The 144,179-nt window shown below is 33.6% G+C and overlaps 2 long non-coding RNA genes and 1 other non-coding gene across 3 annotated transcripts; 1 reads left to right on the top strand and 2 right to left on the bottom strand.

Moving 5' to 3' along the window:
* Window positions 1-19,178: 19,178 nt before the first annotated feature.
* LOC139873968 (small nucleolar RNA R71) lies at window positions 19,179-19,285 on the top strand. The gene has a single exon (XR_011767677.1). It is a non-coding gene; the product is annotated as a small nucleolar RNA R71 (small nucleolar RNA).
* Window positions 19,286-47,172: 27,887 nt separating this feature from the next.
* On the bottom strand, window positions 47,173-133,658 carry LOC139871648 (uncharacterized). The gene is made up of 4 exons (XR_011766714.1): window positions 133,582-133,658; window positions 133,383-133,498; window positions 132,856-132,957; window positions 47,173-47,502 (listed from the first exon to the last, which is right to left on the bottom strand). It is a non-coding gene; the product is annotated as an uncharacterized lncRNA (long non-coding RNA).
* Window positions 133,659-135,504: 1,846 nt separating this feature from the next.
* On the bottom strand, window positions 135,505-136,826 carry LOC139871612 (uncharacterized). Its single transcript, XR_011766700.1, has 4 exons — window positions 136,745-136,826; window positions 136,420-136,505; window positions 136,190-136,274; window positions 135,505-135,765 (listed from the first exon to the last, which is right to left on the bottom strand). It is a non-coding gene; the product is annotated as an uncharacterized lncRNA (long non-coding RNA).
* Between the last annotated feature and the right edge of the window lie 7,353 nt (window positions 136,827-144,179).

The following is a 144,179-nucleotide window of genomic DNA, read 5'->3' as shown; positions in this document are numbered from 1 at the left end:
AGTAAATTTTTGTTTTTAAATTCACACAATTTAAATATAAAATTCAAAATTAATATTAAAAATTTACACCAAACTTAAAATTTGAAATGCATAAAATTAAAAATTCATATTTTAAAAATTAAAAATTCACACCAAACTTAATTTAAAAATTCATATTATAAATTCACACCAAACTTATATTAATTTTTTCAAATATTTACAATTTTAAATATATTGATTTTACAAAGTTTACAATTTTAATTTAAGATTTATATATTAATTTTAAAAACATGGTAAAAATAAAATTAAAAATCTTTTTGACTTTTTATCCCACTTTAATTAATGAAATGTTATCAAAAATATGCGCCCCTCTTTTTGGTAAAGTAATTTCGGTTCCAAGACCTAATTTAACTCATGACGAATTTTTGAAATATTTTGGGTTGATTGATTAAAGATATTTATACCTTAAGAATAAACGTTAAATTTCGCAGTGATGTAATAAATTTTTGAATGATATCAATAATTTCGGTCGCCAAACCTAATTTTATTCAATACCAATTTAATACTTTATAGCGAACAAATTAGCGTTTATTATCAAAAGGTTAAAAATAAAAAATAAAAACTGTACAAACATACCTGTGAAATAGATTTCTTAGTTATATGATCCATCCCATTCATAAGATAGTCGGTTTAATTGGTTTTCCATGGCTACATAGGCGTAACCTCGAGCATTCAGTGTCTTTTCTTCTAAACATATGAACGGTCCGTCTCTGCATAAAGTAACAAATTCGGTATTTGAATAGGTTTGATTATTTGAACATTTACCTCCATGTGACCATTTTCTGCATTTGTGACATCTTTCTAGGTGTCGTGCTCTTCTTTTCGCTGCGGATTTTGATTTTCTTTACCAAATTGTAACTTATTATCTTCGCATCTGGATTCTTTTCTAACTCCGTCCAATCTTTCTCTGATTACTGATACTATTTCACTCGGTAGTGTGTCATTATTACGTTTAGTGATCAAAGCGTGTAGCATTAGACCATGGTTTAGTTCACAGGCAGTCTTCATTTTGTAAAAACCTAAAAAAAAATAAAAATTCAGAATGGGTGAAGAAGACTAGTTCTTTAGGGTCTGCTAGGGAAAGACCATTCGGGTTCCATTTTCGAGAACTACACGAAAACAGACAATCTAACTCTAACAGAAATACATATTATCCTTTAAAGACTTGATTCTCCCCACACTTAGTTAGCTGTGGTGTCGAAATTGTGATTAACTTTGTTGTCGACTTCCATCGGACTATCTATGTAGTGTTTAACTCTGTGACCATTAACTTTAAATTCAATCCCATTTGAATTTATTAATTCTATCGTTCCGTATGGGAAAACTCTTTTGACTATGAATGGTCCAGACCATCTTGATTTCAATTTTCCAGGAAATAGCTTGAATCGTGAATTGAAAAGAAGAACTCTGTCTCCTTCTTTAAATTCTTTTGAACTTCTGATTCTTTTATCATGCCATTTCTTCGTTCTTTCTTTATAGATTAACGAATTTTCGTATGCTTCATGTCTTAATTCTTCTAATTCGTTTAGTTGACTTAACCGTAGACGTCCGGCTTCATGTAAATCAAGATTACATGTCTTCAAAGCCTAAAATGCTTTGTGTTCAATTTCTACTGGAAGATGACATGCTTTTCCATAAACAAGTCTAAAAGGTGTGGTTCCAATTGGAGTTTTATAGGCTGTTCTAAAAGCCCAGAGTGCATCCTCCAATTTAATGGACCATTCCTTCGGATTTGATCCTACGTTTTCTCTAGAATATGTTTTAAAGCTCGGTTGGTATTTTCAACTTGTCCACTTGTTTGTGGATGATATGCGGTGGAGATTTTATGAGTTACTCCATATCTTTTAAGAACTTTCTCAAGTTGATTATTACAGAAATGAGTACCCCGATCACTTATTAAAGCTTTCGGTGTTCCAAACCTTGCAAAAAGACGTTTTAAAAAGTTGACTACAACTCGTGCATCGTTAGTTGGGAGAGCTTGTGCTTCCGCCCATTTAGATACATAATCAATGGCTACGAGTATATATAGATTATTATGAGATTTTGGAAATGGACCCATAAAGTCAATACCCCAAATGTCAAATACTTCACATACTTGTATGACATTTTGTGGCATTTCATCACGTTGACTTATTTTTTCGGCCCTTTGACAAGCATCACAGGATTTGCAAAGAAGGTGTGCGTCTTTGTAAATTGTAGGCCAATAGAATCCAGCATCATAAACTTTTCTTGCTGTTAGTTGAGGCCCATAATGCCCTCCTGTTGGACCTGTGTGACAATGGTTTAATATTTTACTAGCTTCATCTCCAAATACACATCGGCGTATTATTCCATCGGGACAACTTTTAAACAAATGTGGATCTTCCCAAAAATAGTGTTTTATATCACTGAAGAATTTCTTTCGTCTTTGGTACGATTATTCTTTTTCAAGGAATCCACATACTAAATAGTTTGCATAGTCTGCAAACCATGGAATTTCTTTATAATCTATCTTCAATAGATATTCATCAGGAAAGTTGTCTTGTATGGCCGATTCATTTAGAACTTCTAATTCGGGATTTTCAAGACGAGAAAGATGATCAACGGCGAGATTTTCTGCTCCTCTTTTATCTCGGATTTCAATATCAAACTCTTGTAAGAGTAAGATCCAATGGATTAATCTTGGTTTAGCATCTTGTTTCGAAAATAGGTATCTAAGAGCAGAATGGCCGGTATAGACCACCGTTTTTGCTAGAACGAGATATGATCGAAATTTGTCAAAAGCAAAGACAATAGCAAGGAGTTCTTTTTCAGTAGTTGTATAGTTCGTTTGTGCTCCTTGTAACGTCTTACTAGCATAATATATAGGTTGAAATCGTTTTTCAATCCTTTGTCCTAAAACGGCTCCCATTGCAAAATCACTTGCATCGCACATTAGTTCAAATGGTAGATTCCAATTTGGTGTTATCATGATTGGTGCATTAGTTAGTTTCTCTTTAAGAATATTAAAAGATTTGATACACTCATCTGAAAAGATGAATGGAGCATCCTTTTCTAGGAGTTTATTCATAGGAGTGGCAATTTTAGAAAAATCTTTTATGAAACGTCGGTAAAAACTGGCATGCCCTAGAAAACTCCTAACTCCTCTAACATTGGTGGGATGTGGAAGTTTAGCAATTACATCTACTTTAGCTCTATCCACTTCAATTCCTTCTTTTGAAATTTTATGACCAAGAACGATGCCTTCTTTAACCATGAAATGGCATTTCTCCCAATTAAGAACTAGATTTGATTGTTCGCATCTAATAAGCATTCGTTCCAAATTAACTTGACATGATTCAAATGTATCACCGAAGACTGAAAAGTCATCCATGAAAACTTCCATGCATTCTTCTATCATGTCATGAAAAATCGCCATCATACACCTTTGAAAGGTTGCAGGGGTGTTACAAAGTCCAAATGGCATGCGTTTGTAAGCAAAAGTACCATAAGGGCACGTGAATGTGGTTTTCTCTTGGTCCTCGGGTGCTATTGGAATTTGAAAATATCCAGAAAATCCATCTAGAAAACAATAGTAACTATTTCCGGCTAATCTTTCCAACATTTGATCAATGAAAGGTAAGGGAAAGTGATCTTTTCTGGTGGCGTCATTTAATTTTCTATAATCAATACATACCCGCCATCCTGTTACAGTTCTAGTAGGAATAAGCTCATTTTTTTCATTTGTAATGACAGTCATGCCACCCTTCTTAGGCACGCATTGAACTGGGCTTACCCATGGACTATCAGAAATTGGATAAATTAGACCTGCGTCTAGCAGTTTAATAATTTCTTTTTTAACTACATCTTGCATATTAGGATTTAGTCTTCGTTGGCGTTGCACATACGTTTTATGACCTTCTTCCATAAGGATTTTATGTGTGCAATACGAAGGACTTATTCCTTTAATATCATGAATCTTCCATGCAATGGCTGGTTTATGATCTTTCAACACAGAAATGAGTTGTGATTTCTCATTTTCAGTAAGAGAAGACGATATTATTACAGGTAATTCAGATTCACCATGTAAATAAGCGTATTCCAAATGGTTTGGAAGTGGCTTTAACTCTAATTTCGGAGGTTCTTCTATCGATGATTTGTATCGATATCTGTCTTCTTCTTTTAGCATTTGAATTTCTTCTGTTGTTGGTTCATATCCATTAGCTATAAGTGTAGCTAACATTTCAGCTTCATCAATTGGTTCATTACCTTCTCCTAAAGAACATTCTCCTGTTTCTTGTAATTCTGGAAATTCTTCTAATAATTCTTCATGTGCATCTATAGTTTGAATATAATAACATGTATCATCTGCAGATTGTGGTTGTTGCATTGCTCTATCAACTGAAAAGGTAACACTCTCATCCTCTATACTTAGGGTCAATTTCTTACCGAACACGTCTATCATTGCTTTAGCCGTGTTTAAGAATGGTCTTCCTAATATGAGAGGAACTTGAGAATCTTCTTCCATGTCCAGAACAACAAAATCTACTGGAAATACTAAAGTACCAACTTTAACTAGCATGTTCTCCATTATCCCTTTAGGATATTTTATTGATCTATCGGCTAGTTGTATGCTTATTCTGGTTGGTTTCAATTCTCCAAGGTCTAGTTTAGTGTATAGTGAATACGGCATTAGATTTATACTAGCACCTAAGTCTGCCAATGCTTCTATTGAACTAAGACTACCCAGAAAACATGGAATTGTGAAACTTCCTGGATCAGATAGTTTTTCTGGTATCTTATTCAACAGCGCTGCTGAACAATTAGCATTCATGGTAACAGCCGAGAGTTCTTCCATTTTCTTTCTATTTGAGATTAGATCTTTCAAGAATTTAGCATATCTAGGTAATCCTGAAATCACATCAATGAAAGGAAGATTTACATTTATCTGTTTAAACATATCCAAGAATTTGGATTGCTCGGCTTCAACTTTCTCTTTCTTCATTTTACTCAGGTAAGGAAGTGGTGGTTGGTATGGTTTAACATAAGGTTTAGCCTTAACTGTGTTATCTTCATTAACCTTTTCAACTACCGGTTCTTTTTCCTTATCTTGATCAGGTTGTGGTTCTTGTGGAGTAGGAATAGCTTCATCAGAAGTTACAGGTATTTCAGGTAGTTTAAGTGTTGTACCACTTCTTGTGGTAATGGCTTTAGCTGTTTTATTCCGGGGGTTAGCATTTGTATCACTAGGTAGACTTCCCGGTTTTCTTTCACCTATTAACCTTTCTAGGTTACTTACTTCTTGTTCCAGATTTTGAATAGAAGCTTGTTGATTTCTAAATGCTTGAGCATTTTGTTCATTAGTTTGTTTCTGAGATGTGAAAAATTGCGTTTGAGTTTCAACTAGCTTCGTCATCATATCTTCTAAATTTGGCTTTTTATCATCGGTTTGTTGTGGTGGTTTGTTTTGAAAATTAGGTCTTTGCTGATTGTAATTATTATTGGATACTTGTTGATTGCTAGGACCTTGTTGGTTGTTGTATGGAATATTTCTGTTATAATTCTGGTTTTGATTGTAAATCGGTCTTGGCGGTTGATAATTATTCTGATAATTATTTCCAGGCCTTTGGTTTATGTATGAAATATTCTCTCTTTGTTCTATTGTTAATTCAATACTGAGACAATCTTTTGTCAAATGTGGTCCTCCACACTGCTCACAACTAATTCGTATTGAGTGAATATCTTTAGTCATCTTTTCCATTCGTCTCTCGACAGCATCTATCTTTGCGGAAATGGAATCTAAGTCATGGCTAGAATCGGCTCTAGCTGCTTTAGATGATCTAACAATATCTTTTTCTTGGTGCCACTCATGTGAGTGGGAAGCAGTGTTATCAATAATTTTATAAGCATCAGTTTCGGTTTTCTTCATAATAGAACCACCAGCTGCTATATCTATGTCTTTCCTTGTAGTGATGTCGCATCCTTGGTAGAATATTTGTACTATTTGACAGGTGTCTAAACCATGTTGCAGACATCCTCTTAACAACTTTCCAAATCTAGTCCACGCCTCATATAGAGTTTCATTCGGCTTCTGTGTAAACGTAACAATTTCTGCTTGAAGTCTTACGGCTTTAGATGCCGGAAAGAATTGTTTAAGAAATTTTTCAACGAATACGTCCCATGTATCGATCGCCCCTTCAGGTAACGATTCCAACCAATCTTTGGCTTCTCCATTTAAAGTCCAGGGAAATAACATGAGATATATCTGTTCATCCTCCACTTCTCGGATTTTAAATAGTGTGCAGATCCTATTAAAGGTACGTAGATGTTCATTTGGATCTTCCTTCGGCGCACCACTAAATTGGCATTGATTAGTCACCATGTGTAGAATTTGTCCTTTGATTTCATAATCTGGCGCATTAATGTCTGGATGAGTAATTGCGTGACCTTGGCCAGTGCGTTTAGCTCTCATTCGGTCTTCCATACTTAAAGGTTCCAGATTCTCCATAATTGAATTTGTTGAATTGGAATCACTAGAGGATTCTGATTTAATGGTTCGTTCCTCAACAATCTCTGTTTGAATGATTGGTGGTTCCGGAGGAAAGTTTAGTGGTTCAGGATCTACGAATCGTTCCTGAATATTCTCCGGATTCTCAATTGTGAGGTCGGGTTCAAAAAATGGATTATCGGAAATTTGAACTGGAGTACTTGGTCGACTGGATGACGATTCTAAAGAAAAATCAACGGCAGTAATATTTGCTAAATGTCTTGATCTAGTTACAGGTGGTGAACGTACAAAAGGTGGTGAACGTCTTGCTCGGTGCATTCACTGAATATCCTATTAGTTTTTAAAAGGAAAGAAAAATTATAATAAGTTATCCAATCAATAGACTTTTCTTATTTTGCCCACGTTTCGAATAGCCAAAAGATGCAGCAGAGGGGCAGGATTCGTTTGGTCTCAATATAATTGAGGACTGTTTGGCTCCAATAACCCGGTCCACGTACAAATCCAACTATTACTACGAACCAGAAAATTTTGATGTCTATCAATTTAACCACTTAAAATAAATTTTTGTAATTTTAAGAAAATTAGATAAGAAGTAGAATAAAAATCTATGTCCTAAAACTAGAATAGCGAGAAATAAGAAAGAAAAAGAGCGTGTCGGAAAAAGGTCGAAAAAGAAAAATGGTTGAAAAATAAAAGGTGACGAAAAAATAAAAGAAACTTATAACACTTAAAAACACTTGACTAACCTAACCTTATTACTACAACTAACTTAAAATTATTAAAGTTTACAGGAAAAACTAAATCCCAAATGGAAATAACTTAAAAAGGTACTAAAATCTAAAAACTGCGTCGCAAAATTCTAAAGCAACTAAATCTTAGTCTAAAGAAAAAGCACTTAAGGGATTTTACGGCAAAGCCTAAAAATCTAGAAATAAAAATAACTATGGTAAAAACTATGATTTAAAACTAATTACGAGCGAAAAATACAAATATTACGCTAAAAACGAATAAAAAGGGACAAAATATAAAAATATACAAAAAGTTGTAAAAAATACAATTTTTATAAAAATATTATTTTTATATTATTTATTTATTAAAACTATTAATTTTACAATTTAATTAAACTAATTTAACTAATTATATAAATTAAATAAAAAGTAAAACTAATTATAATAATAATAATTAATTAGGGTTAATAATAATAATAATTAATAATTACCCGTAATAAATGCTAAATTAGGGTTCTGTCGGTGTCAGAGTGTCTCCGCGAGTTGCGGTATTCCAAGCAGCAAACTCCGCGAGTCGCGGGGTTCCAGAATTCAACTCAGGTACAGTTTTTTTTTTATTCGACGTTTTTTTTTTATGTTTTATGTTTTATGTTTTAAATAAAAACAAAATACTTAAATAAAACTTATATAAAAATAAAGAAACTTTATAAAACTTAAATATTTAACAAAATCTTAAAAATACTTATATTTTTGTTTTCTTTTTATATTTTCGAATATTTAAAACGTATTTTTATAAAAACGAATTTTAATAAAAGTAAACTAAAAATCTTTTTTTTTATATATATATTAGCGTTGCGCTTCTGGCTTTTAAGCGATTCCCCGGCAGCGGCGCCAAAAATAACTTGATGTTTATGCGAGGTGTATATAAAATAGCTATTATATTTTAGCAGAAAAATACTATTAAATACAATACAATTTTACACAAGATATTTATTTATTTAGAGATTGGATATACTTAAACCTTGCTACAACACTTATAGGCAGTGTACCTAATCGTACAGTAGTGTAGTTTTTAGTAAGTCCGGTTCGTTCCACAGGGAAAATCTTTAAACAAAGCTTAACGCTATATTAGTTTACTTTTATAAAAATACAAATATATATAAGTAATATTATTATTATAAAGGGGGGGGGGGGTTTTACCGTTTAATGACCGGTTTGTCGATTTTAAAACTTTAGTCGCAGTTAAAACCAAATGTAAAATAATAAATAAATACAAGACTTAATTTAAAGCGTAAAGTAAATAACGATAATGAAATTGCGAATAATAAAAGTGCAATAAAATAAACTTGCGATAATTAAAAAGTACGATAATTAAAAGTGCAATTAAATACAATAACAATAAAAATGCGATAATTAGAAGTGCAATTAAATATAAAATAAAGGAAATTAAATATGAAATAAAAGAATTATGCTTATTTAAACTTCCATAATCATGATGTTTGACGTGTTGATTTTAGTTTTATGCCCATGGGTTAATTGTCCTTTGTCCTGGATTATTTAATATGTCCATCTGGTTTTTGTCCATAACAGTCCATCAGTCATAAATATAAAGTGCGAGTGTCCTCGTCAAATTATCCTTATACCCGAAGTTAAATATTCCAACTAATTGGGGACTTAAACTGTAACAAGATTTTAATACTTTGTTTAATAATTACACCAGGATGTCGACTGAGTGTAACCCAAGGTTTTAATATTTTGTTATCAATTATACCAAGTGTCCTTACACATAATTTCACCCCTGTTTTAATTATTCTAGTGGCTATTAATCTATTCCCGTGTCCGGTTAAATGAACTCGTACATATAAATACCCCGCCCATCGTGTCCGATCGAGTGTATATGGTAATTTATAGGGACGTCCAATTGTAAATCTTTATATTAACATTAACAAACTATCATTTAGTTAAACAAATATAAAGCCCATTAATAGCCCATAGTCTAATTTCCACAAGTGTCGTTCTTTTGTCCAAACCCCAATTATGGTACAAAGCCCAATTACCCAATTTTAGTAATTAGCCCAACATCATGATTACTTCGGATTAAATAAGCATAATAATAACTTAGCTACGAGACATTAATATAAAAAGGTTAAACATAACTTACAATGATTAAAAATAGCGTAGCGTTACACGGACAGAATTTCGACTTACACCCTTACAACATTTGCTAACATACCCTTATTATTAGAATTATAATTAAAATTAAAATTAAAATATAAATTATAAATATAAATATTACGTATATAGATAGAGAGATGGATATATATGTTGGATGATTTTTACGATCAGAATGCGCGAGCTTTATAGGCAGTTTCAAAATTAGGGGCTCCGCGACTCGCGTAGTTTTTGCACTGCAAACTCCGCAACTCGCGGAGTTTGCTTTTACAGCTCACACAAGTTTGGAGCCTTTCTTGCCGACGGTTTATAATATATTATATAATATATAAATAATTATAAGAATTATTTAAATATTATATTATATTTATGTGCATAGTTGACTTGTAATTTTTAGTCCGTTGCGTCGAGCGTTAAGATTTGACTCATGTCCCGGTTCCGGATTTTTGAACGTCCTTGCGTATAATTTAATATCTTGTACTTTGCGTTTTGAATCTTGTACTCTTGTAATTTCGAGACGTTTCTTATCAATAATTGGAACCTCTTTGATTGTCTTTTGTACTTTTGAGCTTTTTGGTCGTTTGCGTCTTCAATTCGTCGAATCTGTCTTTTGTCTTCACCTTTTATTATTTAAACGAATATCACTTTTAAATAGAACAGTTGCAACTAAAAGCTTGTCTTTCTTGAGGAATAATGCTATGAAATATATATTCATTTTTAGCATTATCACTTGCTCTCAAGCAATATAGTCTTGAAATAAATATATACTAGAATCACTTCTTTATTCTTCACACTTTGTACATCAGTGATTTCTATACGGCGGTATGAACAATGGTAGTAACGATGTGGTTTACAGTCCCACATGACTATGAAAATTTAGATCCTTAAGGAAATTGGATCTTTATGAAAACATTTGATCTTTTGAAAATTAAATCTAGTTTTTACCCTAGATAAGTTTTCCAGAATAACCCTTCACCGGTGTTTGCAAAATTGTTTTTGTGGGTTTGGTGGGTTTCAGATTTGAAAATTTTAGCTCAAAACTTGCGGTTTTGTGTCACCCACTTGCTAACCTTGTATTGGGAAAAGCAACACGTCCAGTATACTTGCTCCGTATATTACCTTTCGGTAAACTACCGTCCGGTTGTAAAGGAAAGCGTTGAACAAGCAACTGTTAAGGCAATGTCCCATGACATGCTTTTAATTATGGTCTATAACGTGTCGGATGCAATTACTATCCTTTGTAGGAGCAATAGTAAAGCTCACCCTATAGTTTTTCGGTCTGGCATAAGGTCCTGTCTTTGACCATGCTATGCAACCACCGTTCTTACGGTTGATACCCGATTTGGTTCAGGTGACCTAATGAATTCCAGGTGAATTCCTAGGATTTTACGTTCAATGGTAATGAACGCATTGAAAATGGATTTTCAGAAAACAAATCGGTTTGTAATTTTGATCAAAATATTTTCTCGTTCAAGCTCGAGTTTAGATATCATTGAATTCCATGAGTTTGTAATTCTCAATCTTTAAAGTCAATCTCAAGGATTGAGTAATATCAGGCTTAAAAGCTGATTTTTAATCTTTAAGGAGATTATCCTTTCTGGGGGTCTGATTCATTAGTCTTATCAAGCTAATTTGCACGGCGCCCTCCCCATTTTACGAGATAGATCCTCTCATGGTTAGGATAAGTCTGACTACATGGTGACCCTATTTGATGCTGAGGTCCGTGGATTTCCAGTTGATTCTCGAGAAAACTTTTCAAGGTTTTTCGTAGACTCTACAACTGGTCTGGACGACAACTTCATGACCTAAATCAAGAAGCGTGTTTCTTTTTCGGAAGACTTTACTTCCTTTTAATGATGGAATTGATTCATCGTATAGATCCATCTTTCTTTCAAATATATTATAATAAATCAGGTAAAACCGTTTAGTTTAGTTCAAAGCAAAAGTATCTTCAATTATTTATACAAAAATATGTGATATATGTTCAAAATAACTTGGTAAATTTTTCCCACACTTGGCTTTTATTTTCCTTTCTTTGCCTTTTTATTGTCCTCTATTCCATTTTAAATAAATTCTAACATTTTGGGTTATTTCTAAATTTATGTCCTTTCCGAGGTAACAATAATTTCGGTGTTTAACACCTAGTTTTATTGCTCATAAATATGTATAAACATGATTTTGAGTTCATTTAATTGAAAATTTTGAAAATTTTTTACTAGAATTGGGTAGTCAGTATATAAGACTAGGGCTGTTCTTTATTATCAGAGAGCACTAGATTCTAATACAGCTACTGCATTACTAGTATTTTTAATGGTAACCAAGTGTATAAGTTAAAATTTTAAAAATCCGAGAGAATTTAATCCCTTCCCACACTTAAGATCTTGCAATGCCCTCATTTGCAAGAAATCAGTAACAATTTAAATTATTGAGGGTGATTAGCGTAGAAAAATGATTAAATTTTACCAAAGTTTCCAAACATATTGGCGTTTGTTTGTTGAATGATAAATGGTGCACATCATTTGTTCATTCCGTCTTGTTGTTACATCACATTTGTTTTTCATTTTGTCGTCAAAATCAGTAGCTTTTGCTGAACTTAATGCCAGTCTTTGAAAATGCGTTGTTTTACCCTTTGGATCAATTGCTGTCTAACTAAGTTAGCAAGTTGGACCCTTTCCAAAGGCTCCCAATCGATTACCCTTGGCACTTCTACATTTTTCGGTATCAGTTTGAATTTGTTACTTTGATATGTTGGGTAATCTCTCCAGCTTCTATCGAATCTCAGATTAGGATGCAATGTGTGTTCAGGAATTGTTGGGTATTCTACTGGCGGATGCATCGGAAATACTATGAAGGCATCAACAAATTGTAGCGGATCATAATATGGAACGTGTTCATCAGGTTGTTGTTGTGGTTCCTGTTGTTGCTCCGGTTCAGGTTCATATTGCATTTCTGGTTCAGGTTCTGGAGCAGGTTGCCTGGATGATGATGTTGCACCATCAGTATCTGTAAATCTCTGCAAAACACATTAAATACAAAATTTGTGCATCCAAATATGCATTAGTGTTAGCAAAATAACAAATTGAAACAATTACAATAACATGTTAAATCAAAATTAAACTTATACACATTTTCACAATTTTTTACAATTCTACACTTTTTCAAATAAGCATATATGAAAATATTTACAAAGTTCATAAGCATTTAACTCAAATAACATATTAAAACAACCATTACTAGTAATTAAACAAGTTTCAAATGGCATTTACATCAATTTAATCAAGTTCATGAATTTTATACCTAAAAAGTCCACTTTAATTCTCAAAAATCATGTTTAGGATCAAAGTTTGGATCATTTAGCTACCTAAACATGTTACACTACTTAATTTAGCAATAATTCATGACAAAGATCGGCCATAACCTGTTTATATCAAAAAGCCCCAAATTGCTCAAGAACACAAACCCTAGATTTCTAAAATTTTTGAAGTTTTTGGCTTCAAATCAAATTAAATAGCATCAATCTAGGTTATACATGCATAAAATACTAACAATTTAACTCTAATTACACTAGGAATTAACAAAATCAAATTAGGTAAATTATAGCTCAAGAACACTAAAAATCAAATTTAAAGAGGTTTAGGGGTGAAATTTTTACCTTCTTTGAAAAGCTTCTGAACAATTTCATGATTAGAGCGAGAAATTTGACGAATTATGGTGAAAAATTGCGAATTTTAGAGGTGATTTTTGGGTTATTTTCGTGTATATGTGTGTGTGTTGTGGTGAAGACAGACTCGTCTGTCTATTTAATCCTGGCCTGAATTCCAGCCTCATGCGATCGCATGAGGTTATAGGGTAAATCTCATGCGATCGCATGAGGTCCTTTTTTTTTTTTTTTTTTTTTTAATAAAAACCTTATAACTTTTAAAACATAAATTAATAAAATTTTAAAAATTTATTTCTTTTTAGGAGTGAGAGTGTTTCGGATCGTTGTCCTAGTCCGTCCCTCGATAAAATTTTAAAATTTGTCAATTCAAAGCGTTGTTTTAAAAGGAAAGATTTTTGGGTTTTTTTTTAAATGTTTTTGGCATACTTTAATTTAATAAGATTAAAAATAATGATAATTAAAGTTCTCGTCCCTCCCTTGGGTAGAGCAATTTCGGTTCAATGACCTAGTTTTTAACTCACGACGAATTTTAAAAATCAATTTTTTAACTTAGTGAAATAAAGTAAATTTTTGTTTTTAAATTCACACCAAACTTAAATTTAAAATGCATAAAATTAAAAATTCATTTTATTAAAATTTTAAAAATTCACACCAAATTTATATTATAATTTTGTTTTTATACATACAAACTTATATTAAAAACATAAAATTTTCAAATATTTACAAACTTAAATTTATTGATTTTAAAAAGTTTACAATATTAATTTAAAATTAATTTTAAAAACAAAGTAAAATTAAAAATCTTTTTGGTCTTTTATCCCACTTTAATCAATCAAATATTATCAAAAATATACGCCCCTCTTTTCGGTAAAGTAATTTCGGTTATATTACCTAGTTTTACTCCTGACGAATTTCTGAAATATTTTGGGTTGATTGATTGAAGATATTTATACCTTAAGAATAAACGGTAAATTTTGCAGTGATGTAATAAATTTTTGTATGATATCAATAATTTCGATCGCAAAACCTAATTTTATTGAGTATCAATTTAATACTTTATAGCGAACAATTCATTGTTTACTATCAAAAGGTTAAAAGCAATAAAATAAAAATCAAAACTGTACATACTTACCTGTGAGATAGAATTCTCAGTGACCTGCGTTAGCCCACTCATAAGATAGTCGGACTAATTGGTTTTCCATAGCTACATAGGCATAACCTCGAGCATTCAACAATTTTTCTTCGAAACATATGAACGGTCCTTCTCTGCATAAAGTAACGAACTCGGTATTGGAATATGTCTGATTCGTCGAGCATTTTCCTTCGTGTGACCATTTTCCGCATTTGTGACATCTTTCAAGGTGTCGTGCTCTTCTTTTCGCTACGAATTTTGATTTTCCTTTACCAAAATGTAACTTATTATGATCGTTTCTGAGTTCTTTTCTTACTCCGTCCAATTTGGCTCTTATTACTGATACCAGGTCACTCGGGAGTGTGTCATTATTACGTTTAGTGATCAAAGCGTGTAGCATTAGACCATGGTTTAGTTTACAGGAATTCTTCATCTCGTAAAACCTAAAAAAAATAAAAATTTAGAATGGGGGGAGAAGACTAGTTCTGTAGGGTCTGCTAGGGAAAGACCATTCGGATTCCATTCTCGAGAACTACATGAAAACAGAATATCTAACTCTAACAGAAATACATATTACCCTAAAAAGATTCGAACCTCCCCACACTTAGTTAGATGTGGTGTTGAAATTGTGATTAGCTTCATTGTCAATTGGATCATCAACTACTTGTATATCTCTGATTTTTGCTTCAATCCATTTGTTGATTTCCTCCGTAACTTTCACAAATTCAACTAACATTGCCTTTTCTTTTGGCGATAAATTGGATACTAATCGTTTACATAATTTAAAGTTTCCCTTAATCTTAGCATCGTGAATCCGTTTATAAAGTTTTTTCGTTGAACTGTTAAAAACGGGTTCATCTAATTTCGTATCATCAATGGGGTTCTTTGTGATCGGATCATCATTAAGTGTTTCTTCATCTTCCCGCACTTATGCGTTTTTATTGGTTTAACAGTTTTGGTTGGTGGAGATCTAAACTTTTGGTTCACAAAGGTGACCGATTTGTCACCATCCCTAAGTGTCATTCTACCTTCTCTTACATCAATGAATGCGTCGGTGGTTGCTAAAAATGGGCGACCTAAAATTAGAGGAATATCAAGGTTTTCCTCCATATTAATCACTATGAAGTTTGCAACAAAGGTCAAACTTCCCACGTTAACAAGTAAATTATTTGCTATTCCAACCGGGTGTTTAATGGTTAGGTCAAATGATTGAACACCTATTTTGGTTGGTTTTAATTTACCCATACCTAATCTTTTGTATAAGGAAAGAGGCATAATATTTACACTTGCTCCTAATCTGCGAGTCCATTATATACAGCACCATCATTAAGCAAGCAAGAAATAATAAATTCGCCCGGGTCTCCTGCTTTAGTAAGTCGAGTTGGTTTGTAAACCTTTTTCGGGTGTTCTTTTCTTGGTTCTTTCACTTCTATTTGAACTTCTTGGTCACATTTTTCTTCGTTTCTTGGAATGGGAGGTTTGTATAAGAATTCTTCTTCATCACTCCAATTTGAATCCTCCCTATTTTCCAATTTTGATTTTTCATATGTTGTTGATAACATATTTATGTTTTCATTTTGAAGGTTTTCTTGGGTGGTGAAATTATGATTGACTTCATTGTCAACTTCCATCGGACCATGTATGTAATGTTTAACTCTGTGACCATTAACTTTAAATTCAATCCCATTTGAATTTATTAACTCTATTGTTCCGTATGGGAAAACTCTTTTGACTATGAATGGTCCAGACCATCTTGATTTCAATTTTCCAGGAAATAGCTTGAATCGTGAATTGAAAAGAAGAACTCTGTCTCCTTCTTTAAATTCTTTTGAACTTCTGATTCTTTTATCATGTCATTTCTTCATTATTTCCTTTTAGATTAAGGAATTTTCATATGCCTCAAGTCTTAATTCTTCTAATTCATTTAGTTGACTTAACCGTAGACGTCCGGCTTCATGTAAATCAAGATTACATGTCTTCAAAGCCCAAAATGCTTTGTGTTCAATTTCTACTGGAAGATGACATGCTTTTCCGTAAACGAGTCTAAAAGGTGTGGTTCCAATTGGAGTTTTGTAGGCTGTTCTAAAAGCCCAGAGTGCATCCTCCAATTTCATGGACCATTCCTTCGGATTTGATCCTACGGTTTTCTCTAGAATACATTTTAATACTCGGTTGGTATTTTCAACTTGTCCACTTGTTTGTGGATGATAAGCAGTGGAGATTTTATGAGTTACTCCATATCTTTTGAGAACTTTCTCAAGTTGATTATTACAAAAATGAGTACCCCGATCACTTATTAAAGCTATCGGTGTTCCAAACCTTGCAAAAAGACGTTTTAAAAAGTTGACTACAACTCGTGCATCATTAGTTGGGAGAGCTTGTGCTTTCGCCCATTTAGATACATAATCAATGGCAACGAGAATGTAGAGATTATTATGAGATTTTAGAAATGGACCCATAAAGTCAATACCCCAAATGTCAAATACTTCACATACTTGAATGACATTTTGTGGCATTTCATTACGTTGACTTATTTTTTCGACCCTTTGACAAGCATCACAGGATTTGCAAAGAAGGTGTGCGTCTTTGAAAATTGTAGGCCAATAGAATCCAGCATCGTAAACTCTTCTTGCTGTGAGCTGAGGCCCATAATGCCCTCCTGTTGGTCCTGTGTGACAATGGTTTAAGATTTGACTGGCTTCATCTCCGAATACACATCGGCGTATTATTCTATCGGGACAACTTTTAAACAAATGTGGATCTTCTCAGTAATAGTGTTTTATATCACTAAAGAATTTCTTTCCTTTTTGGTATGATAACCCTTTTTCAAGGAATTCACATACTAAGTAGTTTGCATAGTTTGCAAACCATGAAATTTCATTATAATCTATCTTCAATAGATATTCATCAGGAAAGTTATCTTGTATGGCTGATTCATTCAGAACTTCTAATTCAGGATTTTCAAGACGAGAAAGATGATCAGCGGCGAGATTTTCTGCTCCCTTTTTATCTCGAATTTCAATATCGAACTCTTGTAAGAGTAAGATCCAACGGATTAATCTTGGTTTAGCATCTTGTTTCGAAAATAGGTATCTAAGAGCAGAATGGTCGGTATAGACCACCATTTTAGCTAGAACGAGATATGAACGAAATTTGTCAAAAGCAAAGACAATAGCAAGGAGTTCTTTTTCAGTAGTTGTGTATAACATTTCAGTTTCATCAATTGGTTCAGTTCCTTCTCCTAAAGAACATTCTCCTGTTCCTTGTAATTCTGGAAATTCTTCTAACAATTCTGCATGTGAATCTATAGTTTGAATATAATAACATGTATCATCTGCAGATTGTGGTTGTTGCATGGCTCTATCAACAGAAAAGGTAACACTCTCGTCCTCTATACTTAGGGTCAGTTTCTTACCGAACACGTCTATTATTGCTTTAGCCGTGTTTAAGAATGGTCTTCCTAATACGAGAGGAACTCGAGAATCTTCTTTCATGTCCAGAATAACAAAATCTACTGGAAATACTAAAGTACCAACTTTAACTAGCATGTTCTCCATTATCCCTCTAGGATATTTTACTGATTGATCGGCTAGTTGTATACTTATTCGTGTTGGTTTCAATTCTCCAAGGTCTAGTTTAGCGTATAGTGAATACAGCATTAAATTTATACTAGCACCTAAGTCTGCTAATGCTTCTATTGAACTAAGACTACCCAGAAAACATGGAATTGTGAAACTTCCTGGATCTGATAATTTTTCTGGTATCTTATTTAATAGCACTGCAGAACAATTAGCATTCATAGTAACAGACAAGAGTTCTTCCATTTTCTTTCTATTAGTGATTAGATCTTTCAGAAATTTAGCATATCTAGGCATTCCTGAAATCACATCAATGAAAGAAAGATTGACATTTATCTGTTTAAAAATATCCAAGAATTTGGATTGCTCGGCTTCAAGTCTCTCTTTTCTCATTTTACTCGGGTAAGGAAGTGGTGGTTGATATGGTTTAACATAAGGTTTAGCCTTAATTGTGTTATCTTCATTAACCTTTTCAACTACCGAATCTGTTTCCTTATCTTGCTCAGATTGTGGTTCTTGTGGAGTAGGAATAGCTTCATTAGAAATTACAGGTATTTCGGGTGGTTTAAGTGTAATACCACTTCTCGTGGTAATGGCTTTAGCTGTTTCATTTCGGGGGTTAGCATTTGTATCACTAGGTAGACTTCCCGATTTTCTTTCACCTATCAACCTTGCTAAGTTGCTCGCTTCTTGTTCCAGATTTTGAATAGAAGCTTGTTGATTTCTAAATGCTTGAGCATTTTGTTCATTGGTTTGTTTCTGATATGTGAAAAACTGAGTTTGAGATTCAACTAGCTTCGACATCATATCTTCTAAATTTGGCTTTTTATCATCGGTTTGTGGTGGTTTGTTTTGAAAAATAGGTCTTTGCTGATTGTAAGTATTATTGGATACTTATTGATTGCTAGGACCTTGTTGGTTGTTGTATGGAACATTTCGGTTATAATTTTGATTTTGATTGTAGATTGGTCTTGGCGGTTAATTATTATTCTGATAATTATTTCCAGGCCTTTGGTTTATGTATGAAACATTCTCTCTTTGTTCCATTGTTAGTTTAGTACTGAGACAATCTTTTGTCAAATGTGGTCCTCCACACTACTCACAACTAATTCGTATTGAGTGGATATCTTTAGTCATCTTTTCCATTCGTCTCTCAACAGCATCTATCTTTGCGGAAATGGAATCAAAGTCATGGCTAGAATCGGCTCTAGCTGCTTTAGATGATCTAACGATATCTTTTTCTTGGTGCCACTCATGTGAGTGGAAAGCAGTGTTATCAATAATTTTGTAAGCGTCAGTTGCTATTTTCTTCATAATGGAACCACCAACTGCTATATCGATGTCTTTTCTTGTAGTGATGTCGCATCCTTGGTAGAATATTTGTACTATTTGACAGGTGTCTAAGCCATGTTGTGGACATCCTCTTATTAACTTTCCAAATCTTGTCCATGCTTCATATAAAGTTTCATTTGGCTTTTGCGTGAACGTAACAATTTCTCCTTGAAGTCTTACGGCTTTAGATGCTGGAAAGAATTGTTTAAGAAATTTTTCAACTAAAACGTCCCATGTATCAATCGCCCCTTCAGGTAACGATTCTAACCAATCTTTGGCTTCTCCCTTTAAAGTCCAGGGAAATAACATGAGATATATCTGTTCATCCTCAACTTCTCGAATTTTAAATAGAGTGCAGATCCTATTAAAAGTACGAAGATGTTCGTTTGGATCTTCCTTCGGCGCACCACTAAATTGGCATTGATTAGTTACCATGTGTAGGATTTGTCCTTTGATTTCATAATCTGGCGCATTAATGTCAGGTTGAGTAATTGCGTGACCTTGGCCAGTGCGTTTAGCTCTCATTCGGTCTTCCATACTTAGAGGTTCCTGATTTTCCATGATTGAATTTGTTGAATCTGAATCACTAGAGGATTCTGATTTAATGGTTGGTTCCTCGGCAATTTATGTTTGAATGATTGGTGGTTCAGGAGGAAAGATTAATGGTTCAGGATCTCTGAATTGTCCCTGAATGTCCTCCGGATTCTTAATTGTGAGGTCGGGTTCAAAAAATGGATTATCGGAAATTTGAATTGGAGTACTTGGTTGACTGGATGACGATTCTAAAGAAAAATCAACGGCGACAATATTTGCTAGATGTCTTGATCGAGTTACAGGTGGTGAACGTACAAAAGGTGGTGAACGTTTTGCTCGGTGCATTCACTGAATATCCTATTAGTTATAAAAATTAAAAATTATATAAGTTATCAAATTAATAGACTTTTCTGATTTTGCCCACGTTTCGAATAGCCAATAGATGCAGCAGGTAGCCAGGACCCTTTAAATCGGAAGCCCACAACTCGCCACTAACAAATCCAACTATTACTACGAACCAGAAAATTTAGGATGTCTATCAATTTAACCGCTTAAAATAATTTTTTGATAAAATTTAAAGAAATTTAGAGAAGAAATAGAAAATTCTATGTCCTAAAAACTAGAGCGTCGAGAAATAAGAAAGAAAAAGAGCGCGTCGAAAAATAAAAGGTCGAAAAATAATAGGCGTCGAAAAATAAAAATAAGAAAGTAGCGCGTCGAAACTTAAAAAGGAACTAAAAACTAAGAATTAAAAGTTGTGTCTAAAAATATTAAAGCTTACAAGAAATTCTATATCCTAAAACGGCAATAACTTAAAAAGGTACTAAAAACTTAAAACGGCGTCGCAAAATTCTAAAGCACCTAAATCTTAGTTTAAAGAAAAAGCACTTAAGGGATTTTACGGCAAAGCCTAAAAATCTAGAAATAACAATAACTACGGTAAAAACTATGACTTAAAACTAAATACGAACGAAAAATACAAATATTACGCTAAAAGAAATAAAAAGATACAAAATATAAAAATATACTTAAAGTTGTAAAAAGTACAATTTTTTTAAAAAATATTTTTTTATATTATTTATTTTATAAAACTATTAATTTTATAATTTATTAAAACTAATTAAACTAAATAATAAAAATTAATTAAAAACTAAAAATAAATAATTAAAAACATTAACCCTAATTAGGGTTTTAATTAAATAATAATAATAATAATTACCCCGTAATTAATGCAGTACCAGGTCACATGGGACGTGTCAGATCACTTCATGCGGTCGCATGAAATTTTGCCTTCGGGTTCATGCGATCGCATGAAGTAAGGTTTCGGGCCAAATGCTGGGCTGCAACAGTGGTCGGGTCGAGTACTTTTTATATTTTTTTTTCTTTTTTCTGTTTTGCTGTTTTTAAAATAAATAAATATTTATATAAAATAATAAAATACTTATATTTAAAAACTAAAATAGAAATAAAAATACTTTTTTAGCTTTATATATTTTAAACAAACTCTTAAAAATAAATATATAGATATTTTTCTTTTATATTTTTGTATATTTTTGTATATTTCTTTAAAAACGTATATTTTTAATAAAAATTTAATAAAACTCTAATAAAATCTTTTTTTTATATATATATAGCGTTGCGCTTCCGGCATTTAAGTAAGAATTCCCCGGCAGCGGCGCCAAAAATACTTGATGTGTGCGAGGCATACTAGGAAATAGTTATATTTTTACTACGAAAAACTATTAAATACGATACAATTTTACACACGTTATTTATTTATTTATAGAGTGGATATACCTAAACCTTGCTACAACACTTATAGACAGTGTACCTAATCGTACAGTAGTGTAGTTTTTAGTAAGTCCGGTTCGTTCCACAGGGAGACTTAGCCAAGTTTAACGCTATATAAAAAATACAAATATATATATATATATATATATATATATATATATATATATATATATATATATATATATATATATATATATATATATATATATATATATATATATATATAAGTAGTATTATTATTATAAAAGGGGGTTTTTACTGTTTAATGACCGGTTTGTCGATTTTAAAACTTTAGTCGCAGTTAAAACCTAATGTAAAATATTAAAAATAAATATAACTTAATTTTAAGCGTAAAGTAAATAATGATAATGAAATTGCGATAAATAAAAATGCGATAAATAAAAATGACGATAATTAAAGAGTACGATAATTAAAAGTGCAATTAAATACAATGACAGTAAATAAAAGTGCGATAATTAAAAGTGCAATTAAATATGAAATAAAGAAATTATGCTTATTTAAACTTCCGTAATCATGATGTTCGACGTGTTGTTTTTAGTTTATTCCCATGGGTTAATTGTCCTTTGTCCTGGATTATTCGATATGTCCATACGGATTTGTCCATAATAGTCCATCAGTCATAATCATAAAGTGCGAGAGTCTTCGTCAAATTATTCTTATTCCCGAAGTCAAATATTCCAACTAATTGGGGATTCGAATTGTAACAAGGTCTTAATACTTTGTTTAATGAATACACCAGGTTATCGACTGCGTGTAGACCAAGGTTTTACTACTTTGTTAACAATTACACCAATTACCCTTGAATGTAATCCACCCCTGTTTTAACTAATCCATTAGCTATTAATCCAGTCCCGTGTCCGATAAAATGAACAATTATTGGTATTTATAGATATCCCGCCCACCGTGCCCAGTCAAGCGTATGTGGTTATATATAAATACGTCAAATTATAAGTCTATATATTAAATCAACGAGGTATCATTTAGTTAATATAAAGCCCATTAATAGCCCATAGTCTAATTTCCACAAGTGTCGTTCTTTTGTCCAAACCCCAATTATGGTACAAAGCCCAATTACCCAATTTTAATATTTAGCCCAACATCACGATTACTTCGGCATTAAATAAGCATAATAATAACTTAGCTACGAGACATTAATTTAAAAAGGTTGAACATAACTTACAATGATTAATAATAGCGTAGCGTTACACGGACAGAATTTCGACTTACACCCTTACAACATTCGCTAACATACCCTTATTATTAGAATTTAAAATTAAAATTAAAATTATAATATATATATATATATATATATATATATATATATATATATATATATATATATATATATATATATATATATTATATATATATATATATATATTTTTACGTATGAGAGAAAGGAAAGAAAAAGATATTGTAATGTTGCTCAAAACTGCGAAATTTATTGGCATGTGGCCTGGTACCTACTGCCATGCGATCGCATGGATTTCTCTCATCCAGGCCATGCGATCGCATGGCCTACTTTTCCAGGTCACATGTCTTTGTTTGCATTCTACCGATGGTTTATAAATATATATATAATATATAAATAATTTTAAGAATTATTTAAATATTATATTATATTTATGTGCATAGTTGACTTGTAATTTTTAGTCCGTTGCGTCGAGCGTTGAGAGTTAACTCTGGTCCCAGTTCCGGATTTTTGAACGTCCTTGCGTACAAGTTAATATCTTGTATTTTGCATTTTGCGTCTTGTACTCTTGTAATTTTGAGACGTTTCTCATCAATAATTTGAACCACTTTGATTGTACTTTGTACTTTTGACCTTTTTGGTCGTTTGCATCTTCAATTCGTCGAATCTGTCTTTTATCTTCACCTTTTATTATTTAAACGAATATTACTTGTAAATAAAACAATTGCAACTAAAAGCTTATCTTTCTTGAGGGATAATGCTATGAAATATATGTTCATTTTTAGCATTATCAAATATTCCCACACTTAAGCGTTGCTTGTCCTCAAGCAATATAGTCTTGAAATAAATATATACTAGAATCACTTCTTTATTCTTCACACTTTGTACATCAGTGATTTCTATACGGCGGTATGAACAATGGTAGTAACGATGTGGTTTACAGTCCCACATGACTATAAAAATTTAGATCCTTAAGGAAATTGGATCTTTATGAAAACATTTGATCTTTTAAAAATTAAATCTAGTTTTTACCCTAGATAAGTTTTCCAGAATAACCCTTCACCGGTGTTTGCGAAATTGTTTTTGTGGGTTTGGTGGGTTTCAGATTTGAAAATTTTAGCTCAAAACTTGCGGTTTTGTGTCACCCACTTGCTAACCTTGTATTGGGAAAAGCAACACGTCCAGTATACTTGCTCCGTATATTACCTTTCGGTAAACTACCGTCCGGTTGTAAAGGAAAGCGTTGAACAAGCAACTGTTAAGGCAATGTCCCATGACATGCTTTTAATTATGGTCTATAACGTGTCGGATGCAATTACTATCCTTTGTAGGAGCAATAGTAAAGCTCACCCTATAGTTTTTCGGTCTGGCACAAGGTCCTGCCTTTGACCATGCTATGCAACCACCGTTCTTACGGTTGACACCCGATTTGGTTCAGGTGACCTAATGAATTCCAGGTGAATTTCTAGGATTTTACGTTCAATGGTAATGAACGCATTGAAAATGGATTTTCAGAAAACAAATCGGTTTGTAATTTTGATCAAAATATTTTCTCGTTCAAGCTCGAGTTTAGATATCATTGAATTCCATGAGTTTGTAATTCTCAATCTTTAAAGTCAATCTCAAGGATTGAGTAATATCAGGCTTAAAAGCTGATTTTTAATCTTTAAGGAGATTATCCTTTCTGGGGGTCTGATTCATTAGTCTTATCAAGCTAATTCGCACGGCGCCCTCCTCATTTTACGAGATAGATCCTCTCATGGTTAGGATAAGTCTGACTACATGGCGACCCTGTTTGATGCTGAGGTTCGTGGATTTCCAGTTGATTCTCGAGAAAACTTTTCAAGGTTTTTCGTAGACTCTACAACTGGTCTGGACGACAACTTCATGACCTAAATCAAGAAGCGTGTTTCTTTTTCGGAAGACTTTACTTCCTTTTAATGATGAAATTGATTCATCGTGTAGATCCATCTTTCTTTCAGATATATTATAATAAATCAGGTAAAACTGTTTAGTTTAGTTCAAAGCAAAAGTATCTTCAATTATTTATACAAAAATATGTGATATATCTTACTCTGTATTTATTTATTTAATTATTATTATTATTATTATTATTATTATTATTATTATTATTATTATTATTATTATTATTATTATTATTATTATTATTATTATTATTATTATTAAGATTAATATTATTATTATTATTATTAGTATTATTATTAGTAGTATTATTATACATAAAATACTACGACGAAGTCATGAGCGTGTCACTTTCAAAATGGGTTTTCAAGCGAGATAGAGCTAAGGAAATTATGGGTTATAGCTATGGAGGTTATGGGTAATGTACGTGGGTATTATTGGCAAGTCAAACCTAGTGTTTATCATCTCTGTTGCGTCTACGTACTTCCCTGCAATATTGAATCACGATATTGATACGTGAGCATTCATATTTTATCTTTTATATATTAATTGTGTATCCATGTCTAGTGCTCGAGTATATATATTTATGCATACTTGTATGCTAAATTTCGTCGTTAAACAGTTTATAATGAATCAAGAATTAAATACATATATTACTAGTAAAAGGTATATGATATACATGTTTTTGGAAAGCTGGCGAAAAATCAATAACTTTTCATTTAGAAATCGCGTAATTTCGATGAACGAATCAAAAGATATGATCAAATGAATTATGATTGAGGTTAATTAGAATTGCTTTTGAAACTGTAATTAATATTTAAACAACTTGTTTGTAAGATTGATAAATTGAATTTTTAAATATTACCAACCGAGTAAATGAATCCTTATATAAGGTACGTCTCGTTTTGTTGAACTATTGTCAAAATTGACTTTTTGAAACGACTTTAGATAACTTTTGTATGTCGATCTCGAGCATTAGGATTGTGATACACTATGACCTGACTTAGCTTGATAGACATTTATTGACCAACATATGTTCTCTAGGTTTAGATCTACGATTATTTGGTAATCCGAGTTCGGCCACATTTTGGTGAATGACTTTATATGCTGCTAAGGTGAGTTTATAGTCTCCCTCTTTAAATACTTTAAATATTTTTGGGCTGAGAATACATGCAATTTATTTTAAACGCAATAAGACACAAGTACATATTAAATTCTACACTGAGTTAAACCGAAAATCCCTTAGCTTTGGTAACTAGTAGCTGCCAGTACATAGGATATGGACTGGTGGGCGCGAATAATTGTATATGGATCCATAGGGCTTGACATCCCCGTCTGTTCCAGGTATAGAAACCCTAGCCTGAACTATAAAACAGATGTATGCTATTTGAGTTTAGTACACGATGGTTTGCGTGTATTGTACATGTTGGTTGCATGTATGTTAAAATAGGGGTACTTATTATAACGTTAGAGTTTAGCTACCAGGGTGCTCAATCTTGTAGAATATTTTGATAAATGTTTCTGGATGAAACAACTGAAATCTTGTGATCCACCTTTATGTACAGATTATGCAAAACATTAAAACTATTAACTCACCAACCTTTGTGTTGACACTTGTTAGCATGTTTATTCTCAGGTTCCCTAGAAGTCTTCCGCTGTTTGCTTATATGTTAGACAAGCTATGTGCATGGAGTCTTACATGGTATATTTTTCAAGGAAATGTTGCATTCACCAAATCATCACCATGTATCTTATTTTGACTGCATTGTCAACGGAAGTACTATTGTAAACTATTATTTACGGTGATTGTCTATATGTAGAAATCATCAGATATCGAAAACCTTTGATTTAAATATTCATTTATGGTGAGCCTTTTCAAAAGAATTCAATGTTTATAAAACGTATCATATAGAGGTCAAATACCTCGCAATGAAATCGATGAATGACGTGTTCGTCCATATGGATTTGGAGCGATCGTCAAAGTTGGTATCAGAGTGTTGGTCCTAGCGAACCAGGTCTTGCATAAGTGTGTCTAACTGATAGTTGTTAAGATGCATTAGTAAGTCTGGACTTTGACCGTGTCTGCATGTTAAAAGTTTTGCTTATTATTTCTTGTCGAAAATTACATGCTTATCATTCTTAAAGTCTAGACACATTTTCCTGCATTTATTGCATAAATAGTGTATAGACAAAAATTCATATCTTAGCGTATCTGTTACTGTAAACTTTTCCTGACACCTTCCGAAAATTTCTCCGTGATTTATGGAATTTGGTATTATATATACATATGTAAATTATGTATTGAAGAATACCAAACAAAATTCTATAATCTAATTCATATCAAAAATCATCTCCCTAATTATACAAGATGGATCCCGTATCTAGTTCAAATTCCTTAAACTCCGACAGCTATTCCGATATGGATATTCACCTGAATTCCGAAGACAGTGTAACCGGAATGGATCAACCAATCAGCCATCACCTATTCTGGATGAATTGGGGATAAGTTCGTAGCCTGCTTAGTCATTGGAGACAAGAAGAAGGTGATCCCTTCCATCCACCACATTGCCCTCTTGGCGAAGAACCTGAAGCACTTACCTGCGAACCTATTCGAGACACCATTTTCTCTCTCATTTCCAGAGTGTCTCGTCACGATTATATATTATCTCAAATTCTAGATCTTATTCATCCACTCGTCCTGAACCGACAATCACCCCGGTGTAATAGAAGAAGTCAACGAGCTTCGCGCTCAGGTAGTGGCTTTGGAGAATGTGGTACAAAGGTTACAAGCAGCAGCACCGGCAGTAACAGTACCACCATCAGCAACACCAACAGTACCATCACCACCACCAACAACAACAACATCAGCATCCCACACCTCAACATCACAATCTGTACCTCGAACATCAACGTCATACGCACCATAGATACCAAGGAATACCAACAACAATAAACGATGAAGTATTGATTCATAACTTCATCGAAGAAATATTTTGCAGAGAATATGTAGTTTCTAAAAGTTTTAGAGATTATATATTCTATTCCTAGTCGAAAACCAGATAAGATTAATATTATGTTAACTCATTAAATCCATGATTACATCTAAGGAAAATATATATGTAGGTATATTTTCATAAAGATTGTAATTAAGAAAATTCTTTTGTACAAACTGTTAATGGTGAGAATATTTTAACAGGTAGGTAATACCCGAGAGATATATAAATTCACAATTAATATGTTACATTATTCGATTCTGATTCAACAAATTATCAACTATACTCACTACTTTCACAACAATAAATATTCTTTTATAAAAATCAAAGCAACCATCCTCATCCAAATTTGATTACATATTTTGATTTTGACAAATCAAAATCCAAGTCAAGATTTAACAAAAGACATCATTCTTAGATTCCTACATCTTTCGAAGCTATACTTTGACTTCATAGAACATCATAGAATCCAGAAAAGTGTTTGTATCATTCAAATTCCTAGAACATCATATGAATATTAACGATTACAATCTATGTTCAAATCCCTCGAAATTCCTGAAGACACTTCAAATAATGAATCATCGAGATGATGATCCAACCACATGTTACCGCAGTCTTGTACCTGAAAAACCCTCGAAATCAAAGTCATAGTTTAACACGTATCCGTCTCAGACCCTTTGACATTTATTAGCTAAAATAACTTTTCAATCCCTTTTCAAAATAGACAGTTTTGTCACCACTTCAGCAAAATCACCTTCAATTGTTTATTCGAATAAGCCTTATTATAATGATTACCCCTTCATCATTGTTACCGGAGAACCTTTCATATTCCACCACATTAACAGTAAACTTATCAACAACTTCATTGATCATTAAGCCTCTCCGAAAAATCACGATAATTATTCATTGAAACTCTTTCAAGTACCCATATACAACTTGTAACAATAATTGTCATACCAACTACTGGGAATTAGCAAATCAGTATTTTGAATTTCATAGTAATTTTTCGCCAACAGTTATATATATACATATAACGTTTACCTTCAAGACTTACAGACTTCGAATGTGAAGTTTCTGAAAAACACCCTAAACTACGAACTAGTTCTCGAAATCTTAAAAAAATGCTGATGAAGCAGCAAAACCTGTAAACGACTTTAACAGTCGAAAGTTTGATGATAAAGAGTAGTGTGTTGGAAAAGCACAGAAAAAGAGAAAATTTGGTACTGGAAAACAAATTGAGCAAACCATGAAGGAGGCTGTGGACAAATCACAAAGACTAAACCTGCCTTCAAAGAATCCAAATGATTCAGTGTCTGCTGAAGTCATTAACGAATACCTTGCTCCTGACTCTAAACTTTTACGGACAAAATCTTCTTCATCATCTTTTGATATTAGAAGTTCTAAGATATCATCATATCTTTCATTATAAATATCTTCGATGTTTCTGAAGATATCTTCATAACTATTGTTATCCAAAATCATTTACTTCTTCGTGCTATCTGTGTAAAATCATAAAAGAAACTATTTTAGTTTCTAAATTCTGAAACCTTCGAGTTTAAAATATGAACGTTTCTGAAGTAGTGTTGGGAACTGAAGCATGAGTTAGTATAATATAATGACACTTGATCAATGTGATTATATTATAGTAAGTCATGCTGAGCTTCTAATGGAACCTGATAAAGGTTCACAGATCATTCCCTCATCATGAACCATGTTACATAACTCTTTCATTCTATTTAATCTCTAAATATATCAAGAAAATACTTTTCTTGATGATTCGGTCTTTCCAGATATTCTGGTAATTTGACAAATCAAAATCGTGCCATTACAATTTCTTTCTTAGAACATTAACTATGTTCATTTCAAAATGTATAGCTACGAATTCTGGACCATTATTCGCTTGACTTGAAGTCGGGAAGGAAAAACGAAAGCATGGAGCTCCTAAATATAAGGGAAAATATAAAGCCTGACAACAACACATATATTACAAACCGTGTATATCAATGCGTATAGCAATATAAAGACACGGGAGAATGAAAAATACTATAACCCCAAGGTAATAGTAGAAGAAAATAATTTCCTCTGGTGGCAGATGAAAAAGAAGAATGAAGGATACGATAGCCAAGAAAATATCAAGAATCAGAACTGGATTAAGCATTTCACAATCTTTTGGAAGTATGAAATAAGGAAGAAGATGTAGGAGTGGTGAAAATAATGAAACGGAAGCGGTTAATTTATAGCAAAATATCAGACATAGCAATCGAGGCAGATTACGCATTTAAAGGAAATCTTAATTTCCTTAAATTTTGAAGAATCAAATCTTATTTAGATTAGGAAGATTTTCTATTCCTTAAATTACAGAAATCAATCGTAACTACGTCAAAAGTTAAGACGAATCTCTATTCTTTCATTTCACTCTTTTACGATAACTTCTCTCATACGCCTCGAGAAATCGGATTGTTTTATCCACATTATTCAACGGTGATAAAATTCTATTTACCAACTCATATTCGTCATGAAAACATTTTTATTGTTAGCCATGACGACCTCACTCAAATTCCGGGACGAAATTTCTTTAACGGGTAGGTACTGTGACGACCCGGAAATTTCTGACCAAATTTAAACTTTATCTTTAAAATAATTTAATGTTTTCGACACGATAAGCAAAGTCTGTAATGTTGAGTCTTAAGTTTTGGAACTATATTCATGTAATCAATTATTCTTTGACTGTTCTCGAAGATTCACGAACAATATATATATAACTTAATATATATATATATATATATATATATATATATATATATATATATATATATATATATATATATATATATGATTTCAAGTTATTTAGTAAACGATAGTAACATTCGATTATTGAATCGATTGATATTTAGATAAGTTAACTAAAACGTTTAAGATGAACCAGTAAAACACTAATTTGCTACAGTATTTTCGAATTTCTACAGTACCCGAAAAGCTACAGTGTTTTCGAAAATCACTATTTGCTACAGAAAAAAAAAACTTTGCTACAGTAACTTTGCTGCAGTAAAACACTATTTTAAAATGAAAATGTATATATGTATATGTATATACTACGAGACGATGATTTATAGAAGCAAATAACCAAAACACTTAATTGATTGAAGCCACACTTCGAGTGACATAGTTTATCAATGATTAAGTTTAATTTTTGATAAAGGTACACGTCGCGTAACGAAAAGTACTAGTTTTCTAAGCGTAAAATGCATTCAAGAAACCGGAACCGGGACATAAGTCGAGTGACAACGTACGAGTCAACGGACCAAAAATTACAAGTCAACTATGCACGTGAATATAATATAATATATAATTAATTATATAAATTAAATATATTATATATATTATATTTAAATACGTCGACAAGCAAAACAACAAAATAATGTGAGCTGTAAAGAGAGGCCATGCGATCGCATGGCCAAAGGCCTTCGAAACCATGCGATCGCATGAGGCAAAATTTCAGGAAAGGTCTATAAAAGTCGAGCTCGTTCACTGAATTGCACACACACATATATCATCCATCTTACTCTGTATATATTTATTTAATTATTGTTATTATTATTATTATTATTAAGATTAATATTATTATTATTATTATTAGTATTATTATTATACATAAAATACTACGACGAAGTCATGAGCGTGTCACTTTCAGAATGGGTTTTCAAGCGGGATAGAGCTAAGGAAATTATGGGTTATAGCTATGGAGGTTATGGGTAATGTACGTGGGTATTATTGGCAAGTCAAACCTAGTGTTTATCATCTCTGTTGCGTCTACGTACTTCCCTGCAATATTGAATCACGATATTGATACGTGAGCATTCATATTTTATCTTTTATATATTAATTGTGTATCCATGTCTAGTGCTCGAGTATATATATTTATGCAAGCTTGTACGCTAAATTTCGTCATTAAATAGTTTATAATGTATCACGAATTAAATACATATATTACTAGTAAAAGGTATATGATATACATGTTTTTGGAAAGCTGGCGAAAAATCAATAACTTTTCATTTAGAAATCGCGTAATTTCGATGAACGAATCAAAAGATATGATCAACTGAATTATGATTGACGTTAATTAGAATTGCTTTTGAATCTGCAATTAATATTTAAACAACTTGTTTGTAAGATTGATAAATTAGATTTTTGAATATTATCAACCGAGTAAATGAATCCTTATATAAGGTACGTCTCGTTTTGTTGAACTATTGTCAAAATTGACTTTTTGAAACGACTTTGGATAACTTTTGTATGTCGATCTCGAGCATTAGGATTGTGATACACTATGACCTGACTTAGCTTGATAGACATTTATTGACCAACATATGTTCTCTAGGTTGAGATCTACGGTTATTTGGTAATCCGAGTTTCGGTCACATTTTGGTGAACGACTTTATATGCTGCTAAGTTGAGTTTATAGTCTCCCTCTTTAAATACTTTAAATATTTTTGGGCTGAGAATACATGCAATTTATTTTAAACGCAATAAGACACAAGTACATATTAAATTCTACACTGAGTTAAACTGAAAATCCCTTAGCTTTGGTAACTAGTACCTGCCAGTACATAGGATATGGACTGGTGGGCACAAATAATTGTATATGGATCCATAGGGCTTGACATCCCCATCTGTTCCAGGTATAGAAACCCTAGCCTGAACTATAAAACAGATGTATGCTATTTGAGTTTAGTACACATTGGTTTGCGTGTATTGTACATGTTAGTTGCATGTATGTTAAAACAGGGGTACTTATTATAAAGTTAAAGTTTAGCTACCAGGGTGCTCAATCTTGTAGAATATTTTGATAAACGTTTCTGGATGAAATAACTGAAATCTTGTGATCCACCTTTATGTACAGATTATGCAAAACATTAAAGCTATGAACTCACCAACCTTTGTGTTGACACTTGTTTGCATGTTTATTCTCATGTTCCCTAGAAGTCTTCCGCTGTTTGCTTATATGTTAGACAAGCTATGTGCATGGAGTCTTACATGACATATTTTTCAAGAAAACGTTGCATTCACCAAATCATCACCATGTATCTTATTTTGACTGCATTGTCAATGGAAGTACTATTGTAAACTAATATTTACGGTGATTGTCTATATGTAGAAATCATCAGATATCGAAAACCTTTGATTTAAATATTCATTTATGGTGAGCCATTTCAAAAGAATGCAATGTTTACAAAACGTATAATATAGAGGTCAAATACCTCGCAATGAAATCGATGAATGACGTGTTCGTCCATATGGATTTGGAGCGATCGTCACATCTGCTATGAACTAAACATTCATAGTGGTTACGTGGACGAAGATTGAACTTCATCTGAGAATCAGATGAAGCCGTCGGCCTCACCCTCAAGCCGCCGGCTTGATGGGAAGGAAGCCGCCGGCTTCAGTGCTTCATCCGTACAGTTTCTGGTTCTTTCCCAGATCTGTATGGTCGAGTTTCTGTGATGATATTTTAACTGTTTAGAATCTATTTTGCTTAAATATACTTGTTTGTCATGCTTAATGATTAGATAACATGATTTTAGGGTTGATTAGTACTTGATCCAACGATCTATTATTCGATTCATGCTACTTGTTTAGATCTAGTCCATCAAACTTGTTAAATTGAATTGCATGCAACTAAGTTAAACAGCATAATAGTGATAAATTTGTTTAGTTGGAATTACACTTATATAATAGAGTTTGATATTGTTAGGCTTAGTCGAAGATCCTCCGTTTGGATGTGTTTAGTTAATGATTGCATGAAAACTAAGTAGTAATTGACTTTCAGCTAGTAACTTAAGTTGATCTACTTGATGTTAAATAGCTTATATAATTTGTCAGTCTATTTGCATGTTAATCCGCATCATAAGGTTGATATGTATCATGTAATTGAATTGAATGCTAAGAATTGAGATATTATTCATGCACATCAGATGTTGTGAAGATAGTGACAGAGTCAGCTCCTCAACATAGTGCCGGTCTTGCTGATTTAGATTTGATTTCCCCACAACACGTTGATTCACATGTTGGAGATGATTTTCATGACAATGAACATGATGTACATGATAATGAACATGGTACTAAAGTTAATGATGCCCCGGAGCAGGCAGAGATTCCGGTACCAGATATCCCCCCATTTGTCCCACTTAGGAAGTCTACCCAAGACCGTCATCTTTCAGTTAGATATTCAGCTGATGAGTATGTATTACTCACCAATGGGGGAGAGCCAGAGTGTTATGTAGAAGCTATGAAAGATGAGCATAAGAAGGAGTGGCCTAAAGCCATGCAAGATGAGATGAATTTCTTATAAGAGAACAATACTTATGAGCTGGTGAAATTACCTAAAGGCAAGAGAGCTTTGAGAAACAAATGGGTTTTCAAACTAAAGTCAGAAGAGCATACTTCTCAACCAAGGTACAAAGCTAGGTTAGTTGTCAAAGGATTCAGCTAGAAAAAGTGTATTGATTTTGATGAGATTTTTTCTCCGGTCGTGAAGATGGGATCTATCCGAGTAGACTACAGAAAAGTCTATATGGGTTGAAGCAAGCACCGAGATAGTGGTATAAGAAGTTTGAGTCGGTTATAGGAAAGAAAGGATACCAAAATACAACTTCAGATCATTGTGTTTTCTTATAGAGGTTTGGTGATGGGGATTTTTTCATATTACTGTTATACATTGATGATATGTTGATTGTTGGCAAAAATATTGAAAAAACTGCGCAGTTGAAGCGAGAATTGAGCAAGTCTTTTGCTATGAAAGACTTGGGGCCGACAAAACAGATTCTTGGCATTCAGATTTCTAGAGATAGAGGTGCCAAGACGTTACATATATAACAAGAGCAATACATTGAAAAGGTGCTTAGTAGATTCAACATGAAGAAAGCTAAAGTGGTTAGTTCCCCTCTTACTACCAACTTTAAGCTAACTGAAAGAGATTTCCCTTCTTCAAAGGAGGATGTTGAAGAGATGGATAGAATTCCATAAGCCTCGGCGGTTGGTAGCTTGATGTATGTGATGATGTGTACTAGGCCTGATATAGCTCATGAGGTAGGTGTTGTTAGTCGGTTTATGTCAAATCCGGGTAAGAAGCATTGGAAAGCTGTTAAGTGGATTCTGAGATACTTAAGAGGTACTTCTAAGTTGGGTATCACATTTGGAAATGGGGAGCCGATGCTTTTTGGTTACACAGACTCGGATATGGCAGGAAACAAAGATAACATGAAATCCACTTCTGGATATTTGATGACCTTCGCAGGGGGAGTAGTTTCATGGCAATCAAAGTTGCAAAAGAGTGTTGCCTTATCTACGACCGAGGCTGAGTATATGGCAGCAACAGAAGCGTGCAAAGAACTGTTGTGGATGAAAATGTTTCTACAAGACCTAGGGTTCAAGTAATCAAGATGTGTGGTTCTTTGTGATAAATGAGAGTGCGATTCACTTGACTAGAAACTCTATGTTTCTTAGGCAGGTAATGTTTATTGATGTGCGGTATCATTGGATTAGAGAATGTCTTGAAGATGGTTTGTTTGAACTTGATAAAGTTCATACTAATGATAATGGTTCCGATGTGTTCACGAAGACTTTGACAAGTGAGAAGCTCAAGGTATGTTGCTCGATCACCGATATGGCAAACTCTTCCTCATAATTGAAAAGGGGGAGATTTGTTGGATTTTTTTATTGGGTTTTTATTTATGAGAAAGTTATAGCCCAAAGCCCAACAATTATGCCCATTAGAAGGTTAGCTTGTCCATGAATCCTTAGGGCATTTAAATACTTCAAGTGCACCCATTTATTCATAATAAGAGAGTTGGGAATTTAAGAAAAAGAGTGAAAAACCCTAAATCTCGTATTTGAAGACAGCTGCTCAGAAAAGCGACGATCCCCAGAGCTCTAAATGTTGAATATTCACCATTATTGGACAGCTTGTTCGTGACATTTGGACCAAGGTTTTCAACCATTGAATTTGTTTACGGAGGTTTGTAGCTAGAGTTAGAGCTATTAGAACAGCAGCAGTTTTTTTGGGTAGTGTTGTTCCTCTTTTGTCTTTAGATAGTTTTCATATGCTTGTTGATTGTGATGTTCAAGAGTATGATAAAGGTTGTATGCTGATCATTCCTAGATTAAAAGATACTTAATTAAGGATCGAGTGCAATGATATTAAGATGGTAAATGGGATGTTTGATGATTGTTTTGGGCCCTGATGATCGTCTTTCACTTTATCGATCAAGTGATCAACCACTCCGACCCGGTCTTGATTGTTAATTAGCATGGTTCACCTTAATTCAATGTAAAAAATTCTTTGGGCAAAATCACAAGTGAAAATTACAAAGGTCTGGGCAAATGGAAGAGAGTCAACAACCTATAAATGAGAGGCCAAGTTCTCTATTTATAGTTTTCAGAATATTCGCGATCTGCGGATTGTCTATTCATCCGCGCTGACTTAGCGAAAATAACCCGCAGTCTTTTATTAACGCGCCATATTACCGCTATCTTAACTTTCAGCGGATATGAAAAGTCCTTTAAATGTACTTCGCGTAACCTCTATTTTTAGTCCTTAGTAACTAAAATATATATATACAATGCTATGTAGATGATCAAGTCCTCCCAGTTTATTATGATACATTTTGCATAGTAAATGTATCATGATAAACTCTAAAAATAAAGTTTGGTATTAAAAAATATCTTTGCAAAAAATCACCATGAATTTACACCGTTTATTTTTCTTGAAAAATGTTCTCAACGATTACTTTTAATAACGGCTGAAATCCTGACAACCTGTCAAATCAAAAATCGCTATAACGGCTATTTAATTAGGGTTGCGACGTTGCAGTAATTCAGACCGTTAAAAAGTAATTATTACTCTTACGACTTCCTCGCCCTAAATTTTAATTATAAATAGCACAGCAACTCGCATTAACAACTTTACGCTTTCACAACTAATTTCTTTTCGATTGAAGTTTACCGAATTCCATTCTCATCACTTGCAATTTAGCGATTCACACTTTGCCTTCTTCAAATTTATTACCAAATCTATTCACATAAAAAATTGCATCATCATCATCTGCAAACACACCCGATGCCTTCATCTCATATATGATGGCGGCAAAGATCGAAACCCTAAAACAGCATTATCCACTACTAGCTCAATTTTCTCCTACCGCACCGTCGACGAAGGATAGGGCCAACGCTCCTCCCAAGGATATGATCACCATCTATGAGGCTGCTATATCTCACGACAATTTATGACTGCCACTTACGCCTTTCTTTCGTAGCATATGTGAGCATTATAAGGTCGCAATTGCTCAATTGCATCTGAATGCTGTCAACAAAATTGTGCTGTTTGAGATGTATTGCAACGCTCTCAATAAGCAACCACTGCTTAACATTTTTCGCGCTTTCAACAGCCTTACGCCACATGATGCGGGATGGTATTCATTCTGCGGTCGCCTTGGCGTCGTGACTACTCCTACAGATTCAATTGAGAACTGGCGCAGTTCTTTTTTCTTTATTAACAACACCGCCCACGTGGGCAGCAACATCACGAAAGCCTGGTGTACTGAGATGGACGCCCACGCGAATGATAAAATTACCCCGGATGACCTTGAACAGGAGATCCTCAACTCAATCAAAAATGTTGGCTTAATTATGCGAGCATACTCCAACGTGCCACTTTATATCGGTGGAGTCTCCATATACTGGCTATGGGGCGATCACAACGCACTTTTAATTGATGAAGCAAACAATGGTATAACGCTTACACTTTTCTTTTGCGTAAAAATGCATTTTATCTTATATTATATTTGTTAAGATTTTTGCGGTATAATTTTGCAGATATTGGTCTTAACCAGCTGATGAGAACAGTGGATGTTAAGGCGATTAGGCCCGCGCGCCGCGCGAAATACTGCGATGGTGAAATCATTCCCATTGATGAACCTATTCTTAACACCTTTACCATTACCGGTGGTGAAGACCGTGGAAAACGTAAGGATACAACGGAGGAGACTTCCATTCCCCGCAAAAGATGCCTTCGCTCTATTGCCGAGCAAGAAGCAAGTAAGTTAGCGATATTCTACACCACTGTGTATATTGTGCGGATATTATTTCCACATTCATTAACTTATTATATTTTCTTATTCGCTTTTAGTTGTACTTTCAGATTCTACGGAAGGGCCAGAGCAGTTGTACAATATTGGTGGGGATATCCCCGAAGGCATTTTTGAAACTCCTGGGAATGAGGACTTAAACCTTCCCTCCGACGCCGAAAATTCAAACCACGAAGAGGATGCCGAAGAAGCTGCAGAAGAGGAGTATGCTAACAAACTCTACCGCAAACTCTGCAGGCTTGTGCCAAGAAGTGTGCACGCAAAATATCGCGAATTTTCATTCGCTGAGGCTGAGAGACAACGGATAAACAACTGCTTTACTGCCACCTGTTTAACCGTTGACAATGTCGAACGGTTCAACAAAATCTCAGATCACTATGATAAAAAGTGCAAAACTGTTGCCTCTCAGCGCAGAAAAATTCAAAAGCTTGAGGCTCAACTGAAAAAGACTGGAGATGAAAATACCACACTTAAAAATAGAGCGGAATATGTGGAGAAGCAGTTTTCACAGCTTGTCAAGTATCTACCCGAGTTTGGCGATAAGGTTATGGACTCGGATCCGGTTACCGAAAAATTCAAAGCGTATGCTCAAGCGGCTAAGCTCGCTATTCGCTGCGAGTTTTATGACCTACTCTGCCAACTTGGCGACCTTTCACAACCGCTTCCTGCTGACATTGCCGACGAGATATATCCTACATGAGAGGCACATGAGGCGCTAACCAAAGCTAAGAAAGAGGTCGAAAAGGTCACCATTCCGGCTCTAGAGGAGATTAGCCGGAGGGAAAATGTGACCTTCGAGGACATTAAGGCACTTAAATTGTAGTGTGCTTGTTAAATTTGTACTTTTGTTGTGTGCAATAATAAAGTCTTTTATTGCACCTTTTTGTATATGTCCGCGCTTCGCATAGCGCATTATTAATGAAAGTTTTTATATTTCGCAGTTGCAACTTTTGTTAAATTTATATAGCGCTTTATTTAATATATTCATTATCTAGACTTGTCCTTTGCAATTTCCAACTTTTATTATTGTGCACATAATAAGTATGTACTTTTGTGAAACAATCTGTACTTGTATAAACTTATACATTATGAATCTTCTAAGTCCGCCAAAACGATCCTTAGGTAATTTTACTAGCATTGCGAAGCATCTAAGTATGGCAAGATCAAATACTTAGGAAATTTCATCCTTTCGCAACATTTATCATTTAGCACAAGTGGGCAATTTCATCTATTGGCTTTAAAATTAAAATTTCATGAAATATCCGCATTATTACTGCAGAAGTAGGCTGTATTATTACTTATCGAAATAATGCCATGTATTTTAGAATTTCCGCGAACACTTAGTTGCATTTTTCATAAGAATTCATTCAGTGTTTTTAAGATTTAAGCGTTTGTATTCTGAAAAATTATCACTGCGTGTGGCCACACGCAGTGTTTTCTGCTTTATATAGAAACAATCGCTAAAACACAAATTCATTCCTTCTTATTCATAATTTTCGAGCAGTAACAGTTCATAAAAACAACATATCTCAGTACATACTCAGTAAAAACATGATTAAACACTCAACGAATGTTTTTCCATTACAAACTTTTTAGACTACTCAGCGAGCACCGCATGTCCTTCAATGCAACACTTTCACGTGCAGCAATCATTGCGCAAAGTGGTTCAATTAACGCCGAAGTCAGCGTACCAATGCCTTTGTAAGTAGAAAACTTCACCATTCCATGCAACGTGGATGGTATTGCGCCAAACATGCGCAAAGCAGTGCGCCCAAGAATCATATTAAACCTAGACTGATTTCGCATTACATAAAGGTTTAAAAAGGCTTGGCGCTTTAGCGATTCATCGCAATCATCTACTAATTCAACCTGCAATTCCAACTGACCAATAGGCCAAGTTGATTCTCCTGAAAAACCAGCCAACGAAATCGCAGTAGGTTTCAACAAAGCTTTAATATGAGCAGGCAACTTGTTAAAACATTGCTCATACATTACATCCACACTGCTACCAGTATCAACATGTACTTTCAGAATTATGATGCCAGTATTCGCAATGCGGCATGAAACCACCACTGGTTTATCATGATCCGCGCTCAAACTTATTGGAGGGAAAGTAATAGAGGGACATTGCCAGTTCGCGAATTACGCAGATACTTGGAACAGTGACATTTCATCTTGAACCTCCACCACATTAATAACCTGAATTTCGCGCAGATTCTCTTTCTTGCTAACCATTTTAACCCCCAGGTTTTTTACTGTGGGAGCTTTTCGATCAGCGGCATTTGGCACTTGTGGAGCATTAGACTCTGTGGGCAAGATAATCGCGTCTGCAGTACTTGCAGCACCTTGAGCTATCAAATGGTCCAATTTACCTTGCTCAAATGCTTCTGCAATTGTAACATCCGTGTTACATCCGTCCCACATCGGTTGGAGAGGGGTACGAAGCATGCCTTATAAGGGTGTGGAGACCTTTCCTAGCATGACGCGTTTTGGGACCACAAGCGCAGCAGATCTCATGAGAACTCTGCAGTTAAGCGTGCTCGGACGAGTGCACTACCAGGATGGGTGACCTCCTGGGAAAGTGTTCGTCGTCTTTGGTCGCCAAGAAAAATTCGCGCGCCTACGGGAAAAGCGGACAATATCATGCTAAGGGGAACGTGTTACCTGGGATGTTACAGATGGTATCAGAGCCAGGCCCGAACCAAAAGTGCACAGTGAGGACGCTGTGTCCCATTAGGGGGAGGATTGTAACATCCGTGTTACATCCGTCCCACATCGGTTGGAGAGGGGAACGAAGCATGCGTTATAAGGGTGTGGAGACCTTTCCTAGCATGACGCGTTTTGGGACCACAAGCGCAGCAGATCTCATAAGAACTCTGCAGTTAAGCGTGCTCGGACGAGTGCACTACCAGGATGGGTGACCTCTTGGGAAAGTGTTCGTCGTCTTTGGTCGCCAAGAAAAATCCGTGCGCCTACGGGCAAAGCGGACAATATCATGCTACGGGGAACGTGTTACCTGGGATGTTACAGCAATTAACTTTGCCAAATCTCTACATCGGTTAGTATCATGACCATAGTCATCATGGAAAATGCAAAACTTGAATTTATCACGTCTGCTGTTTTCCGCTAAGGGTTGAGGATCAGTAAAAAATCTCGCTACCATTTCTTGCAAAAGAATTTCTTTAGGCGTTTTTGTTAACATTTGGATGATGTTGAAGGACTCATTATTCCATTTTCGCGAAGAATAGCGATCACGACGGTTATATCCATGATTATCACTTTGACCTTGATGTCTGTCATTACGCGGGTAACTACCGCCGCCATTTCGCCTTGAGTATCCCGAACCGCGAAAGTTGTCATTATTCCCATCACGGAAAGAATCATTATCATCCCGCCAACTTTTATCTTTACCCCATCCACATGCAGGGGTTGTAGTGATATCTTCTCCACCTCTGATGTAATCATACGTTTCTTGCTGCACTTTAGCAAAAGTTGGCGGAACATCTCTTCTCAAACGTCACACAAGCGTTGGATGTCGCTGCGGATTAATAGCATGCAAAAACCCAGAGATTTTTTGATCTTCATTCAAACTTGGTATCTTTTGGCATTCATAGATGTATCGCGTAAGTAACACATTCAAAGTTTCTTTGTTACCCTGCTTAATGTCATGACATTCGATATGCGTCTTCTTCTGCGGTAAAAGGTTCTGAAACTTCAATAAAAATTTATCGCGAAGATCGATAAAGCCAATAATACTGCGGGCTTGCAAACTATGGAACCACTTCCTTGCTGATCCTTGCAAAATCATGGAAAATACCCGGCATGCTACTGGTTCATCCCAATTATAGGTGCTTACAACTCCTTCAAAACGTTGAAGAAAATCCAAAGGGTCAGTTAAACCCGAGTAAACTCCCAACGTTGCCGGCACAATGGGCGGTGTAACGATCGGATAATCAGAGATATGCTGGACAAACTTGTCTTTAGCAGTAGTAATCTCAGTCTCCTTTTTTGTGCGGGTATCAGTATTTTCCGCACAAAATTTAGCTATCATATCTTGCAAAAAATTCGGTTGCTCAAACTTGTGCTGCATTGATTTAGGCGCGATGCTTTTAAAAGCATCCGCTAAAAAGTTTTGAGCATTTTCTCTGCGCATAGCATCAAAAGTTTCACCCTCATCCCTATAGCGGGGAAAGGGTGTTGGTGGTCGCTTGCGCTTGACATGCGGAATTTTCACAAATTCCTCCGCACTATCTGAATCATCAGAATATTCACTCTCTTCTCTTGGCATTTTCGCAATCTTTGAATTATAAGCAGAGTTTAAAACAACACGTTCCTCTGCATAATCGCTGTCACTATCGCGATGTTCAACAACTAAGCGATCAACCTGTGATTCGGAATCATTCAACGGCCATAAGTTAGTACGCGGTATGCGAGGTTCGCGACCATCTTTTTAGCTTGTTCAATAGCAGTGCCAAGGACTTTGTCTGCTTTCAAGCTTGTTTTTCTAGCCAAAATTCTTAATCGCTTGCCTTCAGCGATAGTTTCATCGCGGTTCTGTTGCAAATTTCTACGCGCAGCCATTTTATCAGCAACAACCTTTAATTGCGGATCAGTATTAGCGGTATTGGCATTAGACGCTTTAGCGAGCGATTCTTGAACTGAATTGCTCGCGGTAGCATTAACATTTGCTTGCAAATTAATCGGTAAGGTATTTTGCGAATCACTAGCCAGCATATCAGCATTCACAGAGCTGTTTGCTTGCTTCGCATTAGCTGCCATGTTCGACGATCAAATCAACTGGTACGCCTTCAGCATATTCCTGCAAATCATCATAACAATACACGATTAAAGTTAAACAAGCCAATTGATTGTTTGATAGCACAAAACAAAAAATTCCGAGTTTAATTTTGAACGTGTCCCATGGATGGTGCCAATTGATCAATCCTAGATTAAAAGATACTTAATTAAGGATCGAGTGCAATGATATTAAGATGGTAAATGGGATGTTTGATGATTGTTTTGGGCCCTGATGATCGTCTTTCACTTTATCAATCAAGTGATCAACCACTCTGACCCGGTCTTGATTGTTAATTAGCATGGTTCACCTTAACTCAATGTAAAAATTCCTTGGGCAAAGTCACATGTGAAAATTACAAAGGTCTGGGCAAATGACAGAGAATCAACAACCTATAAATGAGAGGCATGCTCTCTATTTATAGTTTCCAGAATATTCGCGGTATGCGGATTGTCTATTCATCCGCGCTGACTTAGCGAAAATAACCCGCAATCTTTTATTAACGCGCCATATTACCGCTATCTTAACTTTCAACGGATATGGAAAGTCCTTTAAATGTACTTCGCGTAACCTCTGTTTTTAGTCCTTAGTAATTAAAATATACATATATGTAACATCCCAGGTAAACGTTCCCCGTAGCATGATATTGTCCGCTTTGCCCGTAGGCGCACGGATTTTTCTTGGCGACCAAACACGACGAACACTTTCCCAGGAGGTCACCCATCCTGGTAGTGCTCTCACCTGAGCACGCTTAACTGCAGAGTTCTCATGAGATCTGCTGCGCTTGTGGTCCCAAAACGCGTCATGCTAGGAAAGGTCTCCACACCCTTATAAGGCATGCTTCGTTCCCCTCTCCAACCGATGTGGGACGGATGTAACACGGATGTTACAATATAAAATGCTATGTATATGATCATATGCCTCTAGTGTATCTAGAGAATAACTATTTTATTGCTCTCTTGTTGGTGATAGTGGATTCTAAGTGGCCTATTGGTCCCGTGATTTTTACTCTCGATTTTGAGAGGTTTTTCACGTAAAAAGTTTCGTGTGTTTTGTGTATGCTTGATTATCTTTATTTGCTGATATTGGGGATGATTTGAGTTGCATTTGGTATACCTTATTTATTAGTACACTCATGGTTTCATACGGGTCGAGAAAATATTTGTCAAACGGTGTTTATTTTCTTTTTGTAGATTGTTCGTCGTGACTTATTTCCCATCACTGATGATACCTTTTGGTAGGACTTAGGAGTCAATATGTTTATTGGTCTCTCTAAACCCAGTGAATAAATTTGGTCACTTTAGACCACTCCCAATCATGACATGCTTCTTTAAAAAGACTGACTGCCACATCAGTGCCAAATCAGCACTTCTCTAGAATGACTGAAAAAGACTGACCGGTACCAACCATAACACAATTTTTCAAAAAGATTGGGACCCACTCATCACCATTTAATTATAAACAAATTTTATAAAATAAAAAACATTACAGAGTATGGTAGTTTTTTTTTTTTTTTTTTTTTTTTTTTAAAGTATGATAGTTGATAGCTGAGGTAATATTAATTATAACTAATTATTTTGTTGCAGTAGGGTAAGAACAAAAAAATTCCATTTCATTGCATGTTATTTATTAAATATATGTAAATATAATCGTTTGATACATAGACAAATTGAATAAGGTTAAAAGATATGGGCCCATCAACCCCATATGCCACCGTCTTCTAAAGTTTATAAAAGGGCAATATTTACTTATGTCAAAAAAAATAGAAGGAAAAGGACTATCAATTAACTACGGCGTCTTTTTTAACTTGAGAAATGACGTTTCAAAGACGTAAGCGTTGGGACTAGTCTTATACAACATTGTACGTAGAACAATATTCATGTACATACCCAAATGATTAATTTTTATAACATAATTTTATAGTCAAATCCTTACCTACTCCGTACATGCTAGTGTTCTAAATTAGTAGATAACCAGATATCATTTGTGATGTGGTTTTTCTTTTTGTTTCACATATTGTCTAATGTTTAATTGTGATAAAAAGAGCATACGAAGGTCAAATCGTTAAAAAAATTATTGTAGACAATCACACATTCATATCACGAATATTTACAAATATTTATAAATAATCTTCAGGTAGATATTTATTACTATTATCACTCCTAGATATTTATTACTATTATGGTGGTGATGATGGACCATTGTTTTGATTTCTTTCAAGGTATTCTCTTTTCTTTTTTTAAATGCAAGAATATACCATTACGATAACGAATAAGATACAAGGTATTTTCATGCGACTTTTACTTTATGTAGATTCGATTCGTTTGATATTGATGTTAACTTCTTACATTTCTCATTGACTTTTGGAATTCTTGATGAGTTTGATGTTATGGTCAAAAGAATTTTCTAGTTGTGTGACACATTTGCAATTTGGGTCACATTCAGGGCCGGCCCTAGGGTGGGGCTAGAGGGTCGACCGCACCCGGGCATCACATTTTAAGGGGCATCAAATCTGAAATTCTGAGTTTTTTTAAGTACGGTTGAGTTTTTTTTATAAGTTCAGTGGAGAAATTTCATGGAGGAAAGGAGAGGAAGAAAAAAAAAGTTAAAAGTTGAAAAGAGAAAAAATCTTTTGTTCCTTGATATTGTAAACTTTTTTTTACTTTGTCAGGTGTGTTAATTTTATTAAAATCCAATATATCGTACAACAGATATAGCGAATTGTACAATCACTTATGAATTTTGAAATTCTACTATAGCAATAGAGGTGCCATAATAATGTGAATTTATAAAATAAGTTTACCGATTTCTTAATATAATACTCCATAATACCACTTATTTTTATATCTTCCTTAATTTAATTATTTCTACAAGGAACAAAAGTTCTTTTTTGAAAGTCCTATTTTTTTGTGACACAAATTTTGGTATAATATAAAAATGAATCTTTTTAAGATGTCAATTTTTGAAAAAATGTTTAAGAATAAAAATGTAAACTTGATATTTTTCTTTTATAATTTACGCATTAATTAAATCACATATGAAAACAAAAAGACACTATAAAAATTTTAACTAGACTCGAAGTCATCACTTTTATTGTAGTTTATCTCTTCAAATTGTCACACTAAATTTATTTAAAAAAAATTAACGTGAAAATGAGTTATATAAGTTGATTAGCTTTCGAACACTTGTTTTATAAATAGAGTAGGGGGCATTATTTGATCGATTCGCCCCGAGCAACAGAACACTCAGGGCCGGCCCTGGTCACATTCATCACATTGACCTTCTTAAACTTGGTGTGGAATAATTGTTCAGTTGCCATTTTTTTTTTTTTTTTTTGTTGTTGTCACAAAGTCACTTGTATTATGGCTATTCATGTAAAAGGGAGGGCACCCAAAAAAAAAAGAGTGTAAAAACAACTTGTTTTTATTCTCATTCTAATTCCATTTTCAATTCCAACATAGCAATTGGCTATAACGAGATCCGGATGAGCCCGCGCGATGCGGAGGGAACTTTCGGCTTACGTATTCATATCTAACGTAGCGTTATGTATTTACAGAAAAAAATCGACCCATGTGTTAAGTTCCTTTTTAGATGTCGGTGTGTTTAGCGTTTTTTTTAGAAAGTATCCGTTTCAAAAATAGCTAGTTTCGTTTTGTTCATAAAATTATTTCAAGTTTAACGGTGACGGCGGTGAAAAATAACTCCGAGCGATCAGAAAGATAAGTACCATCTATGATGTCAGTGTGGATAGCGTTTTTAAAAAAACGTCCGTTTTGAACGTAGTTAGTTTCGTTTTGTTTGTAAAATTATTACGAGTTTAATGGTGAAGGTGGTAAAAAATAATGCAAGACAAATATGAAGATGAGGTCCGTGAAAGTTTAAGGTGATGTTTGTTTTTTAATTTTTAATTTAAAAATGAATTTATATTTTATACCTCTAAAGGAATTACATATTAGACCCTGAAAGAGGGTGGTAAAATGCCAAAAAGGGTCAAACGACACATTTTGGCACATCACTTTTAGTATACATAAGAGTTAATCAGACAATGACATATCAAGAGTTCATTGTAATATATCACTGCCATGAAGTATCCACCTATGTCACCTTTCTCATATCGTTTGGGGGTAAAGGGGAGGGGGTTTTACTTGGCCGTGATCACTTGATCGGTTTCAAGGTTTCCTCCTGGACAGCGATGGGGGCGGGGTTATTATCACTGCATCGGCATAGTCGAAATGGGAGATGATCGCAACGGGTAGTTTAGTCCTCCTCGGATAATCTCAATCGCTGTAAAAAAAAAAAAAAAAAAAAAAGAGTTCATTGTAATATTGCACAAAGATAGCTTACAACTTCAACCATAATCAATTTAAGAAAAAATTAGGCGTAATACAATCATTTTACTCTCTTGCTATTTTGTGACGAACCTGATATTTCATTGGCGTTTTATGATAATACTTTTTTTTTTAACGTCCGCTGACTAAATTGAAATATTAAATTTGACTTTTTACATCAAAGTAAAGAATAGCATACCAAGAGATTGTTTAAGAACAAGAGTTGAGGGTTCGCGCGTTGCTTCTTTAAGGTTTATGCGATTTTAACGCAAGCTATCGATTTAGACAGCACATTTTACTTCATGTTTTTTGGGGCACACAAACTACAGCCAAAAACAATTATAGCCTCCAAAAACGACAATCATATATGTATACATTTGTGTATGTAATCATTTAGACGACACATTTTACTTCATGTTTTTGGAGCATACAAACCGAAGTGGCATCCAAAAACGCGCTTTGCTGCTAAGAAACACGTAGGACATCTAAACTCATATGTACATTTCAATAGATGAAACTTAAACTCATGATCTGTAAGTTCAAACCATGAGAGACGAAAAAAATGACATGTTATTGTTATAGAAAAAAACTAATAAACTAAAACTATACATGTTGATACAACACATCGATTGCGCAAGCTTCTACTATGTCAATTGAACATCCGTCTGGGCCATGCTGCAAATAACATAGTTGTACGCTTTCATTTACATGTTTACACAAATACATATAATGTAAGTAATGTTTTGAGTTAGTGGTATGCTATAACGTTAACCACTTGTCTTAATTGTACACAATTTGGTTATAAAAAGCGGGGTACTTCAACCGAATTAAAAAAAAAAAGCGGGGTACACAATTTGGTATGCTATAACGTTAACCAAATTAAAAAAAAAGTGATACGTACTGCTTATACACGATGTGTGGATACTTCAAACGAAACCATGTGGCTAACACTAAATAAAAATATTATGTACCTATTACTCTAGTATGCTATCTTGTGAAAGAACTATTTAGTGGCATGAAATTTGTGACGACCCGAAAATTTTCGACCAAATTTAAACTTAATTTTTATATGTTTTCGACATGATAAACAAAGACCGTAATGTTGAGACTCGAAAATCTTGGAACTATGTTCATATATTCAATTGACCTTCGACTGATCCAACGATTCACGAACAATTAATTGTAAATAGATATGTGTGTGTGTGTGTGTGTGTATATATATATATATATATATGCGATGCCCCGTACAAAACCATCGTGTACGAATCATCAACAACAGGATCATTACAAGGTTAAGTACTACATGCTGTAATAAAAGAAGTTGCATTCACGATAAAAAGATGACATCATAACCGACGTCAATTGTTTTACACCAACAGTATGCTTCTACGAATAGCAAGCATGAATAAATGTATGTGACCCTTAGGTCGTTACAAAACATAGTTTCAAATGTATTAAAGTTTGAATGCAAGATAAACAGTTCATGCGGTGATAACACTAGAGCAGCGGGTGTCTACGGCAAGACTAGCACGACAGCGGAAGCAAATAACCTTAAGCACCTGAGAAAAACATGCTTAAAAACGTCAACACAAAGGTTGGTGAGCTATAGTTTAAGTATAACAGTAAGTAAGGTAGACCACGAGATTTCAGTGCTACAAAGAGCGTTTCAAAACAGTATGGTAAAGTATATGTTAACCGTGGGCACTTGGTAACTAACTTAACGTTTATACCCCCTGAAAGTACACTTGGCAAGTGCGTATGTCTACGAAGTATTAAACACTCGTTAAATGCTAGCGCGACTAGCCCGAGTGGGGATGTCAAACCCTATGGATCCATATCTAAGATTCACGTTCACGGTTCAAAAACCAATGATTAAACGTTACCGAGCTAAAGGGAATGTTTATGCCGTTGTATAACCCACACATATATAAGTTTAAGTACTCGTGCCTAGTATGTAAAACAGAAAAATGCGCATGTATTCTCAGTTCCCAAAATAGTTAAAGTAAAAAGGAAATGCTATAACTCACAATGATAAAGTAGCGGTAAAGTATGACTCGGAAAGTAAGCAAGTAATGAAGGTTGTCCAAACGGGTCCTCAACCTAAGTCAAATAGTACTAAGTCAGTAAATCGTCTGAATAGGTTTAAAAGTATGTAAATAAGGTCTTAAAGGTCATCATCATTCATCATTAAACAAAAGGTGTAAAGTAAGTTTCGTTCATGAAACGAATTTAAAACAAAGGCTGAGTTCGGTCAGTCACCACGGCCTCTATACCTACTGAAATAAGGTGAGACCAGTGGTCATGGCTCCGTATATGAGTCCTTTAGTTGTGGTAAAAATTACAGAAGCAAACTCGTCTTCGTTTGACCGTGGCGACGGTCTAAGTGCGAGTAGGTCAGAATTTTCAGCACAACGTTAAATGGACATAGTGACGATCGGAGGGCCATAAATCCTAAACCGTAACTCGGATTAAGACGAGTCCTATATGAAAAGTTATCTACTCGAACAGATGTAACGACCCTGGAATTTCCAACGTTTATTTATTAATAATTATTATTATTAATACATGTGATAAAACGGATGTACGTTATTACATTTACATGTTGCCATGATTGCCCGAACTTGACTTTAATTGCCCGAAACGTCTTTGTGACACCCGGAACTTGCACGAATAATATTTCCAAGTATTATTTACATTCATGATTAGTTTTATTAATTATTTTAATTAACTAAGGTTGTTAGTTAGTTACTTGGGCTTTAATTGGGTTTACTTGTTATTTTTGGAACTTGGGCTTGTTTTAAGTTAATGGACACTTGACTTTGGGCTTACAAGCCCACCCTACATTATTAATGGACCTTTAGCCCATGTCTTTAAAGTGTAAGTATCAAATTATATGTGAACTAGTTAGTTTGAACCATTAAGAATCTAGTTAGCAACTTATCCCCATGTAAACCCATTCAATAACCAACTTTTGTAAGCTTTACAAGCTAGTGACCAAGAAACAAATCCCTCACCCCTCCCACCCCTTGATGCCGTCGGTTTTAGGCTCCCATGAGGAGTGTTTTAGTTTCAAATTTCATTACTTCTTTCACTTGATTCTTTCACACTTCTCACACACACTCATTTGCTCTCAAACTTTTCCTCTCTTTTTCTCTCATACTTGTAAGAATTATGAACTTTTCTCCTCTTCTTTTTCTTTGTAAAACCGAACCTAAACACCCCTAAATCATCATCATCTTTTGTTGTTTGTTACTTGATCTTGTTGTAGCTTACTTACTTATAGTTTATTGTTACTTACTTTGTTGTTGTTACTTACTTTCATGATTACAAGAATAAACTTACTAGTTTGATTCTTCATTTTATCTTGTTATAACAAGAACAACAAGAACATAATCTATCTAGTTATGTTCTACCTTACTTGTTTCAAAAGATTATAAAGTTCATGGTTGAAAGACATACTTGAAGTTCATGAAGTAAACTTTAAAGCTTACTTTCTAAAGATCAAACTTTGGTTTGAATCTTTAAAGTATGAACAACCATGAATAATTTACTTGTTTACTTAGTTTACTACTTCATTCTTGCACTTTAATTTCATGATTTATGTTCTTGTTGGTCAAATGTTACAAGTTAACTTTGATCTCATTAATCTGGAACTTAAGGTTAACTTTAAAGTTCAAGAACATATAAAGGAAACTTTTTAATTATAACTTTGTATACTTATGCTTGATCTAGACTTTTGAGTCTTGGATCTTCAAGATCTAACTAAGAACTATGTTCTACATTGTAAGATCTTGATTTCATAAGTTCATTTTCAAGTTTGTAACTTATTATTAGCCTTATAGTTCATGTAAGTGTCAAACCTAAGACTTTGATGTAACTTTGGTTCATCAAACTACATGCAACTCTTAAGTGAGTTGTGCTTCATGTCTTAGACTTGCACTAGGGTTATGATGGTCAATACTTGGTTAAGATGATGTAGATACATCAATGAGTTGTACACTTGATGCTATATGCATCAAGGATGAGAACCATGATGAACATCAAGCACCAAGACCACCGGAACCCTTTTAAACTTACTGTTTCTGTCCAAAAGCTACTGATCTGATGTTTCTGTAACAGACCAGTAGACCTGGGCTGTTCTAACCTTGATTTTTAGATAGAAATTTTCGAGTAGATAACTTTTCATATAGGACTCATCTTAATCCGAGTTACGGTTTAGGATTTATGGCCCTCCGATCGTCACTATGTCCTTTAACGTTGTGCAGAAATTTCTGACCTACTCGCACTTAGACCGTCGCCACGGTCAAACGAAGACGAGTTTGCTGCTGGAATTTTTACCACACTTAAGGGACTCATAGATGGAGCCATGGCCACTGGCCTCACCTTAATTCAGTAAGGGTAGAGGCCGTGGTGACTGACTGAAGTCAGACTTTGTTTTAAACTACTTTCATAAACGAAACCTACTTTACGCCTTTTGTTTAATGATGAATGATGATGACCCTTAAGACCTTAATTACATAATTTTAAACCTATTAAGACGATTTACTGACTTAGTACTATTTGACTTAGGTTGAGGACTTCGGACCGTTTACTTGCACACCTTTCCCGACTACTACTTTACCGCTACATATCATTGTGAGTTATAGCATTCCCTTTTTACTTTAAACTTATTTTGGGAACTGAGAATACATGCGCATTTTACGTTTTACATACTAGGCACAAGTACTTAAACTTATATATGTGTGGGTTATACAACGGCATAAACATTCCCTTTAGCTCGGTAACGTTTAGTCATTGGTTTTTGAACTGGTGAACGCGAATCTTAGATATGGATCCATAGGGTTTGACATCCCCACTCGGGCTAGTAGCGCTAGCATTTAACGAGTGTTTAATACTTCGTAGACATACGCACTTGCCAAGTGTACTTTCAGGAGGTATAAACGTTAAGTTAGTTACCAAGTGCCCACGGTTAACATATACTTTATCATACTGTTTTGAAACGCTCTTTGTAGCACTGAAATCTCGTGGCCTACCTTACATACTGTTATACTTAAACTATAGCTCACCAACCTTTGTGTTGACGTTTTTAAGCATGTTTTTCTCAGGTGCTTGAGGTTAGCTTCCGCTGTGTACTAGTCGTGCTGTAGACACCCGCTGCTTAGAGTTGTCATCGCATGAACTACTTTATTTTGCATTCAAACATTCGTACTTTTGAACTATGACTTGTAACGACCATTGTGGTCACATACACTTATTATTTGCTTCTACTTAGTGAAGCATGCTTTTGAAATGTAAAACATTTGATGTCGGTTATGACATCACCTTTTTATCGTGAATGCAACTTCTTTAATTACAGCATATAGTACTTAACCTTGTAATGATCCTGTTGTTGATGATTCGTACACGATGGTTTTGTACGGGGCATCACATTTGGTATCAGAGCATTGGTTGTAGGGAATTAGGTTGCATTAGTGAGTCTAAGACCGACCCGAGTAGGATTCACTAATAGGACTAATCTACAACTTGCTAGTTTACTTGTTTCCGCTGAGCTTACTACATGTTAATGCTTACTTTTTCTGCTATATGGCGTATGCTACTACATGATATCACTACTGCATGATGCTACTTGCTTTTGATTGCATGCTACTTTCATACGAATTTCTGTTATTGCCATGCTAGTTACTGTTATACATGATTTAAACTGTTGGCCTATTAATTGCTTGCTTTATGACATACTGACATGGAAAATTTATTTTTCCTTGTTCAGATGTCGGATGTTCCACCTACTGGCATTTCGGGCAGTACAGACTCAGACCCCGTCGCCCTACCTACTGCTACACCTGCTGCTGCTACTGCCGATACACCGGCCTCGACACCCACTAGTGATCCCGGCGCTTCTACTTCCGGATCTGGTACTAGTGCACCTACCCCAGTGTCTGCTCCCGGACCCTCGAGGTCACAGCCCCGCATTGGTGGTATTGAGATCCCCGCGGAGTTCGGGGAAGGGCCGTTTCGTAACCACATGCGCACGCCTTGCCGACGCACTCCTGACGGACGTTTAGTCGTGATTCCGCCAGGCAGACACAGACAGATGTTGGCCGCCTTCGGACGCTTCGGATTACCAGCTCAGCCACCAGTGTCACCACCACACAATTCGGATGACTCATCATCCGCCGATTCTTCATCATCAGACGACTCCAGCGATGATGAGGATCCTGCTGATAGACCTATTCAGGCACCCTCCACCCCGCCGAAGAAGCGGTACCGTTTCGACGGCACCGTCATTCCAGGGGTGAATGGAGGTCATGCTTTTACTGACGCATTTGGCCATCGTCGTAGGGTTACTGCTCGTAAACGAGTTGTGCCATACCCTGCCGACCCACAGATACGTAAGGTTCCCCGTTACGTATTGACTATTCCTGGAACCGTACCACCAAGATTTAGATACGGACCACTTACATCTAGGGACGTACCGTCTACATCCGGAGCCGGACCATCTACATCAGCACCACCGGCACCACCCGCACCACCTGCACCGCCTGCCCCACCAGCTCCCTCTAACGAGGAACTGATGAGGGAGATTGAGACTCTCCGAGCTCGAGTCACTGAGCTCGAGGAGCAGTTGGCTCGAGGAGCAGTTCACTCGCCTTCACCGTAGGACCTTGTATTTAGATTTCATGATGTAATCTAGATATAGTTTCATGTATTTCATATGTATTGTACGAACTTATTCAGATGTATGAAACTTATTATTATTAATGAATGGAACTTTGCGTTATTTAATTCTTGCACGATGTTCTATTTACATTGCTGTACGATGATTCTGTGGTATTTGTACCTAGATACATTATTTAATAACATGTGATGTTTTGATTCCATGTTGGTCACTATATACTGTATTATTACTACTTGCATAATGGATTTTGACTTGAGTCAAAATTTTTGTTTAGAATACCATGGCTAACGGAAGATCCACACCTACCGCCGCCCAGATTGAGGACATGATCAACGAACGGGTCGCTGCAGCCCTAGCAGAAAGAAATCTTCAAGTTCCACCGCCACCACCACCAGTTATCCCACCCGTTCGAAATGGGTGTACTTACAAGGAATTCCAGAGCTGCAAACCGCATAACTTCAGCGGCACCGAGGGACTGGTTGGTCTCACTAGATGGTTTGAGAAACTTGAATCAGTATTCCGAGTTAGCAACTGTTCAGAGGATAATAAAACCAAGTTTGCTTCTTGCACGCTTTCTGATGGTGCGCTTACATGGTGGAATACCATGGCCCAAGCGCAAGAAATCGATGAGGCGTATGCTACGCCTTGGGAAGAGTTTAAATGTGCTATGATTGAGGAATACTGTCCGAGAACTGAGGTTCAAAAGATGGAGATTGAATTCATGCAACATAAGGCCGTAGGAAACGATCTTGACAGCTACAACCGTAGGTTTTTGGAGTTAGCGCTGATGTGTCCAACTATGGTCACCCCCGAATTCAAACGAATGGAGCGATACTTTTGGGGACTTCCTAAGTCCATCAAGGGGAATGTCACCTCATCCAAACCACCGACTGTTCCCGAAGCAATGCGCATGGCGCATACTCTCATGAATCAGATTCTTATTGATGAGCCGGAGAAGGCTAAATTTGAGGCTGGTAGTAGCGAAAAAAGGAAATGGGACAACAACCACAACAACCACAACAACCACAACAACAACAACAACAACAACAGGGGGAGAAACTACGATCAAACCCCCGCCAAGAGGCACAACAACGGTGGAAACCCTAATCCCAACAACAACACCAACACCAACCCGAACTACAAAGGAACCTTACCTCAATGCAAGCGATGTTACAAACACCACACTGGGTATTGCAATGTTGTCTGTGAGAAGTGCCAACGGGCTGGGCACATCGAGAAGGACTGCAAGGTCACTACTTTGAATGGGAAGCCAAACACCAATGGGCCGAAGAAGTGCTACGAATGCGGGCAGACGGGTCATTTCAGAAACGCATGCCCCAACAAGAGAAAAGATGGCGGACCACCCCGTGGACGAGCTTTTAATGTTAATGCAAGGGATGCACGCGATAACCCCGACTTGGTGATAGGTATATTCACAATCAACAATCTTTTAGCTTCTGTCTTGTTTGATACTGGTGCGGATAGAAGTTATGTATGTAGACATTTTTGCGATAAGATTAATTGGTCATTAGTCCCGTTAAAAGAAAGTATGCTTGTCGAGGTCGCAAATGGAAAACTTGAAAAGGTTGACCATATTAGTCGTGGAGCTATTATCAACATAGCTGGTGCAGATTTCAAAATTGATTTGATACCTATCAAACTGGGAAGTTTTGACGTGATCGTCGGTATGGATTGGTTGAGCAAGATAAAGGCCGATATAATCTACGGAGATAAAGCACTTCGCATACCACAAGGAGATGGCGAACCACTGGTTGTCTATGGAGAGAGATGTACCTCGAAGTTGAACCTCATTAGTTGCGTGAAAGCGCAAAAGATTATGAAGAAGGGACGTTTTGCTGTCCTAGCACATGTGAAAGCGGTAGAAACTGAGGTGAAGAGCGTGAATGACGTTCGAATTGTGAACGAATTTTCCGATGTCTTCCGAGAGGAATTGCCTGGATTACCGCCGCAGAGAGCAGTAGAGTTTCAGATTGACTTAGTGCCAGGAGCTGCACCTGTAGCTCGCGCACCTTATAGACTCGCACCTTCCGAGATGCAAGAATTACAGAGTCAACTACAAGAGCTGTTAGACCGTGGATTTATCCAACCAAGTTTCTCGCCTTGGGGCGCACCTGTGTTGTTTGTGAAGAAGAAGGATGGATCCTTCCGTATGTGTATCGACTACCGTGAACTAAACAAATTAACTATCAAGAATCGGTATCCTCTTCCACGAATTGACGATCTTTTTGATCAACTACAAGGATCGAGCGTTTATTCAAAGATCGATTTGCGATCCGGATATCACCAGCTGAGGGTGAAGGAAAGTGACATGATGAAAACTGCATTCAGGACTCGTTATGGTCATTATGAGTTTCTCGTGATGCCATTCGGTTTGACAAATGCACCTGCCGTGTTTATGGACCTCATGAATCGTGTCTGCAAGCCTTACTTGGACAAGTTTGTTATCGTCTTCATAGATGATATCCTCATCTACTCTAAGAGCGAAGAAGAACATGAGCAACACCTCTGATTAGTGTTTGAACTCTTAAGACAAGAGCAACTTTACGCCAAATTCTCCAAGTGTGAATTTTGGTTGAAGGAAGTACAATTTTTGGGTCATGTTGTAAGCGACCAGGGTATCAAAGTTGATCCCGCCAAGATTGAAGCCATCAGTAAGTGGGAGACCCCCACTACTCCGACGCATATTCGCCAATTCCTAGGTCTCGCCGGTTATTACCGAAGATTCATCGAAGGATTTTCTCTGATTGCGTGTCCTTTGACCGCACTGACTCACAAGGGCAAGAAGTTCATTTGGGAACCCGCACACGAATCAGCATTTCAAACTTTGAAGAAGAAGTTAACCACCGCACCTATCCTATCACTTCATGAAGGCAGTGACAACTTTGTTGTTTATTGTGATGCATCGAAGAGTGGTTTTGGTTGTGTACTGATGCAACGATCAAAGGTTATTGCCTATGCCTCCCGCCAATTGAAGATTCACAAGCGGAACTACACTACACATGATCTTGAACTAGGAGCCGTTGTCTTTGCGCTTAAATTGTGGAGACACTATTTGTATGGAACTAAGAGCACTATCTTCACCGATCACAAGAGTTTCCAGCACATCTTTGATCAGAAACAACTGAATATGAGACAACGTCGATGGACCGAGACGCTCAACGACTACGATTGTGAACTCCGTTATCACCCTGGCAAGGCCAATGTTGTAGCTGACGCTTTAAGCCGAAAGGAGAGGACGGCACCTCTTCGTGTTAGGGCTCTGAACATCACCATCCATTCGAACCTCAATAGCCATATCAGAGTAGCCCAAGTTGAGGCTCTCAAGGAGGAGAATATATCTCACGAACATTTGAACATACTTGTCTCTCGATTCGAGGTTAGGGAGTCTGGACTCCGATGTTGTGCCGGAAGAATTTGGGTACCTCTTTATGGAGATCTACGGAACCTTATACTTGATGAAGCACACAAATCGAGATATTCGATTCATCCTGGAGCGGGCAAAATGTACCACGACCTTAAAGAACAGTATTGGTGGCCGAATCTTAAGAAGGACGTTGCGACTTATGTTGGTAAGTGTTTGACTTGCTCGAAGGTTAAAGCCGAGCATCAGAGACCTTCTGGTTTACTTCAACAACCAGAAATCCCACAATAGAAGTGGGAACGGATAACAATGGATTTCATCACCAAGCTACCAAAGACGGTGGGCGGATACGATACTATTTGGGTTATTGTTGACCGCCTTACCAAATCTGCACACTTTCTAGCGATGAAGGAAACTGATACAATGGAGAGACTTGCTCAGTTATACATCAAAGAGGTTGTATCTCGTCATGGTGTACCTTTATCGATCATCTCAGATCCCGATCCCCGTTTTGCTTCTAGATTTTGGCGTTCTTTGCAAGAAGCCATGGGAACTCGTCTCGACATGAGCACTGATTATCATCCCCAGACTGACGGGCAAAGTGAACGAACGATTCAGACCTTGGAGGACATGCTGCGTGCATGTGTCATTGATTTTGGAAAGGCCTGGGAAAGACATTTGCCACTCGCCGAATTCTCGTACAACAACAGTTATCACTCTAGCATTAATGCTGCACCTTTTGAAGCATTGTATGGCCGTAAGTGCCGATCTCCTATTTGTTGGGTCGAAGTAGGAGAAAAGCAAATCACCGGACCCGAGGTAGTCCACGAAACCACGGAGAAGATTGCTCAGATCCAAGCTAGACTTAAGACTGCCCGTGATCGTCAAAAGAGTTATGCTGATCTTAAACGTAAGGACTTTGAATTTAACGTTGGTGATCATGTAATGTTAAAGGTTGCACCTTGGAAAGGTGTGATCCGTTTTAGAAAACGTGGAAAGTTGAACCCACGATACATTGGTCCTTTTGAAATCTTGGAACTGGTTGGACCCGTTGCTTACCGTTTGGATCTACCAGCGCAATTGAGCTCAGTTCATCCTACCTTCCATGTGTCAAACTTGAAGAAGTGTCTTGCTGCACCGGAACTTATCATACCACTTGAGGAACTTACGATTGACGACAAACTTCACTTTGTGGAAGAACCTGTTGAAATTATGGATCGTGAGATCAAAACTTTGAAACGCAACAAGATTCTGATCGTCCGAGTGTGATGGAATGCCAAACGAGGACCTGAGTTTACTTGGGAGCGAGAGGATCAAATGATGCGGAAGTATCCTCACCTTTTCCCAACTCCTCCATCTACCTCAGCTTAAATTTCGGGACGAAATTTTCTTTAACAGGTGGGTAATGTAACGACCCTGGAATTTCCAACGTTTATTTATTAATAATTATTATTATTAATACGTGTGATAAAACGGATGTACGTTATTACATTTACATGTTGCCATGATTGCCCGAACTTGACTTTAATTGCCCGAAACGTCTTTGTGACACCCGGAACTTGCACGAATAATATTTTCAAGTATTATTTACATTCATGATTAGTTTTATTAATCATTTTAATTAACTAAGGTTGTTAGTTAGTTACTTGGGCTTTAATTGGGTTTACTTGTTATTTTTGGAACTTGGGATTGTTTTAAGTTAATGGACACTTGACTTTGGGCTTACAAGCCCACCCTACATTATTAATGGACCTTTAGCCCATGTCTTGAAAGTGTAAGTATCAAATTATATGTGAACTAGTTAGTTTGAACCATTAAGAATCTAGTTAGCAACTTATCCCCATGTAAACCCATTCAATAACCAACTTTTGTAAGCTTTACAAGCTAGTGACCAAGAAACAAATCCCTTACCCCTCCCACCCCTTGATGCCGTCGGTTTTAGGCTCCCATGAGGAGTGTTTTAGTTTCAAATTTCATTACTTCTTTCACTTGATTCTTTCACACTTCTCACACACACTCATTTGCTCTCAAACTTTTCCTCTCTTTTTCTCTCATACTTGTAAGAATTATGAACTTTTCTCCTCTTCTTTTTCTTTGTAAAACCGAACCTAAACACCCCTAAATCATTATAATCTTTTGTTGTTTGTTACTTGATCTTGTTGTAGCTTACTTACTTATAGTTTATTGTTACTTACTTTGTTGTTGTTACTTACTTTCATGATTACAAGAATAAACTTACTAGTTTGATTCTTCATTTTATCTTGTTATAACAAGAACAACAAGAACATAATCTATCTAGTTATGTTCTACCTTACTTGTTTCAAAAGATTATAAAGTTCATGGTTGAAAGACATACTTGAAGTTCATGAAGTAAAAATAGAAGCTTACTTTCTAAAGATCAAACTTTGGTTTGAATCTTTAAAGTATGAACAACCATGAATAATTTACTTGTTTACTTAGTTTACTACTTCATTCTTGCACTTTAATTTCATGATTTATGTTCTTGTTGGTCAAATGTTACAAGTTAACTTTGATCTCATTAATCTTGAACTTAAGGTTAACTTTAAAGTTCAAGAACATATAAAGGAAACTTTTTAATTATAACTTTGTATACTTATGCTTGATCTAGACTTTTGAGTCTTGGATCTTCAAGATCTAACTAAGAACTATGTTCTACATTTTAAGATCTTGATTTCATAAGTTCATTTTCAAGTTTGTAACTTATTATTAGCCTTATAGTTCATGTAAGTGTCAAACCTAAGACTTTGATGTAACTTTGGTTCATCAAACTACATGCAACTCTTAAGTGAGTTGTGCTTCATGTCTTAGACTTGCACTAGGGTTATGCTGGTCAAGACTTGGTTAAGATGATGTAGATACATCAATGAGTTGTACACTTGAAGCTATATGCATCAAGGATGAGAACCATGATGAACATCAAGCACCAAGACCACCGGAACCCTTTTAAACTTACTGTTTCTGTCCAAAAGCTACTGATCTGATGTTTATGTAACATACCAGTAGATCTGGGCTGTTCTAACCTTGATTTTTAGATAGAACTTTTCGAGTAGATAACTTTTCATATAGGACTCGTCTTAATCCGAGTTACGGTTTAGGATTTATGGCCCTCCGATCGTCACTATGTCCTTTAACGTTGTGCAGAAATTTCTGACCTACTCGCACTTAGACCGTCGCCACGGTCAAACGAAGATGAGTTTGATTCTGGAATTTTTACCACACTTAAGGGACTCATAGACGGAGCCATGTCCACTGACCTCACCTTAATTCAGTAAGGGTAGAGGCCGTGGTGACTGACTGAAGTCAGACTTTGTTTTAAACTACTTTCATAAACGAAACCTACTTTACGCCTTTTGTTTAATGATGAATGATGATGACCCTTAAGACCTTAATTACATACTTTTAAACCTATTAAGATGATTTAATGACTTAGTACTATTTGACTTGGGTTGAGGACTTCGGACCGTTTACTTGCACACCTTTCCCGACTATTACTTTACCGCTACATATCATTGTGAGTTATAGCATTCCCTTTTTACTTTAAACTTATTTTGGGAACTGAGAATACATGCGCATTTTACGTTTTACATACTAGGCACGAGTACTTAAACTTATATATGTGTGGGTTATACAACGGTATAAACATTCCCTTTAGCTCGGTGACGTTTAGTCATTGGTTTTTGAACCGGTGAACGCGAATCTTAGATATGGATCCATAGGGTTTGACATCCCCACTCGGGCTAGTAACGCTAGCATTTAATGAGTGTTTAATACTTCGTAGACATACGCACTTGCCAAGTGTACTTTCAGGGGGTACAAACGTTAAGTTAGTTACCAAGTGCCCACGGTTAACATATACTTTATCATACTGTTTTGAAACGCTCTTTGTAGCACTGAAATCTCGTGGCCTACCTTACATACTGTTATACTTAAACTATAGCTCACCAACCTTTGTGTTGACGTTTTTAATCTTGTTTTTCTCAGGTGCTTGAGGTTAGCTTCCGCTGTGTACTAGTCGTGCTGTAGACACCCGCTGCTTAGAGTTGTCATCGCATGAACTACTTTATTTTGCATTCAAACATTCGTACTTTTGAACTATGACTTGTAACGACCATTGTGGTCACATACACTTATTATTTGCTTCTACTTAGTGAAGCATGCTTTTGAAATGTAAAACATTTGATGTCGGTTATGACATCACCTTTTTATCGTGAATGCAACTTCTTTAATTACAGCATATAGTACTTAACCTTGTAATGATCCTGTTGTTGATGATGGTTTTGTACGGGGCATCACAACAGAGCTATCTGAAAATCATAATTACAGTAGCCCAGGTCTTACGGGTCAGACACAAAAACAGTAAAACAGTAGGGTCAGTAGGTTCCGGTGGTTCTTGGTGCTCGATGCTTATCATGGTTCTCATCCTTGATGCATATAGCTTCAAGTGTACAACTTGTTGATGTGTTTGCATCATTTTCACCAAGGTTTGACCATCATAACCCAAGTATAAGTCTAAGACATGAAGCACAACTCACTTAAGTGTTGCAAGTGTTTTGATGAACCAAAGTTACTTCAAAGTCTTAGATTCAACACATACATGAAATGTAAAAGTAATATTGAACTATAAACTTGAAAGTAAACTAACTAAACAAGATCTTAAGATGTAGAACATAGTTCTTAGTTTGATCTTGAAGATCCAAGACTCAAAAGTCTAGATCTAACATAAGTGTACAAAGTTATAATTAAAGAAAGCTTACTTACATGTTCTTGAACTTTTAAAGTTAATTTTAGTTCAAGAAAGTATGAGATCAAGACTAACTTGTAATACTTGACCATTTAACCAACAAACATGAAATTAAAGTGCAAGAGTGAAGTGATAAATTAAATAAACAAGTTAACTAGTTCATGGGTTGTTCATACTTTAAAGATTCAAACCAAAGTTTGATCTTTAAGAATGTAAACTTTAAGTTTATAAACATGACTTACAAGTAATGATTTCCAACACATGAACTTACAATCTTTTGAAACAATATATGTAGAACATAAACTAGAAAGTTTAGTTCTTGTGTGTTCTTGTAAATACAAGATAAAAGAAGAATGAAACTAGTAAGTTTGATTCTTGAAAACATGTAAGTAATAACTACAAGTAAGTAACAACTACAACAAGTAACAAAACAATAATCAAAGAACAAGTAACAACAAGTAAATGATGATGATTAAAGGGGTGTTTTGGTTCGGTTTTATCAAGGAGAAAGAAGGGAGAATTGTTCATAATACTTACAAGAATTAGAGAGAAAATTAGAGAAAAGTTAAGAGGTAAGTTTGAAGTGAAGTGTGAGAATGAGAATGCAAGTAGAAGTAATACAAAAAAATGAAATGAAAACTCCTCTAAAGGCCATCAAAGGCCACGGCCTGCAGCAAGAAAAGAGGGAGGGAGGCAATTGTCTACTAGTTCTTCATGTGTTAAAGCTTAAAAGGTGCTTACAAGAGGTGCACGCATGGGGATTGTGTTGTAACTAGATTCTATGCAAGTTAACTAACTAGTTACAACTCTAAGTAATACTTACACATGAAAGACATGGGCTAATGAATCCATTAAAGTGTAGGGTGGGCTTATAAGTCCAATATCACGAGTCCATAACACTAATAAAAGCCCAAGTTCAATTAATTAGCAAATAAATCCAATTAAAGCCCAAGTAATTAACTAATAACCATAGTTAATCAAAATGATTAATAAAACTTAATCATGAATGTAAATAATACTTGAAAATATTATTCGTGTAAGTTTCGCGTGTCACAAAGACGTTTCGGGCATTTAAAAGTCAAGTACGGTTAATCAATCATGGTAACAAGTAAATGTATAACAATACATTCGTTAAATCACAAGTATTAATAATAACAATTATTAATAAATAAACGTTGGAAAATTCAGGGTCGTTACATTACCCACCTGTTAAAGAAAATTTCGTCCCGAAATTTTAAGCTGAGGTAGATGGAGGAGTCGGGAAAAGGTGAGGATACTTCCGCATCATTTGATCCTCTCGCTCCCAAGTAAACTCAGGTCCTTGTTTGGCATTCCATCGTACTCGGACGATCGGAATCTTATTGCGTTTCAAAGTCTTGATCTCACGATCCATAATTTCAACAGGCTCTTCCACAAAGTGGAGTTTGTCATCAATTGTAAGTTCCTCAAGTGGTATGATAAGTTCAGGTGCAGCAAGACACTTCTTCAAGTTTGACACGTGGAAGGTAGGATGAACTGAGCTCAATTGTGCTGGTAGATCCAAACGGTAAGCAACGGGTCCAACACGTTCCAAGATTTTAAAAGGACCAATGTACCGTGGGTTTAACTTTTCACGTTTTCCAAAACAGATCACACCTTTCCAAGGTGCAACCTTTAACATTACACGGTCGCCCACGTTGAATTCAAAGTCCTTACGTTTATGATCGGCATAACTCTTTTGACGATCACGGGCAGTCTTAAGTCTAGCTTGAATATGAGCAATCTTCTCCGTTGTTTCGTGGACTACCTCGGGTCCGGTGATTTGCTTTTCGCCTACTTCGGCCCAAGAAATAGGAGATCGGCACTTGCGGCCATACAATACTTCAAAAGGTGCAGCATTAATGCTCGAGTGATAACTGTTGTTGTAAGAAAATTTGGCTAACGGCAAGTGCCTTTCCCAGGCCTTTCCAAAATCAATGACACATGCACGCAACACGTCTTCCAATGTCTGAATCGTTCGTTCACTTTGCCTATCGATCTGTGGATGATAAGCAGTACTCATGTCGAGACGGGTTCCCATGGCTTCTTGCAAAGAACGCCAAAATCTAGAAGCAAAACGGGGGTCGCGATCCGAGATGATCGATAAAGGTACACCATGATGAGATACAACCTCTTTGATGTATAATTGAGCAAGTCTCTCCATTGTATCTGTTTCCTTCATCGCTAGAAAGTGTGATGATTTGGTAAGGCGGTCAACAATAACCCAAATAGTATCGTATCCGCCCACCGTCTTCGGTAGCTTAGTAATGAAATCCATTGTGATCCTTTCCCACTTCCATTGCGGGATTTCCGGCTGTTGAAGTAACCCAGAAGGTCTCTGATGCTCGGCTTTAACCTTCGAGCAAGTCAAACACTTACCAACATAAGTTGCAACGTCTTTCTTAAGATTCAGCCACCAATACTGTTCCTTAAGATCGTGGTACATCTTGCCCGCCCCAGGGTGAATCGAATATCTCGATTTGTGTGCTTCATCAAGTATAAGGTTCCGTAGATCTCCATAAAGAGGTACCCAAATTCTTCCGGCATAACATCGGAGTCCAGACTCCCTAACCTCGAATCGAGAGACAAGTATGTTCAAATGTTCATGAGTTATATTCTCCTTTTTGAGAGCCTCATCTTGGGCTAATCTGATCTGGCTGTTGAGGTTTGAATGGATGGTGATGTTCAGAGCCCTAACACGAAGAGGTGCCGTCCTCTCCTTTTCACTTAAAGCGTCAGCTACAACATTGGCCTTGCCAGGATGATAGCGAAGTTCACAATCATAGTCATTTAGCGTCTCGATCCATCGACGCTGTCTCATATTCAGTTGCTTCTGATCAAAGATGTGCTGGAGGCTCTTGTGGTCGGTGAAAATAGTGCTCTTAGTTCCATACAAATAGTGTCTCCACAATTTGAGTGCAAAGACAATGGCTCCAAGTTCAAGATCATGTGTAGTGTAGTTCCGCTCGTGAATCTTCAATTGACGAGAAGCATAGGCAATAACCTTTGATCGTTGCATCAGTACACAACCAAAACCACTTTTCGATGCATCACAATAAATGACGAAATCGTCACTGCCTTCAGGGAGTGATAAGATAGGTGCGGAGGTTAACTTCTTCTTCAAGGTTTGAAATGCTGATTCATGTGCGGGTTCTCAAATGAACTTCTTTCCCTTGTGAGTCAGCGCGGTCAAAGGACGCGCAATCAGAGAAAATCCTTCAATAAACCTTCGGTAGTAACCGGCGAGACCTAGAAATTGGCGAATATACGTCGGAGTAGTGGGAGTCTCCCACTTGCTGATAGCTTCAATCTTGGCGGGATCAACTTTGATACCCTGGTCGCTCACAACATGACCCAGAAACTGGACTTCCTTCAACCAAAATTCACACTTGGAGAATTTGGCGTAAAGTTGCTCTTGTCTCAAGAGTTCAAGTACTAGTCGGAGGTATTGCTCATGCTCTTCTTCGCTCTTAGAGTAGATGAGGATATCATCTATGAAGACGATAACAAACTTATCTAGGTATGGCTTGCAGACACGATTCATGAGGTCCATAAATACGGCAGGTGCGTTTGTCAAACCGAATGGCATCACGAGAAACTCATAATGATCATAACGGGTTCTGAATGCAGTTTTCATCACGTCACTTTCCTTCACCCTCAACTGGTGATAACCGGATCGCAAATCGATCTTTGAGTAGACACTCGATCCTTGTAGTTGATGAAAAATATCGTCAATTCTAGGAAGAGGATACCGATTCTTGATAGTCAATTTGTTGAGTTCACGGTAGTCGATACACATACGGAAGGATCCATCCTTCTTCTTTACAAACAATACAGGTGCGCCCCAAGGCGAGAAACTTGGTTGGATAAATCCACGATCTAAAAGCTCTTGTAGTTGACTCTGTAATTCTTGCATCTCGGAAGGTGCGAGTCTATAAGGTGTGTGAGCTACAGGTGCAGCTCCTGGTACTAAATCAATCTGAAACTTTACGGCTCTCGGCGGCGGTAATCCAGGCAATTCCTCTGGGAAGACATCGGAAAATTCGTTCACAATTCGAACGTCGTTCACGCTCTTCACCTCACTAATGCATCATAACAACTCCTAGTTAGACACACTAATGCAAAACCTAGTTCGCTACGACCACCGCTCTGATACCAACTGTAGAGACCCGTCCTAATCCATCCGGACAAAGTCCATATCGATTACAAACGATTCACAATAGTTGGTTACATCGCGAGGTACTTGACCTCTATATGATACATTTTACAAACATTGCATTCGTTTTTAAAAGGCAAACTTGCTTTATATCGAAAGTTGATGACATGCAAATCATTTCATAATGTATTCAACTATAATTGTCTAAATAATAATCTTGATAAACTCAACGACTCGAATGCAACGTCTTTTGAAATATGTCATGAATGATTCCAAGTAATATCTTTAAAATGATCAAATGCACAGCGGAAGATTTCTTTCGTACCTGAGAATAAACATGCTTTCAAGTGTCAACCAAAAGGTTGGTGAGTTCATTAGTTTAGCATAAATAATAATTTCATAATTTTAATAGACCACAAGATTTTCATATTTCCATTTCTCATAAACATACGTCCCATGCATAGAGACAAAAATATCATTCATATGGATTGAACACCTGGTAACCGACATTAACAATATGCATATAAGAATATCCCCATCATTCCGGGATCCTCCATCGGACATTATATAAATTTCGAAGTACTAAAGCATCCGGTACTTTGGATGGGGCTTATTTGGCCCGATAGATCTATCTTTAGAGTTCGCATCAATTAGGGTGTCTGTTCCCTAATTCTTAGATTACCAGACTTAAAAAGGGGGCATATTCAGTTTTGATCATTCAACCATAGAACGTAATTTCGATTACTTGTGTCTATTTCGTAAAACAGTTATAAAAATTGCGCATGTATTCTCAGCCCAAAAATATAAAGGGTAAAAAGGTAAATGAAACTCACCTAATGTATTTTGTAGTAAAAATACATAGAACGACATTGAACAAGTATAGGGTTGGCCTTCGATTCACGAACCTATATCATTCGTATATATATTAAAACATATACTCGTAATCGAATAATTATAACTTTATGTAATTAATTTGTATATATATTTGAAAAGGATTTTTTTTATCTATTTAGTTATATATATATATATATATATATATATATATATATATATATATATATATATATATATATATATATATATATATATATATATATATATATATTAAAAATACTTAATTTATTATATATGGATATTTATTTAAAGGTTGTTAATCTAATTAATCTACACATATAAGTAATGTATTTTTAAGTATATTTTTACATAGATAATAACGTTTGATTTATATAAAAAGTTGTATTTAATTATATTGATAATAACATTACTACTAATGATATTTATATTAATAATATTTTTGTTAATAATAATGATACTAATATTAATGATTTTATTGATAATAGTAATTATGATAGTTTTAATGGTAAATCTTATAATAATGATAATAACAGTAGTTTTTAATAAAATGAAAAATTTAGTGTTGATGATAATGAAAATACTCATTTTGATAATAACACTTAATATTTAATAATCATCTTATTGCTAATGATAAACTTAATAATAAAACTCGTGTTAATACTAATAAGTCTAAAATTGATACGAATACTAATAATAACGTTATTAATACTTAATGGTGTTACTTAATAACAAAATGATAATAATATTAGTCATAGTATTTATGTTTACATAATAATAATGGCAATACATATATTAGCCGCTAATAATAATAATAATAATAATAATAATGACAATAATAATGATAATAATAATAACAATAACAATATTCTTAATTATAATTATAATCATACTAATATTAGTGATAATATCAATAATATTTGATAATGTTAATAAATGATAACTTTTATTAATACACATGTATTAGTAATAATAATAATAATAATAATAATAATAATAATAATAATAATAATAATAATAATAATAATAATAATAATAATAATAATAATAACAACAATACTAGTTGTATTAACAACAATAAGAATTCCTTTTCTATTATTACAAGTAACAATAATTAATGATATCAATAATAATAATAATAATAATAATAATAATATTAATAATAATAATAATAATAATAATAATAATAATAATAATAATAATAATAATAATAATAATAATAATAATAATAATAATAATAATTATAATAATGATGATATTAAAAAATGTAAAACTACCTTCTAAAGGTTCTTTAAAAAGAATTGCCTCAGGAGAGATTAGAACCCGAGACCTCTCGTAAACCCGAACACCTTTCTAACCATCCCTCCAATTTCTGTTTTCTGTGATTAACCCAACTAGACTAGATATATAATCTGTATTATATATATAGTGGTATTCATCTTCTCCTTCATCAAACACATCGACCAGGGATCAAACCCAAACAATAATCATTCACCAAAACATTTTTAGGATTATCAAAAAATAAATAAACGAGCCATATAATTATTTGAATCTCTGTTATCGTAAAAAAATAAAATAAAATAAAATAAAACTGCTATACAGCAGTTTACGGTAATGTATATATAAAAAAAATTAGATTTTGAATTGGGTAACGTTTTAATCAAAAGTTTCTACATAAACTAGTTTTCAAATCGTATATACAAACTTAAGAAATCATTAATCGCTCCATAAACTTAAAAACGGATTCGAATTTCATGAAAAATAAATCGGTTGACTTTTCTTAAATTTACTTTGACTCAAAAATTGATAATCAGTATGAAAAATCGAAATCTAAAAACTTACAGATAGTTTCATTAAGGAATTCCTAACAGAATGGCATTTATACTTTTTGCAATTGGTTTCAAATTCGTAATTTAGCCAAAAAGTTACATTTACAGAGTACTTTACATGTTCTTCGCATTTATCTGTTGAAATTCGATTAGATAACAAGTTGTAAAAGGGTTTTTGAAATTGATAAATGATAAAGTGAAGTTGGAGGATATCAATTACAACTGAAATCATTTGTTTTATCCCTCAATTCGATCGACAGGAATATTAAGCAGGTACATCGAAAAAATAAAATAAAAAAATAAAAAGGGAATTGATTGATAACAGATTAGTACGAACGAGAGTGATGTTTAAAGACAGAAACAAAATTAGATTACAGTTTGAAAGTGATATCAAACTGCTTTTGATTCTTTCTGTATTTAATCCATAAGAATTTTATATAAATAAATAATTATATTATTGATAATATTAATAATAATATAAATGCTAATATTAATATTCATAAATCATGATAATTAAAAAAATGACTTTTAATAAATATGATAATAATTATAAAATAATAATACTGATATTAATTATAAAAATAATTAGAATTATAATGTTTCTACTAATTATGATATCAATAATGAATACAATATTATTATTAATAATAATAATATTACAACAAATTAAATGTATTAAATTTTATATCTATATTTTGAATTAATAATATTCATAGTATTGATATTAATTTTTATCTTTATAATAATAATGATATAACAACTATAATTAAACTTGTAATTACATTTAATATATAAATTTTATAATTTATTACATATGTAATATTTACTATTCACAAAATATATAATTAAGTATTTATACACAATATATGTATATATGATAGTAATATCTACACATAGAATCATATATAATTATATAGATTCCTTTTAAATTACATATAATTGTTAAACTTTTATATTTATTTTCTGGAATACATCCTAATGATTATCTTTCAAACATCATATACACTTATATATAGTATTATCATTAATAATCGCTTTATTACCTTATATTTTATTTTACATATTCAATTCTAAAGATTCATATTTTATAAATTTCAAATTATTATTTTTACTTACATTCATTTATATATGCATGTTTATTACAAACAATCGTTCGTGAATCGTTGGGAGTAGTCAAAGGGTAATTAAATATATGAACATAGTTCCAAAGTTTTGAGATTCAACATTACAGATTTTTTGCTTATCGTGTCGGAAATTCCCGGGTCATCACAGTACCTACCCGTTAAAGAAATTTCGTCCCGAAATTTGAGTGAAGTGGTCATGGCTAACAATAAAAATGTTTTCATGATGAATATGAGTTGATAAATTGAGTTTTATCATCATTGAGTAATATAGATAAAAATAATTCGATTATTCGGAGAGTACGAATGAAGCTATCGCCAAAGAGTGAAATAGAAAAGTAAAGATTCATCTTAACTTTTGACAGAGTCAGGGTTGAATTTAGAAAAATAAGGTGCGTCCTAACCTTTAACATGGTCACGTTTGAATTTCGGAATTCAAGAGATTTAAAGAAAATCTTCGAAATCTAAAAGATTTGATTCTTCGGCGAATAAGAAAATTAAGATCTCTAAAATTAAATACGGTGATCCGCCTCGATTACTCTGTCTGATATTTTCCTTATAAATTAAGCTCTTCCGTTCCCTTATTCTCACCATTTCTATACAATCCACATATTCAAAAGATTATAAAAATACTTAATCCAATTCTGATCCTTGTCCTTATCCTCACTATCGCAACAATCATTCTCCTTTTCCAATTACCATCGGAGGAATCTGTTTTCTTCTACTTCGACCTCGGGGTTATAATGTTTTTAATTCTCCCGTGTCTTTATGTTGCGATAAACATTGATATACACGGTTTGTAATTCCTGTGTTTGTGATCGGCTTTATTATTATTATTTTTTATTTTTTTTTCTTTTATTTTTCGGAGTTCCATGTTCTTGTTTTCTCTTCCCGACTCCAAGTCAAGTGAACAATGATCCAGAATTCGTAGATATAGAGTTTCAAATGATTATAAAGTTCTAAGCATGGTGGAACGTGATAGCACGATTTGATTTTTAAATTTATCAAAATTACAGAAGATAGAACTATCAAGAATATATTCTTCTTGATATGTTCGGAGGTTATGTAGAACGAAAGAGTTATGTAACATGACACATGATGACGTTATAATCTGTGAATCATCATGTTCCATTTAGAAACTCAGCATGACTTACTGTAATATAATCACGTTGATCAAGTGTCATTATATTATACTAACTCATGCATCAGTTCCCAACATTACTTCAATAACATTCATATTTTAAGCTCGAAAGTTTACAGAATATAGAAACTAACAGTTTCTATATGATGTAACACTGATAGCACGAAGAGATTAATGATTTCATATAAGAATAGTTATAAAAATATCTTCAGAAATATGGAGGATATTTATAATGAAAGATACGATAATATCTTTGAATATCTAAGATCAGAGGATGATAGAAACTATTGTCTGCAAGAGTATAGAGTAAGGAGCAAGATATTCACTAAAGACTTTAGCAGACATTGAATCATTTGGATTCTTTGAAGTCAAACTTATTCTTTGTGATTTGTCCACGGCTTTCTTCATAGTTTCGCATAACCTGCTTTTCGATACTAAATTTTCTATTGAATGTTTTCAATATATGATACTCAGGAAGCACGAAGAGGTATATAATTTCGGAAGAGAATATTTATGAAAATATCCTCAGAAATATCGAAGATATTGATGATGATATTTTGGAATTTCTAAGTTCGATGGTTGATGGAGAAAGATTTTCCGCAAGATTTTAACATGACTTCGGAGCAAGATAATCTCTAAAGATTTCAACAGATTCAGAGTTACCTGGATTCTTTGAATATAGGGTATGGTCCTTGTATTTGTCCTTGGTCTCCTTTGTGGTTAGCTCAATCCGTTTTCCAGTTCCAACTTTTATGAATTTTTCCAACATACTATTCTTTATCATCAAACTTCCGATGATTAAGGTTGTTTACAGTTGTCTACGGTTTCTGCTGCTTCATTCAGCTTTTTCAACATTCATAGTATTGATTTGTGATTGAGTGCTTTTCAGAATTTCAGAATGAAAGATCATAATTTTAAGAGATAAATATTGTACATATAACTGTTGATATAAATATGCTGTGAGTTTTTCAAGGTATTGATTGCTGATTCTCGGTATTTGGTACGACAATTTTCGTTATCAGATGCATATGAGTAGATGATAGGATTTCAATGAATATAATCACTTTTCATAAGGTCAAAGATCAATGATGTTGCTGGTAAATTTGCTGCTAATGTAGTGAGATATAAACGGTTTTCCGGTATTGATGACGAAAGGTAACTTTTATATCAGGGTTATAATAAGGTTGTTTCGAACAAAAAATTGAAGTTGACTTGTTGGAGCTGTGACAAAATTGGCTAATTTGAAAAGGGATCGCAAAGTTATTTTTGCTAATAAATGCCAAAGGATCTGACGCGGCTGCGTGTTAAAATTTTACTCAGTTGCCGAGAGTTTCTCCGGTGCAATACTATATACATATATCTTTCCTTCCGTAGATGAAGTGCGGTTGGTTCATCCTCTCGATTGAGGTGTTTTCAAGAATTATGAAAGGTTTAAACGCAGTTTGTAATTGTTAAGATATAAATGAGGTTTAAGATGAAATCAAGTGGCAAACTTGAAGAATTGTTTAGTTTCATATGTTATAATCAATATTTTAATTCATTTTTATTTGTCCAATGTTGGTAGTCCCCAGTTGATAGTCCACAATTAGAAATTCAATAATTTACGTATAGTTTAATATATAATATTCGAATTAATTAATACGTGTCGTGACCCATATACGTCTCAGACTCGATCACAACTCAAAGTATAAATATTATTGTAGAATCAACCTCAACCCTGTATAGAGAACTCGATCATTACTGCATATAGAGTGTCTATGGTGATTCCAAATAATATATATAGATGCGTCGATATGATATGTCAAAACCTTGTATACGTGTCCCGATATTTAAAGTGCGTAAAATAAATAACAGAAAATTAAATGACGATAAATAAACTTGCGAGAATGTAAATTGCGATAAATAAATTGCGATAAAATAAAATGTAATACGGAATTAACAGTTCGCTAGGAACAGTTAGCTATGATCTTGTTAGCGTGGTTTCTTAACAAAATTTCATATTGTTAATTAGTCTGTTTCTAATCAATTTTTATTGTGTCCATTATTTCTTCATTATGCCACTTGTTGGATTCTGGTGAGTCAAAATCCAAATATGAAATTGAATTTGAATGAAAATAGTTATTCTTTGGTGAACGGATACGTATTTCTTGTGGATGTAAGTAGGATAGTAAATGGCTGTTGAATCAGGTCCGAAAAATGTACAATGTAACTTATTAATGTGAACTCTAAATATTTCTCGGGTATTACCTACCCGTTAAAATATTTTCACAATTATCACTTTGTACGAAAGAATTTTTAATTACAATCTTTATGAAAACATATATACATATATATTTTCTTTAGATGTAATCATGGATTTAATGAGTTAATTTGATATTAAACTCATTCGCTTTTCGGTTGGAACTAGGATAAATAATCTCTAAAACTTTAGAGATTACATATTCGCCATGTCGAACGAAGATCAATGAGGTAGAACGATACGTAGAACGAAGATCATACTCAAAGTACAGATGATGATATTGAAGCATGGATTGTTGATGGTACTGGTGCTGTTATTGATGGTACAGTTGGTGCCGGTGATGTTGATGAAGCTGGTACATTTTGCACCATATTCTCCGAATTGATTATTCGAGCGCGAAGTTCCTTGGCTTATTACTCCAGGATGATTGTCGGTCGGAACGAGCGGATGAATAAGGTTCAGAATTATGGACAGAATATAATCTTGTCGAGTTACCCTGGAAATGAGACTGAAAATGGTGTCTCGAACAGGTTCGTCGGTAAACGCTTCAGGTTCATTGTCAAGAGGTGAATTCGGTTAGTGGAGGGGATTACCTTCTGCGCGTTTCCATTAATTAAGTCAACTACGAACCCATCAGATGAATTGATAATGGCTGATTGGTTGATTCATGTCGATGACGCTGTTTTCGGAGCTTAGGTGAACATCTATGTCGGAATAGCTGTCGGAATAACTATCGGAATAGCTATCGGAATCCGAGGGACTCGAACTAGTTGAGGGATTAATCTCGTACGATCAGATGAAAGATTTTCGATAAGAAATAGATTATAGGATTTAGATTAGTACCCTGCAATACATAATTTACATATGCATATATAATACTAAAATCCCATAAGTTACGGAGGAATCTACGGAATATGTCAGACAAAGTTACAGTAACAGATACGCTAAGATATGAAGTAGCAGATATGCTAAGATATGAATTTTTGTCTATACACTATTCATGCAGTCAATGCAGTAAAACGTGTCTAGACTAAGAATGATAAGCAAGTGATTCTCTAAGAATGATAAGCAGATAATTTTCGACACGACATGATAAGCAAAACTTTTGACATGAAGACCAGGTTCAAGTCCAGACTCCTTAAAGTAACCTAACAACTATTAAGTCGAAGTCCAGACTCACTAATGCATCATAACAACTCCTAGTTAGACACACTAATGCAAGACCTGGTTTGCTACGACCACCGCTCTGATACCAACTGTAGAAACCCGTCATAATCCATCCGAACAAAGTCCATATCGATTACAAACGATTCACAATAGTTGGTTACATCGCGAGGTACTTGACCTATATATGATACATTTTACAAACATTGCATTCGTTTTTAAAAGACAAACTTGCTTTATATCGAAAGTTGATGACATGCAAATCATTTCATAATATATTCAACTATAATTGTCTAAATAATAATCTTGATAAACTCAACGACTCGAATGCAACGTCTTTTGAAATATGTCATGAATGACTCCAAGTAATATCTTTAAAATGATCAAATGCACAGCGGAAGATTTCTTTCGTACCTGAGAATAAACATGCTTTCAAGTGTCAACCAAAAGGTTGGTGAGTTCATTAGTTTAGCATAAATAATAATTTCATAATTTTAATAGACCACAAGATTTTCATATTTCCATTTCTCATAAACATACGTCCCATGCATAGAGACAAAAATATCATTCATATGGATTGAACACCTGGTAACCGACATTCACAATATGCATATAAGAATATCCTCATCATTCCGGGATCCTCCATCGGACATGATATAAATTTCGAAGTACTAAAGCATCCGGTACTTTGGATGGGGCTTGTTTGGCCCGATAGATCTATCTTTAGAGTTCGCGTCAATTAGGGTGTCTGTTCCCTAATTCTTAGATTACCAGACTTAAAAAGGGGACATATTCAGTTTCGATCATTCAACCATAGAACGTAATTTCGATTACTTGTGTCTATTTCGTAAAACAGTTATAAAAATTGCGCATGCATTCTCAGCCCAAAAATATAAAGGGTAAAAAGGTAAATGAAACTCACCTAATGTATTTTGTAGTAAAAATACATAGAACGACATTGAACAAGTATAGGGTTGGCCTTCGATTCACGAACCTATATCATTCGTATATATATTAAAACATATACTCGTAATCGAATAATTATAACTTTATGTAATTAATTTGTATATATATTTGAAAATGATTTTTTTTATCTATTTAGTTATATATATATATATATATATATATATATATATATATATATATATATATATATATATATATATATTAAAAATATTTAATTTATTATATATGGATATTTATTTAAAGGTTGTTAATCTAATTAATTTACACATATAAGTAATGTATTTTTAAGTATATTTTTACATAGATAATAACGTTTGATTTATATAAAAAGTTGTATTTAATTATATTGATAATAACATTACTACTAATGATATTTATATTAATAATATTTTTGTTAATAATAATGATACTAATATTAATGATTTTATTGATAATAGTAATTATGATAGTTTTAATGGTAAATCTTATAATAATGATAATAACAGTAGTTTTTAATAAAATGAAAAATTTAGTGTTGATGATAATGAAAATACTCATTTTGATAATAACACTTAATATTTAATAATCATCTTATTACTAATGATAAACTTAATAATAAAACTCTTGTTAATACTAATAAGTCTAAAATTGATACGAATACTAATAATAACGTTATTAATACTTAATGGTGTTACTTAATAACAAAATGATAATAATATTAGTCATAGTACTTATGTTTACATAATAATAATGGCAATACATATATTAGCCGCTAATAATAATAATAATAATAATAATAATAATAATAATAATAATAATAATAATAATGATAATAATAATGATAATAATAATAATAATAACAATAACAATATTCTTAATTATAATTATAATCATACTAATATTAGTGATAATATCAATAATACTTGATAATGTTAATAAATGATAACTTTTATTAATACACATGTATTAGTAATAATAATAATAATAATAATAATAATAATAATAATAATAATAATAATAATAATAATAATAATAATAATAATAATAATAATAATAACAATACTAGTTGTATTAACAACAATAAGAATTCCTTTTCTATTATTACAAGTAACAATAATTAATGATATCAATAATAATAATAATAATAATAATAATGATGATGATATTAAAAAATGTAAAACTACCTTCCAAAGGTTCTTTAAAAAGAATTGCCTCGGGAGAGATTCGAACCCGAGACCTCTCGTAAACCCGAACACCCTTCTAACCATCCCTCCAATTTCTGTTTTCTGTGATTAACCCAACTAGACTAGATATATAATCTGTATTATATATATAGTGGTATTCATCTTCTCCTTCATCAAACACATCGACCAGGGATCAAACCCAAACAATAATCATTCACCAAAACATTTTTAGGATTATCAAATAATAAATAAACGAGCCATATAATTATTTGAATCTCTGTTATCGTAAAAAAAATAAAAAAAATAAAACTGCTATACAGCAGTTTACGGTAATGTATATATAAAAAAAAATTAGATTTTGAATTGGGTAACGTTTTAATCAAAAGTTTCTACATAAACTAGTTTTCAAATCGTATATACAAACTTAAGAAATCATTAATCGCTCCATAAACTTAAAAACGGATTCGAATTTCATGAAAAATAAATCGGTTGACTTTTCTTAAATTTACTTTGACTCAAAAATTGATAATCAGTATGAAAAATCGAAATCTAAAAACTTACAGATAGTTTCATTAAGGAATTCCTAACAGAATGGCATTTATACTTTTTGCAATTGGTTTTAAATTCGTAATTTAGCCAAAAAGTTACATTTACAGAGTACTTTACATGTTCTTCGCATTTATCTGTTGAAATTTGATTAGATAACAAGTTGTAAAAGGATTTTTGAAATTGATAAATGATAAAGTGAAGTTGGAGGATATCAATTACAACTGAAATCATTTGTTTTATCCCTCAATTCGATCGACAGGAATATTAAGCAGGTACATCGAAAAAAATAAAAAAATAAAAAGGGAATTGATTGATAACAGATTAGTACGAACGAGAGTGATGTTTAAAGACAGAAACAAAATTAGATTACAGTTTGAAAGTGATATCAAACTGCTTTTGATTCTTTCTGTATTTAATCCATAAGAATTTTATATAAATAAATAATTATATTATTGATAATATTAATAATAATATAAATGCTAATATTAATATTCATAAATCACGATAATTAAAAAAATGACTTTTAATAAATATGATAATAATTATAAAATAATAATACTGATATTAATTATAAAAATAATTAGAATTATAATGTTTCTACTAATTATGATATCAATAATGAATACAATATTATTATTATTAATAATAATAATATTACAACAAATTAAATGTATTAAATTTTATATCTATATTTTGAATTAATAATATTCATAGTATTGATATTAATTTTTATCTTTATAATAATAATGATATAACAACTATAATTAAACTTGTAATTACATTTAATATATAAATTTTATAATTTATTACATATGTAATATTTACTATTCACAAAATATATAATTAAGTATTTACACACAATATATGTATATATGATAATAATATCTACACATAGAATCATATATAATTATATAGATTCCTTTTAAATTACATATAATTGTTAAACTTTTATATTTATTTTCTGGAATACATCCTAATGATTATCTTTCAAACATCATATACACTTATATATATAGTATTATCATTAATAATCGCTTTATTACCTTATATTTTATTTTACATATTCAATTCTAAAGATTCATATTTTATAAATTTCAAATTATTATTTTTACTTACATTCATTTATATATGCATGTTTATTACAAACAATCGTTCGTGAATCGTTGGGAGTAGTCAAAGGGTAATTAAATATATGAACATAGTTCCAAAGTTTTGAGATTCAACATTACAGATTTTTTGCTTATCGTGTCGGAAACATATAAAGATTAAAGTTTAAATTTGGTCGGAAATTCCCGGGTCATCACATCATCAATGCCTTGTGCCTGTGCCATTGTGTTCCACCACGTGAGCGCGCCGTCAGACAGCGTGCAAGAAGAAAATTTGGTTTTGTTGTCCTCCGAACAGTTGCTAACTCGGAATACTGATTCAAGTTTCTCGAACCATCTGGTGAGACCAACCGGTCCCTCAGTGCCGCTGAAGTTATGTGGTTTACAGCTCTGGAATTCCTTGTAAGTACACCCATTTCGAACGGGTTGAATAACCGGTGGTGGTGGCGGTGGAGCTTGGGGTTGCATTTCCGCAATGGCTGCGGCTACACGTTCTTGGATCATCTCTTCAATTTGAGCAGCAGTAGGTGTGGATCGACCGTTAGCCATGGTGTTCTAAACAAAAATTTTGACTCAAGTCAAAATCCAGCATTCAATATATAATAATACAGTATATAGTAACCAACATGGAATCAAAACATCACATGTTATTAAATAACGCATCTAGGTACAAATACCACAGAATCATCGTACAGTAATGTAAATAGAACACCGTGCAAGAATTAAATAACGCAAAGTTCCATTAATAATAATAAGTTTCATACATCTGAATAAGTCCGTATAATACATAAGTGAAACATAAAACTACAACTAGATTACATAATGAAATCTAAATACAAAAGCCCTACAGTGAAGGTGGGTGAAGGATGTCCATAACATGGGCCATCTGGTTCTCTAGCTCAGCAACTCGAGCTCGGAGGGTCTCCACCTCCCTTGTCAATTCCTCGACAGTGGGAGATTGTGGGGCAGGCGGTGCTGGCGGTGCAGGTGGTGCTGGTGGAGTAGGTGGTGCCGGTGGTGCAGACATTACATAACGGGGTGCAGATGTTCCGGCTCCAGAAATAGTCAGTACGTAACGGGGTGCCTTACGCACTTGTGGGTCGGCAGGGTACGGCACAAGCCGCTTACTACAGTAACCCTACGACGTCGACCAAACGGCGTCAGTGAAGGCTCGTCCTCCGTTGATCCCCAGAATGATGGTACCGTCGAAGCGATACCGCTTCTTCGGCGGGGTGGAGGGTGGCTGAATAGGTACATCAGCAGGGTCCTTATCATCACTGGAGTCGTCTGAGGAGGTGTCGTCAGATGAAGCATCAGTGGATGACGGGTCGTCCGAATCATGTGGTGGCTGTACGGGTGGCTGAACTGGACGTCCTTGAGCGGCCATCATCTGTTAGTAACGAGCGGGTCCGATCGGAATGAGACGTCCATCAGGGGCGCGTCGGTACCAATGGCGATACCGGTTACGGAATGGACCTTCCCCGGTATCACCATTGTTGCCGACGCGCCCCTGATGGACGTCTCATTCCGATCGGACCCGCTCGTTACCAACAGATGATGGCCGCTCAAGGACGGCCAGTTCAGCCACCCGTACAGCCACCACATGATTCGGACGACCCGTCATCCACTGATGCTTCATCCGACGACACCTCCTCAGACGACTTCAGTGATGATGAGGACCCTGCTGATGTACCTATTCAGCCACCCTCCACCCCGCCGAAGAAGCGGTATCGCTTCGACGGTACCATCATTCCGGGGATCAATGGAGGACGAGCCTTCACTGACGCGTTTGGTCGACGTCGTAGGGTTACTGCTCGTAAGCGGCTTGTGTCGTACCCTGCCGACCCACAAGTGCGTAAGCACCCCGTTACGTACTGACTATTTCTGGAGCCGGAACATCTGCACCCCGTTATGTAATGTCTGCACCACCGGCACCAACTGCTCCACCGGCACCACCTGCTCCACCGGCACCACCTGCACCGCCAGCACTGCCAGCACCACCTGCCCCACCATCTCCCACTGTCGAGGAATTGGCATGGGAGGTGGAGACCCTCCGAGCTCGAGTTGCTGAGCTAGAGGACCAGATGGCCCATGTTATGGACATCCTTCACCCACCTTCACCATAGGGCTTTTGTATTTAGATTTCATTATGTAATCTAGTTGTAGTTTTATGTTTCACTTATGTATTGTACGGACTTATTCAGATGTATGAAACTTATTATTATTAATGGAACTTTGCGTTATTTAATTCTTGCACGATGTTCTATTTACATTACTGTACGATGATTCTGTGGTATTTGTACCTAGATGCGTTATTTAATAACATGTGATGTTTTGATTCCATGTTGGTTACTATATACTGTATTATTACTATTTGAATACTGGATTTTGACTTGAGTCAAAATTTTTGTTTAGAACATCATGGCTAACGGTCGATCCACACCTACTGCTGCTCAAATTGAAAAGATGATCCAAGAACGTGTAGCCGCAGCCATTGCGGAAATGCAACCCCAAGCTCCACCGCCACCACCACCGGTTATTCAACCCGTTCGAAATGGGTGTACTTACAAGGAATTCCAGAACTGTAAACCACATAACTTCAGCGGCACTGAGGGACCGGTTGGTCTCACTAGATGGTTCAAGAAACTTGAATCAGTATTCCGAGTTAGCAACTGTTCGGAGGACAACAAAACTAAATTTGCTTCTTGCATGCTGTCTGACGGCGCGCTCACGTGGTGGAACACAATGGCACAGGCACAAGGCATTGATGAGGCGTATGCTACGCCATGGGAAGAATTTAAGTGTGCCATGATTGAGGAGTATTGTCCGAGAACCGAAATCCAAAAGATGGAAATGGAATTCATGCAGTTAAAGGCCATTGGGAACGACCTTGATGGTTACAACAGGAGATTTTTGGAACTAGCCCTGATGTGTCCGACAATGGTCACCCCAGAATTCAAGCGAATGGAGAGATACTTCTGGGGACTCCCTAAGAGCATTAAGGGAAACGTCACCTCGTCCAAACCACCAAATGTCCCAGAAGCGATGCGCATGGCGCATACTTTAATGAATCAAATAACCATCGATGAACCGGAGAAAACTAAGTCTGAAGCGGGTACTAGTGAGAAGCGCAAATGGGATAACCACAACAACAACAACAACATGGGAAGGAACTATGAACAGAACCCGGCAAAACGACATGAGGGTTTCAGAGGAAACAACAACGGTGAAAACCCCAACCCCAACAACAACACCAACTCCAACCCGAACTACAAGGGAACCTTACCACAATGCAAGCGGTGCTACAAGCATCATACTGGGTATTGCAATGTTGTTTGTGAGAAGTGCCAACGGACCGGGCATGTTGGAAAAGACTGCAAGGTCACCACTTTGAATGGGAAGCCGAACACCAATGGGCCGAAAAAGTGCTACGAATGCGGACAGACGGGCCATTTCAGAAATGCGTGTCCAAATAAGTGAAAAGATGGCGAACCACCGCGCGCTAGAGCTTTCAATGTTAATGCAAGGGACGCACGCGAAAACCCCGACTTGGTGACAGGTATATTCAAAATCAACAATCTTTTAGCTTCTGTCTTGTTTGATACTGGTGCGGATAGAAGTTATGTATGTAGACATTTTTGCGATAAGATTAATTGGTCGTTAGTCCCGTTAAAAGAGAGTATGCTTGTCGAGGTCGCCAATGGAAAACTTGAGAAAGTTGACCATATTAGTCGAGGAGCTATTATCAACATAGCTGGTGTAGATTTCAAGATTGATTTGATACCAATCAAATTGGAAAGTTTTGACGTGATCGTCGGTATGGATTGGTTGACCAGAGTTGTGACAACCCGGAAATTTCCAACCAAATTTAAACTTTAATCTTTATATGTTTCCGACACGATAAGCAATATTTGTTAAGTTAAATTTCAAGAATTTTAAACTATGTTCATACATTCATTCAACCTCGACCAAGTTCCAACGATTCATGAACCATTAAACGAATATGATTATATATGTATATGTGTATATATATTATAACTTGAAACGTAAACAAAATATTAGATTAAATACTTTATATGATTGTATCTGTTTCAAAATATTTATCAATGGAATTAGAAGATAAGATCAAATGATTGAATTATCAGATATATTGAATTATGATTACAAGTCTCTGTTGAAAGGCCCACGTTGATTTGAGAAATCTTTCTATTTTAACAATATTCGGAAAATGGTAAAGTGATTTATAAATAAGAACAAATTATCAATCATTGAGAACTAGACAAAGGATAGTGGAAGATTGAATCTCATAAAGACTCGATTGATCTATTTAGTTTCAAACGTACAAAAACGTTTTCAGTTTAAAAGGAACTTTATTATTAAAACGTATATAACTTTTATAAATATCTAGAACCACTTTTGACAACTCATTACTTAACTAGTATGATAAAGATAACGATATTTATATTTTATTTTATTAAATATATATAACGATTTAAATTAATATTATATATATTTATATGTGTATTATACGTACATAGTTTTTATACTTTTAATATACTTAAACTTTACCTTTACTTTATTTTTACTTTACTTTAACTTTAATAATTCACTTTAATAATTCATACTTTAATAATTCACTTTAATAATTCATACTTTAATAATTCACTTTAATAATTCATACTTTAATAATTCACTTTAATAATTCATACTTTAATAATTCACTTTAATAATTCAAAAATCTATTATAAATAGAATTCAATAGGTTTCATTATTTCATAGAAACTTGAAAATATTTTTCTCTAAACTCTCTCAATCGATTTACATATATATATTTACTCCGTATTATTTCAAGATATTATTAGTATACATAAAATATTACGACGGAGTGCTGTCCGAGTGATTTCGAAATTGTTTTTCGAGTAGGATAGGAGTAAGGAAATTATGGGTTATAGCTATGGAGGTGATTGAGTATAGTTCATGGGTATGCTCGTGAGGTCAATATAGTGTTTATCATTTCCGTTGCGTCTACGTACCTTTCCTGCAATATTGAATCTCAATATTGATACGTTCGTGAATCCTAGGCCAACCTTGCAATTGTTCAATGACGTTATATGTATTTTTACTACGAAATACAGTATGGTGAGTTTCATTTGCCTTTTTACCCTTTATATTTTTGGGCTGAGAATACATGCGCTGCTTTTATAATTGTTTTACGAAATAGACACAAGTAATTGAAACTACATTATATGGTTGAATGATCGAAATCGAATATGCCCCTTTTTATTAAGTCTGGTAATCTAAGAATTAGGGAACAGACACCCTAATTGACGCGAACTCTAAAGATAGATCTATCGGGCCCAACAAGCCCCATCCAAAGTACCGGATGCTTTAGTACTTCGAAATTTATATCATGTCCGAAGGAGGATCCCGGAATGATGGGGATATTCTTATATGCATATTGTGAATGTCGGTTACCAGGTGTTCAATCCATATGAATGATATTTTGTCTCTATGCATGGGACGTATATTTATGAGAACTGAATATGGAAATCTTGTGGTCTATTAAAATGATGGAAATAAATGATTATGATAAACTAATGAACTCACCAACCTTTTGGTTGACACTTTAAAGCATGTTTATTCTCAGGTGTTAAAGAAATCTTCCGCTGTGCATTTGCTCATATTAAAGATATTACTTGGAGTCTTTCATAGCATATTTAGAAGAACGTTGCATTCGAGTCATTGAGTTCATCAAAGATTATTATTAAATAAATTTATAGTTGGATAGTGGATATTATGAAATGGTATGCATGCCTGTCAATTTTCGATGTAAAGAAAGTTTGTCTTTTAAAATCGAATGCAATGTTTGTAAAATGTATCATATAGAGGTCAAATACCTCACAATGTAATCAACTATTGTGAATAGTTTATAATGTATATGAACGGGTCCTTTCAGTTGGTATCAGAGCGGTGGTCTTAGCGAACCAGGTCTGCATTAGTGTGTCTAACTGATAAGTCGATAGGATGCATTAGTGAGTCTGGACTTCGACCGTGTCTGCATGTCAAAAGTTTTGCTTATCATTTTGTGTCGAAAATTAACTATTTATCATCCTCAGGAAATTACCTGCTTATCATTTTTAGTCTAAGACACGTCTTGCTGCATTGATTGCATGAATAGTGTATAGACAAAAATTCATATCTTAGCATATCTGCTAAATCATATCTTATCGTATCTGTTACTTTAAACTTTGTCTGACATATCCCGCAAAGTCCTCCGTAATCTACGAAATCTTTTGATCTATATATCTATATATATATATTCTATGTAATTAGAATACCATCCGTTAGCCAAAATCATTTCATATCGGAAAAAAAAAATCCTTTATACAATCGTACGAAATGGAATTCGTCATCAGTTCAAGTCACTCAGGTTCCGAAATGGAATCCCATTCAAGCTCCGAAAGCAGTGTGACCGGAATAGATCAACCAATCAGTCATCACCTATTCTGGATAAATTGGGGATGGGTTCGTAGCCTCCTCAATCATTGGAGACAAGAAGAAGGTGATCCCTTCCATCCACCACATTGCCCTCTTGATGAAGAACCTGAAGCTCTTACCGGCGAACCTGTCCGAAACACCATTTTCTCGCTCATTTCTAGAGTATCTCGTCACGATTATATATTACATCAAATTTTAGATTTTATTTATCCGCTCGTCCGAACCGACAATCACCCCGGTGTAATAGAAGAAGTCAACGAGCTTCGCGCTCGGGTAGTGGCTTTGGAGAATATGGTGCAGAGATTACAAACACCAGCAGCAGCATCAGCAGCATAACCAGTACCACCATCATCAATGCCAACAGTACCATTACCACCTCCAACCACAACCGCGTCGTAAACCTCAACTTCACAATCTGTCCCACGAGCATCAACGTCATACGCACCATAGATACCAAGGAGTACAAACAACAATAACTGACGAAGTATTAATTCATAACTTCATTGGAGAAACATTCCGCGATTATGTAATCTCTAAAGTCTTAGAGATTATCTAATCTAGCCCTAACCATAAATCAGTTAAACGAACCAAAATGATAGAAGGAAGAGTAGAAACCCTGACAAAAATGGTGTGTGATTAACAAGCTAAACTTGCTTTACCAACAGCATCAACAGTACTGTCAGCGTTACCAGCATCGTCAATACAGTCAACATCCGAATCAACAACACCGATAACATCACAAACTCCGTCAGTTCAAGAATCACTGTGGACATCATTACGAATCAATAACGTGTATATTGTATCAACTGGTTATGAAGAATTAACTCATTCCCTCTGAAGAAATTATATGTATATTATATATATATATATATATATATATATATATATATATATATATATATATATATATATATATATATATATATATATATATATATATATATATATATATATATATATATATATATATTTGAAATAAATCTTTCCGTGCTAAGCTATTGTGTGTGAATCTTAACTACTCGGTTAATTCATATTACAAATATGCAATAATGTACGTCCTTCAGCCGCAACTTAACCAGCGTTAACTACAATCTCTGTCGCAATTCAACAAATTCCAATTCATAATAAATCAAGTATATATTTGATTTTACACTTTCATCATCGATGTACCCGAAACTTTTCAGATAACATCATTCGTACTTTGCGAAATTCACAAGAATTCCACGAACCGAACATCATACATTAACAAATAACGAAGTATTGATTCATAATTTCAATGTCATTAAAGAAATACTGCGTAAAAGTTATGTACTTTTTAAAGCCTTTAGGGATTATTCAATTCTAGTTTCAACCGTAAATCAAATGCGTTTAATTTAACATTAACTCATTAAATCTATGTTACATCTGAAGAAAATATACATATATATATTTTCATAAAGACTGTAATAAAATTCTTTTGTTCAAAATATTAATTGTGAAATTTTTTTTTAACGGGTAGGTAATACCCGAGAGATATATAAATTCACAATTAATATGTTACATTCTTCGAATCTGATTCAGCAAATCATCCATTATACTCCCTACTTTCACAACAATATACATTCTTTTATAGAAATCAAAACAACCATACTCATTCAAAATTTAATTACATATTCTAATTTTGAAATCTCAAAAATCAACTTGAGATATGACCAAAATCATCACTCTTAGATCCTTACATCTTTCACAAGCTATATTTTGACTTCAAAACTGTGTTAGAACATCAAATGTATGTTAACGATTACAATCTGTGTTCAAACCCTTCGAAAATTTCTGAAGACACTTCGAATGATGAGCAATCGAGATGATCCAACCACATGTTACCCACAGTTATGTACCCGAAAAACTCTTGAAACCAAAGTAAAAGTTTAAACAACGTATCCGCGTCAGATTCTTTGGCATTTATTAGCAAAAATAACTTTGCGACTCCTATTCAAAGTAGCCAGTTTTGTCACAGCTCCAGCAAGTCAACTTTGACTTTTCAGTCAGACTAACCTTATTATAACCTTGAGATATACACCATCGTTACCAGGGAACCTTTTACATTCCACCACATTATTAGCAGATGTACCAACAACTTCATTACCCTTTGATTTAGCCTCTCCAAAAAGTCATTATAATTATTCATTGAAACCCCATCATTTACTCATTTCACTCTTCTATGTTAGCTTCATTCGTACTCTTCATATAAATGGATTGTTTATCCAAATTATTCGCTGATGATAAAACTCTAATTTTCAGCCCGTATGCATCATGAAAACATACTTATTATCATTCACGACCTTTCCACTCAAATTTAGGGACGAAATTTCTTTAACGGGTAGGTACTGTGACAACCCGGAAATTTCCAACCAAATTTAAACTTTAATCTTTATATGTTTCCTACACGATAAGCAATATTTGTTAAGTTAAATTTCAAGAATTTTAAACTATGTTCATACATTCATTCAACCTCGACCAAGTTCCAACGATTCACGAACCATTAAACGAATATGATTATATATGTATATGTGTATATATATTATAACTTGAAACGTAAACAAAATATTAGATTAAATACTTTATATGATTGTATCTGTTTCAAAATATTTATCAATGGAATTAGAAGATAAGATCAAATGATTGAATTATCAGATATATTGAATTATGATTACAAGTCTCTGTTGAAAGGCCCACGTTGATTTGAGAAATCTTTCTATTTTAACAATATTCGGAAAATGGTAAAGTGATTTATAAATAAGAACAAATTATCAATCATTGAGAACTAGACAAAGGATAGTGGAAGATTGAATCTCATAAAGACTCGATTGATCTATTTAGTTTCAAACGTACAAAAACGTTTTCAGTTTAAAAGGAACTTTATTATTAAAACGTATATAACTTTTATAAATATCTAGAACCACTTTTGACAACTCATTACTTAACTAGTATGATAAAGATAACGATATTTATATTTTATTTTATTAAATATATATAACGATTTAAATTAATATTATATATATTTATACGTGTATTATACGTACATAGTTTTTATACTTTTAATATACTTAAACTTTACCTTTACTTTATTTTTACTTTACTTTAACTTTAATAATTCACTTTAATAATTCATACTTTAATAATTCACTTTAATAATTCATACTTTAATAATTCACTTTAATAATTCATACTTTAATAATTCACTTTAATAATTCATACTTTAATAATTCACTTTAATAATTCAAAAATCTATTATAAATAGAATTCAATAGGTTTCATTATTTCATAGAAACTTGAAAATATTTTTCTCTAAACTCTCTCAATCGATTTACATATATATATTTACTCCGTATTATTTCAAGATATTATTAGTATACATAAAATATTACGACGGAGTGCTGTCCGAGTGATTTCGAAATTGTTTTTCGAGTAGGATAGGAGTAAGGAAATTATGGGTTATAGCTATGGAGGTGATTGAGTATAGTTCATGGGTATGCTCGTGAGGTCAATATAGTGTTTATCATTTCCGTTGCGTCTACGTACCTTTCCTGCAATATTGAATCTCAATATTGATACGTTCGTGAATCCTAGGCCAACCTTGCAATTGTTCAATGACGTTATATGTATTTTTACTACGAAATACAGTATGGTGAGTTTCATTTGCCTTTTTACCCTTTATATTTTTGGGCTGAGAATACATGCGCTGCTTTTATAATTGTTTTACGAAATAGACACAAGTAATTGAAACTACATTATATGGTTGAATGATCGAAACCGAATATGCCCCTTTTTATTAAGTCTGGTAATCTAAGAATTAGGGAACAGACACCCTAATTGACGCGAACTCTAAAGATAGATCTATCGGGCCCAACAAGCCCCATCCAAAGTACCGGATGCTTTAGTACTTCGAAATTTATATCATGTCCGAAGGAGGGTCCCGGAATGATGGGGATATTCTTATATGCATATTGTGAATGTCGGTTACCAGGTGTTCAATCCATATGAATGATATTTTGTCTCTATGCATGGGACGTATATTTATGAGAACTGAATATGGAAATCTTGTGGTCTATTAAAATGATGGAAATAAATGATTATGATAAACTAATGAACTCACCAACCTTTTGGTTGACACTTTAAAGCATGTTTATTCTCAGGTGTTAAAGAAATCTTCCGCTGTGCATTTGCTCATATTAAAGATATTACTTGGAGTCTTTCATAGCATATTTAGAAGAACGTTGCATTCGAGTCATTGAGTTCATCAAAGATTATTATTAAATAAATTTATAGTTGGATAGTGGATATTATGAAATGGTATGCATGCCTGTCAATTTTCGATGTAAAGAAAGTTTGTCTTTTAAAATCGAATGCAATGTTTGTAAAATGTATCATATAGAGGTCAAATACCTCGCAATGTAATCAACTATTGTGAATCGTTTATAATGTATATGAACGGGTCCTTTCAAGAGTAAGAGCCGATATTATCTGCGGAGATAAAGCACTTCGTATACTGCACGGAGACGGTGAGCCACTGATCATCTACGGAGAGAGATGTACCTCGAAGTTGAACCTCATTAGTTGCGTGAAAGCGCAAAAGATTATGAAGAAGGGACGTCTTGCTGTCCTAGCGCATGTGAAAACGGTAGAAACCGAGGTGAAGAATATGAACGACGTTCGAATTGTGAACGAATTTTCCGATGTCTTCCCTGAAGAATTTCCTGGATTACCGCCACAGAGAGCCGTAGAGTTTCAGATCGACTTAGTGCCAGGAGCTGCAACTGTAGCTCACGCACCTTATAGACTCGCACCTTCTGAGATGCAAGAATTACAAAGCCAACTACAAGAACTACTTGATCGAGGATTTATCCAATCAAGCTTCTCGCCTTGGGGCGCACCTGTGTTGTTTGTGAAGAAGAAGGATGGATCCTTCCGTATGTGTATCGACTACCGTGAACTCAACAAATTGACTATCAAGAATCGGTATCCTCTTCCACGAATTGATGATCTTTTTGATCAACTACAAGGATCGAGCATTTACTCAAAGATCGATTTACGATCCGGTTATCACCACTTGAGGGTGAAGGAAAGTGACGTGATGAAAACTGCATTTAGAACTCGTTATGGTCATTATGAGTTTCTCGTGATGCCATTCAGATTAACCAATGCACCTGCCGTGTTCATGGATCTCATGAATCGTGTCTGCAAGCCGTACTTGGATAAGTTTGTTATCGTCTTCATAGATAATATCCTCATCTACTCTAAGAGCAAAGAAGAGCATGAGCAACACCTCCGACTAGTACTTGAACTCCTGAGATAAGAGCAACTTTACGCCAAATTCTCCAAGTGTGAATTTTGGTTGAAGGAAGTACAATTTCTGGGTCATGTTGTGAGCGACCAGGGTATCAAAGTTGATCCCACCAAGATTGAAGCTATCAGTAAGTGGGAGACTCCCACTACTCCGACCCACATTCGCCAATTCCTAGGTCTCGCCGGTTACTACCGAAGGTTTATTGAAGGATTTTCTCTGATTGCGCGTCCTTTGACCGCACTGACTCACAAGGGTAAGAAGTTCATTTGGGAACCCGCACACAAATCAGCATTTCAAACTTTGAAGAAGAAGTTAACCACCACACCTATCCTATCGCTTCCTGAAGGCAGTGACGATTTCGTCGTTTATTGTGATGCATCGAAAAGTGGTTTTGGTTGTGTACTGATGCAACGATCAAAGGTTATTGCATATGCCTCCCGCCAATTGAAGATTCACGAGCGGAACTACACTACTCACGATCTTGAACTTGGAGCCGTTGTCTTTGCGCTCAAATTGTGGAGACACTATTTGTATGGAACTAAGAGTACTATCTTCACCGATCACAAGAGTCTCCAGCACATCTTCGATCAGAAGCAACTGAATATGAGACAGCGTCGATGGATCGAGACGCTCAACGACTACGATTGTGAACTTCGTTATCATCCTGGCAAGGCCAATGTTGTAGCTGACGCTTTAAGCCGAAAGGAGAGGACGGCACCTCTTCGTGTTAGGGCTCTGAACATCACCATCCATTCGAACCTCAACAGCCAGATCAGAGTAGCCTAAGATGAGGCTCTCAAGGAGGAGAATATATCTCATGAACATTTGAACATACTTGTCTCTCGATTCGAGGTTAGGGAGTCTGGACTCCGATGTTATGCCGGAAGAATTTGGGTACCTCTTTCTGGAGATCTACGGAACCTTATACTTGATGAAGCACACAAATCGAGATATTCGATTCATCCTGGAGCGAGCAAAATGTACCACGACCTTAAAGAACAGTATTGGTGGCCGAATCTTAAAAAGGACGTTGCGACTTATGTTGGTAAGTGTTTGACTTGCTCGAAGGTTAAAGCCGAGCATCAGAGACCTTCCGGGTTACTTCAACAGCCGGAAATCTCACAATGGAAGTGGGAAAGGATCACGATGGATTTCATCACCAAGCTACCAAAGACGGTGGGCGGATACGATACCATCTGGGTTATTATTGACCGCCTTACTAAATCTGCACACTTCCTAGCGATGAAGGAAACGGATACGATGGAGAGACTTGCTCAATTATACATCAAGGAGGTTGTATCTCGTCATGGTGTACCTTTATCGATCATCTCATATCGCGATCCCCGTTTTGCTTCTAGATTTTGGCGTTCTTTGCAAGAAGCCATGGGAACCCGTCTCGACATGAGTACTTCTTATCACCCACAGACCGACGGGCAAAGTGAACGAACGATTCAGACATTGGAGGACATGTTGTGTGCATGTGTCATTGATTTTGGAAAGACCTGGGAAAGGCTTTTGCCGCTAGCCGAATTCTCGTACAACAACAGTTATCACTCGAGCATTAATGCTGCACCTTTTGAAGCGTTGTATGGTCGCAAGTGCCGATCTCCTATTTGTTGGGCCGAAGTAGGTGAAAAGCAAATCACCGGACCCGAGGTAGTCCATGAAACAACAGAGAAGATTGCTCAGATTCAAGCTAGACTTAAGACTGCCCGTGATCGTCAAAAGAGTTATGCTGATCTTAAACGTAAAGACTTTGAATTCAACGTTGGTGATCATGTAATGTTGAAGGTTGCACCTTGGAAAGGTGTGATTCGCTTTGGAAAACGTGGAAAGTTAAACCCACGATACATTGGTCCTTTTGAAATCTTGGAACGTGTTGGACCCGTTGCTTACCGTTTGGATCTACCAGCACAATTGAGCTCAGTTCATCCTACCTTCCACGTGTCAAACTTGAAGAAGTGTCTTGCTGCACCTGAACTTATCATACCACTTGAGGAACTTACGATTGACGACAAACTCCACTTTGTGGAAGAACCAGTTGAGATTATGGATCGTGAGATCAAAATTTTGAAACGCAACAAGATTCCGATCGTCCGAGTACGATGGAATGCCAAACGAGGACCTGAGTTTACTTGGGAACGAGAGGATCAAATGATGCGAAAGTATCCTCACCTTTTCCCGACTCCTCCATCTACATCAGCTTAAAATTTCGGGACGAAATTCTCTTTAACAGGTGGGTAATGTAACGACCCTGGTTTTTCCAACGTTATTTATTAATAATTATTATTATTAATACTTGTGATTAAACGAATGTATGTTATTACATTTACTTGCTGCCATGATTAACCGTACTTGACTTTAATTGCCCAAAACGTCTTTGTGACACGCGTACATTACACGAATAATATTTTCAGATATTATTTACATTCATGATTGATATTATGGGCTTTTATTGGTTAATTACATGGGCTTTTATTGGATTAACTTGTTAATTACATACATACTTGGGCTTTTAATTGTACATGGGCTTAGAAGCCCACCCCACCCACTTTAATGGACTTAATTAGCCCAACCTACTTCCTTAGTGGACTAGTTAGCCCACTAACACTTGTAAGTATCACTTTGGAAACAAACTAGTTAGTTAACTTTGTTTAGAATCTAATTACTACACCATCCCCATGCATGCACCCTTATTATCCTACTTTTGAAGCTTTACATGTATGAAACTAGTGGTTTTTCTCCTCCTCCCTCCCCTCATTCAAACCGTCAGCCAAGGGGGTCTACAAGGGGATTCAAATCTTTTTTTTTTCATTACTTACTCTCACATTTCACTCATTCCAAACACACACTTACTTGCTACTTCCATTTTTCTCTCATCTTTCTCTACATTTTGTAAGTAACAAAGCTTGAGTTCTTCCTTTTCTTCTCTCTTAAAACCGTAGCCATGAACCCCTAAATCATCATCATCATCATTTGTTTATTGTTTTGATACTTGTCTTTGTTAATTACTTACTAGTTGTTGTTATTCTTTACTAGTTACAAGAATCAAACTCTTTAGTTTCATTCTTCATTTTATCTTGTAATTACAAGAACACACAAGAACTAAACTTACTAGTTTATTTTCTACTTTTATTGTTTCAAAAGATTTAAGGTTCATGTGTTGTAAATCATACTTGTAATTCATGTTAGTAAACTTTAAAGTTTACTTTCTTAAAGATCAAACTTTGGTTTGAATCTTTAAAGTATGCAACCCATGAACTTATTAACTTGTTTACCTAGCTTATTTACTTCATTTACTTGCACTTTAATTTCATAATTTATGTTCTTGTTGGTCAAGTGTTACTAGTTAACATTGATCTCATTAATCTTGAACTAAAAGTTAACTTTAAAAGTTCAAGAACATGTAAGTAAGCTTTCTTTAATTATAACTTTGTACACTTATGTTAGATCTAGACTTTTGAGTCTTGGATCTTCAAGATCTAACTAAGAACTATGTTCTACAACTCAAGATCTTGATTTCATAAGTTTACTTTCAAGTTTGTAACTTATTATTAGTTTTAAAGTTCATGTATGTGCTAGATCTAAGACTTTGATGTAACTTTGGTTCATCAAAACACTTGCAACACTTAAGTGGGTTGTGCTTCATGTCTTAGACTTACACTTGGGTTATGATGGTCAAACCTTGGTGAAAATGATGCAAACACATCAACGAGTTGTACACTTGAAGCTATATGCATCAAGGATGAGAACCATGATAAGCATCGAGCACCAAGAACCACCGGAACCTACTGACCCTACTGTTCTACTGTTTCTGTGTCTGACCCGTACGACCTGGCCTACTGTAATTATTATTTTCAGATATCTCTGTTCGAGTAGATAACTTTTCATATAGGAATCGTCTTAATCCGAGTTACGGTTTAGGATTTATGGCCCTCCGATCGTCACTATGTCCATTTAACGTTGTGCTGAAAATTCTGACCTACTCGCACTTAGACCGTCGCCACGGTCAAACGAAGACGAGTTTGCTTCTGTAATTTTTACCACAACTAAAGGACTCATATACGGAGCCATGGCCACGGGTCTCACCTTATTTCAGTAGGTATTGAGACCGTGGTGACTGACTGAACTCAGCCTTTGTTTTAAACTACTTTCATGAACGATACTTACTTTACACCTTTTGTTTGATGATGAATGATGATGACCCTTAAGACCTTATTTACATACTTTTAAACCTATTTGGATGATTTACTGACTTAGTACTATTTGACTTAGGTTGAGGACCCGTTTGGACAACCTTCATTACTTGCTTACTTTCCGAGTCATACTTTACCGCTACTTTATCATTGTGAGTTATAGCATTTCCTTTTTACTTTAACTTATTTTGGGAACTGAGAATACATGCGGATTTTATGTTTTACATACTAGGCACGAGTACTTAAACTTATATATGTGTGGGTTATACAACGGCATAAACATTCCCTTTAGCTCGGTAACATTTAATCATTGGTTTTTGAACCGTGAACGCGAATCTTAGATATGGATCCATAGGGTTTGACATCCCCACTCGGGCTAGTAGTGCTAGCATTTAACGAGTGTTTAATACTTCGTAGACATACGCACTTGCCAAGTGTACTTTCAGGGGGTATAAACGTTAAGTTAGTTACCAAGTGCCCACGGTTAACATATACTTTATCATACTATTTTGAAACGCTCTTTGTAGCACTGAAACCTCGTGGCCTACCTTACATACTGTTATACTTAAACTATAGCTCACCAACCTTTGTGTTGACGTTTTTAAGCATGTTTTTCTCAGGTGCTTAAGGTTGCTTCCGCTGTGTACTAGTCTTGCCGTAGACACCCGCTGCTCTAGTGTTATCACCGCATGAACTACTTTATCTTGCATTCAAACTTAATTACATTTGAAACTATGTTTTGTAACGACCTAAGGGTCACATACATTTATTCATGCTTGCTATTCGTAGAAGCATACTGTTGGTGTAAAACAATTAACGTCGGTTATGACGTCATCTTTTTATTGTGAATGCAACTTCTTTTATTACAGCATATAGTACTTAACCTTGTAATGATCCTGTTGTTGATGATTCGTACACGATGGTTTTGTACGGGGCATCACATATATGAATTCTATACATAAGTAATATTATATATATTGTAACCTATATAAAATTTATAAATATTAAATATTCAACATATGTTATTATATAATCTATACTATATAATTAATAAATTTGATTTAATTAATAAATTGTAATATTGAAAATATAGTTGTGATAATAATATTATTTTTGCTTTCAATATTACTATTAATATCAGTATTAATATTATTATTATTGTTATAATTATAATTAAAAGGTTATGATTATCAAAATAAAGATATTAAATATAAATATTATGATTAAAACTATAACTTTAATTATTATTATGATTAATTTTTGTCATTTTCATTTAAAAATATTATTGTTATTATTTTATTACTTTTATCATTATCCTTATAATTATTATTATTATTATCAACAATATTATTATTAATATCATTATTAACATTATTATTAATAATTAATACTATCATTATTACTTATTATTATATATTATTAGTAATATTAAAAGTATTATTATTATTATAACACTTATATTTATTAATTAATAATATTAATAATATTATTTATATGAAAAATTATACATCAGTTGTTTTAAAATTTTGTTCATGTCTATTATTGATCACATAATTGTACGATTCAGTAACCATCCCTATCGTCTTTATTTATTTATTTTTCCATCTCCTTGGCTCGAATCTATTGTCGACTGCTTCCAATTTACATAACGAATCGATTAGCCTGTGTTTATAAGTAATTCATTCCACTTTACTATCTTTGTACTACTATGTTTGTTTTCTGTTTCAATCAAAACCAGACCACCACCATTAAAAATCTATCACCATCGAAACTGCTATTATTGCTACTTATTTTCGTGATATAACACTCATCACAAACCTCCACGAACATCACTTCATCTCCATACCATCACCATAGCATGCTTATTGTATTCAAAGTTAAACCAAATCCATCACCTTGTCGAACTCTTACTCTTTAAGCCGGGATAACCAACACCATTAAAGACTTTTATCCAATTGCAATACCCATTCGAAAACCCATCATCTCATCACACCTTAGTGACCCATTAGAACCCATCAAACCCCATCGACACCCTTATCAAACATAGGACACAGAAGTTCACTATTGATGTGAATTTATTACTTTGATCGATCAACAAATCAAACACCTTCAACAATCACCTTTATTTTGCTACTACTATCGTTTCTGTTTTGGAAGCCACACCACAGCCATCATCGAACCATCATTGAAAACCCAATAAAAATCGTAAACTTGTTGTAACTCGCTACTGCTACAGCTGTTCTCTTTTTCCATTTCTTTCTCCTTCTTTTCGTTTACAACAGCTGCAAACAAACCCACATGCAGTAACTACTAGTGTCTTTCTGTTGAATGAGTTGTTCCTGTGTCTGTTATGAATTAACGATGATAATCAAGATGATGAGGAGAGGTCATGACGATTAGTTATGTTGTTGATGAAGCTGTTTATGTTGCTCGATCGATAGATTAATGTTGCCATTTATAAATGGCTATTACTTTATCTGTTGGCCGACAAATACATTAAAGATAACTCCACTTGAGTTAATAAAGGTATAACAATTATTGCTGCTCATGATTTTTTTAAAACCCTCGAAGTGAGCTGTAAGATTTGAACTAAATTCGGCTGGGCTGTTTGTGTAAGCCAAGTTCAATAAGATGATTAATGGGCTTCTTAAACATTTAATTGGGCTGCTACAAATTACAAAACCCAATTTAATAATATATGCTGATACATCTGTTTCATCTGTCGAACCCCAAACCACAAATTAAACACATTTTATTTTTGATGATGTTCCAGTAGAGATAGTGAGAATGATTACTGTACGATGATGGTCTGATGTACATGGTAACAATAAAGATTAATTATGATGATGACATGCGTATGATTGTCATGAGTTATGATGATGATTACGATTTAGGTATGATAATGATTAGAATATCGATGATGATACCTGAAATTATAAACCGAAGGTGATATTAATTAAGATGATGATGGTTTGATTAATAACAAGTTGATGATGAAGGAAGTTTATGTTTAGGATGAGGATGATAGAAGTTATACAGATTCATACATAATAATAGATAGTTAGCTGGTTTAAAACAGAAACATGCAAATGGTCTGATGGTTTGAATGAGTGGTAGTGGAACGAGAGGTCGCGGGTTCAAGTCTGGGCTGTGGCATTTTATTTTTAGAAGCTTGTTTCTTCAATTGTTGTATTCTAAAATTTTGATTATTATTATTATTATTATTATTATTATTATTATTATTATTATTATTATTATTATTATTATTATTATTATTATTAGTATTATTATTATACAAATAATACATTTTATTGTTATTAATATTATTATTACTACCATTTTATAATTGTTATTAACATTATTATGATTATTACTATTATTAACATTAATATATTTATTAACAAGTATTATTATTAAGTATTATTAGTGTTAAGAATTTTTATCAAAATTAGTATTTTTTTTGTAAAAAAGCAATACAACCTTTTTATCTTATTATTATTACTATCAATATTAAATTTTTTACATATTTTAGTATCATTATCATTTTCATTATCAATAATAACATTATTATTAGTATTATCATTATTATTATAAGTATCATTATTATTAATACTATTCCTATTATTAATATTATAACAAATAAATATTAATTATATAAAAATATATTTAATACATATAACATAACTATTTTAATATATTTTTTATATATAAAATAAATATACTTAATTAATTAATAAAACCTATAAATTATTAAATATAAAAATTATTATATCACTAATAATAATATATAAATTTGTTCAAATACAATTATATGTGTTAATATATATATATATATATATATATATATATATATATATATATATATATATATATATATATAAATGATATAGGTTCGTGAATCCGAGGCCAACTCTACACTTGTTCAATGTCGTCATATGTATTTTTACTACAAAATACAGTATTGTGAGTTTCATTTGCTCCCTTTTTAAATGCTTTTGCAATATATATTTGTGGGACTGAGAATACATGCGCTGCTTTTATAAATGTTTTACGAAATAGACACAAGTAATCGAAACTACATTCTATGGTTGGATTATCGAATCGAATATCACCCTTTTTAGCTTGGTAGCCTAAGAATTAGGGAACAGACACCCTAATTGACGTAAATCCTAAAGGTAGATCTACGGGCACTAACACCCCTCATACTGGAAAATGGTATGTTTTAGTACTTCGAGTTTATATTATACAGATGGATTTCTGTTTTGGGGATATTCTATATGCATTATGTTAATGTCGGTTACCAGGTGTTCAATTCATATGAATGATTTTTTTTAAACACTTGCGAGTGTATGATTATTGAATAAAGGAAATTTTGTGGTCTATTAAAATTATGGAAATGATTGTTTATGATAAACTAATGAACTTACCAACCTTTTGGTTGGCACTTTAAAGCATGTTTATTCTCAGGATTGAAAGAAATCTTCCGCTGTGCATTTGCTCAATTTAAATATATTACTTAGAGTCATTCATGGCATATTTCGAAAGACGTTGCATTCGAGTCGTTGAGTTTATCAAGATTATTATTAAGTCAATTATAGTTGGACGTATTATGAAATGGTACGCATGTCGTCAACTTTCGATGTAAAGAAAGTTTGTCTTTTAAAAACGAATGTAATGTTTGTAAAATGTATCGTATAGAGGTCAAATACCTCGCGATGTAATCAACTATTGTGAATCGTTTATAATGTATATGAACGGGTCCTTTTAGTTGGTATCAGAGCGGTGGTCTTAGCGAACCAGGTCTTACATTAGTGTGTCTAACAGAAAGTCGTTAGGATACATTAGTGAGTCTGGACTTCGACTGTGTCTGCATGTCAAAAGTCTTGCTTATCATTTCGTGTCAAAAATTACTTGCTTATCATTCTTAAGTCTAGACACGTCTTACTGCACTTACAGCATTGATAGTGTATAGACAAATTCATATCATAGCGTATCTACTACTGTAAACTTTGCATGACAGTTCCGAAGAATCCTCCGTAACTTATGGGATTTTGGAATATCAATCTAAATCCTATAATCTATTTCATATCGAAAATCAATTCCCTGATCGTACAAGATGGATTCCTCAACCAGTTCGAGTCCCTCGAATTCTGATAGCTATTCCGATAGTTATTCCGACAGCTATTCCGATATGGATATTCACCTGAGCTCCGAAAGCAGTGTAATCAGAATGAATCTAAAATGTCCCGTTCTTATTGATTAAAAACGTTCCATATTAATTGATTTCGTTGCGAGGTTTTGACCTCTATATGAGACGTTTTTCAAAGACTGCATTCATTTTTAAAACAAACCATAACCTTTATTTCATAGATAAAGGTTTTAAAAAGCTTTACGTAGATTATCAAATAATGATAATCTAAAAAATCTTGTTTACACACGACCATTACATAATGGTTTACAATACAAATATGTTACAACAAAATAAGTTTCTTGAATGCAGTTTTTACACAATATCATACAAGCATGGACTCCAAATCTCGTCCTTATTTAAGTATGCGACAGCGGAAGCTCTTAATAATCACCTGAGAATAAACATGCTTAAAACGTCAACAAAAATGTTGGTGAGTTATAGGTTTAACCTATATATATCAAATCATAATAATAGACCACAAGATTTCATATTTCAATACACATCCCATACATAGAGATAAAAATCATTCATATGGTGAACACCTGGTAACCGACATTAACAAGATGCATATATAAGAATATCCCCATCATTCCGGGACACCCTTCGGATATGATATAAATTTCGAAGTACTAAAGCATCCGGTACTTTGGATGGGGTTTGTTAGGCCCAATAGATCTATCTTTAGGATTCACGTCAATTAGGGTGTCTGTTCCCTAATTCTTAGATTACCAGACTTAATAAAAAGGGGCATATTCGATTTCGATAATTCAACCATAGAATGTAGTTTCGCGTACTTGTGTCTATTTTATAAATCATTTATAAAACCTGCATGTATTCTCATCCCAAAAATATTAGATTTTAAAAGTGGGACTATAACTAACTTTCACAGATTTTTACTTCGTCGGGAAGTAAGACTTGGCCACTGGTTGATTCACGAACCTATAACAATATATACATATATATCAAAGTATGTTCAAAATATATTTACAACACTTTTAATATATTTTGATGTTTTAAGTTTATTAAGTCAGCTGTCCTCGTTAGTAACCTACAACTAGTTGTCCACAGTTAGATGTACAGAAATAAATCGATAAATATTATCTTGAATCAATCCACGACCCAGTGTATACGTATCTCAGTATTGATCACAACTCAAACTATATATATTTTGGAATCAACCTCAACCCTGTATAGCTAACTCCAACATTCACATATAGAGTGTCTATGGTTGTTCCGAAATATATATAGATGTGTCGACATGATAGGTCGAAACATTGTATACGTGTCTATGGTATCTCAAGATTACATAATATACAATACAAGTTGATTAAGTTATGGTTGGAATAGATTTGTTACCAATTTTCACGTAGCTAAAATGAGAAAAATTATCCAATCTTGTTTTACCCATAACTTCTTCATTTTAAATCCGTTTTGAGTGAATCAAATTGCTATGGTTTCATATTGAACTATATTTTATGAATCTAAACAGAAAAAGTATAGGTTTATAGTCGGAAAAATAAGTTACAAGTCGTTTTTGTAAAGGTAGTCATTTCAGTCGAAAAAACGACGTCAAGATGACCATTTTAGAAAACATACTTCCACTTTGAGTTTAACCATAATTTTTGGATATAGTTTCATGTTCATAATAAAAATCATTTTCTCAGAATAACAACTTTTAAATCAAATTTTATCATAGTTTTTAATTAACTAACCCAAAACAGCCCGCGGTGTTACTACGACGGCGTAAATCCGGTTTTACGGTGTTTTTCGTGTTTCCAGGTTTTAAATCATTAAGTTAGCATATCATATAGATATAGAACATGTGTTTAGTTGATTTTAAAAGTCAAGTTAGAAGGATTAACTTTTGTTTGCGAACAAGTTTAGAATTAACTAAACTATGTTCTAGTGATTACAAGTATAAACCTTCGAATAAGATAGCTTTATATGTATGAATCGAATGATGTTATGAACATCATTACTACCTTAATTTCCTTGGATAAACCTACTGGAAAAGAGAAAAATGGATCTAGCTTCAATGGATCCTTGGATGGCTCGAAGTTCTTGAAGCAGAATCATGACACGAAAACAAGTTCAAGTAAGATCATCACTTGAAATAAGATTGTTATAGTTATAGAAATTGAACCAAAGTTTGAATATGATTATTACCTTGTATTAGAATGATAACCTAATGTAAGAAACAAAGATTTCTTGAGGTTGGATGATCACCTTACAAGATTGGAAGTGAGCTAGCAAACTTGAAAGTATTCTTGATTTTATGAAACTAGAACTTTTGGAATTTATGAAGAACAATTAGAACTTGAAGATAGAACTTGAGAGAGATCAATTAGATGAAGAAAATTGAAGAATGAAAGTGTTTGTAGGTGTTTTTGGTCGTTGGTGTATGGATTAGATATAAAGGATATGTAATTTTGTTTTCATGTAAATAAGTCATGAATGATTACTCATATTTTTGTAATTTTATGAGATATTTCATGCTAGTTGCCAAATGATGGTTACCACATGTGTTAGGTGACTCACATGGGCTGCTAAGAGCTGATAATTGGAGTGTATATACCAATAGTACATACATCTAAAAGCTGTGTATTGTACGAGTACGAATACGGGTGCATACGAGTAGAATTGTTGATGAAACTGAACGAGGATGTAATTGTAAGCATTTTTGTTAAGTAGAAGTATTTTTATAAGTGTATTGAAGTCTTTCAAAAGTGTATAAATACATATTAAAACACTACATATATATACATTTTAACTGAGTCGTTAAGTCATCGTTAGTCGTTACATGTAAATGTTGTTTTGAAACCTTTAGGTTAACGATCTTGTTAAATGTTGTTAACCCAATGTTTATAATATCAAAAGAGATTTTAAATTATTATATTATCATGATATTATGATGTACGAATATCTCTTAATATGATATATATACATTAAATGTCGTTACAACGATAATCGTTACATATATGTCTCGCTTCAAAATCATTAAGTTAGTAGTCTTGTTTTTACATATGTAGTTCATTGTTAATATACTTAATGATATGTTTACTTATCATAATATAATTTTAACTATATATATAACCATATATATGTCATCATATAGTTTTTACAAGTTTTAACGTTCGTGAATCACCGGTCAACTTGGGTGGTCAATTGTCTATATGAAACCTATTTCAATTAATCAAGTCTTAACAAGTTTGATTGCTTAACATGTTGGAAATATTTAATAATGAAAATATCAATCTCAATTAATATATATAAACATGGAAAAGTTCGGGTCACTACAGTACCTACCCGTTAAATAAATTTCGTCCCGAAATTTTAAGCTGTTGAAGGTGTTGACGAATCTTCTGGAAATAGATGCGGGTATTTCTTCTTCATCTGATCTTCACGCTCCCAGGTGAACTCGGGTCCTCTACGAGCATTCCATCGAACCTTAACAATTGGTATCTTGTTTTGCTTAAGTCTTTTAACCTCACGATCCATTATTTCGACGGGTTCTTCGATGAATTGAAGTTTTTCGTTGATTTGGATTTCATCTAACGGAATAGTGAGATCTTCTTTAGCAAAACATTTCTTCAAATTCGAGACGTGGAAAGTGTTATGTACAGCCGCGAGTTGTTGAGGTAACTCAAGTCGGTAAGCTACTGGTCCGACACGATCAATAATCTTGAATGGTCCAATATACCTTGGATTTAATTTCCCTCGTTTACCAAATCGAACAACGCCTTTCCAAGGTGCAACTTTAAGCATGACCATCTCTCCAATTTCAAATTCTATATCTTTTCTTTTAATGTCAGCGTAGCTCTTTTGTCGACTTTGGGCGGTTTTCAACCGTTGTTGAATTTGGATGATCTTCTCGGTAGTTTCTTTTATAATCTCTGGACCCGTAATCTGTCTATCCCCCACTTCACTCCAACAAATCGGAGACCTGCACTTTCTACCATAAAGTGCTTCAAACGGCGCCATCTCAATGCTTGAATGGTAGCTGTTGTTGTAGGAAAATTCTGCTAATGGTAGATGTCGATCCCAACTGTTTCCGAAATCAATAACACATGCTCGTAGCATGTCTTCAAGCGTTTGTATCGTCCTTTCGCTCTGCCCATCAGTTTGTGGATGATAGGCAGTACTCATGTCTAGACGAGTTCCTAATGCTTGCTGTAATGTCTGCCAGAATCTTGAAATAAATCTGCCATCCCTATCAGAGATAATAGAGATTGGTATTCCATGTCTGGAGATGACTTCCTTCAAATACAGTCGTGCTAACTTCTCCATCTTGTCATCTTCTCTTATTGGCAGGAAGTGTGCTGATTTGGTGAGACGATCAACTATTACCCAAATAGTATCAAAACCACTTGCAGACCTTGGCAATTTAGTGATGAAATCCATGGTAATGTTTTCCCATTTCCATTCTGGGATTTCGGGTTGTTGAAGTAGACCTGATGGTTTCTGATGCTCAGCTTTGACCTTAGAACACGTCAAACATTCTCCTACGTATTTAGCAACATCGGCTTTCATACCCGGCCACTAAAAATGTTTCTTGAGATCCTTGTACATCTTCCCCGTTCCAGGATGTATTGAGTATCTGGTTTTATGAGCTTCTCTAAGTACCATTTCTCTCATATCTCCAAATTTTGGTACCCAAATCCTTTCAGCCCTATACCGGGTTCCGTCTTCCCGAATATTAAGATGCTTCTCCGATCCTTTAGGTATTTCATCCTTTAAATTTCCCTCTTTTAAAACTCCTTGTTGCGCCTCCTTTATTTGAGTAGTAAGGTTATTATGAATCATTATATTCATAGATTTTACTCGAATGGGTTCTCTGTCCTTCCTGCTCAAGGCATTGGCTACCACATTTGCCTTCCCCGGGTGGTAACGAATCTCAAAGTCGTAATCATTCAACAATTCAATCCACCTACGCTGCCTCATATTCAGTTGTTTCTGATTAAATATGTGTTGAAGACTTTTTTGGTCGGTATATATAATACTTTTGACCCCATATAAGTAGTGCCTCAAAGTCTTTAATGCAAAAACAACCGCGCCTAATTCCAAATCATGCGTCGTATAATTTTGCTCGTGAATCTTCAATTGTCTAGAGGCATAAGCAATCACCTTCATTCGTTGCATTAATACACAACCGAGACCTTGCTTTGATGCGTCACAATAAATCACAAAATCATCATTCCCTTCAGGCAATGACAATATAGGTGCCGTAGTTAGCTTTTTCTTCAATAACTGAAACGCTTTCTCTTGTTCATCCTTCCATTCAAATTTCTTCCCTTTATGCGTTAATGCAGTTAAGGGTTTTGCTATTCTGGAAAAGTCTTGGATGAACCTTCTGTAGTAACCAGCTAGTCCTAAAAACTGGCGTATGTGTTTCGGAGTTTTCGGGGTTTCTCACTTTTCAACAGTTTCTATCTTTGCCGGATCCACCTTAATACCTTCTTTGTTCACTATGTGACCGAGGAATTGAACTTCTTCCAACCAAAATGCACACTTTGAAAACTTAGCGTACAATTCTTCCTTCCTCAATACTTCTAACACCTTTCTCAAATGTTCACCGTGTTCTTGGTCATTCTTTGAGTAAATAAGTATGTCATCAATGAAAACAATGACAAACTTGTCAAGGTATGGTCCACACACTCGGTTCATAAGGTCCATGAACACAGCTGGTGCATTAGTTAAACCAAACGGCATGACCATAAATTCGTAATGACCGTAACGTGTTCTGAAAGCAGTCTTTGAAATATCATCTTCTTTCACCCGCATTTGATGATACCCGGAACGTAAGTCAATCTTTGAATAAACAGACGAGCCTTGTAGTTGATCAAATAAGTCGTCGATTCTCGGTAGTGGGTAGCGGTTCTTGATGGTAAGTTTGTTCAACTCTCGGTAGTCGATACACAACCTGAATGTACCATCTTTCTTCTTGACAAACAAAACAGGAGCTCCCCACGGTGATGTACTTGGTCGAATGAAACCACGCTCTAAAAGTTCTTGTAATTGGCTTTGCAGTTCTTTCATCTCGCTGGGTGCGAGTCTGTAAGGAGCACGAGCTATTGGTGCAGCTCCTGGTACAAGATCTATTTGAAATTCAACGGATCGATGTGGGGGTAATCCCGGTAATTCTTTCGGAAATACATCGGGAAATTCTTTTGCGACGGGAACATCATTGATGCTCTTTTCTTCAGTTTGTACTTTCTCGACGTGTGCTAGAACAGCATAGCAACCTTTTCTTATTAGTTTTTGTGCCTTCAAATTACTAATAAGATGTAGCTTCGTGTTGCCCTTTTCTCCGTACACCATTAAGGGTTTTCCTTTTTCTCGTATAATGCGAATTGCATTTTTGTAACAAACAATCTCTGCTTTTACTTCTTTCAACCAGTCCATACCGATTATCACATCAAAACTCCCTAACTCTACTGGTATCAAATCAATCTTAAATGTTTCGCTAACCAGTTTAATTTCTCGATTCCGACATATATTATCTGCTGAAATTAATTTACCATTTGCTAATTCGAGTAAAAATTTACTATCCAAAGGCGTCAATGGACAACTTAATTTAGCACAAAAATCTCTACTCATATAGCTTCTATCCGCACCCGAATCAAATAAAACGTAAGCAGATTTATTGTCAATAAGAAACGTACCCGTAACAAGCTCCGGGTCTTCTTGTGCCTCTGCCGCATTAATATTGAAAACTCTTCCTCGGCCTTGTCCATTCGTGTTCTCCTGGTTCGGGCAATTTCTAATAATGTGGCCCGGTTTTCCACATTTATAACAAACTACATTGGCATAACTTGCTCCGACACTACTTGCTCCGCCATTACTCGTTCCGACACCATTTGTTCCTTTCGTTCTATTAACCCCTGGTCCGTAGACCTCACACTTCGCCGCGCTATGACCATTTCTTTTACACTTGTTGCAAAATTTGGTGCATAACCCCGAGTGATACTTTTCACACCTTTGGCATAGCTGCTTCTGATTGTTGTTGTTGTTGCGGTTATTATTATTGTTGGGATGATTGTTGTAGTTGCTGTTGTTGTTGTTGTTGTTGTTGTTGTTGTTGTTGTTGTTGTTGTTGTTGTTGGGCCGTTTGTTGTAGTTGCGATTGATGTTGCGATTGTTGGGATAATTGTTGCGATTATTGTTGTTGTTGTATTGGTGATTCTTATCACCGTTTTCCTCCCACTTTCTTTTGACTTGCTTCACATTGGCCTCTTCAGCAGTCTGTTCTTTAATTCTTTCTTCAATCTGGTTCACTAGTTTGTGAGCCATTCTACATGCCTGTTGTATGGAGGCGGGCTCGTGTGAACTTATATCTTCTTGGATTCTTTCCGGTAATCCTTTCACAAACGCGTCGATCTTCTCTTCCTCATCTTCGAATGCTCCCGGACACAATAGGCACAATTCTGTGAATCGTCTTTCGTACGTGGTAATATCAAATCCTTGGGTTCGTAACCCTCTAAGTTCTGTCTTGAGCTTATTGACCTCGGTTCTGGGACGGTACTTCTCGTTCATCAAGTGCTTGAATGGTGACCACGGTAGTGCGTACGCATCGTCTTGTCCTACTTGCTCTAGATAGGTATTCCACCATGTTAACGCAGAACCTGTGAAGGTATGCGTAGCGTACTTCACTTTGTCCTCTTCAGTACACTTACTTATGGCAAACACCGATTCGACCTTCTCGGTCCACCGTTTCAATCCGATCGGTCCTTCGGTTCCATCAAATTCCAAAGGTTTGCAGGCAGTGAATTCTTTGTAGGTGCATCCTACACGATTTCCTGTACTGCCAGATCTAAGGTTATTGTTGGTATGTAGCGCAGCCTGTACTGCGGCTATGTTTGAAGCTAGAAAAGTACGGAATTCCTCTTCATTCATATTCACGGTGTGTCGAGTAGTCGGTGCCATTTCCTTCAAAATAATCAAATGAAACAAGTTAATCATACAGAATATTAAGAGTAGTTAATAGTATTTCGTAGCATAATATGAACTCATTTATAAAAGCTTTTTCTTCATATTAGCGTTTTATAAGTTTAAATTCGGGTAGTACCTACCCGTTAAGTTCATACTTAGTAGCTAATATACAATTCAACTACTACAATTCTATATGAAAAACTGATTATAATAATATTTCGCGTTCAAACTTTTACACAATATTTTACAAACTTACAATACCGCTTATTTTACATATAGAATGAAATATAGCACACAATAAATTTGATACAAGATGGTTGTGAAGATAATTCTAGCTAGTACACAAGTCGTTCAGCAAAGGCAATAAAGACACGTAATTCATACGTCCAGAAACAAGTCATGCATTCTGGTTTTACTAGGATTACTTCCCATCCTTGGTCTTGTGGAACATAACTGTTATGACCATTGATAAGACAGCGTGTTGTAACGTCGTCAAAGGGACGCGGGTTACGTAATGTCCAACAGTCCCGTAACAATCTAAAAACCTCATTTCTTACCCCAATTACCGACTCCGTTACTTGTGGGAACGTTTTGTTTAATAGTTGTAGCCCGATGTTCTTGTTCTCACTTTGGTGAGAAACGAACATTACTAATCCGTAAGCATAACATGCTTCTTTATGTTGCATGTTAGCCGCTTTTTCTAAATCACGAAGTCCAATATTCGGATATATTGAGTCAAAATAATTTCTTAACCCGTTGCGTAAAATAGCATTTGGGTTCCCCGCAATATATGCGTCAAAGTAAACACATCGTAACTTATGGGTTTCCCAATGTGATATCCCCCATCTTTCAAACGAAAGTCTCTTATAAACCAAGACATTCTTGGAACGTTCTTCGAATGTCTTACAAACTGATCTCGCCTTAAATAGTTGTGCCGAGGAATTCTGGCCGACTCTAGACAAGATTTCATCAATCATGTCTCCGGGTAGGTCTCTTAAAATATTGGGTTGTCTATCCATTTTGTGTTTTTATACTGTAAAATAGACAAGAGTTAGATTCATAAAAAAAATACTTATTAATACAAGCAATTTTTACATATATCATAAAGCATAAGCACACTATATTACATATATTACACCACACGAATACAATTATCTTATTCCGACTCGCTCGTTTCTTCTTGTTCGGTTTTGGTTCATTTTGCCAAGTTTCTAGGGATATATGATGTTCCCTTAATACGAGCCGTCGTTGTCCACATTGGTTTAGAAAAACCTGGTGGTTTAGAGGTTCCCGGGTCATTGTTACAACTTAAGGACTTCGGGGGTTGACGATACATATAAAGTTCATCGGGGTTGGAATTAGATTTCTCTATTTTTATGCCCTTTCCTTTATTATTTTCTTTTGCCTTTTTAAATTCAGTTGGGGTAATTTCTATAACATCATCGGAATTCTCGTCGGAATCCGATTCATCGGAGAATTGGTAATCCTCCCAATATTTTGCTTCCTTGGCGGAAACACCATTGCCCATAATTAACCTTGGTCGGTTGGTTGAGGATTTTCTTTTAGTTAACCGTTTTATTATTTCCCCCACCGGTTCTACTTCTTCATCCGGTTCCGATTCTTCTTCCGGTTCCGATTCTTCTTCCGGTTCCGACTCTTCTTCCGGTTCCTCTTCGGGAACTTGTGAATGAGTCCACGAATCATTCCAATTTACATTTGACTCTTCATTATTATTAGGTGAGTCAATGGGACTTGTTCTAGAGGTAGACATCTCACACATAATATCAAACGCGTTAAGAGATTAATATATCACATAATATTCACATGTTAAAAATATATAGTTTCCAACAAAATTTGTTAAGCAATCATTTTTCAAGTAAACACGGTCGAAGTCCAGACTCACTAATGCATCCTAACAAACTCGATAAGACACACTAATGCAAAATTCTGGTTCTCTAAGACCAACGCTCGGATACCAACTGAAATGTCCCGTTCTTATTGATTAAAAACGTTCCATATTAATTGATTTCGTTGCGAGGTTTTGACCTCTATATGAGACATTTTTCAAAGACTGCATTCATTTTTAAAACAAACCATAACCTTTATTTCATAGATAAAGGTTTTAAAAAGCTTTACGTAGATTATCAAATAATGATAATCTAAAAAATCCTGTTTACACACGACCATTACATAATGGTTTACAATACAAATATGTTACAACAAAATAAGTTTCTTGAATGCAGTTTTTACACAATATCATACAAGCATGGACTCCAAATCTCGTCCTTATTTAAGTATGCGACAGCGGAAGCTCTTAATAATCACCTGAGAATAAACATGCTTAAAACATCAACAAAAATGTTGGTGAGTTATAGGTTTAACCTATATATATCAAATCATAATAATAGACCACAAGATTTCATATTTCAATACACATCCCATAAATAGAGATAAAAATCATTCATATGGTGAACACCTGGTAACCGACATTAACAAGATGCATATATAAGAATATCCCCATCATTCTGGGACACCCTTCGGATATGATATAAATTTCGAAGTACTAAAGCATCCGGTACTTTGGATGGGGTTTGTTAGGCCCAATAGATCTATCTTTAGGATTCGCGTCAATTAGGGTGTCTGTTCCCTAATTCTTAGATTACCAGACTTAATAAAAAGGGGCATATTCGATTTCGATAATTCAACCATAGAATGTAGTTTCACGTACTTGTGTCTATTTTATAAATCATTTATAAAACCTGCATGTATTCTCATCCCAAAAATATTAGATTTTAAAAGTGGGACTATAACTCACTTTCACAGATTTTTACTTCGTCGGGAAGTAAGACTTGGCCACTGGTTGATTCAAGAACCTATAACAATATATACATATATATCAAAGTATGTTCAAAATATATTTACAACACTTTTAATATATTTTGATGTTTTAAGTTTATTAAGTCAGCTGTCCTCGTTAGTAACCTACAACTAGTTGTCCACAGTTAGATGTACAGAAATAAATCGATAAATATTATCTTGAATCAATCCACGACCCAGTGTATACGTATCTCAGTATTGATCACAACTCAAACTATATATATTTTGGAATCAACCTCAACCCTGTATAGCTAACTCCAACATTCACATATAGAGTGTCTATGGTTGTTCCGAAATATATATAGATGTGTCGACATGATAGGTCGAAACGTTGTATACGTGTCTATGGTATCTCAAGATTACATAATATACAATACAAGTTGATTAAGTTATGGTTGGAATAGATTTGTTACCAATTTTCACGTAGCTAAAATGAGAAAAATTATCCAATCTTGTTTTACCCATAACTTCTTCATTTTAAATCCGTTTTGAGTGAATCAAATTGCTATGGTTTCATATTGAACTATATTTTATGAATCTAAACAGAAAAAGTATAGGTTTATAGTCGGAAAAATAAGTTACAAGTCGTTTTTGTAAAGGTAGTCATTTCAGTCGAAAGAACGACGTCTAGATGACCATTTTAGAAAACATACTTCCACTTTGAGTTTAACCATAATTTTTGGATATAGTTTCATGTTCATAATAAAAATCATTTTCTCAGAATAAAAACTTTTAAATCAAATTTTATCATAGTTTTTAATTAACTAACCCAAAACAGCCCGCGGTGTTACTACGACGGCGTAAATCTGGTTTTACGGTGTTTTTCGTGTTTTCAGGTTTTAAATCATTAAGTTAGCATATCATATAGATATAGAACATGTGTTTAGTTGATTTTAAAAGTCAAGTTAGAAGGATTAACTTTTGTTTGCGAACAAGTTTAGAATTAACTAAACTATGTTCTAGTGATTACAAGTTTAAACCTTCGAATAAGATAGCTTTATATGTATGAATCGAATGATGTTATGAATATCATTACTACCTTAATTTCCTTGGATAAACCTACTGGAAAAGAGAAAAATGGATCTAGCTTCAATGGATCCTTGGATGGCTCGAAGTTCTTGAAGCAGAATCATGACACGAAAACAAGTTCAAGTAAGATCATCACTTGAAATAAGATTGTTATAGTTATAGAAATTGAACCAAAGTTTGAATATGATTATTACCTTGTATTAGAATGATAACCTACTGTAAGAAACAAAGATTTCTTGAGGTTGGATGATCACCTTACAAGATTGGAAGTGAGCTAGCAAACTTGAAAGTATTCTTGATTTTATGAAACTAGAACTTTTGGAATTTATGAAGAACACTTAGAACTTGAAGATAGAACTTGAGAGAGATCAATTAGATGAAGAAAATTGAAGAATGAAAGTGTTTGTAGGTGTTTTTGGTCGTTGGTGTATGGATTAGATATAAAGGATATGTAATTTTGTTTTCATGTAAATAAGTCATGAATGATTACTCATATTTTTGTAATTTTATGAGATATTTCATGCTAGTTGCCAAATGATGGTTCCCACATGTGTTAGGTGACTCACATGGGCTGCTAAGAGCTGATCATTGGAGTGTATATACCAATAGTACATACATCTAAAAGCTGTGTATTGTACAAGTACGAATACGGGTGCATACGAGTAGAATTGTTGATGAAACTGAACGAGGATGTAATTGTAAGCATTTTTGTTAAGTAGAAGTATTTTGATAAGTGTATTGAAGTCTTTCAAAAGTGTATAAATACATATTAAACACTACATGTATATACATTTTAACAGAGTCGTTAAGTCATCTTTAGTCGTTACATGTAAATGTTGTTTTGAAACCTTTAGGTTAACGATCTTGTTAAATGTTGTTAACCCAATGTTTATAATATCAAAAGAGATTTTAAATTATTATATTATCATGATATTATGATGTACGAATATCTCTTAATATGATATATATACATTAAATGTCGTTACAACGATAATCGTTACATATATGTCTCGCTTCAAAATCATTAAGTTAGTAGTCTTGTTTTTACATATGTAGTTCATTGTTAATATACTTAATGCTATGTTTACTTATCATAATATAATTTTAACTATATATATAACCATATATATGTCATCATATAGTTTTTACAAGTTTTAACGTTCGTGAATCACCGGTCAACTTGGGTGGTCAATTGTCTATATGAAACCTATTTCAATTAATCAAGTCTTAACAAGTTTGATTGCTTAACATGTTGTAAACATTTAATAATGTAAATATCAATCTCAATTAATATATATAAACATGGAAAAGTTCGGGTCACTACAGAATCAACCAATTAGCCATCATCAATTCCTAATGAATTGGGGCTGAGTTCATAGTCGACTTAATCAATGGAAACCAGAAGAAGGCGATCCTTTCCATCGACCAAATACACCTCTTGGTGAAGAACCTGAAGCACTTACCGGCAAACCAGTCCGAAACACCATTTTCACCCTCATTTTTCGAATATCTCGCCATGATTATATACTATCTCAAATTCAAAACCTTATTCATCCGCTCGTTTCAACCGTCAATCATTCCGGGGTAATAGAAGAAGTCAACGAACTTCGCGCTCGAGTAATCAATTTGGAGAATATGGTGCAAAATTTACTAGCTTCAACAACATCACCGGCACCAACAGTCCCACCAGCATCAGCACCAATACCATCAACAACCACATCCGCACCGCAAACCTCAACTTCACAATCTGTCCCACGAGCATCAACGTCGTACGCAACATAGATACCAAGGAGTACTAATAAAAATCAACGATGAAGTATTGATTCATAACTTCATTGGAGAACTATTAGGTGGCGATTATGTAATCTCTAAAGTCTTAGAGATTATTTATTCTAGCTCAAACCGAAAAACAAATGAGATTAATATCATACTAACTCATTAAATCCATGATTACATCTGAAGAATATATATATATATATATATATATATATATATATATATATATATATATATATATATATATATATATATATATATATATATATGTTCTTATAAAGATTGTAATTAAAAATTCTTTTGTACAAACTGTTAATGGTGAAAATATTTTAACGGGTAGGTAATATTCGAGGAATATTTAAATTTCACATTAATAAGTTACATTGTACATTCTTCGAATCTGATTCAACAGTCATTTAATATCCTACTTACATCCACAGATATACGTATCCGTTCACCGCAGAATAACCATTTTCATTCAATTTCATATTTGGATTTTGACCTATCAGAATCCAACAAGTGGCATAATGAAGAAAACATTGGACAAAATAAAATTTGTTAGAAACAAACAAATTAACTATGAGAAATTTTGTTAAGAATCCACGCTAACAAAATCCTAGCTAACTGTTCCTAGCTAACTGTTAATTCTGTATTACATTTTATTTATCGCAATTTATTTATTGCAATTTTAATTCTCGCAATTTTATTTATCGTCATTTAATTTTTGTTATTTATTTTACGCACTTTAAATATCGTCGTATAAATCGGGACACATATACAATGTTTTGACATATCATATTGACGTCATCTATATATATTATTTGGAATAACCATAGACACTCACACTCTATATGCTGTAATGCTCGAGTTCGCTATACAGGGTTGAGGTTGATTCTTAAATAATATATATACTTTGAGTTGTGATCTAGTCTGAGACATGTATACAATAGGTCACGATACGTATTAATTAATTCGAATATTATAATTAATAACTGTGGACTAATAACTATGGACTAGTAACATTGGACAATTAAAATGAATTAAAATATTGATTTTAACATATGAAACTAAACATTTCTTCAAGTTTGCCACTTGATCTCATCCTAAACCTCATTTGTATCTTGACGATTACAATCTGTGTTCAAACCTTTCATGATTCTTGAAAACACCTCGATCGAGAGGATGAACCAACCGCACTTCATCTACGGAAGAAAAGATTGATGCATATAGTTATACACCTGAAAAACTCTCGAAAACTATGAAAATGTTTGATACGTAGTTGTACTAATTCCTTTAGCGTTATTATTACCGAAAATAACTTTGCAACTCCTGTTCGAGATAGTCAGTTTTGTCACAGCTCCAGCAAGTCAACTTTGACTTTTTGTTCGAAACAACCTTATTATAACCTTGATATATACGTTTCCCTTTCGTCATCGTTATCGGGGAAACCTTTTATATTCCACCATATTACCAGCAGACGTACCAGCAACCTCGTTGCTCTTTGGCTTAAATTCCTCCGACAAATCACTATATTTATCTATTGAAGTCTTATCATGAACTCATCGGCACCTTGTAACGATAATTACCATATCAAATATCGAGAGGCATCAATCGATAATCTCAAATTTCTCAGCGATTCTACGACAACAATTATATATATATATATATATATATATATATATATATATATATATATATATATATATATATATATATATATATATATATATATATATATATATATCTCCTGGATTTATGAACTTCAATTCTGAAATTCGGAAAACACCCAGTCTGCGAATCAATACTCTGAATTTTGAAAAGTTGAATGAAGCAACAAAAACTGTAAACGACCTTAACAGCCAAAAGTTTGATGATAAAGAATTGTATGTTGGCAAAACTCAGAAATGTTGGAACTGAAAAACGGATTGAGCGAACCATGAAGAAGATCAAGGACAAATACAAGGACCAAACTCTGTATTTAAAGAATCCTGATGATTCTGTTTCTGATGAAATCTTTAGCGAATACCTTGCTTCTGAATCTAAACCCTTACGGATAAATATTCTTCATCATCCTTCGATATTAGAAATTCCAAGATATCATCGTATCTTTTATAATAAATATCCTCGATATTTCTGAAGATATTCTTATCTGAAATCATTTATCTCTTCGCGATATCAGTGTTACATCATAAAGGAAACTGTTTTAGTTTCTAAATTCTGAAAAATTCGAGTTTAAAATATGAATGTTATTGAAGTAGTGTTGGAAATTGATGCATGATTTAGTATAATATAATGACACTTGATCAACATGATTATATTACAGTAAGCCATGCTGAGTTTCTAAATGGAACGTGATGATTCACAGACCATAACATCATCGTGTGCCATGTTACATGACTCTTACATTCTACTTAATCTCCAAACATATCGAGAACATATCTCCCTGATAGTTCTATCTCTTCTCTTAAATCCTGATAATATAACCAATCAAGATCGTGCTATTACAATCCCTCTCTTAGAATATTAGTCATGTTCTTTCGAAACTTCATACCTACGAATTCTGGACCATTATTCGCTTGACTTAAAGTCGGGAAGAGAAAACAAAAGAATGGAACTCCAAAATGTAAATGGAACGAAGAGGGTGGATAAAATCAGACAGAGCAATCAAGACAGATCATCGCATTTAACCAAAGAGGATTTTAATTTCCTTAATTACCGGAGAACCAAATCTTATTACGAAGATTTTCTCTAAATCCTTTGAACTCCGGAAATCAACTATATCCAGGTCAAAAGATATGACGAAACATTATTTCCTCATTTCACTCTTTTGCGATAGATTCACTTATACTCTTCGCATAATCGAATCATTTTATCCATATTACTCTATGGTAATAAAATTCTATTTTATCAACTCATATGAGTCATGAAAATATACTTATTGTCAACCATGACCATCACACTCAAATTTCGGTACGAAATTTCTTTAATGGGTAGGTACTGTGATGACCCGAAAATTTTTGACCAAATTTAAACTTAATCTTTATATGTTTCCGACATGACAAGCAAAGACCGTAATGTTGAGACTCGAAAATCTTGGAACTATGTTCATATATTCAATTGACCTTCGACTGATCCAACGATTCACGAACAATTAATTGTAAATAGATATGTGTGTGTGTGTGTATGTATATATATATATATATATATATATATATATATATATATATATATATATATATATATATATATATATATATATATATATATATATATATATATATATATATATATATATATATATGACTTCTATACATAAGTAATATTATATATATTGTAACCTATATAAAATTTATAAATATTAAATATTCAACATATGTTATTATATAATATATACTATATAATTAATAAATTTGATTTAATTAATAAATTTTAATATTGAAAATATAGTTGTGATAATAATATTATTTTTGCTTTCAATATTACTATTAATATCAGTATTAATATTATTATTGTTATAATTATAATTAAAAGGTTATGATTATCAAAATAAAGATATTAAATATAAATATTATGATTAAAACTAAAATTTTAATTATTATTATGATTAATTATTATCATTTTCATTTAAAAATATTATTGTCATTATTTTATTACTTTTATCATTATCCTTATTATTATTATTATTATTATCAACAATATTATTATTAATATCATTATTAACATTATTATTAATAATTAATACTATCATTATTACTTATTATTATATGTTATTAGTAATATTAAAAGTATTATTATTATAATACTTATATTTATTAATTAATAATATTAATAATATTATTTATATGAAAAATTATACATCAGCTGTTTTAAAATTTTGTTCTTGTCTATTATTGATCACATAATTGTACGATTCAGTAACCATCCCTATCTTCTTTATTTTTATTTTTTTTGTTTCCATCTCCTTGGCTCGAATCTATTGTCGACTGCTTCCAATTTACATAACGAATCGATTAGCCTGTGTTTATAAGTAATTCATTCCACTTTACTATCTTTGTACTACTGTGTTTGTTTTCTGTTTCAATCAAAACCAGACCACCACCATTAAAAATCTATCACCATCGAAACTGCTATTATTGCTACTTATTTTCGTGATATAACACTCATCACAAACCTCCACGAACATCACTTCATCTCCATACCATCACCACAGCCTGCTTATTGTATTCAAAGTTAAACCAAATCCATCACCTTGTCGAACTCTTACTCTTTAAGCCGGGATAACCAACACCATTAAAGACTTTTATCCAATTGCAATACCCATTCGAAAACCCATCATCTCATCACACCCTAGTGACCCATTAGAACCCATCAAACCCCATCGACACCCTTATCAAACATAGGACACAGAAGTTCACTATTGATGTGAATTTATTACTTTGATCGATCAACAAATCAAACACCTTCAACAATCACCTTTATTTTGCTACTACTATCGTTTCTATTTTGGAAGCCACACCACAGCCGTCATCGAACCATCATTGAAAACCCAATAAAAATCGTAAACTTGCTATAACTCGCTACTGCTACAGCTGTTCTCTTTTTCCATTTCTTTCTCCTTCTTTTCGTTTACAACAGCTGCAAACAAACCCACATGCAGCAACTACTAGTGTCTTTCTGTTGAATGAGTTGTTCCTGTGTCTGTTATGAATTAACGATGATAATCAAGATGATGAGGAGAGGTCATGATGATTAGTTATGTTGTTGATGATACTGTTTATGTTGCTCGATCGATAGATTTATGTTGCCATTTATAAATGGCTATTACTTTATCTGTTGGCCGACAAATACATTAAAGATAACTCCACTTGAGTTAATAAAGGTATAACAATTATTGCTGCTCGTGATTTTTTTAAAAACCCTCGAAGTGAGCTGTAAGATTTGAACTAAATTCGACTGGGCTGTGTGACAACCCGGAAATTTCCAATCAAATTTAAACTTTATCTTTATATTATTCCGACACGATAAGCAAAGTTTGTTAAGTTAAATCTCAAGAATTTTAAATTGTGTTCATACATTCATTATAACCTCGACCAAATTCAGACGATTCACGAACCGTTATATATAAATAAATATGTATATATATGTATATATATATATATATTATAACTTGAGAATATTAATAAAGTATTAAACGTATAATACTTTACATGATCGTATTTGTTTCAATATGTTTATCGATGGAATTAGAAGATAATATCAAATTGTTGATTTATCAGATACATTATGATATGATTACGGGTCTATGTTATGAGGTCCACTGTGATTTAAGAAATCTATTCTTTTTGACAACATTCGGAAAATGGTAAAGTGATTTATAAGTAAGAACGTGAAGTGTAAATAACTTAGATGTTGGATATCGACAAGTTAAGTAACTCGACATTTTTCATTAAGATGATTTCATACGTTTATTTAACCTTTGAACTTTATCTCATGCTTCACCAACAAACTGTAATTTAAAAACTTGAAACCTATTATGAATATATATGATTCTACTTTTTTAAAACATTTTATGATATAACGATTTTCATTATTTTAACCTTTAAACAAAATGATTCTTAAAAATATATTTGGTTTTGGAAAACAAAATTATTATATTTATTTGATTTAGTTTCAAACGTACAAAAACGTTTTCAGTTTAAAAAGAACTTTATTATTAAAACGTATATAACTTTTATAAATATCTAGAACCACTTTTGACAACTCATTACTTAACCAGTATGATAAAGATAACGATATTTATATTTTATTTTATTAAATATATATAACGATTTAAATTAATATTATATATATTTATACGCGTATTATACGTACATAGTTTTATACTTTTACTATACTTAAACTTTACCTTTACTTTATTTTTACTTTACTTTAACTTTAATAATTCACTTTAATAATTCATACTTTAATAATTCACTTTAATAATTCATACTTTGATAATTCACTTTAATAATTCATACTTTAATAATTCACTTTAATAATTCATACTTTAATAATTCACTTTAATAATTCATACTTTAATAAATCACTTTAATAATTCAAAAATCTATTATAAATAGAATTCAATAGGTTTCATTATTTCATAGAAACTTGAAAATATTTTTCTCTAAACTCTCTCAATCGATTTACATATATATATTTACTCCGTATTATTTCAAGATATTATTAGTATACATAAAATATTACGTCAGAGTGCTGTCCGAGTGATTTCGAAATTGTTTTTCGAGTGGGATTGGATTAAGGAAATTATGGGTTATAGCTATGGAGGTGATTGGTATGGTTCATGGGTATGCTCGTGAGGTCAATATAGTGTTTATCATCTCCGTTGCGTTTACGTACCTTTCCTGCAATATTGAATCTCAATATTGATACATGAGTACTCATAATTTAACGTTTACATACTAATAGTGTATCCCTGACTAGTGCTCGAGTATATAGGATTATGCATGTTTGTACTTTTGATATTGCCTTTAGTTAGGTTATGTTGAATCCTGAATTAGTTATATATGCGACTGAGATAAGGTATAAGATATGCATGTCGTTGGAAAGCTAGCGAAAAATTAAGAACTTTTCATTTAGATATCGAATGATTTCGATGAACGGATTTGAAGTTATAGTCCATCGAATTTTTGTATTATTATTAAAAATGATTATTATTATCGTCGTTATTATCGTCGTTCTAGTTTTTTCTTATTATTATTATTATTATTATTATCTTTATTAATAAAAGGATTTATCATTAAAAATTGTTATTTTTTTATTATTACTATCGTTATTATCGTTAAAGTTATAATTAGTATTATTATTATTATCCAATTATTATTATTATTATTATTATTATTATTATTATTATTATTATTATTATTATTATTATTATTATTATTATTATTATTATTAATAATATATATATCATTATTTAAAAATGGTTATTGTTATTGTTATTATTATTATTACTATATTATCATTAAGAAAATTATTAGTATTATCGTTAATAATGTTATAGTAACTATCATTATTAATATTAGTGTAATTAAAACAAATATTTGTAACACCTAATTATTTTGATTACTATTATTATCATTATTACGAACACGATATAAAAGACGATTAAAAGCTATTAAACGAAACGATTAGGAAATAATGGGTAAGAGTATCATGATGAAATTAAAATATTATAAGATATTGATTTAGATAAAATTATCGTTCTTATTATTTTTATCATTACTATTATTATTAAAATTATCGTTAGTATTAAAACTATCATTTTAACAAAAATTATCATTTTAATAGAACTGTCATTGTTACTATAAAATATCATTATTATTATTATTTTAAATAGAATTATTATTTTAAAGATAATATTAAAAATTATCGTAAATATTAAAGTTATCATAATTAGAATTATCGTTTTATCATAATGTCATCTTAGTAATTATAAATATTGATATTTTTATAATAATAATTATTATTACAAAATAATACAACTTTTACTTACTATCATTATAGATATTATTTTATCAAATAAATATTTGATACAAACATATTTTACTACGTGTAATAACTTACTTTAATAATACGTATCATATTATCTTTATAATATTAAATGAACCCTATAAATTTTATTACTTAATATATATAAAAGTATATTTTATTGTATAAATATAATATAAAATTTTATTTATTAATAAATAAATTATATTATTTACTCTAATAAATCTTTTAAAAATATTTAAAAATATAAAACGACGATATTTAAACTATATATTAATCATGTATAAATTTTTGGAAATTATTTTGAGTCAAATTTACTTTTGTTGACTTTTGCATATTAGTCTCGAGCATTAGGATTGTGGTACACTATGACTTGACCTAATTTGTTAGACAAATATTGACCAACACATAAATATATATAATTAATTTAGGTTCGTGAATCCGAGGCCAACCTTGCACTTGTTCAATGACGTTATATGTATTTTTACTACGAAATACAGTATGGTGAGTTTCATTTGCCTTTTTACCCTTTATATTTTTGGGCTGAGAATACATGCGCAATTTTTATAAATGTTTTTCGAAATAGACACAAGTAATCGAAACTACATTATATGGTTGAATTATCGAAATCGAATATGCCCCTTTTTATTAAGTCTGGTGATCTAAGAATTAGGGAACAGACACCCTAATTGACGCGAATCCTAAAGATAGATCTATTGGGCCTAACAAACCCCATCCAAAGTACCGGATGCTTTAGTACTTCGAAATTATATCATGTCCGAAGGAGGATCCAGGAATGATATGGGATATTCTTATATGTATCTAGTTAATGTCGGTTACCGGGTGTTCACCATATGAATGATTATTTTTTGTCTCTATGCATGGGACGTATATTTATGAGAACTGGAAATGAAATTCTTATGGTCTATTAAAATGATGGAAATAAATGATTATGATAAGCTAATGAACTCACCAACCTTTTGGTTGACACTTTAAAGCATGTTTATTCTCAGGTGTTAAAGAAATCTTCCGCTGTGCATTTGCTCATTTTAAAGATATTACTTGGAGTCTTTCATAGCATATTTCGAAGAACGTTGCATTCGAGTCATTGAGTTCATCAAAGATTATTATTAAATCAATTTATAGTTGGATAGTGGATATTATGAAATGGTATGCATGCCTGTCAATTTTTTATGTAAAGAAAGATTGTCTTTTAAAAACGAATGCAATGTTTGTAAAATATATCATATATAGGTCAAATACATCGCAATGTAATCAACTATTGTGAATCGTTTATAATGTATATGAACGGGTCCTTTCAGTTGGTATCAGAGCGGTGGTCTTAGCGAACCAGGTCTGCATTAGTGTGTCTAACTGATAAGTCGTTAGGATGCATTAGTGAGTCTGGACTTCGACCGTGTCTGCATGTCAAAAGTTTTGCTTATCATTTCTAGTCGGAAATCATCTGCTTATCATCCATAGGAAATTACCTGCTTATCATTATTAGTCTAGACACGTCTTGCTACATTAATTGCATGAGTAGTGTATAGACAAACTTCATATCTTAGCGTATCTGCTAAATCATATCTTATCGTATCTGTTACTTTAAACTTTACCTGACATACCCCGCAAATTCCTCCGTAATCTATGAAATCTTTTGATCTCTATATATAGATATCCTATGTAAATAGAATACCACCCGATAGCCGAAAAATCATTTTTATATCGAAAATCCTTTATCCAATCGTACGAAATGGAATTTGTCATCAGTTCAAGTCACTCGGATTCCGAAATGGAATCTCACTCAAGCTCCGAAAGCAGTGTGACCGGAATGGATCAACCAATCAGTCATCACCTATTCTGGATGAATTGGGGATGGGTTCGTAGCCTCCTCAATCATTGGAAACAAGAAGAAGGCGATCCTTTCCATCCACCACATTGCCCTCTTGGCGAAGAACCTGAAGCACTTACCGGCGAACCTGTTCGAGACACCATTTTCTCTCTCATTTCCAGGGTATCTCGTCACGATTATATACTACATCAAATTCTAGATTTTATTTATCCGCTCGTTCCGACCGACAATCATCCTGGAATAATAGAAGAAGTCAACGAACTTCGCGCTCGGGTAGTGGCTTTGGAGAATATGGTGCAGAGATTACAAACACCAGCACCAGCACCAGCAGTATAACCAGTACCACCATCATCAACGCCAACAGTACCATTACCACCTCCAACCACAACCGCGTTGTAAACCTCAACTTCACAATCTGTCCCACGAGCATCAACGTCATACGCACCATAGATACCAAGGAGTACCAACAACAATAACTGACGAAGTATTAATTCATAACTTCATTGGAGAAACATTCCGCGGCGATTATATAATCTCTAAAGTCTTAGAGATTATCTAATCTAGCCCTAACCATAAATCAGTTAAGCGAACCAAAATGATAGAAAGAAGAGTAGAAACCCTGACAAAAATGGTGTGTGATTAACAAGCTAAACTTGTTTTACCAACAGCATCAACAGTACCGTCAACGTCACCAGCATCGTCAGTACAGTCAACATCAGAATCAACAACACCTATAACATCACAAACTCCGTCAGTTCAAGAATCACTGTGGACATCATTACGAATCAATAACGTGTATATTGTATCAACAAGTTATGAAGAATTAACTCATTCCCTCTGAAGAAATTATATATATATATATATATATATATATATATATTATATATATATATATATATATATATATATATATATATATATATATTTTGAAATAAAAAAACAAATCTTTCCGTGCTAAGCTATTGTGTGTGAATCTTAACTACTCAGTTAATTCATATTACAAATATGCAATAATGTACGTCCCTCACCCGCGACTTAACCATCGTTAACTACAATCTCTGTCTCAATTCAACAAATTCCAATTCCTAATAAATCAAGTATATATTTGATTTTACACTTCATCATTGATGTAACCGAAACTTTTCAGATAACATCATTCGTACTTTGCGAAGTTCACAAGAATTTAACGAAAACCAACATCACTTCTCAACAAATAACGAAGTATTGATTCATAATTTCAATATTATTGAAGAAATACTTATGTAACCTCTAAACCTTCAAGGAATTATTCAATTCTAGTTCCAACCGTAAATCGAATGAGTTTAATTTAGTATTAACTCATTAAAATCTATGTTACATCTGAGGAGAATATATACATATATATTTTCATAAAGACTGTAATAAAATTCTTATGTACAAAATATTAATTGTGAAAATTTTTTAACGGATAGGTAATACCCGAGAGATATATATAAATTCACAATTAATATGTTACATTCTTCGAAACAGATTAAGCAAATTATCAATTATACTTCCTACTTTCACAATAATATACATTCTTTCATAGAAATCAAAACAACCATACTCATTCAAACCCAATTACGTATTCTGATTTTAAAATCTCAGAATTCAATTCGAGATATAACCGGTACCATTACTTTTAGATTCCTACATCTTTCAAAGATATACTTTGACTTCAAAAGTGTGTTAGAACATCAAATGTATACAAACGATTACAATCTATGTTCAAACCCTTCGAAAATCTCTGAAGACACTTCAAATAATGAGCAATCGAGATGATGATCCAACCACATATTACCCACAGTTATGTACTTAAAAAGCTCTCGAAACCAAAGTCATAATTCAACACATATCTGTGTCAGATCTTTTGGCATTTATTAGCAAAAATAACCTTGCAATTCCTTTGCAAAGTAGCAAATTATATCACAGCTCCAGCAAGACAACTTCGATTTTTTCATTCGGAGTAGCCTTATCATAATTTTGATATACGTGATTACCCTTTTGTTACCGGAGAACCTTTCATATTCCACCACATTAGCAATAAACTTACCAACAACTTCACTGATCTTGGGCATTCCGAAGAATCTTTATATTTATCGAAACCTCATCATTTACTCATCTGCCTCTTGTAACGAGAATTGTCATACGAATCATTGGGAGTTAGCAATCAGTATTTTGAAATCTCACAGCATGTTGACGCCAACAGTTATACATAACGTCTATTTCCAAGGCTTACATACTTCGAATGTGAAGTTTCTGAAAAACACTCTGAACCACGAACTAGTTCTCGAAATGCTGATGAAGCAACAAAAACTGTAAACGACCTTAGCAGTAAAAAGTTTGATGATAAAGATTAGTGTATTAACAAAGCTCAGAAATAGAGAAGTTTTGGAACTGGAAAACGGATTGAGCAAAGTATGAAGGAGGCCGTGGACAAATCACAAAGACTGAACCTGCCTTCAAAGAATCCAAATGATTCAGTGTCTGCTGAAGTCATTAACGAATACCTTGCTCCTGACACTAAACCATTACAGACAATATTCTTCATCATCCTCTGATATTAGAAATTCTAAGATATCATCGTATCTTTCATTATAAATATCCTCCATATTTCTGAAGATATTTCCATAACTATTCTTATCTGGAATCATTTATCTCTTTGCGCTATCTGTATTACATCAAAAAGGAAACTGTTTAGTTCCTATACTCTGTAAACCTTTGAGTTTAAAATATGAATGTTTTTGAAGTAGTGTTGGAAACTGAAGCATGAGTTAGTATAATATAATGACACTTGATCAACGTGATTATATTATAGTAATTCATGCTGAGTTTCTAAATGGAACGTGATGATTCACAGATCATAACATCATCATGTGCCATGTTATACGACTCTTGTATTCTATTTAACATCTAAAATATCAAGAAAATATTTCTTGATGATTCGGCCTTTTCCAAGGTATTCTAGTAATTTGACAAGTCAAGATCGTGCCATCACAATTTCCTTCCTAGAACATTAACAATGTTCATTCCGAAAATCATATTTGTGAATTCTGGACCATTACAAGCGGTGCTTAATCGCAAGAAGAAGAAACGAAAGGACAAAACTCCGAAATAGAAATTGGGGTATAAATTGCAGCAAATAAAAGAGAGCATTAACTGTGGATGACAATGATTATAGAAGATAGAAACAGAGACTTTGAAATATAAGGGAAGATATAAAGCCCAACGACAAACCAAAAATTATAAACCATATATATCGATGCATATAGCAATATAAAGACACGGGAGAACTAGAAACACTATAAACCCAAGAGTATAGTAGAAGTAAATAGATTCTTCCGGCGGTAGATGAAAAAGAAGAATGACCGATATGAAAGTTATAAGTATATCGAGAATCAGAACTGGATGGAGCTTATTGATGAATACTTTAAAATATGAGTTGAGGGGGAAAGAATAGAAGGTGATGAAACATGACTAGGAACTTAGAAATCAATAGATTTAACTCACACAATGACGGAATAAGTGAATCAAACCCTCTAATGAATAGGTTAAGCTTTTTGTGATTAATTTAGTCATACCACAACTAAATCAAGTGTGATTAGATCAACACCTAGAGCTATTATTCACCACGTGGGTGATTTGGGTTGAGAGAGAATCGGAGGAGCTCACCAGATCTGAGTGTGTGTAACAAATGAGAGGCTTAACCTAAAAATGAAGAACATAAGACTTTATATACCCCTGCTGTTGACTCACCCGTACGATTCATCCATCACACATACGAGTTGGCTTCATCAGCCGTACGGGTGATCACTCACTCGTGTCTTCTTATTTAGATTGTAATTGTGACTTAGCTCAGCATCAACCGTGCGTATGAGCCTGTCAGCCGTACGAGTGAGGCTTCACTCGGACGTCTGACTAAGTCTAACATAGTCAAACATCCACATCTCGTTCCTGCAGTTGCTGTAACCACATACAAACACAAATAGGATAATAACGAACGATCATGGTGGCCTGTAAACTGTTGTACCTGCAATGGACGTGGGTAGATGTCTAGGGACTTGCATAAAATGCATCAACAGAAGGTGTGAGTTGTAAGAAAAGGAAGGAGGTGAATTTATAAGAAAATCTCCGACAGAACAATTAAAATGGACGATCGCATTTAAAGCGGATCCTAATTCCTTTTGTTACCGGAGAATCAAATCATATTACAAAGATTTTCTTCAAATCCCTTGAAATCTGGAAATCTATCATATCAACGTCAAATGATAAGATGAATCTACACTTACTCATTTCACTCTTCTATGTTAGCTTCATTCGTACTCTTCATATAAATGGATTGTTTATCCAAATTATTCGCTGATGATAAAACTCTAATTTTCAGCCTGTATGCATCATGAAAACATACTTATTATCATTCACGACCTTTCCACTCAAATTTCGGGACGAAATTTCTTTAACGGGTAGGTACTGTGACAACCCGGAAATTTCCAATCAAATTTAAACTTTATCTTTATATTATTCCGACACGATAAGCAAAGTTTGTTAAGTTAAATCTCAAGAATTTTAAATTGTGTTCATACATTCATTATAACCTCGACCAAATTCAGACGATTCACGAACCGTTATATATAAATAAATATGTATATATATGTATATATATGTATATATATATATATATTATAACTTGAGAATATTAATAAAGTATTAAACGTATAATACTTTACATGATCGTATTTGTTTCAATATGTTTATCGATGGAATTAGAAGATAATATCAAATTGTTGATTTATCAGATACATTATGATATGATTACGGGTCTATGTTATGAGGTCCACTGTGATTTAAGAAATCTATTCTTTTTGACAACATTCAGAAAATGGTAAAGTGATTTATAAGTAAGAACATGAAGTGTAAATAACTTAGATGTTGGATATCGACAAGTTAAGTAACTCGACATTTTTCATTAAGATGATTTCATACGTTTATTTAACCTTTGAACTTTATCTCATGCTTCACCAACAAACTGTAATTTAAAAACTTGAAACCTATTATGAATATATATGATTCTACTTTTTTAAAACATTTTATGATATAACGATTTCCATTATTTTAACCTTTAAACAAAATGATTCTTAAAAATATATTTGGTTTTGGAAAACAAAATTATTATATTTATTTGATTTAGTTTCAAACGTACAAAAACGTTTTCAGTTTAAAAAGAACTTTATTATTAAAACGTATATAACTTTTATAAATATCTAGAACCACTTTTGACAACTCATTACTTAACCAGTATGATAAAGATAACGATATTTATATTTTATTTTATTAAATATATATAACGATTTAAATTAATATTATATATATTTATACGCGTATTATACGTACATAGTTTTATACTTTTACTATACTTAAACTTTACCTTTACTTTATTTTTACTTTACTTTAACTTTAATAATTCACTTTAATAATTCATACTTTAATAATTCACTTTAATAATTCATACTTTAATAATTCACTTTAATAATTCATACTTTAATAATTCACTTTAATAATTCATACTTTAATAATTCACTTTAATAATTCAAAAATCTATTATAAATAGAATTCAATAGGTTTCATTATTTCATAGAAACTTGAAAATATTTTTCTCTAAACTCTCTCGATCGATTTACATATATATATTTACTCCGTATTATTTCAAGATATTATTAGTATACATAAAATATTACGTCAGAGTGCTGTCCGAGTGATTTCGAAATTGTTTTTCGAGTGGGATTGGATTAAGGAAATTATGGGTTATAGCTATGGAGGTGATTGGTATGGTTCATGGGTATGCTCGTGAGGTCAATATAGTGTTTATCATCTCCGTTGCGTCTACGTACCTTTCCTGCAATATTGAATCTCAATATTGATACGTGAGTACTCATAATTTAACTTTTACATACTAATAGTGTATCCCTGACTAGTGCTCGAGTATATAGGATTATGCATGTTTGTACTTTTGATATTGCCTTTAGTTAGGTTATGTTGAATCCTGAATTAGTTATATATGCGACTGAGATAAGGTATAAGATATGCATGTCGTTGGAAAGCTAGCGAAAAATTAAGAACTTTTCATTTAGATATCGAATGATTTCGATGAACGGATTTGAAGTTATAGTCCATCGAATTTTTGTATTATTATTAAAAATGATTATTATTATCGTCGTTATTATCGTCGTTCTAGTTTTTTCTTATTATTATTATTATTATTATTATTATCTTTATTAATAAAAGGATTTATCATTAAAAATTGTAATTTTTTTTATTATTACTATCGTTATTATCGTTAAAGTTATAATTAGTATTATTATTATTATCCAATTATTATTATTATTATTATTATTATTATTATTATTATTATTATTATTATTATTGGTATTATTATTATTATTATCATTATTAATATATATATCATTATTTAAAAATGGTTATTGTTATTGTTATTATTATTATTACTATATTATCATTAAGAAAATTATTAGTATTATCGTTAATAATGTTATAGTAACTATCATTATTAATATTAGTGTAATTAAAACAAATATTTGTAACACCTAATTATTTTGATTACTATTATTATCATTATTACGAACACGATATAAAAGACGATTAAAAGCTATTAAACGAAACGATTAGGAAATAATGGGTAAGAGTATCATGATGAAATTAAAATATTATAAGATATTGATTTAGATAAAATTATCGTTCTTATTATTTTTATCATTACTATTATTATTAAAATTATCGTTAGTATTAAAACTATCATTTTAACAAAAATTATCATTTTAATAGAAATGTCATTGTTACTATAAAATATCATTATTATTATTATTATTTTAAATAGAATTATTATTTTAAAGATAATATTAAAAATTATCGTAAATATTAAAGTTATCATAATTAGAATTATCGTTTTATCATAATGTCATCTTAGTAATTATAAATATTGATATTTTTATAATAATAATTATTATTACAAAATAATACAACTTTTACTTACTATCATTATAGATATTATTTTATCAAATAAATATTTGATACAAACATATTTTACTACGTGTAATAACTTACTTTAATAATACGTATCATATTATCTTTATAATATTAAATGAACCCTATAAATTTTATTACTTAATATATATAAAAGTATATTTTATTATATAAATATAATATAAAATTTTATTTATTAATAAATAAATTATATTATTTACTCTAATAAATCTTTTAAAAATATTTAAAAATATAAAACGACGATATTTAAACTATATATTAATCATGTATAAATTTTTGGAAATTATTTTGAGTCAAATTTACTTTTGTTGACTTTTGCATATTAGTCTCGAGCATTAGGATTGTGGTACACTATGACTTGACCTAATTTGTTAGACAAATATTGACCAACACATAAATATATATAATTAATTTAGGTTCGTGAATCCGAGGCCAACCGTGCACTTGTTCAATGACGTTATATGTATTTTTACTACGAAATACAGTATGGTGAGTTTCATTTGCCTTTTTACCCTTTATATTTTTGGGCTGAGAATACATGCGCAATTTTTATCAATGTTTTTCGAAATAGACACAAGTAATCGAAACTACATTATATGGTTGAATTATCGAAATCGAATATGCCCCTTTTTATTAAGTCTGGTGATCTAAGAATTAGGGAACAGACACCCTAATTGACGCGAATCCTAAAGATAGATCTATTGGGCCTAACAAACCCCATCCAAAGTACCGGATGCTTTAGTACTTCGAAATTATATCATGTCCGAAGGAGGATCCCGGAATGATAGGGGATATTCTTATATGTATCTAGTTAATGTCGGTTACCAGGTGTTCACCATATGAATGATTATTTTTTGTCTCTATGCATGTGACGTATATTTATGAGAACTGGAAATGAAATTCTTGTGGTCTATTAAAATGATGGAAATAAATGATTATGATAAACTAATGAACTCACCAACCTTTTGGTTGACACTTTAAAGCATGTTTATTCTCAGGTGTTAAAGAAATCTTCCGCTGTGCATTTGCTCATTTTAAAGATATTACTTGAAGTCTTTCATAGCATATTTCGAAGAACGTTGCATTCGAGTCATTGAGTTCATCAAAGATTATTATTAAATCAATTTATAGTTGGATAGTGGATATTATGAAATGGTATGCATGCCTGTCAATTTTTGATGTAAAGAAAGATTGTCTTTTAAAAACGAATGCAATGTTTGTAAAATATATCATATATAGGTCAAATACATCGCAATGTAATCAACTATTGTGAATCGTTTATAATGTATATGAACGGGTCCTTTCAGGCTGTTTGTGTAAGCCATGTTCAATAAGATGACTAATGGGCTTCTTAAACATTTAATTGGGCTGCTACAAATTACAAAACCCAATTTAATAATATATGCTGATACATATGTTACTTCTGTCGAACCCCAAACCACAAATCAAACACATTTTATTTTTGATGATGCTCCAGTAGAGATAGTGAGAATGATTACTGTACGATGATGGTCTGATGTACATGGTAACAATAAAGATTAATTATGATGATGACATGCGTATGATTGTCATGAGTTATGATGATGATTACGATTTAGGTATGATAATGATTAGAATATCGATGATGATACCTGAAATTAAAAACCGAAGGTGATATTAATTAAGATGATGATGGTTTGATTAATAACACGTTGATGATGAAGGAAGTTTATGTTTAGGATGAGGATGATAGAAGTTATACAGATTCAGACATAATAATAGATAGTTAGCGGGTTTAAAATAGAAACGTGCAAATGGTCTGATGGTTTGAATGAGTGGTAGTGGAACGAGAGGTAGCGGGTTCAAGTCTGGGCTGTAGCGTTTTATTTTTAGAAGCTTGTTTCTTCAAAGGTTGTATTCTAAAATTTTGATTATTATTATTATTATTATTATTATTATTATTATTATTATACAAATAATACATTTTATTGTTATTAATATTATTATTACTATCATTTTATAATTGTTATTAACATTATTATTATTATTATTATTACTATTATTAACATTAATATATTTATTAACAAGTATTATTAGTATTAAGAATTTTTATCAAAATTAGTATTTTTATTGTAAAAAAAATACAACCTTTTTATCTTATTATTATTACTATCAATATTAAAATTTTTACATATTTTAGTATCATTATCATTTTCATTATCAATAATAACATTATTATTAGTATTATCATTATTATTATAAGTATCATTATTATTAATACTATTCCTATTACTAAAATTATAACAAATAAATATTAATTATATAAAAATATATTTAATACATATAACATAACTATTTCAATATATTTTTTATATATAAAATAAATATACTTAATTAATTAATAAAATCTATAAATTATTAAATATAACAATTATTATATCACTAATAATAATATATAAATTTGTTCGAATACAATTATATGTGTTAATATATATATATATATATATATATATATATATATATATATATATATATATATATATATATAATATAGGTTCGTGAATCCGAGGCCAACCGTACACTTGTTCAATGTCGTCATATGTATTTTTACTACAAAATACAGTATTGTGAGTTTCATTTGCTCCCTTTTTAAATGCTTTTGCAATATATATTTTTGGGACTGAGAATAATGCGCTGCTTTTATAAATGTTTTACGAAATAGACACAGGTAATCGAAACTACATTCTATGGTTGGATTATCGAATCGAATATCACCCCTTTTAGCTTGGTAGCCTAAGAATTAGGGAACAAAAACCCTAATTGACGCGAATCCTAAAGGTAGATCTACGGGCACTAACACCCCCCATACTGGAAAATGGTATGCTTTAGTACTTCGAGTTTATATTATACAGATGGATTTCTGTTTTGAGGATATTCTATATGCATTATGTTAATGTCGGTTACCAGGTGTTCAATCCATATGAATGATTTTTTTTTAAACACTTGCGAGTGTATGATTATTGAATAAAGGAAATCTTGTGGTCTATTAAAATTATGGAAATGATTGTTTATGATAAACTAATGAACTCACCAACCTTTTGGTTGACACTTTAAAGCATGTTTATTCTCAGGATTGAAAAAAATCTTCCGCTGTGCATTTGCTCAATTTAAAGATATTACTTGGAGTCATTCATGACATATTTCGAAAGACGTTGCATTCGAGTCGTTGAGTTTATCAAGATTATTATTAAGTCAATTATAGTTGGACGTATTATGAAATGGTACGCATGTCGTCAACTTTCGATGTAAAGAAAGTTTGTCTTTTAAAAATGAATGCAATGTTTGTAAAATGTATCATATAGAGGTCAAATACCTCGCGATGTAATCAACTATTGTGAATCGTTTATAATGCATATGAACGGGTCCTTTCAGAATTTAACGAAATATAATTTACTTCCGGCATAGGATCTTCCAACAGTTATAACTGGACAATTTTATGCTAATAGGTTTTGTTTAAGACTTATGGTTAACTGAGCATAGTCTACTAATGCTTGTTCTGATATACCATTAGCATATAAACTTAAAGAACAAACATAAAAGCCAAAGAACAAAATTTCAGTCCATACCTTTTACAACAGTTGTATTAGACTCGATATAGGATGATTGTAGGTTTCACTGTGCAACGCTATTATTTTGGAACTGCAACAGGTTATGTAATGAACCACCAACTGCATCAAACAACACAGACTTGACCAAACTGATAATAAAAAGTGAAACAACCAACAACCAAAACGAAACAAAAATAAGAGTTATGTGCTACCATAAACCCAATATCATGTTACTGATTAGCATTTAAAAAAGCATACAATAAAAAATGTCTTCTTTAAAAAAAATACAAAGTTTGTCGTAAAGTAGTCGATTTGCTCTATTTTAAACATAATCATCCAAGATGCATTGCTAGCAATGACCCGTACCAAGAGTGATCCTTTTGACCAAAAGTGACAAGTTAGTTGTTACCCAACCCTAAATGGTGCAACCTTTCCATCCTACATGTTTATTCAAGATTCTTATTAAGACTTTATAACCACGCGCGGTTACACTCTAAAAGTTAGTTTATACTTCAAATAAGAACTAAAGTATTAAAAAGAATCACCTTGTAGTCCTTTAGCCACGACTCGATGTGCTTAGGCTCTAGATTCGGTTTCACAAATTTCTCCTTTTCATTGTTTATAAGGATAACAGGAACATGTTCTTCTTTAAGTCCAAAAACTGTGAAGTAAAACATTTATAATCAAGTATCAGCATAGTAATTGAAAGTTTTTCGAAAGATACAAAATTAACGCTTTGTGTACCGTTTTTCTGTCACTCAAAGACGATCTCATCGAAATTTTCAGCAACAACCACTTTAACTCGCTGATCATTAACCTTGGGTACACGTTCCGATTTCCTAAATGGTGCAAATTTTCCATCCTACATGTTTATTCAAGATTCTTATTAAGACTTTAAAACCATGCGCGGTAACACTCTAAAAGTTAGTTTATACTTCAAATAAGAACTAAAGTATTAAAAAGAATCACCTTGCAGTCCTTTAGCCATGACTCGATGTGCTCAGGCTCTAGATTCGGTTTCACAAATTTCTCTTTTTCATTGTTTATAAGGATAACATGAACATGTTCTTCTTTAAGTCCAAAAAACTGTTAAGTAAAACATTTATAATCAAGTATCAGCATATTACTTGAATGTTTTTTGAAAGAAACAAAATTGTGCGGTTGGTCCCTCCTGTTTGAAAAAATGCACGCTAGCCACTTAGGCAGTTATGTTAATTTTTTGGCCCGGTTGGTCACCCAGGATAATCTCAAAATCAAAATATACCCACATCAATTAAAAGCTTTGAAAATGTATTATACCTTTGATCAATTTTAGAAAAACTTAAATATGAAGATTCTTTAAAATCAAAACTGAAACTCCAGCTGCCCACAAAGCCTGGAATAAGCAACAAATATATATATACTCATATTATATAAATATTAGATGTATAACTATACAATTAACTAAATACAAAGGTTATGCCATGATCTAATCCAAGTAAAAACTCACATCTAGAAGCAGTCATGATTCATGATTGATATAAAGATAGAGAAATTATTTGCAGGTAAAAAAATAGAAACTTAAATCATTAGGGTGGTGTTTGTTTTTTGATTTGAAGACCTTATTATGTCTTATGTCTACGGGCGGGAAGACATTTCAATTTCAGATTGTTTGTTTTTTAGCAGACATAAGACAAAATAAGATCTTAATATGTCTTCCAAATAGAAGCTCTAGAGTATTGCTTCTAACATCAGAAGCTGTTTTAACTTCAACATTTTCTCAACCACCACACTTTCCAACCTACCTTCCATTCACAAGTCACAACCATCCATCTCCCTCACCTCCGTCACCTCCATCAACTCCGGCAGCATCACCACCTCTTTCGCCGCACTACTCACCAAATCATTGGAATTAGAAAACCATTTGTGAAGAGTCGAACACTATAAAAAAACGATTCGTATAATGACGACTATCTTTACAGTTGAATTCACTTACCTGTAAATTATTACATTTTATCGATCAACAATCTGCTTGTCCCATATATGCAAAAATACTTGGAGAGATGCTTATTAATTGCTTGTCTAAAATTGATTGAAGATAGTGGATCGTATATTATTGTATACTAATATCTTAACTAGGATTGATATAACTGAAGCTTTTTCCTTTTAACCGAAAGAGAAGCAAAGTAGAAGAAGATAAGAATAAATAATAAGATATAAGGAGTGATGGTGATGTATAAATAAGATAGAAGAAGATAAATAATATATGGTCTACAACTTATCCACCTCTCAATTTTATTTGTATTTATTTCCTTAAAAAACTCACTTTTTTACATCATACATTTTTTTTTTTTTTTTTTTTTTTTACAATGTGTAATTTTTAGTTTGGCAATTTTAATTTTTAGATAAAAACTTAAACATAGAATAGTTCAGGATTTAAAAGTATATTTAGCAGATATAAAAACAAACAGTCTTCGGTCTTTAACTTACAGATCTTCAGACATCTTCTCTACAGACATGATCCGCAGATCTTCAGACAAAAACATCTTAAAAAACAAACAGCACCTAAATAAAAAAAACTTACTAAAAGGGTGTTTATCCCTAACGAACATCTACAAACATTTTGAAGCGGAGTAAAAATAGACTTTTTCCTTGCTTCCTTTAATTCATTACATACATGTGACTTATGAAAGGTCCGTTTAAACCCAGAACTCAGAGACAACTTGAGCTTCATTCAGACAATTTTAGAGCATAATAATATTGGATCATGATTATCAGGTATTAAAACTCCCAAGTAAATTTATATACTCTTCTAAAACATTTTCAAGGAGTAATAACATAGTTATCAGTAAAAATAAGGAACCAAAGTTGGCTGAACTCGCCTTTTAAGTATAAAACTCAAAAGTTGTTTTCTTCTACCCTGCTTCATAGATGTTGCATTTAGTATATCTGAAGCAAAATCACCAAAAAGGGAGATAATAGAGTTATATAATGAAACTTGAAGTTGAATATACGACCACAATTTTGAATTAAACAGTTACTTGTTAGAGAAAGATGCTTCTTCTTTAGATCCAAATGGGTGAGGTTGGTTGATTTAGCACTTAATAAACATGTATTGTTAAGTAAGATTACAAAAACTCTATTACTTTGATGATAAGTGTGTTTTGAAGTAAACACATAATGAGCAACTTTTAACCAATTTCACGTGTTTGACCCAATGGAGTGAATGAACCCATGTCCTTCAAAAAAATTTATGATATACCTATACCTGCAGCGACTCATTTATATGTATAAATATATGTAACACTTACAATCTCTACAGATTATCTCATGGAAAAAATTGCAATTACCAGAACAATAAATTGGAAAAAACCTTAAGTATATCATTATTACAACCATGCCTCAGAGAAGTTTCAGTCCTGTAATCTGTGATAATCTTGACTAAATGGTACCTCAACCTGAAATTCATGAAACAAAAAGAGCAAATTCTTTTCATCATGAAGCAAAACATGAAACTACCAATAAATAAGATATAATAATTTTCCCTTGAAATACATTTATATTTATTTTTGTATATATATATTATATAAAGGTTATACTAACTATGGGATCTCCAAGCCATTGGGTACAATATTGACAATATATAGAGGATCAAGGTTGCCTACAGTATGCTTTAACAAAACACCAACCTGCCAACAAAAGAAAAGTTTTAATTATGCTTTAAAGATACCCGATGGGCAACTTTTGACCACTTGACTTGATTCCTTTTAAACTAAATGCTTTAACCCGTTACAGATAAACATAACCCAAAATTAACTCATTTTCATAGCATGTTGCAATTCTGGAATGGACATTCTGGAGTATCTATAAGAAAGTTAATTACAATTTATTATGTACATAATATATCTACATGTCTAAAATAGTATACCTCCAGGATTGAGGGCGAAGAGGTACTCATTGACCCGCTTATATCCACCATTGTTGAAATCAAATAGCCACCTGATGCTGATATAACATATTAGAAAGTTGTACCAACATTACCACCAACATATATAAAAATCCAAGATTAATAATACACATAAACATTAAGACAAAAGAAGTAGTACCAACGGTATGAACACTTTCTTGAATTCCCATCTTATTCTACTATACATCATTACCTGTCTAGCTGCAGTTTATTTAGAAGAAACATGACTGACGACCATGATTGGAAAATCACAGCCAACAGTATCACGTAACACAAATTGTTGCATAACAATCTTCCCACCAAGCGTCAAATAATCTTCAACTAACTCGTGAATTCTTTCCGAACACGAAGCACCTAATCGAAGATACTGCACAACCTGTTTAACAAAGGATTCAAATCAGCAACATGTAATAAAATATTCTAATTTCACAAAAATTTATAGCATATATAACATCTAAACAATCTAAAAACTTCAAGAAAGCAAAAGTAAAATTGACAGTTGATGTTACCTGACGAATCGTTGAGATAAGCTTGAAATGTGAGCAACTAAAATTGGATGAAAAGAAAGATCTAACTAACAATTTGATGATTGTTGGAGGAAGAAGGGATAAGAGACAAATGGATTGGTGGAGATTGTTCTGGAGGGAAGCAGATGGAAATAAGGGTTTGGTATGAAGGGTATGGGTGATGGTATGGTTGAGAACTGAGAAGGCGTGGAGTGCGGAGGGAGTGCACGCTACCCATTCTGTTTCAGGCATCTACTCCGTGTATTTTTTTTTTTTTTTTAAAAGCTAAAGTGGGAGGAGTGGTGAATAGTAACGTTTGTGAGATGATAATTGCCACCTGGACCAATCAGATTCAAAAAACCACAGTTGGTGTTAGTGTGTGGTTATACCCATTCTGTTTCAGGCATCCACTCCGTGTATTTTTTTTTTTTTTTAAAAGCTAAAGTGGGAGGAGTGGTGAATAGTAACGTTTGTGAGATGAGAATTGCCACCTGGACCAATCAGATTGAAAAAACCACAGTTGGTGTTAGTGTGTGGTTAATATTTATAATTATAATTATAATTATAATTATAATAGTTATACCTTCATTTATCAAAAATTAGGTTTGTGTTTTTTGTTTGTATTAACGATTGTGGTGCCTACACTTTATCTAAATCACATGCAAACTCAGCTTAAAAGGACATTTTAGTAACCCATCTTCATTTTAGTTATCAAATTCAGTTTTACATCTTTAAGTACCGTTTGTCTTTTAGATGTAGGGATGACAATGGATATCACATTCATCGAATATCCATCCGATTCGACCCATTTAGATGGATATGAATGATCTAAACGGATGATAAATGGATATAGATTATGAATATGAATGATGTGAAAATGAACGGATCGGGTATGGATGACAATTTATCATCCATTGATATATCCATTTGCCATCCGAAATACATATATACTGTTGGGAAAGTTAATCTGATGAGTCAAAGTATTTTGCAGATTTTAGAGTCTGATGATGTTAGAGTCTGAGGAGCAGATGATGTTAGAGTCTGAAGTTTTCAAAAGTCAACTGCCGAATGATTTCTTGTTGATAAAGCCATTTGAAGATTCTGGAAGATCTCTTTTATATTTAGAAGATATATGATGATGCGTTTTTGTGTTTATCTTCCAGAATTAATCTCCTTAAGTTTAGCTTTGATCCTTGTATATCTTTTCCTATTTTGTAGAGTAGTTTGTTAAGAAACCAAATCTGGAAGATTTGGTTCTTCTTGTATAAATACACGTTTATGTTTGCAGTTTTTATATACATATCAAAAACACGATTGTGCTTAATATATCATTGGTTTTCTTCTAATTCGTGTTCTCTTAATTTTCTGCACTTTAATTCCTATTGTTTGTGTGAAATTAAGAGTCTGGTGTTCATAGTTGAATTACTGTGAACTAATAACTGGTATCAGAGCGGGTAAGGTGTAAATCCGTCAAAGGTAATCTTTAAAACGATCTATTTTTCATCTTTGAAGAAATCAAGATGTCTACCAGTACAATTGTTACTCCAGTCATGGCTGGAAAAGGTGTGCCGATTTTTGATGGCACAGACTTTGCAACATGGAAGCTAAAAGTTCTATGGTTTCTTGGATCTGTTCATGAAGATGCAGAAACTGTCCTTACCACAGGACCCATTACACCAGGTCAAATGGTCGATGCTGTTCCTGGATCAGATACTGTTGCTGCACAACCTGCTTATTTTCGTTCAACTCCAAGAGAAAGATGGACAGAAGCAGAAGCTATAAAGTTTAAGCTTGACAGCAAAATAAGAAGTATTATTGGTAATGCTGTCACTGTTCCTATTCTCAGGAAAATTAGTCATGCCAAGACTGCTAAAGCTATGTGGGATCTTTTACTTAATGATTATGAAGGAGTCACAGTTGTTGAGACTCAAAAGAGAAAGAATCTGATCAGATGCTATGAAAACTTTGCTGCTGAGCCTAAAGAATCCTTAAGTGATCTCCACTCAAGGTTTCAGGTTTTGATAAATGATCTTGAAAGTGTTGGTATAGAAAAGACACAACAAGTTTTGTGTCAAAAGTTCATTGAATTACTACCTTCAAACTTTGAATCGGTTATTACTTCTATGGTAATAAGTGAGAAGATTGAAGGGTATGAGCTAAGTGAGTTGTTTGGTATTCTATCAAATTTTGAAGAAACACAGTTGAAGAACAAGATCAATGTTAAGAAGGTTGCTAAAGATCCAGAGGCAGCTTTGGTGGCTACTACAAAGAAGAACAAACAGTTGTTCTCCAGTTACTCTAGTAAGGTTGAATCTGAGGATGATGAAACTTCTGATGATAGTGAATCTGAAGAAGATGAGGAAGATGATGATCTGGAGGCCCAGATAGCTCTTTTGGCTCAGAGAGTTGAGCAAAGAAAGTTTGGTTTTAAGAAGGGTAAAGGTAAGAGTTCATTTGATCCAAAGAAAGCTAAGTGTTTCAAGTGTGGTAAGATAGGGCATATAGCTGCTGATTGCTGGTCTAAGGTTGAAGGAGGTTCAGATTCCTACAAGTCTGTTGACAAAGCAAGAAAGTACAAGTCGAAGTACAAGAAATTAAAGAATGAAGCTGAGAAGGCAAAGGGTAAAGAACAGGAGAAGGCTTTGTATACTGAAACATGGGAGGATGAAGATTCATCATCAGATGATGAGGAAGACAAGTGTTTTATGGCTTTAACTGAAATGGTTGGTGGATCCAGTAATTTTGAAGAGGATCTGAAGGCTATTGAGAAGATGGATATGGATAGTTCTTGTAATAAAATTTCTGCCTATAAGGTACAAAACTTTGTGAACTATTTTGATAATGAAAAAGTGAGAATGTTTCAGTACTTGTTGCTTGACTTTAAGTGGTGTTTAGAAGACATTGATAGGTTAAGAACACAAATCTTTGATCTTAAACAGTCAATTATGGAAAAAGATGCTGAAATTAAAGGATTAAAATCGTGTGAGGCTGAATTAGACACTTATAAAATGGCATATGCTGAAGAAACTAAAAGATTAAATACAGAATTAGGAAGATCAATTAAAAGGTCAAAACATTATGAGTCAATTTGTAGATCTTGGTGTGTATCTTCTAAAAAGAATTCTGATGCTATTGCCAAACAAATTCCAGATGATGTTAAGGCTATATTAGGTGAAAACTACATATTAGACAATAATGTGGAAGCTGATCCTAATAGATTTAAACCTGATATTTTACCAGATACTTTTGTAAAGTTTGATGGTGATAAAAAGATTTTGACAAATGCTTTTGTAAAATCATTAGATCCTGTTGAGCCTTTAGACATCATTGTACTTGAGAGCAGAGATCCTTTAGAGTCTGAAATTTTGTTACCATCAGACTCTAACTGGTCAGAAAGTAAAAGTCAATCAGAGTCTGAACTTGAGAAATCTTCAGACTCTAACAGTTTAGATTTGAAAATTAAAAGTGAATGTTCTGACCAGGAGTCTATCACCCATGAGTCAAGTTGCAAGGACATATCTGATTTATCTTCTGTTACTAGTACCAGTCCAGATTCTAAAAGGTCAAAAAGAAAGTCAAAGTCCAAACAGACTAAGACTATTCGAAAACTTAAAAAGGAAATTTCAAAACTTAATAATGTAATCAAAAGTAAAGAGAAATCTCCTGTTAAGAGTACATGTTGTCTTCCAAAGAGAATTGAAAAGTGTTGGAAACCCAAAGTCTGTGAAAGTGAAAGTGTTTTGAAATCTGTTAAAGACAAGTTGATCTGGATTGGTAACAAAGCTTTTGTATGGAGAGTAAAAGATTCTCCTATTGAACCCACTGAAAAGTGGGTTCCCTCCAAGAATTAATTGTGTAGTTGTTTGTGTCTTGTGTAGCAGGGTAGTAAGTGGTATCTGGATAGTGGCTGCTCAAGACATATGACTGGATGCAAAGAACATCTTGTAGAGTTTGTAGAAGAGAAGGGTCCTCCTGTGAGATATGGTGATAATTCTGTTGCAAAGACAGTTGGTTATGGTACTGTGAAAGCTGGTAGTGTTACTTTGATGAAAGTTGCCTTAGTTGAAGGGTTGATGCATAATCTGCTAAGTGTTAGTCAAATTGCTGATGAAGACTGTGAAATAAGAATCAGAAAGAAAGCTGGTATTATTTATGATCCAAAAGGTAGGCCAACACTTGTGGCCTGGAGACATCAGAATGTGTATGTATTGGATCTGAATTCTGTTAATTCTGGTATTGAGACATGTTTGTATTCTCAGACTGTAAATGAGCTAAATTGGCTGTGGCATAAAAGACTTTCTCATCTTAATTTTAAGAATATAAATGAGCTGTCTAAGAAGAAATTGGTGAGAGGTCTTCCACAGCAACCCTTTAAGAAAGATAAGCCATGTTCTGCTTGTATTATGGGTAAACAAACCAAAACCAAGTTTCCTTCAAAAACCCTGGCTACCATTTGTGATCCACTTCACATGCTTCATATGGATCTGTTTGGTCCAATGAATACTAGTAGTTTGGGTGGAAAAAGGTATACTCTTGTGATTGTTGATGAGTATTCCAGATTTACTTGGGTTATTTTCTTGGCTGCAAAGAGTGATGCTCCTGAAGAAATCATCAGGTTGATCAAAAGAGAGCAGGTTCAAAAGGGTATTCTTGTTAAACAGTTAAGAAGTGATCATGGTACTGAGTTCAAAAATGTTACTTTAATTGATTTTTGTGAAGAATCTGGAATTGGTCAAAACTTCTCTGCTGTAAGAACTCCTCAACAGAATGGAGTTGCTGAAAGAAGAAACAGAACCCTTATTGAAGCAGCTAGAACTATGCTATGTCAATCGAATGTAGCTTTAAGGTTCTGGGCTGAAGCTGTAAACACAGCATGTTACACTCAAAATAGGTCACTGATTGTGAAGAAACATGGTAAAACTCCTTATGAGTTATATCACAAAAAGGTGCCTACTATTCATTATTTTCAAGTTTTTGGGTGTAAGTGCTACATTTTAAATCAAAGAGATCAGCTTGATAAGATGAAGCCAAAGTCTGATGAAGGTATTTTTATGGGATATTCTTCTGTATCTAAAGCTTATAGAGTTTACAATCAGAGGAGAATGAAGATTGAAGAATCTATCAATGTTTCTTTTGATGAAAGCTCCTTAGAAATGGATCAATCATCCAATTCTGAGAATTCTGCACTTGAAGAAATGTCTAAGTTAATTTCAGAGAACATTGTTCAGACTCTGGATTCAGAGTCTGAGTCTGATGAACAGTGGTCAGACTCTAAAAATATTATTGCTGAAGGTGTTCATACAGAAGAATCTACACAAGAAGAAGAGATTGTTGTTAATCAAGAGAGTGGCCAATCATCAGATACCACCTCAGATCCCATTGTACCTATCAGAAGATCTTCAAGAAGCATAGTTCATCCAAAGCATCTTGATGATTATGTTGTGGATACTACAGGGTTACCCAAGACTAGTTCTTCTAATCAGGCTGCTGTGTCTGAATCTGCCATAGCTAATTTCTGTTTGTTTTCAAGTTTTCTTTCACTTATTGAGCCTAAGAAGATTGATGAGGCACTAGGTGATGATGACTGGAATGAGGCTATGACTGAAGAACTTACAGAGTTTGAAAGGAATGAAGTATGGGAATTGGTTCCAAAGCCTGATGATAAAACTATCATTGGCACAAAATGGGTATTCAGGAACAAGGTGGATAAAGATGGTATTGTTATCAGAAATAAGGCAAGGTTGGTTGCTCAAGGGTACAGGCAAGAAGAAGGGATAGATTATGATGAGACTTTTGCTCCTGTGGCTAGAATTGAAGCTATCAGATTGTTTTTGTCTCATGCTGCTCACAAAGGGTTTAAGGTATCTCAAATGGATGTGAAGAGTGCTTTCTTGAATGGAGTTTTGCAAGAAGAGGTGTATGTGAAACAACCTCCTGGTTATGTAAGTAAGAAATTTCCAAAACATGTTTACAAATTGAAAAAGGCATTGTATGGTCTGAAGCAAGCTCCAAGAGCCTGGTATGATACCTTGTCAACATTTCTTCTAGAAAATAATTTTTCCAGAGGAGCTATTGACAAGACTTTGTTTGTCAAAAAGGACAAAGGTGATGTGCTACTTGTTCAAATTTATGTAGATGACATTATATTTGGGTCTACTAATCCTAACTTGGGAAAATGGTTTTCTGATATTATGTCAAAAGAGTATAGAATGAGTAATTTGTGTACATTAAACTATTTTCTTGGGTTGCAAATAAAACAAAGTTCTGAGGGTATTTTTATAAACCAGAGTAACTATATTGCTAACATGTTAGACAAATATGGTTTCAAAAATTGTTCTTCTATAAGAACACCAATGAGCATTTCTGAAAAACTTGATAAGGATGAGTCTGGTAAACCCACTTGTCAATCAACCTATAGAGGTTTGATTGGATCTTTGTTATACTTAACTGCAAGTAGACCTGATATAATGTTTGCTACATGTCTTTGTGCACGTTACCAATCTGACCCTAAGGAGTCTCATTACAAAGCTGTGAAAAGGATTTTTAGGTACTTAAAAGGTACCCCTAACCTGGGTCTTTGGTATCCCAAAGACTCAGGGTTTGATCTAATTGGTTACACAGATGCAGACTATGCAGGTTGCAAGTTAGACAGGAAAAGCACTTCTGGTGGATGTCAATTGTTAGGTGGAAAACTGGTTAGCTGGTCTAGTAAGAAGCAAAACTCTGTTGCTACTTCTACAGCAGAAGCTGAATATGTTGCTGCAGGAAGCTGCTGTGCTCAATTACTTTGGATGCAACATCAACTTTTGGATTTTGGGTTGACATTGTCCAACACTCCAATCATGTGTGACAATGAGAGTGCAATTGCTATTACTGAGAATCCAGTGTTT

The sequence above is a fragment of the Rutidosis leptorrhynchoides genome, chromosome 10, assembly GCF_046630445.1.
Source record: "Rutidosis leptorrhynchoides isolate AG116_Rl617_1_P2 chromosome 10, CSIRO_AGI_Rlap_v1, whole genome shotgun sequence".
Classification (NCBI taxonomy): domain Eukaryota; kingdom Viridiplantae; phylum Streptophyta; class Magnoliopsida; order Asterales; family Asteraceae; genus Rutidosis; species Rutidosis leptorrhynchoides.
This window is presented reverse-complemented; position numbering and strand designations above follow the sequence as displayed.